The following is a 144,179-nucleotide window of genomic DNA, read 5'->3' as shown; positions in this document are numbered from 1 at the left end:
GGTTTAAGTGTTGTCTAAACACTCCAAATTCATCCCGAACTCTTATAATTAGTCAAATGCATTGGAATGTCACACATTATGACCCTAGAAATAGTAACAGAGCTGTATACTGCTTTGAATCAATGTTTTCTCGGTTTTAACCTGTTTCGGGACAAAATGGGTATAAGTGGTGGCTAAACACTCGAAATTCAACCCGAACTCTTGTAATTAGTCAAATGCATTGGATTGTTACATATTTGAACCTAGAAAGATTAACATAGCTGATTACTGCTTCAAATCAATGTTTTCTCTCGGTTTTAGCATATTTTCTCGGTTTAAGCCTGTTTTGGGATAAAACGGGTTTAAGTGTTGTCTAAACACTCCAAATTCATCCCGAACTCTTACATTTAGTCAAATGCATTGGACTGTCACACATTCTGACCCTAGAAATAGTAACAGAGCTGTATACTGCTTTGAATCAATGTTTTCTCGGTTTTAACCTCTTTCGGGACAAAATGGGTATAAGTGGTGGCTAAACACTCCAAATTCAACCCGAATTCCTGTAATTACTCAAATGCATTGGATTGTTACATATTTTGACCCTAGAAAGAGTAACACTGCTGTTCACTGCTTCAAATCAATGATTTCTCTCGGTTTTAGCCTGTTTTCTCGGTTTAAGCCTGTTTTAAGATAAAATGGATTTAAGTATTGTCTAAACACTCCAAATTCATCCGAACTCTTACAATTAGTCAAATGCATTGGAATGTCACACATTCTGACCCTAGAAACAGTAACAACGCTGTTTACTGCTTAGAATCAACGTTTTCTCGGTTTTAGCCTGTTTCGGGACAAAATGGGTATAAGTGGTGGCTAAACACTCGAAATTCAACCCGAACTCTTGTAATTAGTCAAATGCATTGGATTGTTACATATTTGAACCTAGAAAGAGTAACATAGCTGATTACTGCTTCAAATCAATGTTTTCTCTCTGTTTTAGCATGTTTTCTCGGTTTAAGCCTGTTTTGGGATAAAACGGGTTTAAGTGTTGTCTAAACACTCCAAATTCATCCCGAATTCTTACAATTAGTCAAATACATTGGAATGTTACACATTCTGACCCTAGAAATAGTAACAGAGCTGTATACTGCTTTGAATCAATGTTTTCTCGGTTTTAGCCTGTTTCGGGACAAAATGGGTATAAGTGGTGGCTAAACACTCCAAATTCAACCCGAATTCTTGTAATTACTCAAATGCATTGGATTGTTACATATTTTGACCCTAGAAAGAGTAACACTGCTGTTCACTGCTTCAAATCAATGATTTCTCTCGGTTTTAGCCTGTTTTCTCGGTTTAAGCCTGTTTTAAGATAAAATGGATGTAAGTATTGTCTAAACACTCCAAATTCATCCGAACTCTTACAATTAGTCAAATGCATTGGAATGTCACACATTCTGACCCTAGAAACAGTAACAACGCTGTTTACTGCTTAGAATCAACGTTTTCTCGGTTTTAGCCTGTTTCGGGACAAAATGGGTATAAGTGGTGGCTAAACACTCGAAATTCAACCCGAACTCTTGTAATTAGTCAAATGCATTGGATTATTACATATTTGAACCTTGAAAGAGTAACATAGCTGATTACTGCTTCAAATCAATGTTTTCTCTCGGTTTTAGCATGTTTTCTCAGTTTAAGCCTGTTTTGGGATAAAACGGGTTTAAGTGTTGTCTAAACGCTCCAAATTCATCCCGAACTCTTACAATTAGTCAAATGCATTGGACTTTCACCCATTATGACCATAGAAATAGTAACAGAGCTGTTTACTGCTTTGAATCAATGTTTTCTCGGTTTTAGCCTGTTTCTGGACAAAATGGGTATAGGTGGTGGCTAAACACTCGAAATTCAACCCGAACTCTTGTAATTAGTCAAATGCATTGGATTATTACATATTTGAACCTAGAAAGAGTAACACAGCTGTTTACTGCTTCAAATCAATGCTTTCTCCTTGTTTTAGCCTGTTTTCTCGGTTTAAGTCTGTTTTGGGATAAACGGGTTTAAGTGTTGTCTAAACACTCCAAATTCATCCCGAACTCTTACAATTAGTCAAATGCATTGGAATATCACCCATTATGACCATAGAAATAGTAACAGAGCTGTTTACTGCTTTGAATCAATGTTTTCTCGGTTTTAGCCTGTTTCGGGACAAAATGGGTATAAGTGGTGGCTAAACACTCCAAATTCAACCCGAATTCTTGTAATTACTCAAATGCATTGGATTGTTACATATTTTGACCCTAGAAAGAGTAACACTGCTGTTCACTGCTTCAAATCAATGATTTCTCTCGGTTTTAGCCTGTTTTCTTGGTTTAAGCCTGTTTTAAGATAAAACGGATTTAAGTATTGTCTAAACACTCCAAATTCATCCGAACTCTTACAATTAGTCAAATGCATTGGAATTTCACACATTCTGACCCTAGAAACAGTAACAGAGCTGTATACTGCTTAGAATCAATGTTTTCTCGGTTTTAGCCTGTTTCGGGACAAAATGGGTATAAGTGGTGGCTAAACACTCGAAATTCAACCCGAACTCTTGTAATTAGTCAAATGCATTGGATTGTTACATATTTGAACTTAGAAAGAGTAACATAGCTGATTACTGCTTCAAATCAATGTTTTCTCTCGGTTTTAGCATGTTTTCTCGGTTTAAGCCTGTTTTGGGATAAAACGGGTTTAAGTGTTGTCTAAACACTCCAAATTCATCCCGAACTCTTATAATTAGTCAAATGCATTGGAATGTCACACATTATGACCCTAGAAATAGTAACAGAGCTGTATACTGCTTTGAATCAATGTTTTCTCGGTTTTAACCTGTTTCGGGACAAAATGGGTATAAGTGGTGGCTAAACACTCGAAATTCAACCCGAACTCTTGTAATTAGTCAAATGCATTGGATTGTTACATATTTGAACCTAGAAAGATTAACATAGCTGATTACTGCTTCAAATCAATGTTTTCTCTCGGTTTTAGCATATTTTCTCGGTTTAAGCCTGTTTTGGGATAAAACGGGTTTAAGTGTTGTCTAAACACTCCAAATTCATCCCGAACTCTTACATTTAGTCAAATGCATTGGACTGTCACACATTCTGACCCTAGAAATAGTAACAGAGCTGTATACTGCTTTGAATCAATGTTTTCTCGGTTTTAACCTCTTTCGGGACAAAATGGGTATAAGTGGTGGCTAAACACTCCAAATTCAACCCGAATTCCTGTAATTACTCAAATGCATTGGATTGTTACATATTTTGACCCTAGAAAGAGTAACACTGCTGTTCACTGCTTCAAATCAATGATTTCTCTCGGTTTTAGCCTGTTTTCTCGGTTTAAGCCTGTTTTAAGATAAAATGGATTTAAGTATTGTCTAAACACTCCAAATTCATCCGAACTCTTACAATTAGTCAAATGCATTGGAATGTCACACATTCTGACCCTAGAAACAGTAACAACGCTGTTTACTGCTTAGAATCAACGTTTTCTCGGTTTTAGCCTGTTTCGGGACAAAATGGGTATAAGTGGTGGCTAAACACTCGAAATTCAACCCGAACTCTTGTAATTAGTCAAATGCATTGGATTGTTACATATTTGAACCTAGAAAGAGTAACATAGCTGATTACTGCTTCAAATCAATGTTTTCTCTCTGTTTTAGCATGTTTTCTCGGTTTAAGCCTGTTTTGGGATAAAACGGGTTTAAGTGTTGTCTAAACACTCCAAATTCATCCCGAATTCTTACAATTAGTCAAATACATTGGAATGTTACACATTCTGACCCTAGAAATAGTAACAGAGCTGTATACTGCTTTGAATCAATGTTTTCTCGGTTTTAGCCTGTTTCGGGACAAAATGGGTATAAGTGGTGGCTAAACACTCCAAATTCAACCCGAATTCTTGTAATTACTCAAATGCATTGGATTGTTACATATTTTGACCCTAGAAAGAGTAACACAGCTGTTCACTGCTTCAAATCAATGATTTCTCTCGGTTTTAGCCTGTTTTCTCGGTTTAAGCCTGTTTTAAGATAAAACGGATGTAAGTGTTGTCTAAACACTCCAAATTCATCCGAACTCTTACAATTAGTCAAATGCATTGGAATGTCACACATTCTGACCCTAGAAACAGTAACAATGCTGTTTACTGCTTAGAATCAACGTTTTCTCGGTTTTAGCCTGTTTCGGGACAAAATGGGTATAAGTGGTGGCTAAACACTCGAAATTCAACCCGAACTCTTGTAATTAGTCAAATGCATTGGATTGTTACATATTTGAACCTAGAAAGAGTAACATAGCTGATTACTGCTTCAAATCAATGTTTTCTCTCGGTTTTAGCATGTTTTCTCAGTTTAAGCCTGTTTTGGGATAAAACGGGTTTAAGTGTTGTCTAAACGCTCCAAATTCATCCTGAACTCTTACAATTAGTCAAATGCATTGGACTTTCACCCATTATGACCATAGAAATAGTAACAGAGCTGTTTACTGCTTTGAATCAATGTTTTCTCGGTTTTAGCCTGTTTCTGGACAAAATGGGTATAGGTGGTGGCTAAACACTCGAAATTCAACCCGAACTCTTGTAATTAGTCAAATGCATTGGATTATTACATATTTGAACCTAGAAAGAGTAACACAGCTGTTTAATGCTTTAAATCAATGCTTTCTCCTTGTTTTAGCCTGTTTTCTCGGTTTTAGTCTGTTTTGGGATAAACGGGTTTAAGTGTTGTCTAAACACTCCAAATTCATCCCGAACTCTTACAATTAGTCAAATGCATTGGACTATCACCCATTATGACCATAGAAATAGTAACAGAGCTGTTTACTGCTTTGAATCAATGTTTTCTCGGTTTTAGCCTGTTTCGGGACAAAATGGGTATAAGTGGTGGCTAAACACTCCAAATTCAACCCGAATTCTTGTAATTACTCAAATGCATTGGATTGTTACATATTTTGACCCTAGAAAGAGTAACACTGCTGTTCACTGCTTCAAATCAATGATTTCTCTCGGTTTTAGCCTGTTTTCTCGGTTTAAGCCTGTTTTAAGATAAAACGGATTTAAGTATTGTCTAAACACTCCAAATTCATCCGAACTCTTACAATTTGTCAAATGCATTGGAATTTTACACATTCTGACCCTAGAAACAGTAACAGAGCTGTATACTGCTTAGAATCAATGTTTTCTCGGTTTTAGCCTGTTTCGGGACAAAATGGGTATAAGTGGTGGCTAAACACTCGAAATTCAACCCGAACTCTTGTAATTAGTCAAATGCATTGGATTGTTACATATTTGAACTTAGAAAGAGTAACATAGCTGATTACTGCTTCAAATCAATGTTTTCTCTCGGTTTTAGCATGTTTTCTCGGTTTAAGCCTGTTTTGGGATAAAACGGGTTTAAGTGTTGTCTAAACACTCCAAATTCATCCCGAACTCTTATAATTAGTCAAATGCATTGGAATGTCACACATTCTGACCCTAGAAATAGTAACAGAGCTGTATACTGCTTTGAATCAATGTTTTCTCGGTTTTGGCCTGTTTCGGGACAAAATGGGTATAAGTGGTGGCTAAACACTCGAAATTCAACCCGAACTCTTGTAATTAGTCAAATGCATTGGATTGTTACATATTTGAACCTAGAAAGATTAACATAGCTGATTACTGCTTCAAATCAATGTTTTCTCTCGGTTTTAGCATATTTTCTCGGTTTAAGCCTGTTTTGGGATAAAACGGGTTTAAGTGTTGTCTAAACACTCCAAATTCATCCCGAACTCTTACATTTAGTCAAATGCATTGGACTGTCACACATTCTGACCCTAGAAATAGTAACAGAGCTGTATACTGCTTTGAATCAATGTTTTCTCGGTTTTAACCTCTTTCGGGACAAAATGGGTATAAGTGGTGGCTAAACACTCCAAATTCAACCCGAATTCTTGTAATTACTCAAATGCATTGGATTGTTACATATTCTGACCCTAGAAAGAGTAACACTGCTGTTCACTGCTTCAAATCAATGATTTCTCTCGGTTTTAGCCTGTTTTCTCGGTTTAAGCCTGTTTTAAGATAAAATGGATTTAAGTATTGTCTAAACACTCCAAATTCATCCGAACTCTTACAATTAGTCAAATGCATTGGAATGTCACACATTCTGACCCTAGAAACAGTAACAACGCTGTTTACTGCTTAGAATCAACGTTTTCTCGGTTTTAGCCTGTTTCGGGACAAAATGGGTATAAGTGGTGGCTAAACACTCGAAATTCAACCCGAACTCTTGTAATTAGTCAAATGCATTGGATTGTTACATATTTGAACCTAGAAAGAGTAACATAGCTGATTACTCCTTCAAATCAATGTTTTCTCTCTGTTTTAGCATGTTTTCTCGGTTTAAGCCTGTTTTGGGATAAAACGGGTTTAAGTGTTGTCTAAACACTCCAAATTCATCCCGAACTCTTACAATTAGTCAAATACATTGGAATGTTACACATTCTGACCCTAGAAATAGTAACAGAGCTGTATACTGCTTTGAATCAATGTTTTCTCGGTTTTAGCCTGTTTTTGGACAAAATGGGTATAAGTGGTGGCTAAACACTCCAAATTCAACCCGAATTCTTGTAATTACTCAAATGCATTGGATTGTTACATATTTTGACCCTAGAAAGAGTAACACAGCTGTTCACTGCTTCAAATCAATGATTTCTCTCGGTTTTAGCCTGTTTTCTCGGTTTAAGCATGTTTTAAGATAAAACGGATGTAAGTGTTGTCTAAACACTCCAAATTCATCCGAACTCTTAAAATTAGTCAAATGCATTGGAATGTCACACATTCTGACCCTAGAAACAGTAACAACGCTGTTTACTGCTTAGAATCAACGTTTTCTCGGTTTTAGCCTGTTTCGGGACAAAATGGGTATAAGTGGTGGCTAAACACTCGAAATTCAACCCGAACTCTTGTAATTAGTCAAATGCATTGGATTGTTACATATTTGAACTTAGAAAGAGTAACATAGCTGATTACTGCTTCAAATCAATGTTTTCTCTCGGTTTTAGCATGTTTTCTCAGTTTAAGCCTGTTTTGGGATAAAACGGGTTTAAGGCTAAACGCTCCAAATTGATCCCGAACTCTTACAATTAGTCAAATGCATTGGACTTTCACCCATTATGACCATAGAAATAGTAACAGAGCTGTTTACTGCTTTGAATCAATGTTTTCTCGGTTTTAGCCTGTTTCTGGACAAAATGGGTATAGGTGGTGGCTAAACACTCGAAATTCAACCCGAACTCTTGTAATTAGTCAAATGCATTGGATTATTACATATTTGAACCTAGAAAGAGTAACACAGCTGTTTAATGCTTTAAATCAATGCTTTCTCCTTGTTTTAGCCTGTTTTCTCGGTTTTAGTCTGTTTTGGGATAAACGGGTTTAAGTGTTGTCTAAACACTCCAAATTCATCCCGAACTCTTACAATTAGTCAAATGCATTGGACTATCACCCATTATGACCATAGAAATAGTAACAGAGCTGTTTACTGCTTTGAATCAATGTTTTCTCGGTTTTAGCCTGTTTCGGGACAAAATGGGTATAAGTGGTGGCTAAACACTCCAAATTCAACCCGAATTCTTGTAATTACTCAAATGCATTGGATTGTTACATATTTTGACCCTAGAAAGAGTAACACTGCTGTTCACTGCTTCAAATCAATGATTTCTCTCGGTTTTAGCCTGTTTTCTCGGTTTAAGCCTGTTTTAAGATAAAACGGATTTAAGTATTGTCTAAACACTCCAAATTCATCCGAACTCTTACAATTAGTCAAATGCATTGGAATTTCACACATTCTGACCCTAGAAACAGTAACAGAGCTGTATACTGCTTAGAATCAATGTTTTCTCGGTTTTAGCCTGTTTCGGGACAAAATGGGTATAAGTGGTGGCTAAACACTCCAAATTCAACCCGAATTCTTGTAATTACTCAAATGCATTGGATTGTTACATATTTGAACTTAGAAAGAGTAACATAGCTGATTACTGCTTCAAATCAATGTTTTCTCTCGGTTTTAGCCTGTTTTCTCGGTTTAAGCCTGTTTTAAGATAAAACGGATTTAAGTGTTGTTTAAACACTCTAAATTCATTCGAACTCTTACAATTAGTCAAATGCATTGGAATGTCACACGTTCTGACCCTAGAAACAGTAACAACGCTGTTTACTGCTTAGAATCAACGTTTTCTCGGTTTTAGCCTGTTTCGGGACAAAATGGGTATAAGTGGTGGCTAAACACTCGAAATTCAACCCGAACTCTTGTAATTAGTCAAATGCATTGGATTGTTACATATTTGAACCTAGAAAGAGTAACATAGCTGATTACTGCTTCAAATCAATGTTTTCTCTCGGTTTTAGCATGTTTTCTCGGTTTAAGCCTGTTTTGGGATAAAACGGGTTTAAGTGTCGTCTAAACACTCCAAATTCATCTCGAACTCTTACAATTAGTCAAATGCATTGTAATATCACACATTCTGACCGTAGAAATTGTAACAGAGCTGTTTACTGCTTAGAATCAACGTTTTCTTGGTTTTAGCCTGTTTCGGGACAAAATGGGTATAAGTGGTGGCTAAACATTCCAAATTCAACCCGAACTCTTGAAATTAGTCAAATGCATTGGATTGTTACATATTTTGACCCTAGAAAGAGTAACACAGCTGATTACTGCTTCAAATCAATGTTTTCTCTCGGTTTTAGCCTGTTTTCTCGGTTTAAGCCTGTTTTGGGATAAAACGGGTTTAAGTGTTGTCTAAACACTCCAAATTCATCCCGAACTCTTACAATTAGTCAAATGCATTGGAATGTCACACATTCTGACCGTAGAAATTGTAACAGAGCTGTTTACTGCTTAGAATCAACGTTTTCTCGGTTTTAGCCTGTTTCAGGACAAAATGGGTATAAGTGGTGGCTAAACATTCCAAATTCAACCAGAACTCTTGAAATTAGTCAAATGCATTGGATTGTTACATATTTTGACCCTAGAAAGAGTAACACAGCTGATTACTGCTTCAAATCAATGTTTTCTCTCGGTTTTAGCCTGTTTTCTCGGTTTAAGCCTGTTTTGGGATAAAACGGGTTTAAGTGTTGTCTAAGCACTCCAAATTCATCCCGAACTCTTACAATTAGTCAGATGCATTGGACTGTCACCCATTATGACCATAGAAATAGTAACAGAGCTGTTTACTGCTTTGAATCAATGTTTTCTCGGTTTTAGCCTGTTTCGGGACAAAATGTGTATAAGTTGTGGCTAAACACTCCAAATTCAACTCGAATTCTTGTAATTACTCAAATGCATTGGATTGTTACATATTTTGACCCTAGAAAGAGTAACACAGCTGTTCACTGCTTCAAATCAATGATTTCTCTCGGTTTTAGCCTGTTTTCTCGGTTTAAGCCTGTTTTAAGATAAAACGGATTTAAGTGTTGTCTAAACACTCCAAATTCATCCGAACTCTTACAATTAGTCAAATGCATTGGAATGTCACACATTCTGACCCTAGAAACAGTAACAACGCTGTTTACTGCTTAGAATCAACGTTTTCTCGGTTTTAGCCTGTTTCGGGACAAAATGGGTATAAGACTAAACACTCGAAATTCAACCCGAACTCTTGTAATTAGTCAAATGCATTGGATTGTTACATATTTGAACCTAGAAAGAGTAACATAGCTGATTACTGCTTCAAATCAATGTTTTCTCTCTGTTTTAGCATGTTTTCTCGGTTTAAGCCTGTTTTGGGATAAAACGGGTTTAAGTGTTGTCTAAACACTCCAAATTCATCCCGAACTCTTACAATTAGTCAAATGCATTGGAATGTTACACATTCTGACCCTAGAAATAGTAACAGAGCTGTATACTGCTTTGAATCAATGTTTTCTCGGTTTTAGCCTGTTTCGGGACAAAATGGGTATAAGTGGTGGCTAAACACTCGAAATTCAACCCGAACTCTTGTAATTAGTCAAATGCATTTGATTGTTACATATTTGAACCTAGAAAGAGTAACATAGCTGATTACTGCTTCAAATCAATTTTTTCTCTCGGTTTTAGCATGTTTTCTCGGTTTAAGCCTGTTTTGGGATAAAACGGGTTTAAGTGTTGTCTAAACACTCCAAATTCATCCCGAACTCTTAAAATTAGTCAAATGCATTGGAATGTCACACATAACCGTAAAAATTGTAACAGAGCTGTTTACTGCTTAGAATCAACGTTTTCTTGGTTTTAGCCTGTTTCGGGACAAAATGGGTATAAGTGGTGGCTAAACATTCCAAATTCAACCCGAACTCTTGAAATTAGTCAAATGCATTGGATTGTTACATATTTTGACCCTAGAAAGAGTAACACAGCTGATTACTGCTTCAAATCAATGTTTTCTCTCGGTTTTAGCCTGTTTTCTCTGTTTAAGCCTGTTTTGGGATAAAACGGGTTTAAGTGTTGTCTAAACGCTCCAAATTCATCCCGAACTCTTACAATTAGTCAAATGCATTGGACTATCACCCATTATGACCATAGAAATAGTAACAGAGCTGTTTACTGCTTTGAATCAATGTTTTCTTGGTTTAAGCCTGTTTCTGGACAAAATGGGTATAAGTGGTGGCTAAACACTCCAAATTCAACCCGAACTCTTGTAATTAGTCAAATGCATTGGATTGTTACATATTTGAACCAAGAAAGAGTAACACAGCTGTTTACTGCTTCAAATCAATGCTTTCTCCTTGTTTTAGCCTGTTTTCTCGGTTTAAGTCTGTTTTGGGATAAACGGGTTTAAGTGTTGTCTAAACACTCCAAATTCATCCCGAACTCTTACAATTAGTCAAATGCATTGGACTATCACCCATTATGACCATAGAAATAGTAACAGAGCTGTTTACTGCTTTGAATCAATGTTTTCTCGGTTTTAGCCTGTTTCGGGACAAAATAGGTATAAGTGGTGGCTAAACACTCCAAATTCAACCCGAATTCTTGTAATTACTCAGATGCATTGGATTGTTACATATTTGAACCTAGAAAGAGTAACATAGCTGATTACTGCTTCAAATCAATGTTTTCTCTCGGTTTTAGCATGTTTTCTTGGTTTAAGCCTGTTTTGGGATAAAACGGGTTTAAGTGTTGTCTAAACACTCCAAATTCATCCCGAACTCTTATAATTAGTCAAATGCATTGGAATGTCACACATTCTGACCCTAGAAATAGTAACAGAGCTGTATACTGCTTTGAATCAATGTTTTCTCGGTTTTAGCCTGTTTCGGGACAAAATGGGTATAAGTGGTGGCTAAACACTCCAAATTCAACCCGAATTCTTGTAATTACTCAAATCCATTGGATTGTTACATATTTTGACCCTAGAAAGAGTAACACAGCTGTTCCCTGCTTCAAATCAATGATTTCTCTCGGTTTTAGCCTGTTTTCTCGGTTTAAGCCTGTTTTAAGATAAAACGGATTTAAGTGTTGTCTAAACACTCCAAATTCATCTGAACTCTTACAATTAGTCAAATGCATTGGAATGTCACACATAACCGTAAAAATTGTAACAGAGCTGTTTACTGCTTAGAATCAACGTTTTCTTGGTTTTAGCCTGTTTCGGGACAAAATGGGTATAAGTGGTGGCTAAACATTCCAAATTCAACCCGAACTCTTGAAATTAGTCAAATGCATTGGATTGTTACATATTTTGACCCTAGAAAGAGTAACACAGCTGATTACTGCTTCAAATCAATGTTTTCTCTCGGTTTTAGCCTGTTTTCTCTGTTTAATCCTGTTTTGGGATAAAACGGGTTTAAGTGTTGTCTAAACACTCCAAATTCATCCCGAACTCTTACAATTCGTCAAATGCATTAGACTGTCACACATTCTGACCCTAGAAATAGTAACAGAGCTGTATACTGCTTTGAATCAATGTTTTCTCGGTTTTAGCCTGTTTCGGGACAAAATGGGTATAAGTGGTGGCTAAACACTCCAAATTCAACCCGAACTCTTGTAATTAGTCAAATGCATTGGATTGCTACATATTTGACCCAAGACAGAGTAACATAGCTGATTACTGCTTCAAATCAATGATTTCTCTCGGTTTTAGCCTGTTTTCTCGGTTTAAGCCTGTTTTAAGATAAAACGGATTTAAGTGTTGTCTAAACACTCCAAATTCATCCGAACTCTTACAATTAGTCAAATGCATTGGAATGTCACACATTCTGACCCTAGAAACAGTAACAACGCTGTTTACTGCTTAGAATCAACGTTTTCTCGGTTTTAGCCTGTTTCGGGACAAAATGGGTATAAGTGGTGGCTAAACACTCGAAATTCAACCCGAACTCTTGTAATTAGTCAAATGCATTGGATTGTTACATATTTGAACCTAGAAAGAGTAACATAGCTGATTACTGCTTCAAATCAATGTTTTCTCTCGGTTTTAGCATGTTTTCTCAGTTTAAGCCTGTTTTGGGATAAAACGGGTTTAAGTGTTGTCTAAACGCTCCAAATTCATCCCGAACTCTTACAATTAGTCAAATGCATTGGACTATCACCCATTATGACCATAGAAATAGTAACAGAGCTGTTTACTGCTTTGAATCAATGTTTTCTTGGTTTAAGCCTGTTTCTGGACAAAATGGGTATAAGTGGTGGCTAAACACTCCAAATTCAACCCGAACTCTTGTAATTAGTCAAATGCATTGGATTGTTACATATTTGAACCAAGAAAGAGTAACACAGCTGTTTACTGCTTCAAATCAATGCTTTCTCCTTGTTTTAGCATGTTTTCTCGGTTTAAGTCTGTTTTGGGATAAACGGGTTTAAGTGTTGTCTAAACACTCCAAATTCATCCCGAACTCTTACAATTAGTCAAATGCATTGGACTATCACCCATTATGACCATAGAAATAGTAACAGAGCTGTTTACTACTTTGAATCAATGTTTTCTCGGTTTTAGCCTGTTTCGGGACAAAATGGGTATAAGTGGTGGCTAAACACTCCAAATTCAACCCGAATTCTTGTAATTACTCAAATGCATTGGATTGTTACATATTTGAACCTAGAAAGAGTAACATAGCTGATTACTGCTTCAAATCAATGTTTTCTCTCGGTTTTAGCATGTTTTCTCGGTTTAAGCCTGTTTTGGGATAAAACGGGTTTAAGTGTTGTCTAAACACTCCAAATTCATCCCGAACTCTTATAATTAGTCAAATGCATTGGAATGTCACACATTCTGACCCTAGAAATAGTAACAGAGCTGTATACTGCTTTGAATCAATGTTTTCTTGGTTTTAGCCTGTTTCGGGACAAAATGGGTATAAGTGGTGGCTAAACACTCGAAATTCAACCCGAACTCTTGTAATTAGTCAAATGCATTGGATTGTTACATATTTGAACCTAGAAAGAGTAACATAGCTGATTACTGCTTCAAATCAATGTTTTCTCTCGGTTTTAGCATGTTTTCTCTGTTTAAGCCTGTTTTGGGATAAAACGGGTTTAAGTGTTGTCTAAACGCTCCAAATTCATCACGAACTCTTACAATTAGTCAAATGCATTGGACTATCACCCATTATGACCATAGAAATAGTAACAGAGCTGTTTACTGCTTTGAATCAATGTTTTCTTGGTTTAAGCCTGTTTCTGGACAAAATGGGTATAAGTGGTGGCTAAACACTCCAAATTCAACCCGAACTCTTGTAATTAGTCAAATGCATTGGATTGTTACATATTTGAACCAAGAAAGAGTAACACAGCTGTTTACTGCTTCAAATCAATGCTTTCTCCTTGTTTTAGCCTGTTTTCTCGGTTTAAGTCTGTTTTGGGATAAACGGGTTTAAGTGTTATCTAAACACTCCAAATTCATCCCGAACTCTTACAATTAGTCAAATGCATTGGACTATCACCCATTATGACCATAGAAATAGTAACAGAGCTGTTTACTGCTTTGAATCAATGTTTTCTCGGTTTTAGCCTGTTTCGGGACAAAATGGGTATAAGTGGTGGCTAAACACTCCAAATTCAACCCGAATTCTTGTAATTACTCAAATGCATTGGATTGTTACATATTTGAACCTAGAAAGAGTAACATAGCTGATTACTGCTTCAAATCAATGTTTTCTCTCGGTTTTAGCATGTTTTCTCGGTTTAAGCCTGTTTTGGGATAAAACGGGTTTAAGTGTTGTCTAAACACTCCAAATTCATCCCCAACTCTTATAATTAGTCAAATGCATTGGAATGTCACACATTCTGACCCTAGAAATAGTAACAGAGCTGTATACTGCTTTGAATCAATGTTTTCTCGGTTTTAGCCTGTTTCGGGACAAAATGGGTATAAGTGGTGGCTAAACACTCCAAATTCAACCCAAATTCTTGTAATTACTCAAATGCATTGGATTGTTACATATTTTGACCCTAGAAAGAGTAACACAGCTGTTCCCTGCTTCAAATCAATGATTTCTCTCGGTTTTAGCCTGTTTTCTCTGTTTAAGCCTGTTTTGGGATAAAACGGGTTTAAGTGTTGTCTAAACGCTCCAAATTCATCCCGAACTCTTACAATTAGTCAAATGCATTGGACTATCACCCATTATGACCATAGAAATAGTAACAGAGCTGTTTACTGCTTTGAATCAATGTTTTCTTGGTTTAAGCCTGTTTCTGGACAAAATGGGTATAAGTGGTGGCTAAACACTCCAAATTCAACCCGAACTCTTGTAATTAGTCAAATGCATTGGATTGTTACATATTTGAACCAAGAAAGAGTAACACAGCTGTTTACTGCTTCAAATCAATGCTTTCTCCTTGTTTTAGCATGTTTTCTCGGTTTAAGTCTGTTTTGGGATAAACGGGTTTAAGTGTTGTCTAAACACTCCAAATTCATCCCGAACTCTTACAATTAGTCAAATGCATTGGACTATCACCCATTATGACCATAGAAATAGTAACAGAGCTGTTTACTACTTTGAATCAATGTTTTCTCGGTTTTAGCCTGTTTCGGGACAAAATGGGTATAAGTGGTGGCTAAACACTCCAAATTCAACCCGAATTCTTGTAATTACTCAAATGCATTGGATTGTTACATATTTGAACCTAGAAAGAGTAACATAGCTGATTACTGCTTCAAATCAATGTTTTCTCTCGGTTTTAGCATGTTTTCTCGGTTTAAGCCTGTTTTGGGATAAAACGGGTTTAAGTGTTGTCTAAACACTCCAAATTCATCCCGAACTCTTATAATTAGTCAAATGCATTGGAATGTCACACATTCTGACCCTAGAAATAGTAACAGAGCTGTATACTGCTTTGAATCAATGTTTTCTTGGTTTTAGCCTGTTTCGGGACAAAATGGGTATAAGTGGTGGCTAAACACTCGAAATTCAACCCGAACTCTTGTAATTAGTCAAATGCATTGGATTGTTACATATTTGAACCTAGAAAGAGTAACATAGCTGATTACTGCTTCAAATCAATGTTTTCTCTCGGTTTTAGCATGTTTTCTCTGTTTAAGCCTGTTTTGGGATAAAACGGGTTTAAGTGTTGTCTAAACGCTCCAAATTCATCACGAACTCTTACAATTAGTCAAATGCATTGGACTATCACCCATTATGACCATAGAAATAGTAACAGAGCTGTTTACTGCTTTGAATCAATGTTTTCTTGGTTTAAGCCTGTTTCTGGACAAAATGGGTATAAGTGGTGGCTAAACACTCCAAATTCAACCCGAACTCTTGTAATTAGTCAAATGCATTGGATTGTTACATATTTGAACCAAGAAAGAGTAACACAGCTGTTTACTGCTTCAAATCAATGCTTTCTCCTTGTTTTAGCCTGTTTTCTCGGTTTAAGTCTGTTTTGGGATAAACGGGTTTAAGTGTTATCTAAACACTCCAAATTCATCCCGAACTCTTACAATTAGTCAAATGCATTGGACTATCACCCATTATGACCATAGAAATAGTAACAGAGCTGTTTACTGCTTTGAATCAATGTTTTCTCGGTTTTAGCCTGTTTCGGGACAAAATGGGTATAAGTGGTGGCTAAACACTCCAAATTCAACCCGAATTCTTGTAATTACTCAAATGCATTGGATTGTTACATATTTGAACCTAGAAAGAGTAACATAGCTGATTACTGCTTCAAATCAATGTTTTCTCTCGGTTTTAGCATGTTTTCTCGGTTTAAGCCTGTTTTGGGATAAAACGGGTTTAAGTGTTGTCTAAACACTCCAAATTCATCCCCAACTCTTATAATTAGTCAAATGCATTGGAATGTCACACATTCTGACCCTAGAAATAGTAACAGAGCTGTATACTGCTTTGAATCAATGTTTTCTCGGTTTTAGCCTGTTTCGGGACAAAATGGGTATAAGTGGTGGCTAAACACTCCAAATTCAACCCAAATTCTTGTAATTACTCAAATGCATTGGATTGTTACATATTTTGACCCTAGAAAGAGTAACACAGCTGTTCCCTGCTTCAAATCAATGATTTCTCTCGGTTTTAGCCTGTTTTCTCGGTTTAAGTCTGTTTTGGGATAAACGGGTTTAAGTGTTGTCTAAACACTCCAAATTCATCCCGAACTCTTACAATTAGTCAAATGCATTGGACTATCACCCATTATGACCATAGAAATAGTAACAGAGCTGTTTACTGCTTTGAATCAATGTTTTCTCGGTTTTAGCCTGTTTCGGGACAAAATAGGTATAAGTGGTGGCTAAACACTCCAAATTCAACCCGAATTCTTGTAATTACTCAGATGCATTGGATTGTTACATATTTGAACCTAGAAAGAGTAACATAGCTGATTACTGCTTCAAATCAATATTTCTCTCGGTTTTAGCATGTTTTCTTGGTTTAAGCCTGTTTTGGGATAAAACGGGTTTAAGTGTTGTCTAAACACTCCAAATTCATCCCGAACTCTTATAATTAGTCAAATGCATTGGAATGTCACACATTCTGACCCTAGAAATAGTAACAGAGCTGTATACTGCTTTGAATCAATGTTTTCTCGGTTTTAGCCTGTTTCGGGACAAAATGGGTATAAGTGGTGGCTAAACACTCCAAATTCAACCCGAATTCTTGTAATTACTCAAATCCATTGGATTGTTACATATTTTGACCCTAGAAAGAGTAACACAGCTGTTCCCTGCTTCAAATCAATGATTTCTCTCGGTTTTAGCCTGTTTTCTCGGTTTAAGCCTGTTTTAAGATAAAACGGATTTAAGTGTTGTCTAAACACTCCAAATTCATCTGAACTCTTACAATTAGTCAAATGCATTGGAATGTCACACATAACCGTAAAAATTGTAACAGAGCTGTTTACTGCTTAGAATCAACGTTTTCTTGGTTTTAGCCTGTTTCGGGACAAAATGGGTATAAGTGGTGGCTAAACATTCCAAATTCAACCCGAACTCTTGAAATTAGTCAAATGCATTGGATTGTTACATATTTTGACCCTAGAAAGAGTAACACAGCTGATTACTGCTTCAAATCAATGTTTTCTCTCGGTTTTAGCCTGTTTTCTCTGTTTAATCCTGTTTTGGGATAAAACGGGTTTAAGTGTTGTCTAAACACTCCAAATTCATCCCGAACTCTTACAATTCGTCAAATGCATTAGACTGTCACACATTCTGACCCTAGAAATAGTAACAGAGCTGTATACTGCTTTGAATCAATGTTTTCTCGGTTTTAGCCTGTTTCGGGACAAAATGGGTATAAGTGGTGGCTAAACACTCCAAATTCAACCCGAACTCTTGTAATTAGTCAAATGCATTGGATTGCTACATATTTGACCCAAGACAGAGTAACATAGCTGATTACTGCTTCAAATCAATGATTTCTCTCGGTTTTAGCCTGTTTTCTCGGTTTAAGCCTGTTTTAAGATAAAACGGATTTAAGTGTTGTCTAAACACTCCAAATTCATCCGAACTCTTACAATTAGTCAAATGCATTGGAATGTCACACATTCTGACCCTAGAAACAGTAACAACGCTGTTTACTGCTTAGAATCAACGTTTTCTCGGTTTTAGCCTGTTTCGGGACAAAATGGGTATAAGTGGTGGCTAAACACTCGAAATTCAACCCGAACTCTTGTAATTAGTCAAATGCATTGGATTGTTACATATTTGAACCTAGAAAGAGTAACATAGCTGATTACTGCTTCAAATCAATGTTTTCTCTCGGTTTTAGCATGTTTTCTCAGTTTAAGCCTGTTTTGGGATAAAACGGGTTTAAGTGTTGTCTAAACGCTCCAAATTCATCCCGAACTCTTACAATTAGTCAAATGCATTGGACTATCACCCATTATGACCATAGAAATAGTAACAGAGCTGTTTACTGCTTTGAATCAATGTTTTCTTGGTTTAAGCCTGTTTCTGGACAAAATGGGTATAAGTGGTGGCTAAACACTCCAAATTCAACCCGAACTCTTGTAATTAGTCAAATGCATTGGATTGTTACATATTTGAACCAAGAAAGAGTAACACAGCTGTTTACTGCTTCAAATCAATGCTTTCTCCTTGTTTTAGCATGTTTTCTCGGTTTAAGTCTGTTTTGGGATAAACGGGTTTAAGTGTTGTCTAAACACTCCAAATTCATCCCGAACTCTTACAATTAGTCAAATGCATTGGACTATCACCCATTATGACCATAGAAATAGTAACAGAGCTGTTTACTACTTTGAATCAATGTTTTCTCGGTTTTAGCCTGTTTCGGGACAAAATGGGTATAAGTGGTGGCTAAACACTCCAAATTCAACCCGAATTCTTGTAATTACTCAAATGCATTGGATTGTTACATATTTGAACCTAGAAAGAGTAACATAGCTGATTACTGCTTCAAATCAATGTTTTCTCTCGGTTTTAGCATGTTTTCTCGGTTTAAGCCTGTTTTGGGATAAAACGGGTTTAAGTGTTGTCTAAACACTCCAAATTCATCCCGAACTCTTATAATTAGTCAAATGCATTGGAATGTCACACATTCTGACCCTAGAAATAGTAACAGAGCTGTATACTGCTTTGAATCAATGTTTTCTTGGTTTTAGCCTGTTTCGGGACAAAATGGGTATAAGTGGTGGCTAAACACTCGAAATTCAACCCGAACTCTTGTAATTAGTCAAATGCATTGGATTGTTACATATTTGAACCTAGAAAGAGTAACATAGCTGATTACTGCTTCAAATCAATGTTTTCTCTCGGTTTTAGCATGTTTTCTCTGTTTAAGCCTGTTTTGGGATAAAACGGGTTTAAGTGTTGTCTAAACGCTCCAAATTCATCACGAACTCTTACAATTAGTCAAATGCATTGGACTATCACCCATTATGACCATAGAAATAGTAACAGAGCTGTTTACTGCTTTGAATCAATGTTTTCTTGGTTTAAGCCTGTTTCTGGACAAAATGGGTATAAGTGGTGGCTAAACACTCCAAATTCAACCCGAACTCTTGTAATTAGTCAAATGCATTGGATTGTTACATATTTGAACCAAGAAAGAGTAACACAGCTGTTTACTGCTTCAAATCAATGCTTTCTCCTTGTTTTAGCCTGTTTTCTCGGTTTAAGTCTGTTTTGGGATAAACGGGTTTAAGTGTTATCTAAACACTCCAAATTCATCCCGAACTCTTACAATTAGTCAAATGCATTGGACTATCACCCATTATGACCATAGAAATAGTAACAGAGCTGTTTACTGCTTTGAATCAATGTTTTCTCGGTTTTAGCCTGTTTCGGGACAAAATGGGTATAAGTGGTGGCTAAACACTCCAAATTCAACCCGAATTCTTGTAATTACTCAAATGCATTGGATTGTTACATATTTGAACCTAGAAAGAGTAACATAGCTGATTACTGCTTCAAATCAATGTTTTCTCTCGGTTTTAGCATGTTTTCTCGGTTTAAGCCTGTTTTGGGATAAAACGGGTTTAAGTGTTGTCTAAACACTCCAAATTCATCCCCAACTCTTATAATTAGTCAAATGCATTGGAATGTCACACATTCTGACCCTAGAAATAGTAACAGAGCTGTATACTGCTTTGAATCAATGTTTTCTCGGTTTTAGCCTGTTTCGGGACAAAATGGGTATAAGTGGTGGCTAAACACTCCAAATTCAACCCAAATTCTTGTAATTACTCAAATGCATTGGATTGTTACATATTTTGACCCTAGAAAGAGTAACACAGCTGTTCCCTGCTTCAAATCAATGATTTCTCTCGGTTTTAGCCTGTTTTCTCTGTTTAAGCCTGTTTTGGGATAAAACGGGTTTAAGTGTTGTCTAAACGCTCCAAATTCATCCCGAACTCTTACAATTAGTCAAATGCATTGGACTATCACCCATTATGACCATAGAAATAGTAACAGAGCTGTTTACTGCTTTGAATCAATGTTTTCTCGGTTTAAGCCTGTTTCTGGACAAAATGGGTATAAGTGGTGGCTAAACACTCCAAATTCAACCCGAACTCTTGTAATTCGTCAAATGCATTGGATTGTTACATATTTGAACCAAGAAAGAGTAACACAGCTGTTTACTGCTTCAAATCAATGCTTTCTCCTTGTTTTAGCCTGTTTTCTCGGTTTAAGTCTGTTTTGGGATAAACGGGTTTAAGTGTTGTCTAAACACTCCAAATTCATCCCGAACTCTTACAATTAGTCAAATGCATTGGACTATCACTCATTATGACCATAGAAATAGTAACAGAGCTGTTTACTGCTTTGAATCAATGTTTTCTCGGTTTTAGCCTGTTTCGGGACAAAATGGGTATAAGTGGTGGCTAAACACTCCAAATTCAACCCGAATTCTTGTAATTACTCAAATGCATTGGATTGTTACATATTTGAACCTAGAAAGAGTAACATAGCTGATTACTGCTTCAAATCAATGTTTTCTCTCGGTTTTAGCATGTTTTCTCGGTTTAAGCCTGTTTTGGGATAAAACGGGTTTAAGTGTTGTCTAAACACTCCAAATTCATCCCCAACTCTTATAATTAGTCAAATGCATTGGAATGTCACACATTCTGACCCTGGAAATAGTAACAGAGCTGTATACTGCTTAGAATCAATGTTTTCTCGGTTTTAGCCTGTTTCGGGACAAAATGGGTATAAGTGGTGGCTAAACACTCGAAATTCAACCCGAACTCTTGTAATTAGTCAAATGCATTGGATTGTTACATATTTGAACATAGAAAGAGTAACATAGCTGATTACTGCTTCAAATCAATGTTTTCTCTCGGTTTTAGCATGTTTTCTCGGTTTAAGCTTGTTTTGGGATAAAACGGGTTTAAGTGTTGTCTAAACACTCCAAATTCATCTGAACTCTTACAATTAGTCAAATGCATTGGAATGTCACACATTCTGACCCTAGAAACAGTAACAACGCTGTTTACTGCTTAGAATCAACGTTTTCTCGGTTTTAGCCTGTTTCGGGACAAAATGGGTATAAGACTAAACACTCGAAATTCAACCCGAACTCTTGTAATTAGTCAAATGCATTGGATTGTTACATATTTGAACCTAGAAAGAGTAACATAGCTGATTACTGCTTCAAATCAATGTTTTCTCTCTGTTTTAGCATGTTTTCTCGGTTTAAGCCTGTTTTGGGATAAAACGGGTTTAAGTGTTGTCTAAACACTCCAAATTCATCCCGAACTCTTACAATTAGTCAAATGCATTGGAATGTTACACATTCTGACCCTATAAATAGTAACCGAGCTGTATACTGCTTTGAATCAATGTTTTCTCGGTTTTAGCCTGTTTCGGGACAAAATGGGTATAAGTGGTGGCTAAACACTCGAAATTCAACCCGAACTCTTGTAATTAGTCAAATGCATTAGATTGTTACATATTTGAACCTAGAAAGAGTAACATAGCTGATTACTGCTTCAAATCAAGTTTTTCTCTTGGTTTTAGCATGTTTTCTCGGTTTAAGCCTGTTTTGGGATAAAACGGGTTTAAGTGTTGTCTAAACACTCCAAATTCATCCCGAACTCTTAAAATTAGTCAAATGCATTGGAATGTCACACATTCTTACCGTAAAAACTGTAACAGAGCTGTTTACTGCTTAGAATCAACGTTTTCTTGGTTTTAGCCTGTTTCGGGACAAAATGGGTATAAGTGGTGGCTAAACATTCCAAATTCAACCCGAACTCTTGAAATTAGTCAAATGCATTGGATTGTTACATATTTTGACCCTAGAAAGAGTAACACAGCTGATTACTACTTCAAATCAATGTTTTCTCTCGGTTTTAGCCTGTTTTCTCTGTTTAAGCCTGTTTTGGGATAAAACGGGTTTAAGTGTTGTCTAAACACTCCAAATTCATCCCGAACTCTTACAATTCATCAAATGCATTAGACTGTCACACATTCTGACACTAGAAATAGTAACAGAGCTGTATACTGCTTTGAATCAATGTTTTCTCGGTTTTAGCCTGTTTCGGGACAAAATGGGTATAAGTGGTGGCTAAACACTCCAAATTCAACCCGAATTCTTGTAATTACTCAAATGCATTGGATTGTTACATATTTTGACCCTAGAAAGAGTAACACAGCTGTTCACTGCTTCAAATCAATGATTTCTCTCGGTTTTAGCCTGTTTTCTCGGTTTAAGCCTGTTTTAAGATAAAACGGATTTAAGTGTTGTCTAAACACTCCAAATTCATCTGAACTCTTACAATTAGTCAAATGCATTGGAATGTCACAGATTCTGACCCTAGAAACAGTAACAACGCTGTTTACTGCTTAGAATCAACGTTTTCTCGGTTTTAGCCTGTTTCGGGACAAAATGGGTATAAGACTAAACACTCGAAATTCAACCCGAACTCTTGTAATTAGTCAAATGCATTGGATTGTTACATATTTGAACCTAGAAAGAGTAACATAGCTGATTACTGCTTCAAATCAATGTTTTCTCTCTGTTTTAGCACGTTTTCTCGGTTTAAGCCTGTTTTGGGATAAAACGGGTTTAAGTGTTGTCTAAACACTCCAAATTCATCCCGAACTCTTACAATTAGTCAAATGCATTGGAATGTTACACATTCTGACCCTAGAAATAGTAACAGAGGTGTATACTGCTTTGAATCAATGTTTTCTCGGTTTTAGCCTGTTTCGGGACAAAATGGGTATAAGTGGTGGCTAAACACTCGAAATTCAACCCGAACTCTTGTAATTAGTCAAATGCATTGGATTGTTACATATTTGAACCTAGAAAGAGCAACATAGCTGATTACTGCTTCAAATCAATGTTTTCTCTCGGTTTTAGCCTGTTTTCTCGGTTTAAGCGTGTTTGGGATAAAACGGGTTTAAGTGTTGTCTAAACGCTCCAAATTCATCCCGAACTCTTACAATTAGTCAAATGCATTGGACTATCACTCATTATGACCATAAAAATAGTAACAGAGCTGTTTACTGCTTTGAATCAATGTTTTCTCGGTTTAAGCCTGTTTCTAGACAAAATGGGTATAAGTGGTGGCTAAACACTCGAAATTCAACCCGAACTCTTGTAATTAGTCAAATGCATTGGATTGTTACATATTTGAACCAAGAAAGAGTAACACAGCTGTTTACTGCTTCAAATCAATGCTTTCTCCTTGTTTTAGCCTGTTTTCCGGTTTAAGTCTGTTTTGGGATAAACGGGTTTAAGTGTTGTCTAAACACTCCAAATTCATCCTGAACTCTTACAATTAGTCAAATGCATTGGACTATCACCCATTATGACCATAGAAATAGTAACAGAGCTGTTTACTGCTTTGAATCAATGTTTTCTTGGTTTAAGCCTGTTTCTGGACAAAATGGGTATAAGTGGTGGCTAAACACTCGAAATTCAACCCGAGTTCTTGTAATTACTCAAATGCATTGGATTGTTACATATTTGAACCTAGAAAGAGTAACATAGCTGATTACTGCTTCAAATCAATGTTTTCTCTGGGTTTTAGCATGTTTTCTCGGTTTAAGCCTGTTTTGGGATAAAACGGGTTTAAGTGTTGTCTAAACACTCCAAATTCATCCCGAACTCTTATAATTAGTCAAATGCATTGGAATGTCACACATTCTGACCCTAGAAATAGTAACAGAGCTGTATACTGCTTTGAATCAATGTTTTCTCGGTTTTAGCCTGTTTCGGGACAAAATGGGTATAAGTGGTGGCTAAACACTCCAAATTCAACCCGAATTCTTGTAATTACTCAAATGCATTGGATTGTTACATATTTTGACCCTAGAAAGAGTAACACAGCTGTTCCCTGCTTCAAATCAATGATTTCTCTCGGTTTTAGCCTGTTTTCTTGGTTTAAGCCTGTTTTAAGATAAAACGGATTTAAGTGTTGTCTAAACACTCCAAATTCATCTGAACTCTTACAATTAGTCAAATGCATTGGAATGTCACAGATTCTGACCCTAAAAACAGTAACAACGCTGTTTACTGCTTAGAATCAACGTTTTCTCGGTTTTAGCCTGTTTTGGGACAAAATGGGTATAAGACTAAACACTCGAAATTCAACCCGAACTCTTGTAATTAGTCAAAGGCATTGGATTGTTACATATTTGAACCTAGAAAGAGTAACATAGCTGATTACTGCTTCAAATCAATGTTTTCTCTCTGTTTTAGCATGTTTTCTCGGTTTAAGCCTGTTTTGGGATAAAACGGGTTTAAGTGTTGTCTAAACACTCCAAATTCATCCCGAACTCTTACAATTAGTCAAATGCATTGGAATGTTACACATTCTGACCCTATAAATAGTAACCGAGCTGTATACTGCTTTGAATCAATGTTTTCTCGGTTTTAGCCTGTTTCGGGACAAAATGGGTATAAGTGGTGGCTAAACACTCCAAATTCAACCCGAACTCTTGTAATTAGTCAAATGCATTGGATTGTTACAGATTTGAACCTAGAAAGAGTAACATAGCTGATTACTACTTCAAATCAATTTTTTCTCTCGGTTTTAGCATGTTTTCTCGGTTTAAGCCTGTTTTGGGATAAAACGGGTTTAAGTGTTGTCTAAGCACTCCAAATTCATCCCGAACTCTTAAAATTAGTCAAATGCATTGGAATGTCACACATTCTGACCGTAAAAATTGTAACAGAGCTGTTTACTGCTTAGAATCAACGTTTTCTTGGTTTTACCGTGTTTCGGGACAAAATGGTTATAAGTGGTGGCTAAACATTCCAAATTCAACCCGAACTCTTGAAATTAGTCAAATGCATTGGATTGTTACATATTTTGACCCTAGAAAGAGTAACACAGCTGATTACTGCTTCAAATCAATGTTTTCTCTCGGTTTTAGCCTGTTTTCTCTGTTTAAGCCTGTTTTGGGATAAAGCGGGTTTAAGTGTTGTCTAAACACTCCAAATTCATCCCGAACTCTTACAATTCGTCAAATGCATTAGACTGTCACACATTCTGACCCTAGAAATAGTAAAGAGCTGTATACTGCTTTGAATCAATGTTTTCTCGGTTTTAGCCTGTTTCGGGACAAAATAGGTATAAGTGGTGGCTAAACACTCCAAATTCAACCCGAATTCTTGTAATTACTCAAATGCATTGGATTGTTACATATTTTGACCCTAGAAAGAGTAACACAACTGTTCACTGCTTCAAATCAATGATTTCTCTCGGTTTTAGCCTGTTTTCTCAGTTTAAGCCTGTTTTAAGATAAAACGGATTTAAGTGTTGTCTAAACACTCTAAATTCATCCGAACTCTTACAATTAGTCAAATGCATTGGAATGTCACACATTCTGACCCTAGAAACAGTAACAGAGCTGTATACTGCTTAGAATCAATGTTTTCTCGGTTTTAGCCTGTTTCGGGACAAAATGGGTATAAGTGGTGGCTAAACACTCGAAATTCAACCCGAACTCTTGTAATTAGTCAAATGCATTGGATTGTTACATATTTGAACATAGAAAGAGTAACATAGCTGATTACTGCTTCAAATCAATGTTTTCTCTCGGTTTTAGCATGTTTTCTTGGTTTAAGCATGTTTTGGGATAAATGGGTTTAAGTGTTGTCTAAACACTCCAAATTCATCCCGAACTCTTACAATTAGTCAAATGCATTGGACTGTCACACATTCTACCCTAGAAATAGTAACAGAGCTGTATACTGCTTTGAATCAATGTTTTCTCGGTTTTAGCCTGTTTCGGGACAAAATGGGTAGAAGTGGTGGCTAAACACTCCAAATTCAACCCGAATTCTTGTAATTACTCAAATGCATTGGATTGTTACATATTTTGACCCTAGAAAGACTAACACAACTGTTTACTGCTTTAAATCAATGTTTTCTCTCGGTTTTAGCCTGTTTTCTCGGTTTAAGCCTGTTTTGGGATAAACGGGTTTAAGTGTTGTCTAAACACTCCAAATTCATCCCGAACTCTTACAATTAGTCAAATGCATTGGACTGTCACACATTCTGACCCTAGAAACAGTAACCACGCTGTTTACTGCTTAGAATCAATGTTTTCTCGGTTTTAGCCTGTGTCGGGACAAAATGGGTATAAGTGGTGGCTAAACACTCGAAATTCAACCCGAACTCTTCTAATTAGTCATATGCGTTGGATTGTTACATATTTGACCCTAGAAAGAGTAACATAGCTGATTAATGCTTCAAATCAATGTTTTCTCTCGGTTTTAGCATGTTTTCTCAGTTTAAGCCTGTTTTGGGATAAAACGGGTTTAAGTGTTGTCTAAACACTCCAAATTCATCCCAAACTCTTACATTTAGTCAAATGCATTGGACTGTCACACATTCTAACCCTAGAAATAGTAACAGAGGTGTATACTGCTTTGAATCAATGTTTTCTCGGTTTTAGCCTGTTTCGGGACAAAATGGGTATAAGTGGTGGCTAAACACTCCAAATTCAACCCGAATTCTTTTAATTACTCAAATGCATTGGATTGTTACATATTTTGACCCTAGAAAGAGTAACACAGCTGTTCACTGCTTCAAATCAATGATTTCTCTCGCTTTTAGCCTGTTTTCTCAGTTTAAGCCTGTTTTAAGATAAAACGGATTTAAGTGTTGTCTAAACACTCTAAATTCATCCGAACTCTTACAATTAGTCAAATGCATTGGACTATCACCCATTATGACCATAGAAATAGTAACAGAGCTGTTTACTGCTTTGGATCAATGTTTTCTCGGTTTTAGCCTGTTTCTGGACAAAATGGGTATAAGTGGTGGCTAAACACTCGAAATTCAACCCGAACTCTTGTAATTAGTCAAATGCATTGGATTGTTACATATTTGAACCTAGAAAGAGTAACACAGCTGTTTACTGCTTCAAATCAATGCTTTCTCCTTGTTTTAGCCTGTTTTCTCGGTTTAAGTCTGTTTTGGGATAAACGGGTTTAAGTGTTGTCTAAACACTCCAAATTCATCCCGAACTCTTACAATTAGTCAAATGCATTGGACTATCACACATTATGACCATAGAAATAGTAACAGAGCTGTTTACTGCTTTGAATCAATGTTTTCTCGGTTTTAGCCTGTTTCGGGACAAAATGGGTATAAGTGGTGGCTAAACACTCCAAATTCAACACGAATTCTTGTAATTACTCAAATGCATTGGATTGTTACATATTTGAACCTAGAAAGAGTAACATAGCTGATTACTGCTTAGAATCAATGTTTTCTCCGTTTTAGCCTGTTTCGGGACAAAATGGGTATAAGTGGTGGCTAAACACTCGAAATTCAACCCGAACTCTTGTAATTAGTAAAATGCAATTGATTGTTACATATTTGAACCTAGAAAGAGTAACATAGCTGATTACTGTTGGGATTTCAAGAGAGATGGCTCTTGACAAAGGAGAGACAACTCCCAAGGATTGAATCTCCTTATACCCACAACAAACTAGCTCATTCTCAAGGGGGAAGGAGAGGACATCAACTTGTGATGAACTCCCCACAAACAACCTCAATAGACCCCAAATACTAGATATAAATCGGATCTATGAGGAACAAACAGCCTAGTTTGAGACTTATCCTCTTCTAGTATCACAACACTCAAGTTTGTGTACTTAGGAGAAAGAGGATTAAGAATCAGTAATCTAGGCTATAGAAAACAGTAAATAAGGAAGATTTTAGGTGGATTTGAGAAGAGAATAGGCTGCCTTAAGGGCAGCCCCTAAATCGTTTACCCTAATCTCTCTACATTGGTGACATGAACAAGAACACAAGGTAGAGAGAGGAAAAATCGTTTCTCTTCTTTTATTCAATATTATTGTTGTGTTATTACATATGAGAGTGTATACAATGTAATATATGAGTACAAAATGTTATATGACCGTTAGAGAGAGAAGAAGGGAGATAGGGACATAAAGTGGTCTTCTCTTGGGCAAGACAATGGTGAAAGGGACAGCTCCTTCCTTCACCAACCAAAGGCCACGTGATTCTTCCTTCCCTTCCTTCCTTGTGCGCTTTTCCCTTCTTCTTCTTCCCATTGGCCTCTCTTTTCTTCTCTTCTTCCCATGGGCCTCTCTCTCTTGTAAGGCCTTGTTTTCCTTCTCTCAAACTCGGCCTTTCTCTTGTGAGGCCCCTTGGACCAAGCGCAGGCCGTACGGACGTAACAGGCCGAGACCGTACGGACGGGCCTGTACGGATGGGCCTGTACGGACGGGCCTGTACGGACGGACCTGTACGGACGGGCATCTTCATGGGCCTTCTCTTCCTGGTGTTCACGGCCTACCTGGCCGCTCACCGGACATGGGTCCGTTCACGGACACGGTACATGGTACCGGACACGGTACATGGTCGCTCACGGACACGGACATGGCCTTACCGGCCTTTACATGGCCTTTCCGGCCTTTCTTCTCTTCTTCCAAGGTTCGGCCTTACCGGCCTCTCCTCTCTCCTCCTTGGTACATTCTAATACTCCCCCGCACGCTTGATCGGTGGGACACCATGGGGACCAAAGATCAAGGGTGGACTAGTGTCATCTACCTCATTAAAAACCTCAACAAAGAAAACCTCTTGGGATAAAACTTTGTTAAGGGAAAAAGAGTATAGACTCCACTATCCATGATGTCCCTTGACCTTGGTTTGCAAAGAACTAGCTCCCTTCTCTTCATGATTTGAACCGCTCCTACTCCTTAGCCCACCTTGCCTTTAGCACATTCCTTATGATCTCCATCCTTGCGCCTTTAGAATTTCTTTGAGGCTCTCATAGTCTCCTTTACCCCTTAAACAAGTGATAAAGAAGAAAAGAATAAGGGTTTGCTATGAGGAATATCAAAGAAAATTTCTAAAAGTGTGACCATTTAAGAGAACATATTAAAGACTAAAGACTAGTAATGAAACTAAGGTAATGAATTTATGAATTAAAATAGAGAAGAGTTTAGAGCACAGCCTTTATGGTGTTTTGATGGATAGGAGGGAGAGAGTTGATCACTGTTGCGGTTTGGAATTCCTCCTTGAGACCGCTCCTACTCTAACCATGGTTTTTAAACCTGGTCAGTTTTATTTGTCAGACTGACACATGCCCACTGAATCGGACATAACTTTCGAACGGCTGCTCGGATTGGTATGATTCCACTTCCACTGGCAAGATGACTCTGTGGTCTCGAACTTTAATGAAGAACGCGGAAGCCGAATCGCAGTGGAAGGGTTTCGTCCGAGTCGATCTTTGAGACGCTTCGGCTGAGCTTTAAGTAAAGACTTTTGCTTGTGGCCGAGCAGAATCTGTGAGGTACGGTCTGAAGTCACTTGATCTCCCCCGTAACCTTTACTTGATGATGGGCTGAAACCTCATCACCTCAGTTGAAGCCTTGTGCATCACCGTTCTTGTGCACATCCAATCAACAGTTGAAACCTTGTGCATCACCTTTCCTAAAGACCATTGTGCACATCCGATCAACAACTTGGCACTAATACACATGTCCTTGGGCTGATTCATCACCTTCCACCAGCTCTCTCCACTAGAACTTCCTCCATAGCTTTATCTCTCTCGGTCAGCCTTAAATAGACCACCTCGCTCAAAAGAGTCTTCTGCTCTCCTCGGATGAGTCTAACCGCCGGAGTTTAATACCCAAAGCTTTATCTCTCTCGGTCAGCTTAATAGGTTACCTCGCTCAAAAGAGTCTTCTGCTCTCCTCGGGTAAACCTGACCGCCGGAGTTTATTACTATGGTGGTGAAACGTGTGGTCTAAGAAGCTTGATGGCCATTGGTTCTAACTCCAAGCATTGTGTTGCGCCTTCTCATGGCTTCTTTGTAGCCTTCAACCTCGCCACTTCTTCTTGAGATAGCAAGTGAGCTCCACACAATCTTCAAGTTTGAAACTGAAACCAAAATTTAATGGGACAGATTCTAAACAAGAGATTGTTAGGGGTTAGAGTATAGAGTGTAGAGTAGAGTATAGAGTGTAAATGGAGAATAAGTAACCAAAGAGAGTATAATAGAGTATATATATAAGAGAATGGGGGGTAGTATAAGATGGATGGAGTGTAGAATTGGACTCAAGAGTTCCAATGGACAGAGTTATACTCTGTTTTCTTGAGTTTGAGACAACTTTGACAGCCAAGAACAACCAACAAGACAATCTCTTTTGGTGCTTTAGTGGCTGAAACACATGGACCGATTGGAAAATTAATCTCTCCAACGGTTTAGACAAATTTCATGGTAGAATCACTTAAACAAAGTGTTCTCCAAGATCTTAAGGCTTTAGATCCACGAAAATAACATAAAGAAGATGCTTTTCGTGGTCACAAGCAAACAAGAAACAAAAGAGCCTTTGGAACACCCTATTGTCCATCGGTTAAAACAAAGCATTCTTGGACCAGCTTTAATCTCTTTGACCAAGCAGACCATATATGCGAAAAACAAGGTCTCTCTCTTCCTCAAGCGTGAATCCTAACCATGAACACAACCGATTTGCTCATTAGTTCATCACTACCTCATTTTGTACCCAACTTTCACCAAATCGGTAAAGCTTAAGAATGAGGCTTTTAAAGCTTAAGGATGGGGCTGTAAAATCGATTTCTCTTTACACACTTGGTCTACAAGTTCTAACAAGACAAGAGACCAAGCTTACTCAACATTGAGCTGTTAGAGAATCGTTTTTAACAACAAAAGCAAAGTTAAAGCTTTAAAGAACAAGGCTAAGCGAATTAACACTTAAGCAAAGTTTAAAACTTTCACTAAGCTATCTCCTAAGAGATTTAAACCTTGAGAACGAGTTTGAATCACCAAGAACAGAACCTGGCTCTGATACCATGTTGGGATTTCAAGAGAGATGGCTCTTGACAAAGGAGAGACAACTCCCAAGGATTGAATCTCCTTATACCCACAACAAACTAGCTCATTCTCAAGGGGGAAGGAGAGGACATCAACTTGTGATGAACTCCCCACAAACAACCTCAATAGACCCCAAATACTAGATATAAATCGGATCTATGAGGAACAAACAGCCTAGTTTGAGACTTATCCTCTTCTAGTATCACAACACTCAAGTTTGTGTACTTAGGAGAAAGAGGATTAAGAATCAGTAATCTAGGCTATAGAAAACAGTAAATAAGGAAGATTTTAGGTGGATTTGAGAAGAGAATAGGCTGCCTTAAGGGCAGCCCCTAAATCGTTTACCCTAATCTCTCTACATTGGTGACATGAACAAGAACACAAGGTAGAGAGAGGAAAAATCGTTTCTCTTCTTTTATTCAATATTATTGTTGTGTTATTACATATGAGAGTGTATACAATGTAATATATGAGTACAAAATGTTATATGACCGTTAGAGAGAGAAGAAGGGAGATAGGGACATAAAGTGGTCTTCTCTTGGGCAAGACAATGGTGAAAGGGACAGCTCCTTCCTTCACCAACCAAAGGCCACGTGATTCTTCCTTCCCTTCCTTCCTTGTGCGCTTTTCCCTTCTTCTTCTTCCCATTGGCCTCTCTTTTCTTCTCTTCTTCCCATGGGCCTCTCTCTCTTGTAAGGCCTTGTTTTCCTTCTCTCAAACTCGGCCTTTCTCTTGTGAGGCCCCTTGGACCAAGCGCAGGCCGTACGGACGTAACAGGCCGAGACCGTACGGACGGGCCTGTACGGATGGGCCTGTACGGACGGGCCTGTACGGACGGACCTGTACGGACGGGCATCTTCATGGGCCTTCTCTTCCTGGTGTTCACGGCCTACCTGGCCGCTCACCGGACATGGGTCCGTTCACGGACACGGTACATGGTACCGGACACGGTACATGGTCGCTCACGGACACGGACATGGCCTTACCGGCCTTTACATGGCCTTTCCGGCCTTTCTTCTCTTCTTCCAAGGTTCGGCCTTACCGGCCTCTCCTCTCTCCTCCTTGGTACATTCTAATAATTACTGCTTCAAATCAATGTTTTCTCTCGGTTTTAGAATGTTTTCTCGGTTTAAGCCTGTTTTGGATAAAACGGGTTTAAGTGTTGTCTAAACACTCCAAATTCATCCCGAACTCTTACAATTAGTCAAATGCATTGGACTGTCACACATTCTGATCCTAGAAATAGTAATAGAGCTGTATACTGCTTTGAATCAATGTTTTCTCGGTTTTAGCCTGTTTCGGGACAAAATAGGTATAGGTGGTGGCTAAACACTCGAAATTCAACCCGAACTCTTGTAATTACTCAAATGCATTGGATTGTTACATATTTGAACCTAGAAAGAGTAACATAGCTGATTACTGCTTCAAATCAATGTTTTCTCTCTGTTTTAGCATGTTTTCTCGGTTTAAGCCTTTTTTGGGATAAAACGGGTTTAAGTGTTGTCTAAACACTCCAAATTCATCCCGAACTCTTACAATTAGTCAAATGCATTGGAATGTTACACATTCTGACCCTATAAATAGTAACAGAGCTGTATACTGCTTTGAATCAATGTTTTCTCGGTTTTAGCCTGTTTCGGGACAAAATGGGTATAAGTGGTGGCTAAACACTCGAAATTCAACCCGAACTCTTGTAATTAGTCAAATGCATTGGATTGTTACATATTTGAACCTAGAAAGAGTAACATAGCTGATTACTGCTTCAAATCAATGTTTTCTCTCGGTTTTAGCATGTTTTCTTGGTTTAAGCATGTTTTGGGATAAATGGGTTTAAGTGTTGTCTAAACACTCCAAATTCATCCCGAACTCTTACAATTAGTCAAATGCATTGGACTGTCACACATTCTACCCTAGAAATAGTAACAGAGCTGTATACTGCTTTGAATCAATGTTTTCTCGGTTTTAGCCTGTTTCGGGACAAAATGGGTAGAAGTGGTGGCTAAACACTCCAAATTCAACCCGAATTCTTGTAATTACTCAAATGCATTGGATTGTTACATATTTTGACCCTAGAAAGACTAACACAACTGTTTACTGCTTTAAATCAATGTTTTCTCTCGGTTTTAGCCTGTTTTCTCGGTTTAAGCCTGTTTTGGGATAAACGGGTTTAAGTGTTGTCTAAACACTCCAAATTCATCCCGAACTCTTACAATTAGTCAAATGCATTGGACTGTCACACATTCTGACCCTAGAAACAGTAACCACGCTGTTTACTGTTTAGAATCAATGTTTTCTCGGTTTTAGCCTGTGTCGGGACAAAATGGGTATAAGTGCTGGCTAAACACTCGAAATTCAACCCGAACTCTTCTAATTAGTCAAATGCGTTGGATTGTTACATATTTGACCCTAGAAAGAGTAACATAGCTGATTAATGCTTCAAATCAATGTTTTCTCTCGGTTTTAGCATGTTTTCTCGGTTTAAGCCTGTTTTGGGATAAAACGGGTTTAAGTGTTGTCTAAACACTCCAAATTCATCCCAAACTCTTACATTTAGTCAAATGCATTGGACTGTCACACATTCTGACCCTAGAAATAGTAACAGAGCTGTATACTGCTTTGAATCAATGTTTTCTCGGTTTTAGCCTGTTTCGGGACAAAATGGGTATAAGTGGTGGCTAAACACTCCAAATTCAACCCGAATTCTTTTAATTACTCAAATGCATTGGATTGTTACATATTTTGACCCTAGAAAGAGTAACACAGCTGTTCACTGCTTCAAATCAATGATTTCTCTCGCTTTTAGCCTGTTTTCTCAGTTTAAGCCTGTTTTAAGATAAAACGGATTTAAGTGTTGTCTAAACACTCTAAATTCATCCGAACTCTTACAATTAGTCAAATGCATTGGACTATCACCCATTATGACCATAGAAATAGTAACAGAGCTGTTTACTGCTTTGGATCAATGTTTTCTCGGTTTTAGCCTGTTTCTGGACAAAATGGGTATAAGTGGTGGCTAAACACTCGAAATTCAACCCGAACTCTTGTAATTAGTCAAATGCATTGGATTGTTACATATTTGAACCTAGAAAGAGTAACACAGCTGTTTACTGCTTCAAATCAATGCTTTCTCCTTGTTTTAGCCTGTTTTCTCGGTTTAAGTCTGTTTTGGGATAAACGGGTTTAAGTGTTGTCTAAACACTCCAAATTCATCCCGAACTCTTACAATTAGTCAAATGCATTGGACTATCACACATTATGACCATAGAAATAGTAACAGAGCTGTTTACTGCTTTGAATCAATGTTTTCTCGGTTTTAGCCTGTTTCGGGACAAAATGGGTATAAGTGGTGGCTAAACACTCCAAATTCAACACGAATTCTTGTAATTACTCAAATGCATTGGATTGTTACATATTTGAACCTAGAAAGAGTAACATAGCTGATTACTGCTTCAAATCAATGTTTTCTCTCGGTTTTAGCATGTTTTCTCGGTTTAAGCCTGTTTTGGGATAAAACGGGTTTAAGTGTTGTCTAAACACTCCAAATTCATCCCGAACTCTTATAATTAGTCAAATGCATTGGAATGTCACACATTTTGACCCTAGAAATAGTAAAAGAGCTGTATACTGCTTTGAATCAATGTTTTCTCGGTTTTAGCCTGTTTTGGGACAAAATGGGTATAAGTGGTGGCTAAACACTCGAAATTCAACCCGAACTCTTGTAATTAGTCAAATGCATTGGATTGTTACATATTTGAACCTAGAAAGATTAACATAGCTGATTACTGCTTCAAATCAATGTTTTCTCTCGGTTTTAGCATGTTTTCTCGGTTTAAGCCTATTTTGGGATAAAACGGGTTTAAGTGTTGTCTAAACACTCCAAATTCATCCCGAACTCTTACATTTAGTCAAATGCATTGGACTGTCACACATTCTGACCCTAGAAATAGTAACAGAGCTGTATACTGCTTTGAATCAATGTTTTCTCGGTTTTAGCCTATTTCGGGACAAAATGGGTATAAGTGGTGGCTGAACACTCCAAATTCAACCCGAATTCTTGTAATTACTCAAATGCATTGGATTGTTACATATTTTGACCCTAGAAAGAGTAACACAACTGTTTACTGCTTTAAATCAATGTTTTCTCTCGGTTTTAGCCTGTTTTCTTGGTTTAAGCCTGTTTTGGGATAAACGGGTTTAAGTGTTGTCTAAACACTCCAAATTCATCCCAAACTCTTACAATTAGTCAAATGCATTGGACTATCACACATTCTGACCCTAGAAACAGTAACCACGCTGTTTACTGCTTAGAATCAATGTTTTCTCGGTTTTAGCCTGTTTCGGGACAAAATGGGTATAAGTGGTGGCTAAACACTCGAAATTCAACCCGAACTCTTCTAATTAGTCAAATGCGTTGGATTGTTACATATTTGACCCTAGAAAGAGTAACATAGCTGATTAATGCTTCAAATCAATGTTTTCTCTCGGTTTTAGCATGTTTTCTCGGTTTAAGCCTGTTTTGGGATAAAACGGGTTTAAGTGTTGTCAAAACACTCCAAATTCATCCCGAACTCTTAAAATTAGTCAAATGCATTGGAATGTCACACATTCTGACCCTAGAAATTGTAACAGAGTTGTTTACTGCTTAGAATCAACGTTTTCTTGGTTTAGCCTGTTTCGGGACAAAATGGGTATAAGTGGTGGCTAAACATTCCAAATTCAACCCCAACTCTTGAAATTAGTCAAATGCATTAGATTGTTACATAACTGTTTACTGCTTCAAATCAATGTTTTCTCTCGGTTTTAGCTTGTTTTCTCGGTTTAAGCATGTTTTGGGATAAATGGGTTTAAGGGTTGTCTAAACACTCCAAATTCATCCCGAACTCTTACAATTAGTCAAATGCATTGGACTGTCACACATTCTGACCCTAGAAATAGTAACAGAGCTGTATACTGCTTTGAATCAATGTTTTCTCGGTTTTAGCCTGTTTCGGGACAAAATGGGTATAAGTGGTGGCTAAACACTCCAAATTCAACCCGAATTCTGGTAATTGCTCAAATGCATTGGATTGTTACATATTTTGACCCTAGAAAGAGTAACACAGCTGTTTACTGCTTCAAATCAATGCTTTCTCCTTGTTTTAGCCTGTTTTCTCGGTTTAAGCCTGTTTTGGGATAAACGGGTTTAAGTGTTGTCTAAACACTCCAAATTCATACCGAACTCTTACAATTAGTCAAATGCATTGAACTGTCACCCATTATGACCCTAGAAATAGTAACAAAGCTGTTTACTGCTTTGAATCAATGTTTTCTCGGTTTTAGCCTGTTTCGGGACAAAATGGGTATAAGTGGTGGCTAAACACTCCAAATTCAACCCAAATTCTTGTAATTACTCAAATGCATTGGATTGTTACATATTTGAACCTAGAAAGAGTAACATAGCTGATTACTGCTTCAAATCAATGTTTTCTCTCGGTTTTAGCATGTTTTCTCGGTTTAAGCCTGTTTTGGGATAAAACGGGTTTAAGTGTTGTCTAAACACTCCAAATTCATCCCGAACTCTTACAATTTGTCAAATGCATTGGAATGTCACACATTCTGACCCTAGAAACAGTAACAACGCTGTTTACTGCTTTGAATCAACGTTTTCTCGGTTTTAGCCTGTTTCGGGACAAAATGGGTATAAGTGGTGGCTAAACACTCGAAATTCAACCCGAACTCTTCTAATTAGTAAAATGCATTGGATTGTTACATATTTGAACCTAGAAAGAGTAACATAGCTGATTACTGCTTCAAATCAATGTTTTCTCTCGGTTTTAGCATGTTTTCTCGGTTTAAGCCTGTTTCGGGATAAAACGGGTTTACGTGTTGTCTAAACACTCCAAATTCATCCCGAACTCTTTAAATTAGTCAAATGCATTGGAATGTCACACATTCTGACCCTAGAAATTGTAACAGAGCTGTTTACTGCTTAGAATCAACGTTTTCTTGGTTTTAGCCTGTTTCGGGACAAAATGGGTATAAGTGGGGGCTAAACATTCCAAATTCAACCCGAACTCTTGAAATTACTCAAATGCATTGGATTGTTACATATTTTGACCCTAGAAAGAGTAACACAACTGTTTACTGCTTCAAATCAATGTTTTCTCTCGGTTTTAGCTTGTTTTCTCGGTTTAAGCATGTTTTGGGATAAACGGGTTTAAGTGTTGTCTAAACACTCCAAATTCATCCCGTACTCTTACAATTAGTCAAATGCATTGGAATGTCACACATTCTGACCCTAGAAATAGTAACAGAGCTGTATACTGCTTTGAATCAATGTTTTCTTGGTTTTAGCCTGTTTCGGGACAAAATGGGTATAAGTGGTGGCTAAACACTCCGAATTCAACCCAAATTCTTGTAATTACTCAAATGCATTGGATTGTTACATATTTGACCCTAGAAAGAGTAACATAGCTGATTACTGCTTCAAATCAATGTTTTCTCTCGGTTTTAGCATGTTTTCTCGGTTTAAGCCTGTTTTGGGATAAAACGGGTTTAAGTGTTGTCTAAAAACTCCAAATTCATCCCGAACTCTTTAAATTAGTCAAATGCATTGGAATGTCACACATTCTGACCCTAGAAATTGTAACAGAGCTGTTTACTGCTTAGAATCAACGTTTTCTTGGTTTTAGCCTGTTTCGGGACAAAATGGGTATAAGTGGCGGCTAAACATTCCAAATTCAACCCGAACTCTTGAAATTACTCAAATGCATTGGATTATTACATATTTTGACCCTAGAAAGAGTAACACAACTGTTTACTGCTTCAAATCAATGTTTTCTCTCGGTTTTAGCTTGTTTTCTCGGTTTAAGCATGTTTTGGGATAAACGGGTTTAAGTGTTGTCTAAACACTCCAAATTCATCCCGAACTCTTACAATTAGTCAAATGCATTGGAATGTCACACATTCTGACCCTAGAAACAGTAACAACGCTGTTTACTGCTTTGAATCAACGTTTTCTCGGTTTTAGCCTGTTTCGGGACAAAATGGGTATAAGTGGTGGCTAAACACTCGAAATTCAACCCGAACTCTTCTAATTAGTAAAATGCATTGGATTGTTACATATTTGAACCTAGAAAGAGTAACATAGCTGATTACTGCTTCAAATCAATGTTTTCTCTCGGTTTTAGCATGTTTTCTCGGTTTAAGCCTGTTTCGGGATAAAACGGGTTTACGTGTTGTCTAAACACTCCAAATTCATCCCGAACTCTTTAAATTAGTCAAATGCATTGGAATGTCACACATTCTGACCCTAGAAATTGTAACAGAGCTGTTTACTGCTTAGAATCAACGTTTTCTTGGTTTTAGCCTGTTTCGGGACAAAATGGGTATAAGTGGCGGCTAAACATTCCAAATTCAACCCGAACTCTTGAAATTACTCAAATGCATTGGATTGTTACATATTTTGACCCTAGAAAGAGTAACACAACTGTTTACTGCTTCAAATCAATGTTTTCTCTCGGTTTTAGCTTGTTTTCTCGGTTTAAGCATGTTTTGGGATAAACGGGTTTAAGTGTTGTCTAAACACTCCAAATTCATCCCGTACTCTTACAATTAGTCAAATGCATTGGAATGTCACACATTCTGACCCTAGAAATAGTAACAGAGCTGTATACTGCTTTGAATCAATGTTTTCTTGGTTTTAGCCTGTTTCGGGACAAAATGGGTATAAGTGGTGGCTAAACACTCCGAATTCAACCCAAATTCTTGTAATTACTCAAATGCATTGGATTGTTACATATTTGACCCTAGAAAGAGTAACATAGCTGATTACTGCTTCAAATCAATGTTTTCTCTCGGTTTTAGCATGTTTTCTCGGTTTAAGCCTGTTTTGGGATAAAACGGGTTTAAGTGTTGTCTAAAAACTCCAAATTCATCCCGAACTCTTTAAATTAGTCAAATGCATTGGAATGTCACACATTCTGACCCTAGAAATTGTAACAGAGCTGTTTACTGCTTAGAATCAACGTTTTCTTGGTTTTAGCCTGTTTCGGGACAAAATGGGTATAAGTGGCGGCTAAACATTCCAAATTCAACCCGAACTCTTGAAATTACTCAAATGCATTGGATTATTACATATTTTGACCCTAGAAAGAGTAACACAACTGTTTACTGCTTCAAATCAATGTTTTCTCTCGGTTTTAGCTTGTTTTCTCGGTTTAAGCATGTTTTGGGATAAACGGGTTTAAGTGTTGTCTAAACACTCCAAATTCATCCCGAACTCTTACAATTAGTCAAATGCATTGGAATGTCACACATTCTGACCCTAGAAACAGTAACAACGCTGTTTACTGCTTTGAATCAACGTTTTCTCGGTTTTAGCCTGTTTCGGGACAAAATGGGTATAAGTGGTGGCTAAACACTCGAAATTCAACCCGAACTCTTCTAATTAGTAAAATGCATTGGATTGTTACATATTTGAACCTAGAAAGAGTAACATAGCTGATTACTGCTTCAAATCAATGTTTTCTCTCGGTTTTAGCATGTTTTCTCGGTTTAAGCCTGTTTTGGGATAAAACGGGTTTAAGTGTTGTCTAAAAACTCCAAATTCATCCCGAACTCTTTAAATTAGTCAAATGCATTGGAATGTCACACATTCTGACCCTAGAAATTGTAACAGAGCTGTTTACTGTTTAGAATCAACGTTTTCTTGGTTTTAGCCTGTTTCGGGACAAAATGGGTATAAGTGGCGGCTAAACATTCCAAATTCAACCCGAACTCTTGAAATTACTCAAATGCATTGGATTATTACATATTTTGACCCTAGAAAGAGTAACACAACTGTTTACTGCTTCAAATCAATGTTTTCTCTCGGTTTTAGCTTGTTTTCTCGGTTTAAGCATGTTTTGGGATAAACGGGTTTAAGTGTTGTCTAAACACTCCAAATTCATCCCGAACTCTTACAATTAGTCAAATGCATTGGAATGTCACACATTCTGACCCTAGAAACAGTAACAACGCTGTTTACTGCTTTGAATCAACGTTTTCTCGGTTTTAGCCTGTTTCGGGACAAAATGGGTATAAGTGGTGGCTAAACACTCGAAATTCAACCCGAACTCTTCTAATTAGTAAAATGCATTGGATTGTTACATATTTGAACCTAGAAAGAGTAACATAGCTGATTACTGCTTCAAATCAATGTTTTCTCTCGGTTTTAGCATGTTTTCTCGGTTTAAGCCTGTTTCGGGATAAAACGGGTTTACGTGTTGTCTAAACACTCCAAATTCATCCCGAACTCTTTAAATTAGTCAAATGCATTGGAATGTCACACATTCTGACCCTAGAAATTGTAACAGAGCTGTTTACTGCTTAGAATCAACGTTTTCTTGGTTTTAGCCTGTTTCGGGACAAAATGGGTATAAGTGGCGGCTAAACATTCCAAATTCAACCCGAACTCTTGAAATTACTCAAATGCATTGGATTGTTACATATTTTGACCCTAGAAAGAGTAACACAACTGTTTACTGCTTCAAATCAATGTTTTCTCTCGGTTTTAGCTTGTTTTCTCGGTTTAAGCATGTTTTGGGATAAACGGGTTTAAGTGTTGTCTAAACACTCCAAATTCATCCCGTACTCTTACAATTAGTCAAATGCATTGGAATGTCACACATTCTGACCCTAGAAATAGTAACAGAGCTGTATACTGCTTTGAATCAATGTTTTCTTGGTTTTAGCCTGTTTCGGGACAAAATGGGTATAAGTGGTGGCTAAACACTCCGAATTCAACCCAAATTCTTGTAATTACTCAAATGCATTGGATTGTTACATATTTGACCCTAGAAAGAGTAACATAGCTGATTACTGCTTCAAATCAATGTTTTCTCTCGGTTTTAGCATGTTTTCTCGGTTTAAGCCTGTTTTGGGATAAAACGGGTTTAAGTGTTGTCTAAAAACTCCAAATTCATCCCGAACTCTTTAAATTAGTCAAATGCATTGGAATGTCACACATTCTGACCCTAGAAATTGTAACAGAGCTGTTTACTGCTTAGAATCAACGTTTTCTTGGTTTTAGCCTGTTTCGGGACAAAATGGGTATAAGTGGCGGCTAAACATTCCAAATTCAACCCGAACTCTTGAAATTACTCAAATGCATTGGATTATTACATATTTTGACCCTAGAAAGAGTAACACAACTGTTTACTGCTTCAAATCAATGTTTTCTCTCGGTTTTAGCTTGTTTTCTCGGTTTAAGCATGTTTTGGGATAAACGGGTTTAAGTGTTGTCTAAACACTCCAAATTCATCCCGAACTCTTACAATTAGTCAAATGCATTGGAATGTCACACATTCTGACCCTAGAAACAGTAACAACGCTGTTTACTGCTTTGAATCAACGTTTTCTCGGTTTTAGCCTGTTTCGGGACAAAATGGGTATAAGTGGTGGCTAAACACTCGAAATTCAACCCGAACTCTTCTAATTAGTAAAATGCATTGGATTGTTACATATTTGAACCTAGAAAGAGTAACATAGCTGATTACTGCTTCAAATCAATGTTTTCTCTCGGTTTTAGCATGTTTTCTCGGTTTAAGCCTGTTTCGGGATAAAACGGGTTTACGTGTTGTCTAAACACTCCAAATTCATCCCGAACTCTTTAAATTAGTCAAATGCATTGGAATGTCACACATTCTGACCCTAGAAATTGTAACAGAGCTGTTTACTGCTTAGAATCAACGTTTTCTTGGTTTTAGCCTGTTTCGGGACAAAATGGGTATAAGTGGGGGCTAAACATTCCAAATTCAACCCGAACTCTTGAAATTACTCAAATGCATTGGATTGTTACATATTTTGACCCTAGAAAGAGTAACACAACTGTTTACTGCTTCAAATCAATGTTTTCTCTCGGTTTTAGCTTGTTTTCTCGGTTTAAGCATGTTTTGGGATAAACGGGTTTAAGTGTTGTCTAAACACTCCAAATTCATCCCGTACTCTTACAATTAGTCAAATGCATTGGAATGTCACACATTCTGACCCTAGAAATAGTAACAGAGCTGTATACTGCTTTGAATCAATGTTTTCTTGGTTTTAGCCTGTTTCGGGACAAAATGGGTATAAGTGGTGGCTAAACACTCCGAATTCAACCCAAATTCTTGTAATTACTCAAATGCATTGGATTGTTACATATTTGACCCTAGAAAGAGTAACATAGCTGATTACTGCTTCAAATCAATGTTTTCTCTCGGTTTTAGCATGTTTTCTCGGTTTAAGCCTGTTTTGGGATAAAACGGGTTTAAGTGTTGTCTAAAAACTCCAAATTCATCCCGAACTCTTTAAATTAGTCAAATGCATTGGAATGTCACACATTCTGACCCTAGAAATTGTAACAGAGCTGTTTACTGCTTAGAATCAACGTTTTCTTGGTTTTAGCCTGTTTCGGGACAAAATGGGTATAAGTGGCGGCTAAACATTCCAAATTCAACCCGAACTCTTGAAATTACTCAAATGCATTGGATTATTACATATTTTGACCCTAGAAAGAGTAACACAACTGTTTACTGCTTCAAATCAATGTTTTCTCTCGGTTTTAGCTTGTTTTCTCGGTTTAAGCATGTTTTGGGATAAACGGGTTTAAGTGTTGTCTAAACACTCCAAATTCATCCCGAACTCTTACAATTAGTCAAATGCATTGGAATGTCACACATTCTGACCCTAGAAACAGTAACAACGCTGTTTACTGCTTTGAATCAACGTTTTCTCGGTTTTAGCCTGTTTCGGGACAAAATGGGTATAAGTGGTGGCTAAACACTCGAAATTCAACCCGAACTCTTCTAATTAGTAAAATGCATTGGATTGTTACATATTTGAACCTAGAAAGAGTAACATAGCTGATTACTGCTTCAAATCAATGTTTTCTCTCGGTTTTAGCATGTTTTCTCGGTTTAAGCCTGTTATGGGATAAAACGGGTTTACGTGTTGTCTAAACACTCCAAATTCATCCCGAACTCTTTAAATTAGTCAAATGCATTGGAATGTCACACATTCTGACCCTAGAAATTGTAACAGAGCTGTTTACTGCTTAGAATCAACGTTTTCTTGGTTTTAGCCTGTTTCGGGACAAAATGGGTATAAGTGGCGGCTAAACATTCCAAATTCAACCCGAACTCTTGAAATTACTCAAATGCATTGGATTGTTACATATTTTGACCCTAGAAAGAGTAACACAACTTTTTACTGCTTCAAATCAATGTTTTCTCTCGGTTTTAGCCTGTTTTCTCGGTTTAAGCATGTTTTGGGATAAACGGGTTTAAGTGTTGTCTAAACACTCCAAATTCATACCGAACTCTTAAAATTAGTCAAATGCATTGGACTGTCACCCATTATGACCCTAGAGATAGTAACAGAGCTGTTTACTGCTTTGAATCAATGTTTTCTTGGTTTTAGCCTGTTTCGGGACAAAATGGGTATAAGTGGTGGCTAAACACTCCGAATTCAACCCAAATTCTTGTAATTACTCAAATGCATTGGATTGTTACATATTTGACCCTAGAAAGAGTAACATAGCTGATTACTGCTTCAAATCAATGTTTTCTCTCGGTTTTAGCATGTTTTCTCGGTTTAAGCCTGTTTTGGGATAAAACGGGTTTAAGTGTTGTCTAAAAACTCCAAATTCATCCCGAACTCTTTAAATTAGTCAAATGCATTGGAATGTCACACATTCTGACCCTAGAAATTGTAACAGAGCTGTTTACTGCTTAGAATCAACGTTTTCTTGGTTTTAGCCTGTTTCGGGACAAAATGGGTATAAGTGGCGGCTAAACATTCCAAATTCAACCCGAACTCTTGAAATTACTCAAATGCATTGGATTATTAGATATTTTGACCCTAGAAAGAGTAACACAACTGTTTACTGCTTCAAATCAATGTTTTCTCTCGGTTTTAGCTTGTTTTCTCGGTTTAAGCATGTTTTGGGATAAACGGGTTTAAGTGTTGTCTAAACACTCCAAATTCATACCGAACTCTTAAAATTAGTCAAATGCATTGGACTGTCACCCATTATGACCCTAGAAATAGTAACAGAGCTGTTTACTGCTTTGAATCAATGTTTTCTTGGTTTTAGCCTGTTTCGGGACAAAATGGGTATAAGTGGTGGCTAAACACTCCGAATTCAACCCAAATTCTTGTAATTACTCAAATGCATTGGATTGTTACATATTTGACCCTAGAAAGAGTAACATAGCTGATTACTGCTTCAAATCAATGTTTTCTCTCGGTTTTAGCATGTTTTCTCGGTTTAAGCCTGTTTTGGGATAAAACGGGTTTAAGTGTTGTCTAAAAACTCCAAATTCATCCCGAACTCTTTAAATTAGTCAAATGCATTGGAATGTCACACATTCTGACCCTAGAAATTGTAACAGAGCTGTTTACTGCTTAGAATCAACGTTTTCTTGGTTTTAGCCTGTTTCGGGACAAAATGGGTATAAGTGGCGGCTAAACATTCCAAATTCAACCCGAACTCTTGAAATTACTCAAATGCATTGGATTATTACATATTTTGACCCTAGAAAGAGTAACACAACTGTTTACTGCTTCCGATCAATGTTTTCTCTCGGTTTTAGCTTGTTTTCTCGGTTTAAGCATGTTTTGGGATAAACGGGTTTAAGTGTTGTCTAAACACTCCAAATTCATCCCGAACTCTTACAATTAGTCAAATGCATTGGAATGTCACACATTCTGACCCTAGAAACAGTAACAACGCTGTTTACTGCTTTGAATCAACGTTTTCTCGGTTTTAGCCTGTTTCGGGACAAAATGGGTATAAGTGGTGGCTAAACACTCGAAATTCAACCCGAACTCTTCTAATTAGTAAAATGCATTGGATTGTTACATATTTGAACCTAGAAAGAGTAACATAGCTGATTACTGCTTCAAATCAATGTTTTCTCTCGGTTTTAGCATGTTTTCTCGGTTTAAGCCTGTTATGGGATAAAACGGGTTTACGTGTTGTCTAAACACTCCAAATTCATCCCGAACTCTTTAAATTAGTCAAATGCATTGGAATGTCACACATTCTGACCCTAGAAATTGTAACAGAGCTGTTTACTGCTTAGAATCAACGTTTTCTTGGTTTTAGCCTGTTTCGGGACAAAATGGGTATAAGTGGCGGCTAAACACTCGAAATTCAACCCGAACTCTTCTAATTAGTAAAATGCATTGGATTGTTACATATTTGAACCTAGAAAGAGTAACATAGCTGATTACTGCTTCAAATCAATGTTTTCTCTCGGTTTTAGCATGTTTTCTCGGTTTAAGCCTGTTTCGGGATAAAACGGGTTTACGTGTTGTCTAAACACTCCAAATTCATCCCGAACTCTTTAAATTAGTCAAATGCATTGGAATGTCACACATTCTGACCCTAGAAATTGTAACAGAGCTGTTTACTGCTTAGAATCAACGTTTTCTTGGTTTTAGCCTGTTTCGGGACAAAATGGGTATAAGTGGCGGCTAAACATTCCAAATTCAACCCGAACTCTTGAAATTACTCAAATGCATTGGATTGTTACATATTTTGACCCTAGAAAGAGTAACACAACTGTTTACTGCTTCAAATCAATGTTTTCTCTCGGTTTTAGCTTGTTTTCTCGGTTTAAGCATGTTTTGGGATAAACGGGTTTAAGTGTTGTCTAAACACTCCAAATTCATCCCGTACTCTTACAATTAGTCAAATGCATTGGAATGTCACACATTCTGACCCTAGAAATAGTAACAGAGCTGTATACTGCTTTGAATCAATGTTTTCTTGGTTTTAGCCTGTTTCGGGACAAAATGGGTATAAGTGGTGGCTAAACACTCCGAATTCAACCCAAATTCTTGTAATTACTCAAATGCATTGGATTGTTACATATTTGACCCTAGAAAGAGTAACATAGCTGATTACTGCTTCAAATCAATGTTTTCTCTCGGTTTTAGCATGTTTTCTCGGTTTAAGCCTGTTTTGGGATAAAACGGGTTTAAGTGTTGTCTAAAAACTCCAAATTCATCCCGAACTCTTTAAATTAGTCAAATGCATTGGAATGTCACACATTCTGACCCTAGAAATTGTAACAGAGCTGTTTACTGCTTAGAATCAACGTTTTCTTGGTTTTAGCCTGTTTCGGGACAAAATGGGTATAAGTGGCGGCTAAACATTCCAAATTCAACCCGAACTCTTGAAATTACTCAAATGCATTGGATTATTACATATTTTGACCCTAGAAAGAGTAACACAACTGTTTACTGCTTCAAATCAATGTTTTCTCTCGGTTTTAGCTTGTTTTCTCGGTTTAAGCATGTTTTGGGATAAACGGGTTTAAGTGTTGTCTAAACACTCCAAATTCATCCCGAACTCTTACAATTAGTCAAATGCATTGGAATGTCACACATTCTGACCCTAGAACCAGTAACAACGCTGTTTACTGCTTTGAATCAACGTTTTCTCGGTTTTAGCCTGTTTCGGGACAAAATGGGTATAAGTGGTGGCTAAACACTCGAAATTCAACCCGAACTCTTCTAATTAGTAAAATGCATTGGATTGTTACATATTTGAACCTAGAAAGAGTAACATAGCTGATTACTGCTTCAAATCAATGTTTTCTCTCGGTTTTAGCATGTTTTCTCGGTTTAAGCCTGTTATGGGATAAAACGGGTTTACGTGTTGTCTAAACACTCCAAATTCATCCCGAACTCTTTAAATTAGTCAAATGCATTGGAATGTCACACATTCTGACCCTAGAAATTGTAACAGAGCTGTTTACTGCTTAGAATCAACGTTTTCTTGGTTTTAGCCTGTTTCGGGACAAAATGGGTATAAGTGGCGGCTAAACATTCCAAATTCAACCCGAACTCTTGAAATTACTCAAATGCATTGGATTGTTACATATTTTGACCCTAGAAAGAGTAACACAACTTTTTACTGCTTCAAATCAATGTTTTCTCTCGGTTTTAGCCTGTTTTCTCGGTTTAAGCATGTTTTGGGATAAACGGGTTTAAGTGTTGTCTAAACACTCCAAATTCATACCGAACTCTTAAAATTAGTCAAATGCATTGGACTGTCACCCATTATGACCCTAGAGATAGTAACAGAGCTGTTTACTGCTTTGAATCAATGTTTTCTTGGTTTTAGCCTGTTTCGGGACAAAATGGGTATAAGTGGTGGCTAAACACTCCGAATTCAACCCAAATTCTTGTAATTACTCAAATGCATTGGATTGTTACATATTTGACAATAGAAAGAGTAACATAGCTGATTACTGCTTCAAATCAATGTTTTCTCTCGGTTTTAGCATGTTTTCTCGGTTTAAGCCTGTTTTGGGATAAAACGGGTTTAAGTGTTGTCTAAAAACTCCAAATTCATCCCGAACTCTTTAAATTAGTCAAATGCATTGGAATGTCACACATTCTGACCCTAGAAATTGTAACAGAGCTGTTTACTGCTTAGAATCAACGTTTTCTTGGTTTTAGCCTGTTTCGGGACAAAATGGGTATAAGTGGCGGCTAAACATTCCAAATTCAACCCGAACTCTTGAAATTACTCAAATGCATTGGATTATTACATATTTTGACCCTAGAAAGAGTAACACAACTGTTTACTGCTTCAAATCAATGTTTTCTCTCGGTTTTAGCTTGTTTTCTCGGTTTAAGCATGTTTTGGGATAAACGGGTTTAAGTGTTGTCTAAACACTCCAAATTCATCCCGAACTCTTACAATTAGTCAAATGCATTGGAATGTCACACATTCTGACCCTAGAACCAGTAACAACGCTGTTTACTGCTTTGAATCAACGTTTTCTCGGTTTTAGCCTGTTTCGGGACAAAATGGGTATAAGTGGTGGCTAAACACTCGAAATTCAACCCGAACTCTTCTAATTAGTAAAATGCATTGGATTGTTACATATTTGAACCTAGAAAGAGTAACATAGCTGATTACTGCTTCAAATCAATGTTTTCTCTCGGTTTTAGCATGTTTTCTCGGTTTAAGCCTGTTATGGGATAAAACGGGTTTACGTGTTGTCTAAACACTCCAAATTCATCCCGAACTCTTTAAATTAGTCAAATGCATTGGAATGTCACACATTCTGACCCTAGAAATTGTAACAGAGCTGTTTACTGCTTAGAATCAACGTTTTTTTGGTTTTAGCCTGTTTCGGGACAAAATGGGTATAAGTGGCGGCTAAACATTCCAAATTCAACCCGAACTCTTGAAATTACTCAAATGCATTGGATTGTTACATATTTTGACCCTAGAAAGAGTAACACAACTTTTTACTGCTTCAAATCAATGTTTTCTCTCGGTTTTAGCCTGTTTTCTCGGTTTAAGCATGTTTTGGGATAAACGGGTTTAAGTGTTGTCTAAACACTCCAAATTCATACCGAACTCTTAAAATTAGTCAAATGCATTGGACTGTCACCCATTATGACCCTAGAGATAGTAACAGAGCTGTTTACTGCTTTGAATCAATGTTTTCTTGGTTTTAGCCTGTTTCGGGACAAAATGGGTATAAGTGGTGGCTAAACACTCCGAATTCAACCCAAATTCTTGTAATTACTCAAATGCATTGGATTGTTACATATTTGACCCTAGAAAGAGTAACATAGCTGATTACTGCTTCAAATCAATGTTTTCTCTCGGTTTTAGCATGTTTTCTCGGTTTAAGCCTGTTTTGGGATAAAACGGGTTTAAGTGTTGTCTAAAAACTCCAAATTCATCCCGAACTCTTTAAATTAGTCAAATGCATTGGAATGTCACACATTCTGACCCTAGAAATTGTAACAGAGCTGTTTACTGCTTAGAATCAACGTTTTCTTGGTTTTAGCCTGTTTCGGGACAAAATGGGTATAAGTGGCGGCTAAACATTCCAAATTCAACCCGAACTCTTGAAATTACTCAAATGCATTGGATTATTAGATATTTTGACCCTAGAAAGAGTAACACAACTGTTTACTGCTTCAAATCAATGTTTTCTCTCGGTTTTAGCTTGTTTTCTCGGTTTAAGCATGTTTTGGGATAAACGGGTTTAAGTGTTGTCTAAACACTCCAAATTCATCCCGTACTCTTACAATTAGTCAAATGCATTGGAATGTCACACATTCTGACCCTAGAAATAGTAACAGAGCTGTATACTGCTTTGAATCAATGTTTTCTTGGTTTTAGCCTGTTTCGGGACAAAATGGGTATAAGTGGTGGCTAAACACTCCGAATTCAACCCAAATTCTTGTAATTACTCAAATGCATTGGATTGTTACATATTTGACCCTAGAAAGAGTAACATAGCTGATTACTGCTTCAAATCAATGTTTTCTCTCGGTTTTAGCATGTTTTCTCGGTTTAAGCCTGTTTTGGGATAAAACGGGTTTAAGTGTTGTCTAAAAACTCCAAATTCATCCCGAACTCTTTAAATTAGTCAAATGCATTGGAATGTCACACATTCTGACCCTAGAAATTGTAACAGAGCTGTTTACTGCTTAGAATCAACGTTTTCTTGGTTTTAGCCTGTTTCGGGACAAAATGGGTATAAGTGGCGGCTAAACATTCCAAATTCAACCCGAACTCTTGAAATTACTCAAATGCATTGGATTATTACATATTTTGACCCTAGAAAGAGTAACACAACTGTTTACTGCTTCAAATCAATGTTTTCTCTCGGTTTTAGCTTGTTTTCTCGGTTTAAGCATGTTTTGGGATAAACGGGTTTAAGTGTTGTCTAAACACTCCAAATTCATCCCGAACTCTTACAATTAGTCAAATGCATTGGAATGTCACACATTCTGACCCTAGAAACAGTAACAACGCTGTTTACTGCTTTGAATCAACGTTTTCTCGGTTTTAGCCTGTTTCGGGACAAAATGGGTATAAGTGGTGGCTAAACACTCGAAATTCAACCCGAACTCTTCTAATTAGTAAAATGCATTGGATTGTTACATATTTGAACCTAGAAAGAGTAACATAGCTGATTACTGCTTCAAATCAATGTTTTCTCTCGGTTTTAGCATGTTTTCTCGGTTTAAGCCTGTTATGGGATAAAACGGGTTTACGTGTTGTCTAAACACTCCAAATTCATCCCGAACTCTTTAAATTAGTCAAATGCATTGGAATGTCACACATTCTGACCCTAGAAATTGTAACAGAGCTGTTTACTGCTTAGAATCAACGTTTTCTTGGTTTTAGCCTGTTTCGGGACAAAATGGGTATAAGTGGCGGCTAAACATTCCAAATTCAACCCGAACTCTTGAAATTACTCAAATGCATTGGATTGTTACATATTTTGACCCTAGAAAGAGTAACACAACTTTTTACTGCTTCAAATCAATGTTTTCTCTCGGTTTTAGCCTGTTTTCTCGGTTTAAGCATGTTTTGGGATAAACGGGTTTAAGTGTTGTCTAAACACTCCAAATTCATACCGAACTCTTAAAATTAGTCAAATGCATTGGACTGTCACCCATTATGACCCTAGAGATAGTAACAGAGCTGTTTACTGCTTTGAATCAATGTTTTCTTGGTTTTAGCCTGTTTCGGGACAAAATGGGTATAAGTGGTGGCTAAACACTCCGAATTCAACCCAAATTCTTGTAATTACTCAAATGCATTGGATTGTTACATATTTGACCCTAGAAAGAGTAACATAGCTGATTACTGCTTCAAATCAATGTTTTCTCTCGGTTTTAGCATGTTTTCTCGGTTTAAGCCTGTTTTGGGATAAAACGGGTTTAAGTGTTGTCTAAAAACTCCAAATTCATCCCGAACTCTTTAAATTAGTCAAATGCATTGGAATGTCACACATTCTGACCCTAGAAATTGTAACAGAGCTGTTTACTGCTTAGAATCAACGTTTTCTTGGTTTTAGCCTGTTTCGGGACAAAATGGGTATAAGTGGCGGCTAAACATTCCAAATTCAACCCGAACTCTTGAAATTACTCAAATGCATTGGATTATTAGATATTTTGACCCTAGAAAGAGTAACACAACTGTTTACTGCTTCAAATCAATGTTTTCTCTCGGTTTTAGCTTGTTTTCTCGGTTTAAGCATGTTTTGGGATAAACGGGTTTAAGTGTTGTCTAAACACTCCAAATTCATACCGAACTCTTAAAATTAGTCAAATGCATTGGACTGTCACCCATTATGACCCTAGAAATAGTAACAGAGCTGTTTACTGCTTTGAATCAATGTTTTCTTGGTTTTAGCCTGTTTCGGGACAAAATGGGTATAAGTGGTGGCTAAACACTCCGAATTCAACCCAAATTCTTGTAATTACTCAAATGCATTGGATTGTTACATATTTGACCCTAGAAAGAGTAACATAGCTGATTACTGCTTCAAATCAATGTTTTCTCTCGGTTTTAGCATGTTTTCTCGGTTTAAGCCTGTTTTGGGATAAAACGGGTTTAAGTGTTGTCTAAAAACTCCAAATTCATCCCGAACTCTTTAAATTAGTCAAATGCATTGGAATGTCACACATTATGACCCTAGAAATTGTAACAGAGCTGTTTACTGCTTAGAATCAACGTTTTCTTGGTTTTAGCCTGTTTCGGGACAAAATGGGTATAAGTGGCGGCTAAACATTCCAAATTCAACCCGAACTCTTGAAATTACTCAAATGCATTGGATTATTAGATATTTTGACCCTAGAAAGAGTAACACAACTGTTTACTGCTTCAAATCAATGTTTTCTCTCGGTTTTAGCTTGTTTTCTCGGTTTAAGCATGTTTTGGGATAAACGGGTTTAAGTGTTGTCTAAACACTCCAAATTCATCCCGAACTCTTACAATTAGTCAAATGCATTGGAATGTCACACATTCTGACCCTAGAAACAGTAACAACGCTGTTTACTGCTTTGAATCAACGTTTTCTCGGTTTTAGCCTGTTTCGGGACAAACTGGGTATAAGTGGTGGCTAAACACTCGAAATTCAACCCGAACTCTTCTAATTAGTAAAATGCATTGGATTGTTACATATTTGAACCTAGAAAGAGTAACATAGCTGATTACTGCTTCAAATCAATGTTTTCTCTCGGTTTTAGCATGTCTTCTCGGTTTAAGCCTGTTTTGGGATAAAACGGGTTTACGTGTTGTCTAAACACTCCAAATTCATCCCGAACTCTTTAAATTAGTCAAATGCATTGGAATGTCACACATTCTGACCCTAGAAATTGTAACAGAGCTGTTTACTGCTTAGAATCAACGTTTTCTTGGTTTTAGCCTGTTTCGGGACAAAATGGGTATAAGTGGCGGCTAAACATTCCAAATTCAACCCGAACTCTTGAAATTACTCAAATGCATTGGATTGTTACATATTTTGACCCTAGAAAGAGTAACACAACTTTTTACTGCTTCAAATCAATGTTTTCTCTCGGTTTTAGCCTGTTTTCTCGGTTTAAGCATGTTTTGGGATAAACGGGTTTAAGTGTTGTCTAAACACTCCAAATTCATACCGAACTCTTAAAATTAGTCAAATGCATTGGACTGTCACCCATTATGACCCTAGAAATAGTAACAGAGCTGTTTACTGCTTTGAATCAATGTTTTCTTGGTTTTAGCCTGTTTCGGGACAAAATGGGTATAAGTGGTGGCTAAACACTCCGAATTCAACCCAAATTCTTGTAATTACTCAAATGCATTGGATTGTTACATATTTGACCCTAGAAAGAGTAACATAGCTGATTACTGCTTCAAATCAATGTTTTCTCTCGGTTTTAGCATGTTTTCTCGGTTTAAGCCTGTTTTGGGATAAAACGGGTTTAAGTGTTGTCTAAAAACTCCAAATTCATCCCGAACTCTTTAAATTAGTCAAATGCATTGGAATGTCACACATTCTGACCCTAGAAATTGTAACAGAGCTGTTTACTGCTTAGAATCAACGTTTTCTTGGTTTTAGCCTGTTTCGGGACAAAATGGGTATAAGTGGCGGCTAAACATTCCAAATTCAACCCGATCTCTTGAAATTACTCAAATGCATTGGATTATTAGATATTTTGACCCTAGAAAGAGTAACACAACTGTTTACTGCTTCAAATCAATGTTTTCTCTCGGTTTTAGCTTGTTTTCTCGGTTTAAGCATGTTTTGGGATAAACGGGTTTAAGTGTTGTCTAAACACTCCAAATTCATCCCGAACTCTTACAATTAGTCAAATGCATTGGAATGTCACACATTCTGACCCTAGAAACAGTAACAACGCTGTTTACTGCTTTGAATCAACGTTTTCTCGGTTTTAGCCTGTTTCGGGACAAAATGGGTATAAGTGGTGGCTAAACACTCGAAATTCAACCCGAACTCTTCTAATTAGTAAAATGCATTGGATTGTTACATATTTGAACCTAGAAAGAGTAACATAGCTGATTACTGCTTCAAATCAATGTTTTCTCTCGGTTTTAGCATGTTTTCTCGGTTTAAGCCTGTTTTGGGATAAAACGGGTTTACGTGTTGTCTAAACACTCCAAATTCATCCCGAACTCTTTAAATTAGTCAAATGCATTGGAATGTCACACATTCTGACCCTAGAAATTGTAACAGAGCTGTTTACTGCTTAGAATCAACGTTTTCTTGGTTTTAGCCTGTTTCGGGACAAAATGGGTATAAGTGGCGGCTAAACATTCCAAATTCAACCCGAACTCTTGAAATTACTCAACTGCATTGGATTGTTACATATTTTGATCCTAGAAAGAGTAACACAACTGTTTACTGCTTCAAATCAATGTTTTCTCTCGGTTTTAGCCTGTTTTCTTTGTTTAAGCCTGTTTTGGGATAAAACGGGTTTAAGTATTGTCTAAACGCTCCAAATTCATCCCGAACTCTTAAAATTAGTCAAATGCATTGCACTGTCACACATTCTGACCCTATAAATAGTAACAGAGCTGTTTACTGCTTAGAATCAACGTTTTCTCGGTTTTAGCCTGTTTCGGGACAAAATGGGTATAAGTGGTGGCTAAACATTCCAAATTCAACCCGAACTCTTGAAATTAGTCAAACGCATTGGAATGTCACACATTCTGACCCTAGAAACAGTAACAACGCTGTTTACTGCTTAGAATCAACGTTTTCTCGGTTTTAGCATGTTTCGGGACAAAATGGGTATAAGTGTTGTCTAAACATTCCAAATTCAACCCGAACTCTTGAAATTAGTCAAATGCATTGGATTGTTACATATTTGACCCTAGAAAGAGCAACACAACTGTTTACTGCTTCAAATCAATGTTTTCTCTCGGTTTTAGCCTGTTTTCTCGGTTTAAGCCTGTTTTGGGATAAAATGGGTTATAGTGTTGTCTAAACACTCCAAATTCATCCTGAACTCTTACAATTAGTCAAATGCATTGGACTGTCACACATTCTGACCCTTGAAACAGTAACCACGCTGTTTACTGCTTAGAATCAATGTTTTCTCCGTTTTAGCCTGTTTCGGGACAAAATGGGTATAAGTGGTGGCTAAACACTCAAAATTCAACCCGAACTCTTGTAATTAGTAAAATGCAATGGATTTTTACATATTTGAACCTAGAAAGAGTAACATAGCTGATTACTGCTTCAAATCAATGTTTTCTCTCGGTTTTAGAATGTTTTCTCGGTTTAAGCCTGTTTTGGGATAAAACGGGTTTAAGTGTTGTCTAAACACTCCAAATTCATCCCGAACTCTTAAAATTACTCAAATGCATTGGAATGTCACACATTCTGACGCTAGAAATAGTAACAGAGCTGTTTACTGCTTAGAATCAACGTTTTCTCGGTTTTAGCCTGTTTCGGGACAAAATGGGTATAAGTGGTGGCTAAACACTCCAAATTCAACCCGAATTCTTGTAATTACTCAAATGCATTGGATTGTTACAGATTTTGACCCTAGAAAGAGTAACACAACTGTTTACTGCTTCAAATCAATGTTTTCTCTCGGTTTTAGCCTGTTTTCTCGGTTTAAGCCTGTTTTGGGATAAACGGGTTTAAGTGTTGTCTAAACACTCCAAATTCATCCCGAACTCTTACAATTAGTCAAATGCATTGGACTGTCACACATTCTGACCCTAGAAACAGTAACCACGCTGTTTACTGCTTAGAATCAATGTTTTTTTGGTTTTAGCCTGTTTCGGGACAAAATGGGTATAAGTGGTGGCTAAACACTCGAAATTCAACCCGAACTCTTGTAATTAGTCAAATGCATTGGATTGTTATATATTTGACCCTAGAAAGAGTATCATAGCTGATTACTGCTTCAAATCAATGTTTTCTCGGTTTTAGCCTGTTTTGGGATAAAACGGGTTTAAGTGTTGTCTAAACACTCCAAATTCATCCCGAACTCTTACAATTAGTCAAATGCATTGGAATGTCACACATTCTGACCCTAGAAACAGTAACAATGCTGTTTACTGCTTAGAATCAACGTTTTCTCGGTTTTAGCCTGTTTCGGGACAAAATGGGTATAAGTGGTGGCTAAACACTCCAAATTCAACCCGAATTCTTGTAATTACTCAAATGCATTGGATTGTTACAGATTTTGACCCTAGAAAGAGTAACACAACTGTTTACTGCTTCAAATCAATGTTTTCTCTCGGTTTTAGCCTGTTTTCTCGGTTTAAGCCTGTTTTGGGATAAACGGGTTTAAGTGTTGTCTAAACACTCCAAATTCATCCCGAACTCTTACAATTAGTCAAATGCATTGGACTGTCACACATTCTGACCCTAGAAACAGTAACCACGCTGTTTACTGCTTAGAATCAATGTTTTCTCGGTTTTAGCCTGTTTCGAGACAAAATGGGTATAAGTGGTGGCTAAACACTCGAAATTCAACCCGAACTCTTGTAATTAGTCAAATGCATTGGATTGTTATATATTTGACCCTAGAAAGAGTATCATAGCTGATTACTGCTTCAAATCAATGTTTTCTCGGTTTTAGCCTGTTTTGGGATAAAACGGGTTTAAGTGTTGTCTAAACACTCCAAATTCATCCCGAACTCTTACAATTAGTCAAATGCATTGGAATGTCACACATTCTGACCCTAGAAACAGTAACAATGCTGTTTACTGCTTAGAATCAACGTTTTCTCGGTTTTAGCCTGTTTCGGGACAAAATGGGTATAAGTGGTGGCTAAACACTCGAAATTCAACCCGAACTCTTGTAATTAGTAAAATGCATTGGATTGTTACATATTTGAACCTAGAAAGAGTAACATAGCTGATTACTGCTTCAAATCAATGTTTTCTCTCGGTTTTAGCATGTTTTCTCGGTTTAAGCCTGTTTTGGGATAAAACGGGTTTAAGTGTTGTCTAAACACTCCAAATTCATCCCGAACTCTTAAAATTACTCAAATGCATTGGAATGTCACACATTCTGACCCTAGAAATAGTAACAGAGCTGTTTACTGCTTAGAATCAACGTTTTCTCGGTTTTAGCCTGTTTCGGGACAAAATGGGTATAAGTGGTGGCTAAACACTCGAAATTCAACCCGAACTCTTGTAATTAGTCAAATGCATTGGATTGTTACATATTTTAACCTAGAAAGAGTAACATAGCTGATTACTGCTTCAAATCAATGTTTTCTCTCAGTTTTAGCATGTTTTCTTGGTTTAAGCCTGTTTTGGGATAAAACGGGTTTAGGTGTTGTCTAAACACTCCAAATTTATCCCGAACTCTTAAAATTAGTCAAATGCATTGGAATGTCACACATTCTGACCCTAGAAAGAGTAACACAACTGTTTACTGCTTAGAATCAATGTTTTCTCTCGGTTTTAGCCTGTTTTCTTTGTTTAAGCCTGTTTTGGGATAAAACGGGTTTAAGTATTGTCTAAACGCTCCAAATTCATCCCGAACTCTTAAAATTAGTCAAATGCATTGCACTGTCACACATTCTGACCCTATAAATAGTAACAGAGCTGTTTACTGCTTAGAATCAACGTTTTCTCGGTTTTAGCCTGTTTCGGGACAAAATGGGTATAAGTGGCGGCTAAACATTCCAAATTCAACCCGAACTCTTGAAATTAGTCAAACGCATTGGAATGTCACACATTCTGACCCTAGAAACAGTAACAACGCTGTTTACTGCTTAGAATCAACGTTTTCTCGGTTTTAGCATGTTTCGGGACAAAATGGGTATAAGTGTTGTCTAAACATTCCAAATTCAACCCGAACTCTTGAAATTAGTCAAATGCATTGGATTGTTACATATTTGACCCTAGAAAGAGTAACACAACTGTTTACTGCTTCAAATCAATGTTTTCTCTCGGTTTTAGCCTGTTTTCTCGGTTTAAGCCTGTTTTGGGATAAAACGGGTTTAAGTGTTGTCTAAACACTCCAAATTCATCCCGAACTCTTACAATTAGTCAAATGCATTGGACTGTCACACATTCTGACCCTTGAAACAGTAACCACGCTGTTTACTGCTTAGAATCAATGTTTTCTCCGTTTTAGCCTGTTTCGGGACAAAATGGGTATAAGTGGTGGCTAAACACTCGAAATTCAACCCGAACTCTTGTAATCAGTAAAATGCAATTGATTGTTACATATTTGAACCTAGAAAGAGTAACATAGCTGATTACTGCTTCAAATCAATGTTTTCTCTCGGTTTTAGAATGTTTTCTCGGTTTAAGCCTGTTTTGGGATAAAACGGGTTTAAGTGTTGTCTAAACACTCCAAATTCATCCCGAACTCTTTAAATTAGTCAAATGCATTGGAATGTCACACATTCTGACCCTAGAAACAGTAACAGAGCTGTTTACTGCTTAGAATCAACGTTTTCTCGGTTTTAGCCTGTTTCGGGACAAAATGGGTATAAGTGGTGGCTAAACACTCGAAATTCAACCCGAACTCTTGTAATTAGTAAAATGCATTGGATTGTTACATATTTGAACCTAGAAAGAGTAACATAGCTGATTACTGCTTCAAATCAATGTTTTCTCTCGGTTTTAGCATGTTTTCTCGGTTTAAGCCTGTTTTGGGATAAAACGGGTTTAAGTGTTGTCTAAACACTCCAAATTCATCCCGAACTCTTAAAATTACTCAAATGCATTGGAATGTCACACATTCTGACCCTAGAAATAGTAACAGAGCTGTTTACTGCTTAGAATCAACGTTTTCTCGGTTTTAGCCTGTTTCGGGACAAAATGGGTATAAGTGGTGGCTAAACACTCGAAATTCAACCCGAACTCTTGTAATTAGTCAAATGCATTGGATTGTTACATATTTTAACCTAGAAAGAGTAACATAGCTGATTACTGCTTCAAATCAATGTTTTCTCTCAGTTTTAGCATGTTTTCTCGGTTTAAGCCTGTTTTGGGATAAAACGGGTTTAGGTGTTGTCTAAACACTCCAAATTTATCCCGAACTCTTAAAATTAGTCAAATGCATTGGAATGTCACACATTCTGACCCTAGAAAGAGTAACACAACTGTTTACTGCTTAGAATCAATGTTTTCTCTCGGTTTTAGCCTGTTTTCTTTGTTTAAGCCTGTTTTGGGATAAAACGGGTTTAAGTATTGTCTAAACGCTCCAAATTCATCCCGAACTCTTAAAATTAGTCAAATGCATTGCACTGTCACACATTCTGACCCTATAAATAGTAACAGAGCTGTTTACTGCTTAGAATCAACGTTTTCTCGGTTTTAGCCTGTTTCGGGACAAAATGGGTATAAGTGGTGGCTAAACATTCCAAATTCAACCCGAACTCTTGAAATTAGTCAAACGCATTGGAATGTCACACATTCTGACCCTAGAAACAGTAACAACGCTGTTTACTGCTTAGAATCAACGTTTTCTCGGTTTTAGCATGTTTCGGGACAAAATGGGTATAAGTGTTGTCTAAACATTCCAAATTCAACCCGAACTCTTGAAATTAGTCAAATGCATTGGATTGTTACATATTTGACCCTAGAAAGAGTAACACAACTGTTTACAGCTTCAAATCAATGTTTTCTCTCGGTTTTAGCCTGTTTTCTCGGTTTAAGCCTGTTTTGGGATAAAACGGGTTTAAGTGTTGTCTAAACACTCCAAATTCATCCCGAACTCTTACAATTAGTCAAATGCATTGGACTGTCACACATTCTGACCCTTGAAACAGTAACCACGCTGTTTACTGCTTAGAATCAATGTTTTCTCCGTTTTAGCCTGTTTCGGGACAAAATGGGTATAAGTGGTGGCTAAACACTCGAAATTCAACCCGAACTCTTGTAATTAGTAAAATGCAATGGATTGTTACATATTTGAACCTAGAAAGAGTAACATAGCTGATTACTGCTTCAAATCAATGTTTTCTCTCGGTTTTAGAATGTTTTCTCGGTTTAAGCCTGTTTTGGGATAAAACGGGTTTAAGTGTTGTCTAAACACTCCAAATTCATCCCGAACTCTTAAAATTACTCAAATGCATTGGAATGTCACACATTCTGATGCTAGAAATAGTAACAGAGCTGTTTACTGCTTAGAATCAACGTTTTCTCGGTTTTAGCCTGTTTTGGGACAAAATGGGTATAAGTGGTGGCTAAACACTCCAAATTCAACCCGAATTCTTGTAATTACTCAAATGCATTGGATTGTTACATATTTTGACCCTAGAAAGAGTAACACAACTGTTTACTGCTTCAAATCAATGTTTTCTCTCGGTTTTAGCCTGTTTTCTCGGTTTTAGCCTGTTTTGGGATAAACGGGTTTAAGTGTTGTCTAAACACTCCAAATTCATCCCGAACTCTTCCAATTAGTCAAATGCATTGGACTGTCACACATTCTGACCCTAGAAACAGTAACCACGCTGTTTACTGCTTAGAATCAATGTTTTCTCGGTTTTAGCCTGTTTCGGGACAAAATGGGTATAAGTGGTGGCTAAACACTCGAAATTCAACCCGAACTCTTGTAATTAGTCAAATGCATTGGATTGTTATATATTTGACCCTAGAAAGAGTATCATAGCTGATTACTGCTTCAAATCAATGTTTTCTCGGTTTTAGCCTGTTTTGGGATAAAACGGGTTTAAGTGTTGTCTAAACACTCCAAATTCATCCCGAACTCTTACAATTAGTCAAATGCATTGGAATGTCACACATTCTGACCCTAGAAACAGTAACAATGCTGTTTACTGCTTAGAATCAACGTTTTCTCGGTTTTAGCCTGTTTCGGGACAAAATGGGTATAAGTGGTGGCTAAACACTCGAAATTCAACCCGAACTCTTGTAATTAGTAAAATGCATTGGATTGTTACATATTTGAACCTAGAAAGAGTAACATAGCTGATTACTGCTTCAAATCAATGTTTTCTCTCGGTTTTAGCATGTTTTCTCGGTTTAAGCCTGTTTTGGGATAAAACGGGTTTAAGTGTTGTCTAAACACTCCAAATTCATCCCGAACTCTTAAAATTACTCAAATGCATTGGAATGTCACACATTCTGACCCTAGAAATAGTAACAGAGCTGTTTACTGCTTAGAATCAACGTTTTCTCGGTTTTAGCCTGTTTCGGGACAAAATGGGTATAAGTGGTGGCTAAACACTCGAAATTCAACCCGAACTCTTGTAATTAGTCAAATGCATTGGATTGTTACATATTTTAACCTAGAAAGAGTAACATAGCTGATTACTGCTTCAAATCAATGTTTTCTCTCAGTTTTAGCATGTTTTCTCGGTTTAAGCCTGTTTTGGGATAAAACGGGTTTAGGTGTTGTCTAAACACTCCAAATTTATCCCGAACTCTTAAAATTAGTCAAATGCATTGGAATGTCACACATTCTGACCCTAGAAAGAGTAACACAACTGTTTACTGCTTAGAATCAATGTTTTCTCTCGGTTTTAGCCTGTTTTCTTTGTTTAAGCCTGTTTTGGGATAAAACGGGTTTAAGTATTGTCTAAACGCTCCAAATTCATCCCGAACTCTTAAAATTAGTCAAATGCATTGCACTGTCACACATTCTGACCCTATAAATAGTAACAGAGCTGTTTACTGCTTAGAATCAACGTTTTCTCGGTTTTAGCCTGTTTCGGGACAAAATGGGTATAAGTGGTGGCTAAACATTCCAAATTCAACCCGAACTCTTGAAATTAGTCAAACGCATTGGAATGTCACACATTCTGACCCTAGAAACAGTAACAACGCTGTTTACTGCTTAGAATCAACGTTTTCTCGGTTTTAGCATGTTTCGGGACAAAATGGGTATAAGTGTTGTCTAAACATTCCAAATTCAACCCGAACTCTTGAAATTAGTCAAATGCATTGGATTGTTACATATTTGACCCTAGAAAGAGTAACACAACTGTTTACAGCTTCAAATTATGAAACCGCACACACACCTTGTCCGTACATCCGTCCGTACAACCATCACCATTGGGCCGTCCGTACAGCTAAAGGCCTACCAAGCTCAACCCATGAGGATCACGAGTCCATTCCATGTTCACCAGCCTCCAACGGTCACAAGAGCTTCTCGATCCTTCTCCTCATAGCCGTTAGTGTAGAGTGCGCAAGTGGGAAGGATCACATGTCTTCTTAAGGACATGTCGCTATCTTTATATGTAAATGTGCCTAGGATCATCTTAGTATATTCTTTTGTATATGTCTATAAGTAGATTGTAATTATGTTCTAAATGAGGTAAGAAGAGATAATATCTCTTTCTCCACAATACTCTCTCTATACTCTCTTACTATACTCTCAACGATTCTCACTCTCTTGTTATTCAAATCTTCTCACTAAACTCATAATCGATCCTATTAATTCTTTCATGGTATCAGAGCCTGGTTGCTCGTCATTCTAAAGTTTTTGATCATCACTTACTTCCGCTTCTCCTTCTCTCTCATTTTCTGTTTTGACTTGAAAGTCATTTTCTTTAACCGTTGGATAATAGCTTTACCTAACGGTCTCTTCATCATGGAAAGTGTCAAAACCATGGTTGTTCCGGTGACTCTCAAGGGAGAGAACTATCTGCTGTGGGCGAGGACCACGAAAACTGCCCTTTGTGGCCGAGGCCTTTGGTCTCACGTTGAGAAGAGCGAAGCTCCGAGTGGTGAGGCCACCAAGGACGGCAAGGAACTTGCCGGAGATGAAAAGAACAAATGGTTCCAAGAAGACCAAGGGGTCTTAGCCATCATTCAAAACTCTCTAGATGCCCCCATTCTTGAAGCCTACTCCTACTGCGAGACGGCGAAGGACTTGTGGGACACCCTCAAGAACGTTTTTGGTAATATTACCAATGTCAATCGTATCTTCGAGATTAAAAGGGCCATCAATAACCTCAATCAAGAGGATATGGAGTTTACAAAGCATTTTGGGAAGTTTAGGTCCCTTTGGGCTGAACTAGAAATGCTGCGACCGGCGACAATTGATCCGGCCATACTGAACGAGAGGCGTGAACAAGACAAAGTGTTTGGGCTGCTCTTGACCCTAAACCCCTCCTACAATGATCTCATCAAACACATCTTGCGGTCAGATAAACTCCCAAGCCTTGATGATGTTTGTAACCAAATTCAAAAGGAGCATGGCTCCATGGGATTGTTCGGCAGCAAGGGAGAGCTGGTGACCGCTAACAAAGCTGAGATGGCATCAGCAAACAAAGGCTACTACCGACCGGAGGACAAGAACAACCCGCCGGTTTGTGAGCACTGTAAGAAACTTGGCCACTTCAAGAGCCGCTGCTGGATCCTACATCCGCATCTAGCACCACCACCGGGAACAATCCGAGGTGGACGACCAAACCGCGGAGGACAACCGAGAGCTCACCAAGCAACTGCCGTGGGGGAGCCATTGATCTCTGAGCAGCCTCAACAAGTGACCGGTGGAACTGCTCTTGCTGCAGCATCGTCCGAGCTGGTAAGGCGGTCCGACCTTGATGCGCTCATCAAAGCCCTCAAGGAGGCCACCGGTAAGGCGTTTCTTACTTCAAACAAAACTAAGTCTCTTATTGTTGATTCTGGTGCATCTCATCACATGATTAGTGATTCTAGGTTAATGAGTGATATTAAGCCTGCTAATGGTAATGTTGTGATAGCTAATGGTGAGAAAGTTCCAATTAAAGGCATAGGGAATTTAAAGTTATTTAACAAAGAAACTAAAGCTTTCTATATGCCAAATTTCACATCTAATTTGCTATCAGTTAAGAGGGCCACCACTGATTTAAATTGTTATGCAATATTTGGTCCTAACAAGGTTCATTTTCAGGATATTGAGACAAGTAAAGTTCTTGGTCAAGGAGGTTCCAAGGATGATCTATATGTGCTTGAGGACTTGAATCTATCTTCTTCTACTGCATCTTGTTTTAATTCGGTTATTATTAAACCTAGTGATTCTATTTTACATGCTAGGCTAGGACATCCTCATACTAGAGCTTTATCATTAATGTTTCCTAATATTTCTTTTAAAAATGATGAGTGTGAGGCATGTATTCTTGGTAAACATTGCAAGGCTGTTTTTCCTAAATCTATGACTATTTATGAAAATTGTTTTGATTTAATCCATTCAGATGTTTGGACTTCCCCTTGCTTGTCTAGAGAAAATCAAAAATATTTTGTGACCTTTATTGATGAAAAATCAAAATATACTTGGCTGACCTTGCTTCCCTCTAAAGATAGAGTTCTTGAAGCCTTCACTAATTTTCAAAAATATGTGACTAACCATTATAATGCAAAGATTAAAATTTTGAGATCAGATAATGGAGGAGAGTATACAAGCCATGCCTTCAAACAATACCTAGCAAACCATGGGATTATTCATCAAACAAGCTGTCCATATACACCCCAACAAAATGGTGTTGCTGAAAGGAAGAATAGGCACCTCATGGAAGTGGCAAGATCCATGATGTTTCACACCAATGTTCCAAAGAAGTTTTGGGGAGATGCTGTTCTTGCGGCTTGCTACCTCATTAACCGGACACCAACCAAAGTTCTTCAAGACAGTTCACCGTTTGAGGTAATAAACAAGGTAAAACCCTCATTTGATCATTTAAGAGTATTTGGCTGCGTGTGTTATGTGTTGAAGCCAGGAGAACTACGCGACAAGCTTGATACTAAGAGTGTTAAGAGCATGTTCCTTGGGTACTCGACGACTCAAAAAGGCTACAAGTGCTACGAGCCAAACATGAAGCGCGTTTTTGTCTCTCGTGATGTTAAGTTCGTGGAGTCTAAAGGCTTCTATGAGGAAAAGAACTGGGAGAGCCTTCGAGACTTGTCCACCTCACCATCTGACCGAGCTAACAACCTTCGCATCCTTCTCGAGAGACTCGGTGTTGACAATGCCCCCGCGTCAACACCTGCACCCCCAGTCAATGCACCGGCCACTTCACCGCCGGAGTCTCTAGACAATGATCCCTCGGCTGCACTTGATGAACACTCGGCTGAACTTGATGAACAATCCGATGATGAAAATGGTTTAAATTCAGTTCCGGTGGACAATGCTTCCGGTGATGAGGATTATGTGCCCACCGAGGAAGACAATGACGATGAGGCCACACCACAGGAAGTTATCCCACTTCGCCGCAGTGAACGCCTCAAGTTTCCCCTCTCCAATTGGCGAAACACTCGGGTCTACTACAACAACGTTGCTGTAGCTCATCCGATTCAAGCGGTATGCACCTTGGCTCATTTTCCTCCACACCATCAAGTGTTTCTTGGCAAGATTGATGCTCATTGGATTCCCAAAGACTATGAAGAAGCCAAGAATCATAAGGAATGGTGTGATGCTGTCAATGCCGAGAAGAATGCAATGGAGGCCAATCATACATGGGACGAGGCTGACTTACCCAAAGGCAAGAAGGCTGTGACATCCAGGTGGATCTTTACCATTAAATATAAGAGTGATGGGGAGATCGAACGCTACAAAGCCAGACTCGTTGCAAGGGGGTTCACTCAAACGTATGGGGAGGACTACCAAGATACGTTTGCACCGGTGGCCAAACTTCACACGGTTCGAGTTGTTCTCTCTCTTGCAACCAACCTTGACTGGAACTTATGGCAAATGGATGTTAAGAACGCCTTCTTACAAGGAGAGCTCGAGGATGAAGTTTATATGAGGCCACCTCCGGGTTTAGAAGACATCATTGGTCCCGGGAAAGTATTAAAACTGAACAAGGCGATTTATGGACTCAAACAGTCCCCTAGGGCTTGGTATCACAAGTTAAGCACCACACTCCTTGAGAAAGGCTTCCGCAAATCAGAGGCTGACCACACTCTATTCACCTTACCAAGTGAAAAAGGTATTATAGTCATTCTAGTTTATGTTGATGATATCATCATAACTGGAAGTGACAAGGTAGGCATTCAAGAGACTAAGGCTTACCTTAAGTCAGTTTTTGATATCAAAGACCTAGGAGAACTTAAATATTTTCTTGGTATAGAAGTATATAGGACTAATGAAGGATTGTTTTTATCACAAAGAAAATATGCTCTTGATTTATTGAGTGAAGCAGGGAAGCTAGGTTCAAAAGCTGTATCTACACCCCTTGATGAAAACTATAAGGCCGGAGGAAAGGGGGAGTTTGATGCAGCTCCATTTCAAGACGTCAAGCGATACCGGCGGCTAGTAGGTAAGCTTATATACCTTACTATCACTAGACCTGATATTTGCTTTGCTGTTAATCAGGTGAGCCAACACATGCAAAGTCCTACCGTGCATCATTGGGGTATGGTGAACCGCATCCTCAAATATCTCAAGGGCTCGCCGGGGCAAGGCATATGGATGGGTCGAAATGAAAGCACGGAGCTAGTAGGGTATTGTGATGCGGATTACGCCGGAGACCGTGGAGACCGTCGCTCCACTACAGGCTACTGCACGTTCCTAGGAGGCAACTTGATCACATGGAAGAGCAAGAAACAAAAGGTGGTATCCCTATCAAGTGCTGAATCGGAGTATAGAGCCATGAGAAAGTTAACAACCGAGTTGATGTGGCTCAAGGCACTCATCAAGGACCTTGGAATCGAGTCACCTAAGCCTATTACTATGCATTGCGACAATGAGGCAGCTATTCACATCGCAACAAACTCGGTGTTCCATGAGAGAACCAAGCACATTGAAGTCGACTGCCACAAAGTCCGAGAGCAAATTAAACTTGGAGTTGTTCTACCATGTCACACCGAGAGCTCTGAACAATTGGCTGACGTTCTCACCAAGGCGGCCAGTCCACAAGTGTGTGAGTACATTCACCCCAAACTTGGCCTCAAAGATCTTACTCGGCCATGATTGTCTTCACATGATACCCACACTCTTTTTCCCTTAAGTATAGTTTTTCCCAAGTGGTTTTCTATACTAAGGTTTTTAATGAGGTGGGTGTGCATGAGTCCAAGCTTGATCAATGCTCATGATCAAGCTTGAGGGGGAGTATGAAACCGCACACACACCTTGTCCGTACATCCGTCCGTACAACCATCACCATTGGGCCGTCCGTACAGCTAAAGGCCTACCAAGCTCAACCCATGAGGATCACGAGTCCATTCCATGTTCACCAGCCTCCAACGGTCACAAGAGCTTCTCGATCCTTCTCCTCATAGCCGTTAGTGTAGAGTGCGCAAGTGGGAAGGATCACATGTCTTCTTAAGGACATGTCGCTATCTTTATATGTAAATGTGCCTAGGATCATCTTAGTATATTCTTTTGTATATGTCTATAAGTAGATTGTAATTATGTTCTAAATGAGGTAAGAAGAGATAATATCTCTTTCTCCACAATACTCTCTCTATACTCTCTTACTATACTCTCAACGATTCTCACTCTCTTGTTATTCAAATCTTCTCACTAAACTCATAATCGATCCTATTAATTCTTTCACAAATCAATGTTTTCTCTCGGTTTTAGCCTGTTTTCTCGGTTTAAGCCTGTTTTGGGATAAAACGGGTTTAAGTGTTGTCTAAACACTCCAAATTCATCCCGAACTCTTACAATTAGTCAAATGCATTGGACTGTCACACATTCTGACCCTTGAAACAGTAACCACGCTGTTTACTGCTTAGAATCAATGTTTTCTCCGTTTTAGCCTGTTTCGGGACAAAATGGGTATAAGTGGTGGCTAAACACTCGAAATTCAACCCGAACTCTTGTAATTAGTAAAATGCAATGGATTGTTACATATTTGAACCTAGAAAGAGTAACATAGCTGATTACTGCTTCAAATCAATGTTTTCTCTCGGTTTTAGAATGTTTTCTCGGTTTAAGCCTGTTTTGGGATAAAACGGGTTTAAGTGTTGTCTAAACACTCCAAATTCATCCCGAACTCTTAAAATTACTCAAATGCATTGGAATGTCACACATTCTGATGCTAGAAATAGTAACAGAGCTGTTTACTGCTTAGAATCAACGTTTTCTCGGTTTTAGCCTGTTTTGGGACAAAATGGGTATAAGTGGTGGCTAAACACTCCAAATTCAACCCGAATTCTTGTAATTACTCAAATGCATTGGATTGTTACATATTTTGACCCTAGAAAGAGTAACACAACTGTTTACTGCTTCAAATCAATGTTTTCTCTCGGTTTTAGCCTGTTTTCTCGGTTTTAGCCTGTTTTGGGATAAACGGGTTTAAGTGTTGTCTAAACACTCCAAATTCATCCCGAACTCTTACAATTAGTCAAATGCATTGGACTGTCACACATTCTGACCCTAGAAACAGTAACCACGCTGTTTACTGCTTAGAATCAATGTTTTCTCGGTTTTAGCCTGTTTCGGGACAAAATGGGTATAAGTGGTGGCTAAACACTCGAAATTCAACCCGAACTCTTGTAATTAGTCAAATGCATTGGATTGTTATATATTTGACCCTAGAAAGAGTATCATAGCTGATTACTGCTTCAAATCAATGTTTTCTCGGTTTTAGCCTGTTTTGGGATAAAACGGGTTTAAGTGTTGTCTAAACACTCCAAATTCATCCCGAACTCTTACAATTAGTCAAATGCATTGGAATGTCACACATTCTGACCCTAGAAACAGTAACAATGCTGTTTACTGCTTAGAATCAACGTTTTCTCGGTTTTAGCCTGTTTCGGGACAAAATGGGTATAAGTGGTGGCTAAACACTCGAAATTCAACCCGAACTCTTGTAATTAGTAAAATGCATTGGATTGTTACATATTTGAACCTAGAAAGAGTAACATAGCTGATTACTGCTTCAAATCAATGTTTTCTCTCGGTTTTAGCATGTTTTCTCGGTTTAAGCCTATTTTGGGATAAAACGGGTTTAAGTGTTGTCTAAACACTCCAAATTCATCCCGAACTCTTAAAATTACTCAAATGCATTGGAATGTCACACATTCTGACCCTAGAAATAGTAACAGAGCTGTTTACTGCTTAGAATCAACGTTTTCTCGGTTTTAGCCTGTTTCGGGACAAAATGGGTATAAGTGGTGGCTAAACACTCCAAATTCAACCCGAATTCTTGTAATTACTCAAATGCATTGGATTGTTACATATTTTGACCCTAGAAAGAGTAACACAACTGTTTACTGCTTCAAATCAATGTTTTCTCTCGGTTTTAGCCTGTTTTCTCGGTTTAAGCCTGTTTTGGGATAAACGGGTTTAAGTGTTGTCTAAACACTCCAAATTCATCCCGAACTCTTACAATTAGTCAAATGCATTGGACTGTCACACATTCTGACCCTAGAAACAGTAACCACGCTGTTTACTGCTTAGAATCAATGTTTTCTTGGTTTTAGCCTGTTTCGGGACAAAATGGGTATAAGTGGTGGCTAAACACTCGAAATTCAACCCGAACTCTTGTAATTAGTCAAATGCATTGGATTGTTATATATTTGACCCTAGAAAGAGTAACATAGCTGATTACTGCTTCAAATCAATGTTTTCTCTCGGTTTTAGAATGTTTTCTCGGTTTTAGCCTGTTTTGGGATAAAACGGGTTTAAGTGTTGTCTAAACACTCCAAATTCATCCCGAACTCTTACAATTAGTCAAATGCATTGGAATGTCACACATTCTGACCCTAGAAACAGTAACAACGCTGTTTACTGCTTAGAATCAACGTTTTCTCGGTTTTAGCCTGTTTCGGGACAAAATGGGTATAAGTGGTGGCTGAACACTCGAAATTCAACCCGAACTCTTGTAATTAGTAAAATGCATTGGATTGTTACATATTTGAACCTATAAAGAGTAACATAGCTGATTACTGCTTCAAATCAATGTTTTCTCTCGGTTTTAGCATGTTTTCTCGGTTTAAGCCTGTTTTGGGATAAAACGGGTTTAAGTGTTGTCTAAACACTCCAAATTCATCCCGAACTCTTAAAATTACTCAAATGCATTGGAATGTCACACATTCTGACGCTAGAAATAGTAACAGAGCTGTTTACTGCTTAGAATCAACGTTTTCTCGGTTTTAGCCTGTTTCGGGACAAAATGGGTATAATTGGTGGCTAAACACTCCAAATTCAACCCGAATTCTTGTAATTACTCAAATGCATTGGATTGTTACATATTTTGACCCTAGAAAGAGTAACACAACTGTTTACTGCTTCAAATCAATGTTTTCTCTCGGTTTTAGCCTGTTTTCTCGGTTTAAGCCTGTTTTGGGATAAACGGGTTTAAGTGTTGTCTAAACACTCCAAATTCATCCCGAACTCTTACAATTAGTCAAATGCATTGGACTGTCACATATTCTGACCCTAGAAACAGTAACCACGCTGTTTACTGCTTAGAATCAATGTTTTCTCGGTTTTAGCCTATTTCGGGACAAAATGGGTATAAGTGGTGGCTAAACACTCGAAATTCAACCCGAACTCTTGTAATTACTCAAATGCATTGGATTGTTACATATTTTGACCCTAGAAAGAGTAACACAACTGTTTACTGCTTCAAATCAATGTTTTCTCTCGGTTTTAGCCTGTTTTCTCGGTTTAAGCCTGTTTTGGGATAAACGGGTTTAAGTGTTGTCTAAACACTCCAAATTCATCCCAAACTCTTACAATTAGTCAAATGCATTAGACTGTCACACATTCTGACCCTAGAAACAGTAACCACGCTGTTTACTGCTTAGAATCAATGTTTTCTCGGTTTTAGCCTGTTTCGGGACAAAATGGGTATAAGTGGTGGCTAAACACTCGAAATTCAACCCGAACTCTTGTAATTAGTAAAATGCAATTGATTGTTACATATTTGAACCTAGAAAGAGTAACATAGCTGATTACTGCTTCAAATCAATGTTTTCTCTCGGTTTTAGAATGTTTTCTCGGTTTTAGCCTGTTTTGGGATAAAACGGGTTTAAGTGTTGTCTAAACACTCCAAATTCATCCCGAACTCTTACAATTAGTCAAATGCATTGGAATGTCACACATTCTGACCCTAGAAACAGTAACAACGCTGTTTACTGCTTAGAATCAACGTTTTCTCGGTTTTAGCCTGTTTCGGGACAAAATGGGTATAAGTGGTGGCTGAACACTCGAAATTCAACCCGAACTCTTGTAATTAGTAAAATGCATTGGATTGTTACATATTTGAACCTATAAAGAGTAACATAGCTGATTACTGCTTCAAATCAATGTTTTCTCTCGGTTTTAGCATGTTTTCTCGGTTTTAGCATGTTTTCTCGGTTTAAGCCTGTTTTGGGATAAAACGGGTTTAAGTGTTGTCTAAACACTCCAAATTCATCCCGAACTCTTAAAATTACTCAAATGCATTGGAATGTCACACATTCTGACGCTAGAAATAGTAACAGAGCTGTTTACTGCTTAGAATCAACGTTTTCTCGGTTTTAGCCTGTTTCGGGACAAAATGGGTATAATTGGTGGCTAAACACTCCAAATTCAACCCGAATTCTTGTAATTACTCAAATGCATTGGATTGTTACATATTTTGACCCTAGAAAGAGTAACACAACTGTTTACTGCTTCAAATCAATGTTTTCTCTCGGTTTTAGCATGTTTTCTCGGTTTAAGCCTGTTTTGGGATAAAACGGGTTTAAGTGTTGTCTAAACACTCCAAATTCATCCCGAACTCTTAAAATTACTCAAATGCATTGGAATGTCACACATTCTGACGCTAGAAATAGTAACAGAGCTGTTTACTGCTTAGAATCAACGTTTTCTCGGTTTTAGCCTGTTTCGGGACAAAATGGGTATAATTGGTGGCTAAACACTCCAAATTCAACCCGAATTCTTGTAATTACTCAAATGCATTGGATTGTTACATATTTTGACCCTAGAAAGAGTAACACAACTGTTTACTGCTTCAAATCAATGTTTTCTCTCGGTTTTAGCCTGTTTTCTCGGTTTAAGCCTGTTTTGGGATAAACGGGTTTAAGTGTTGTCTAAACACTCCAAATTCATCCCGAACTCTTACAATTAGTCAAATGCATTGGACTGTCACATATTCTGACCCTAGAAACAGTAACCACGCTGTTTACTGCTTAGAATCAATGTTTTCTCGGTTTTAGCCTATTTCGGGACAAAATGGGTATAAGTGGTGGCTAAACACTCGAAATTCAACCCGAACTCTTGTAATTACTCAAATGCATTGGATTGTTACATATTTTGACCCTAGAAAGAGTAACACAACTGTTTACTGCTTCAAATCAATGTTTTCTCTCGGTTTTAGCCTGTTTTCTCGGTTTAAGCCTGTTTTGGGATAAACGGGTTTAAGTGTTGTCTAAACACTCCAAATTCATCCCAAACTCTTACAATTAGTCAAATGCATTAGACTGTCACACATTCTGACCCTAGAAACAGTAACCACGCTGTTTACTGCTTAGAATCAATGTTTTCTCGGTTTTAGCCTGTTTCGGGACAAAATGGGTATAAGTGGTGGCTAAACACTCGAAATTCAACCCGAACTCTTGTAATTAGTAAAATGCAATTGATTGTTACATATTTGAACCTAGAAAGAGTAACATAGCTGATTACTGCTTCAAATCAATGTTTTCTCTCGGTTTTAGAATGTTTTCTCGGTTTTAGCCTGTTTTGGGATAAAACGGGTTTAAGTGTTGTCTAAACACTCCAAATTCATCCCGAACTCTTACAATTAGTCAAATGCATTGGAATGTCACACATTCTGACCCTAGAAACAGTAACAACGCTGTTTACTGCTTAGAATCAACGTTTTCTCGGTTTTAGCCTGTTTCGGGACAAAATGGGTATAAGTGGTGGCTGAACACTCGAAATTCAACCCGAACTCTTGTAATTAGTAAAATGCATTGGATTGTTACATATTTGAACCTATAAAGAGTAACATAGCTGATTACTGCTTCAAATCAATGTTTTCTCTCGGTTTTAGCATGTTTTCTCGGTTTTAGCATGTTTTCTCGGTTTAAGCCTGTTTTGGGATAAAACGGGTTTAAGTGTTGTCTAAACACTCCAAATTCATCCCGAACTCTTAAAATTACTCAAATGCATTGGAATGTCACACATTCTGACGCTAGAAATAGTAACAGAGCTGTTTACTGCTTAGAATCAACGTTTTCTCGGTTTTAGCCTGTTTCGGGACAAAATGGGTATAATTGGTGGCTAAACACTCCAAATTCAACCCGAATTCTTGTAATTACTCAAATGCATTGGATTGTTACATATTTTGACCCTAGAAAGAGTAACACAACTGTTTACTGCTTCAAATCAATGTTTTCTCTCGGTTTTAGCCTGTTTTCTCGGTTTAAGCCTGTTTTGGGATAAACGGGTTTAAGTGTTGTCTAAACACTCCAAATTCATCCCGAACTCTTACAATTAGTCAAATGCATTGGACTGTCACATATTCTGACCCTAGAAACAGTAACCACGCTGTTTACTGCTTAGAATCAATGTTTTCTCGGTTTTAGCCTATTTCGGGACAAAATGGGTATAAGTGGTGGCTAAACACTCGAAATTCAACCCGAACTCTTGTAATTAGTCAAATGCATTGGATTGTTATATATTTGACCCTAGAAAGAGTAACATAGCTGATTACTGCTTCAAATCAATGTTTTCTCGGTTTTAGCCTGTTTTGGGATAAAACGGGTTTAAGTGTTGTCTAAACACTCCAAATTCATCCCGAACTCTTACAATTAGTCAAATGCATTGGAATGTCACACATTCTGACCCTAGAAACAGTAACAATGCTGTTTACTGCTTAGAATCAATGTTTTCTCGGTTTTAGCCTGTTTTCTCGGTTTAAGCCTGTTTTGGGATAAACGGGTTTAAGTGTTGTCTAAACACTCCAAATTCATCCCGAACTCTTACAATTAGTCAAATGCATTGGACTGTCACACATTCTGACCCTAGAAACAGTAACCACGCTGTTTACTGCTTAGAATCAATGTTTTCTCGGTTTTAGCCTATTTCGGGACAAAATGGGTATAAGTGGTGGCTAAACACTCGAAATTCAACCCGAACTCTTGTAATTAGTCAAATGCATTGGATTGTTATATATTTGACCCTAGAAAGAGTAACATAGCTAATTACTGCTTCAAATCAATGTTTTCTCGGTTTTAGCTTGTTTTGGGATAAAACGGGTTTAAGTGTTGTCTAAACACTCCAAATTCATCCCGAACTCTTACAATTAGTCAAATGCATTGGAATGTCACACATTCTGACCCTAGAAACAGTAACAATGCTGTTTACTGCTTAGAATCAACGTTTTCTCGGTTTTAGCCTGTTTCGGGACAAAATGGGTATAAGAGGTGGCTGAACACTCGAAATTCAACCCGAACTCTTGTAATTAGTAAAATGCATTGGATTGTTACATATTTGAACCTATAAAGAGTAACATAGCTGATTACTGCTTCAAATCAATGTTTTCTCTCGGTTTTAGCATGTTTTCTCGGTTTAAGCCTGTTTTGGGATAAAACGGGTTTAAGTGTTGTCTAAACACTCCAAATTCATCCCGAACTCTTAAAATTACTCAAATGCATTGGAATATCACACATTCTGACGCTAGAAATAGTAACAGAGCTGTTTACTGCTTAGAATCAACGTTTTCTCGGTTTTAGCCTGTTTCGGGACAAAATGGGTATAATTGGTGGCTAAACACTCCAAATTCAACCCGAATTCTTGTAATTACTCAAATGCATTGGATTGTTACATATTTTGACCCTAGAAAGAGTAACACAACTGTTTACTGCTTCAAATCAATGTTTTCTCTCGGTTTTAGCCTGTTTTCTCGGTTTAAGCCTGTTTTGGGATAAACGGGTTTAAGTGTTGTCTAAACACTCCAAATTCATCCCGAACTCTTACAATTAGTCAAATGCATTGGACTGTCACATATTCTGACCCTAGAAACAGTAACCACGCTGTTTACTGCTTAGAATCAATGTTTTCTCGGTTTTAGCCTATTTCGGGACAAAATGGGTATAAGTGGTGGCTAAACACTCGAAATTCAACCCGAACTCTTGTAATTAGTCAAATGCATTGGATTGTTATATATTTGACCCTAGAAAGAGTAACATAGCTGATTACTGCTTCAAATCAATGTTTTCTCGGTTTTAGCCTGTTTTGGGATAAAACGGGTTTAAGTGTTGTCTAAACACTCCAAATTCATCCCGAACTCTTACAATTAGTCAAATGCATTGGAATGTCACACATTCTGACCCTAGAAACAGTAACAATGCTGTTTACTGCTTAGAATCAATGTTTTCTCGGTTTTAGCCTGTTTTCTCGGTTTAAGCCTGTTTTAGGATAAACGGGTTTAAGTGTTGTCTAAACACTCCAAATTCATCCCGAACTCTTACAATTAGTCAAATGCATTGGACTGTCACACATTCTGACCCTAGAAACAGTAACCACGCTGTTTACTGCTTAGAATCAATGTTTTCTCGGTTTTAGCCTATTTCGGGACAAAATGGGTATAAGTGGTGGCTAAACACTCGAAATTCAACCCGAACTCTTGTAATTAGTCAAATGCATTGGATTGTTATATATTTGACCCTAGAAAGAGTAACATAGCTAATTACTGCTTCAAATCAATGTTTTCTCGGTTTTAGCTTGTTTTGGGATAAAACGGGTTTAAGTGTTGTCTAAACACTCCAAATTCATCCCGAACTCTTACAATTAGTCAAATGCATTGGAATGTCACACATTCTGACCCTAGAAACAGTAACAATGCTGTTTACTGCTTAGAATCAACGTTTTCTCGGTTTTAGCCTGTTTCGGGACAAAATGGGTATAAGAGGTGGCTGAACACTCGAAATTCAACCCGAACTCTTGTAATTAGTAAAATGCATTGGATTGTTACATATTTGAACCTATAAAGAGTAACATAGCTGATTACTGCTTCAAATCAATGTTTTCTCTCGGTTTTAGCATGTTTTCTCGGTTTAAGCCTGTTTTGGGATAAAACGGGTTTAAGTGTTGTCTAAACACTCCAAATTCATCCCGAACTCTTAAAATTACTCAAATGCATTGGAATGTCACACATTCTGACGCTAGAAATAGTAACAGAGCTGTTTACTGCTTAGAATCAACGTTTTCTCGGTTTTAGCCTGTTTCGGGACAAAATGGGTATAATTGGTGGCTAAACACTCCAAATTCAACCCGAATTCTTGTAATTACTCAAATGCATTGGATTGTTACATATTTTGACCCTAGAAAGAGTAACACAACTGTTTACTGCTTCAAATCAATGTTTTCTCTCGGTTTTAGCCTGTTTTCTCGGTTTAAGCCTGTTTTGGGATAAACGGGTTTAAGTGTTGTCTAAACACTCCAAATTCATCCCGAACTCTTACAATTAGTCAAATGCATTGGACTGTCACATATTCTGACCCTAGAAACAGTAACCACGCTGTTTACTGCTTAGAATCAATGTTTTCTCGGTTTTAGCCTATTTCGGGACAAAATGGGTATAAGTGGTGGCTAAACACTCGAAATTCAACCCGAACTCTTGTAATTAGTCAAATGCATTGGATTGTTATATATTTGACCCTAGAAAGAGTAACATAGCTGATTACTGCTTCAAATCAATGTTTTCTCGGTTTTAGCCTGTTTTGGGATAAACGGGTTTAAGTGTTGTCTAAACACTCCAAATTCATCCCGAACTCTTACAATTAGTCAAATGCATTGGACTGTCACACATTCTGACCCTAGAAACAGTAACCACGCTGTTTACTGCTTAGAATCAATGTTTTCTCGGTTTTAGCCTATTTCGGGACAAAATGGGTATAAGTGGTGGCTAAACACTCGAAATTCAACCCGAACTCTTGTAATTAGTCAAATGCATTGGATTGTTATATATTTGACCCTAGAAAGAGTAACATAGCTAATTACTGCTTCAAATCAATGTTTTCTCGGTTTTAGCTTGTTTTGGGATAAAACGGGTTTAAGTGTTGTCTAAACACTCCAAATTCATCCCGAACTCTTACAATTAGTCAAATGCATTGGAATGTCACACATTCTGACCCTAGAAACAGTAACAATGCTGTTTACTGCTTAGAATCAACGTTTTCTCGGTTTTAGCCTGTTTCGGGACAAAATGGGTATAAGAGGTGGCTGAACACTCGAAATTCAACCCGAACTCTTGTAATTAGTAAAATGCATTGGATTGTTACATATTTGAACCTATAAAGAGTAACATAGCTGATTACTGCTTCAAATCAATGTTTTCTCTCGGTTTTAGCATGTTTTCTCGGTTTAAGCCTGTTTTGGGATAAAACGGGTTTAAGTGTTGTCTAAACACTCCAAATTCATCCCGAACTCTTAAAATTACTCAAATGCATTGGAATGTCACACATTCTGACGCTAGAAATAGTAACAGAGCTGTTTACTGCTTAGAATCAACGTTTTCTCGGTTTTAGCCTGTTTCGGGACAAAATGGGTATAATTGGTGGCTAAACACTCCAAATTCAACCCGAATTCTTGTAATTACTCAAATGCATTGGATTGTTACATATTTTGACCCTAGAAAGAGTAACACAACTGTTTACTGCTTCAAATCAATGTTTTCTCTCGGTTTTAGCCTGTTTTCTCGGTTTAAGCCTGTTTTGGGATAAACGGGTTTAAGTGTTGTCTAAACACTCCAAATTTATCCCGAACTCTTAAAATTAGTCAAATGCATTGGAATGTCACACATTCTGACCCTAGAAATAGTAACAGAGCTGTTTACTGCTTAGAATCAACGTTTTCTCGGTTTTAGCCTGTTTCGGGACAAAATGGGTATAAGTGGTGGCTAAACACTCCAAATTCAACCCGAATTCTTGTAATTACTCAAATGCATTGGATTGTTACATATTTTGACCCTAGAAAGAGTAACACAACTGTTTACTGCTTCAAATCAATGTTTTCTCTCGGTTTTAGCATATTTTCTCGGTTTAAGCCTGTTTTGGGATAAACGGGTTTAAGTGTTGTCTAAACACTCCAAATTCATCCCGAACTCTTACAATTAGTCAAATGCATTGGACTGTCACACATTCTGACCCTAGAAACAGTAACCACGCTGTTTACTGCTTAGAATCAATGTTTTCTCGGTTTTAGCCTGTTTCGGGACAAAATGGGTATAAGTGGTGGCTAAACACTCGAAATTCAACCCGAACTCTTGTAAATAGTCAAATGCATTGGATTGTTATATATTTGACCCTAGAAAGAGTAACATAGCTGATTACTGCTTCAAATCAATGTTTTCTCGGTTTTAGCCTGTTTTGGGATAAAACGGGTTTAAGTGTTGTCTAAACACTCCAAATTCATCCCGAACTCTTACAATTAGTCAAATGCATTGGACTGTCACACATTCTGACCCTAGAAACAGTAACCACGCTGTTTACTGCTTAGAATCAATGTTTTCTCGGTTTTAGCCTGTTTCGGGACAAAATGGGTATAAGTGGTGGCTAAACACTCGAAATTCAACCCGAACTCTTGTAAATAGTCAAATGCATTGGATTGTTATATATTTGACCCTAGAAAGAGTAACATAGCTGATTACTGCTTCAAATCAATGTTTTCTCGGTTTTAGCCTGTTTTGGGATAAAACGGGTTTAAGTGTTGTCTAAACACTCCAAATTCATCCCGAACTCTTACAATTAGTCAAATGCATTGGAATGTCACACATTCTAACCCTAGAAACAGGAACAACGCTGTTTACTGCTTAGAATCAACGTTTTCTCGGTTTTAGCCTGTTTCGGGACAAAATGGGTATAAGTGGTGGCTGAACACTCGAAATTCAACCCGAACTCTTGTAATTAGTAAAATGCATTGGATTGTTACATATTTGAACCTATAAAGAGTAACATAGCTGATTACTGCTTCAAATCAATGTTTTCTCTCGGTTTTAGCATGTTTTCTCGGTTTAAGCCTGTTTTGGGATAAAACGGGTTTAAGTGTTGTCTAAACACTCCAAATTCATCCTGAACTCTTAAAATTACTCAAATGCATTGGAATGTCACACATTCTGACGCTAGAAATAGTAACAGAGCTGTTTACTGCTTAGAATCAACGTTTTCTCGGTTTTAGCCTGTTTCGGGACAAAATGGGTATAAGTGGTGGCTAAACACTCCAAATTCAACCCGAATTCTTGTAATTACTCAAATGCATTGGATTGTTACATATTTTGACCCTAGAAAGAGTAACACAACTGTTTACTGCTTCAAATCAATGTTTTCTCTCGGTTTTAGCCTGTTTTCTCGGTTTAAGCCTGTTTTGGGATAAAACGGGTTTAAGTGTTGTCTAAACACTCCAAATTCATCCCGAACTCTTACAATTAGTCAAATGCATTGGAATGTCACACATTCTGACCCTAGAAACAGTAACAATGCTGTTTACTGCTTAGAATCAACGTTTTCTCGGTTTTAGCCTGTTTCGGGACAAAATGGGTATAAGTGGTGGCTAAACACTCGAAATTCAACCCGAACTCTTGTAATTAGTAAAATGCATTGGATTGTTACATATTTGAACCTAGAAAGAGTAACATAGCTGATTACTGCTTCAAATCAATGTTTTCTCTCGGTTTTAGCATGTTTTCTCGGTTTAAGCCTGTTTTGGGATAAAACGGGTTTAAGTGTTGTCTAAACACTCCAAATTCATCCCGAACTCTTAAAATTACTCAAATGCATTGGAATGTCACACATTCTGACCCTAGAAATAGTAACAGAGCTGTTTACTGCTTAGAATCAACGTTTTCTCGGTTTTAGCCTGTTTCGGGACAAAATGGGTATATGTGGTGGCTAAACACTCGAAATTCAACCCGAACTCTTGTAATTAGTCAAATGCATTGGATTGTTACATATTTGAACCTAGAAAGAGTAACATAGCTGATTACTGCTTCAAATCAATGTTTTCTCTCAGTTTTAGCATGTTTTCTCGGTTTAAGCCTGTTTTGGGATAAAACGGGTTTAAGTGTTGTCTAAACACTCCAAATTTATCCCGAACTCTTAAAATTAGTCAAATGCATTGGAATGTCACACATTCTGACCCTAGAAATAGTAACAGAGCTGTTTACTGCTTAGAATCAACGTTTTCTCGGTTTTAGCCTGTTTCGGGACAAAATGGGTATAAGTGGTGGCTAAACACTCCAAATTCAACCCGAATTCTTGTAATTACTCAAATGCATTGGATTGTTACATATTTTGACCCTAGAAAGAGTAACACAACTGTTTACTGCTTCAAATCAATGTTTTCTCTCGGTTTTAGCATGTTTTCTCGGTTTAAGCCTGTTTTGGGATAAACGGGTTTAAGTGTTGTCTAAACACTCCAAATTCATCCCGAACTCTTACAATTAGTCAAATGCATTGGACTGTCACACATTCTGACCCTAGAAACAGTAACCACGCTGTTTACTGCTTAGAATCAATGTTTTCTCGGTTTTAGCCTGTTACGGGACAAAATGGGTATAAGTGGTGGCTAAACACTCGAAATTCAACCCGAACTCTTGTAAATAGTCAAATGCATTGGATTGTTATATATTTGACCCTAGAAAGAGTAACATAGCTGATTACTGCTTCAAATCAATGTTTTCTCGGTTTTAGCCTGTTTTGGGATAAAACGGGTTTAAGTGTTGTCTAAACACTCCAAATTCATCCCGAACTCTTACAATTAGTCAAATGCATTGGACTGTCACACATTCTGACCCTAGAAACAGTAACCACGCTGTTTACTGCTTAGAATCAATGTTTTCTTGGTTTTAGCCTGTTTCGGGACAAAATAGGTATAAGTGGTGGCTAAACACTCGAAATTCAACCCGAACTCTTGTAATTAGTCAAATGCATTGGATTGTTATATATTTGACCCTAGAAAGAGTAACATAGCTGATTACTGCTTCAAATCAATGTTTTCTCGGTTTTAGCCTGTTTTGGGATAAAACGGGTTTAAGTGTTGTCTAAACACTCCAAATTCATCCCAAACTCTTACAATTAGTCAAATGCATTGGAATGTCACACATTCTGACCCTAGAAACAGTAACAATGCTGTTTACTGCTTAGAATCAACGTTTTCTCGGTTTTAGCCTGTTTCGGGACAAAATGGGTATAAGTGGTGGCTAAACACTCGAAATTCAACCCGAACTCTTGTAATTAGTAAAATGCATTGGATTGTTACATATTTGAACCTAGAAAGAGTAACATAGCTGATTACTGCTTCAAATCAATGTTTTCTCTCGGTTTTAGCATGTTTTCTCGGTTTAAGCCTGTTTTGGGATAAAACGGGTTTAAGTGTTGTCTAAACACTCCAAATTCATCCCGAACTCTTAAAATTACTCAAATGCATTGGAATGTCACACATTCTGACCCTAGAAATAGTAACAGAGCTGTTTACTGCTTAGAATCAACGTTTTCTCGGTTTTAGCCTGTTTCGGGACAAAATGGGTATATGTGGTGGCTAAACACTCGAAATTCAACCCGAACTCTTGTAATTAGTCAAATGCATTGGATTGTTACATATTTGAACCTAGAAAGAGTAACATAGCTGATTACTGCTTCAAATCAATGTTTTCTCTCAGTTTTAGCATGTTTTCTCGGTTTAAGCCTGTTTTGGGATAAAACGGGTTTAAGTGTTGTCTAAACACTCCAAATTTATCCCGAACTCTTAAAATTAGTCAAATGCATTGGAATGTCACACATTCTGACCCTAGAAATAGTAACAGAGCTGTTTACTGCTTAGAATCAACGTTTTCTCGGTTTTAGCCTGTTTCGGGACAAAATGGGTATAAGTGGTGGCTAAACACTCCAAATTCAACCCGAATTCTTGTAATTACTCAAATGCATTGGATTGTTACATATTTTGACCCTAGAAAGAGTAACACAACTGTTTACTGCTTCAAATCAATGTTTTCTCTCGGTTTTAGCATGTTTTCTCGGTTTAAGCCTGTTTTGGGATAAACGGGTTTAAGTGTTGTCTAAACACTCCAAATTCATCCCGAACTCTTACAATTAGTCAAATGCATTGGACTGTCACACATTCTGACCCTAGAAACAGTAACCACGCTGTTTACTGCTTAGAATCAATGTTTTCTCGGTTTTAGCCTGTTACGGGACAAAATGGGTATAAGTGGTGGCTAAACACTCGAAATTCAACCCGAACTCTTGTAAATAGTCAAATGCATTGGATTGTTATATATTTGACCCTAGAAAGAGTAACATAGCTGATTACTGCTTCAAATCAATGTTTTCTCGGTTTTAGCCTGTTTTGGGATAAAACGGGTTTAAGTGTTGTCTAAACACTCCAAATTCATCCCGAACTCTTACAATTAGTCAAATGCATTGGACTGTCACACATTCTGACCCTAGAAACAGTAACCACGCTGTTTACTGCTTAGAATCAATGTTTTCTTGGTTTTAGCCTGTTTCGGGACAAAATAGGTATAAGTGGTGGCTAAACACTCGAAATTCAACCCGAACTCTTGTAATTAGTCAAATGCATTGGATTGTTATATATTTGACCCTAGAAAGAGTAACATAGCTGATTACTGCTTCAAATCAATGTTTTCTCGGTTTTAGCCTGTTTTGGGATAAAACGGGTTTAAGTGTTGTCTAAACACTCCAAATTCATCCCGAACTCTTACAATTAGTCAAATGCATTGGAATGTCACACATTCTGACCCTAGAAACAGTAACAATGCTGTTTACTGCTTAGAATCAACGTTTTCTCGGTTTTAGCCTGTTTCGGGACAAAATGGGTATAAGTGGTGGCTAAACACTCGAAATTCAACCCGAACTCTTGTAATTAGTAAAATGCATTGGATTGTTACATATTTGAACCTAGAAAGAGTAACATAGCTGATTACTGCTTCAAATCAATGTTTTCTCTCGGTTTTAGCATGTTTTCTCGGTTTTAGCCTGTTTTGGGATAAAACGGGTTTAAGTGTTGTCTAAACACTCCAAATTCATCCCGAACTCTTACAATTAGTCAAATGCATTGGAATGTCACAGATTCTAACCCTAGAAACAGGAACAACGCTGTTTACTGCTTAGAATCAACGTTTTCTCGGTTTTAGCCTGTTTCGGGACAAAATGGGTATAAGTGGTGGCTGAACACTCGAAATTCAACCCGAACTCTTGTAATTAGTAAAATGCATTGGATTGTTACATATTTGAACCTATAAAGAGTAACATAGCTGATTACTGCTTCAAATCAATGTTTTCTCTCGGTTTTAGCATGTTTTCTCGGTTTAAGCCTGTTTTGGGATAAAACGGGTTTAAGTGTTGTCTAAACACTCCAAATTCATCCTGAACTCTTAAAATTACTCAAATGCATTGGAATGTCACACATTCTGACGCTAGAAATAGTAACAGAGCTGTTTACTGCTTAGAATCAACGTTTTCTCGGTTTTAGCCTGTTTCGGGACAAAATGGGTATAAGTGGTGGCTAAACACTCCAAATTCAACCCGAATTCTTGTAATTACTCAAATGCATTGGATTGTTACATATTTTGACCCTAGAAAGAGTAACACAACTGTTTACTGCTTCAAATCAATGTTTTCTCTCGGTTTTAGCCTGTTTTCTCGGTTTAAGCCTGTTTTGGGATAAACGGGTTTAAGTGTTGTCTAAACACTCCAAATTCATCCCGAACTCTTACAATTAGTCAAATGCATTGGACTGTCACACATTCTGACCCTAGAAACAGTAACCACGCTGTTTACTGCTTAGAATCAATGTTTTCTCGGTTTTAGCCTGTTTCGGGACAAAATGGGTATAAGTGGTGGCTAAACACTCGAAATTCAACCCGAACTCTTGTAATTAGTCAAATGCATTGGATTGTTATATATTTGACCCTAGAAAGAGTAACATAGCTGATTACTGCTTCAAATCAATGTTTTCTCGGTTTTAGCCTGTTTTGGGATAAAACAGGTTTAAGTATTGTCTAAACACTCCAAATTCATCCCGAACTCTTACAATTAGTCAAATGCATTGGACTGTCACACATTCTGACCCTAGAAACAGTAACCACGCTGTTTACTGCTTAGAATCAATGTTTTCTCGGTTTTAGCCTGTTTCGGGACAAAATGGGTATAAGTGGTGGCTAAACACTCGAAATTCAACCCGAACTCTTGTAATTAGTCAAATGCATTGGATTGTTATATATTTGACCCTAGAAAGAGTAACATAGCTGATTACTGCTTCAAATCAATGTTTTCTCGGTTTTAGCCTAATTTGGGATAAAACGGGTTTAAGTATTGTCTAAACACTCCAAATTCATCCCGAACTCTTACAATTAGTCAAATGCATTGGAATGTCACACATTCTGACCCTAGAAACAGTAACAATGCTGTTTACTGCTTAGAATCAACGTTTTCTCGGTTTTAGCCTGTTTCGGGACAAAATGGGTATAAGTGGTGGCTAAACACTCGAAATTCAACCCGAACTCTTGTAATTAGTCAAATGCATTGGATTGTTACATATTTGAACCTAGAAAGAGTAACATAGCTGATTACAGCTTCAAATCAATGTTTTCTCTCAGTTTTAGCATGTTTTCTCGGTTTAAGCCTGTTTTGGGATAAAACAGGTTTAAGTGTTGTCTAAACACTCCAAATTTATCCCGAACTCTTAAAATTAGTCAAATGCATTGGAATGTCACACATTCTGACCCTAGAAATAGTAACAGAGCTGTTTACTGCTTAGAATCAACGTTTTCTCGGTTTTAGCCTGTTTCGGGACAAAATGGGTATAAGTGGTGGCTAAACATATTGATCAAGAATAAGCCTATGGCGTCCGTACAGTCCGTACCGTCCGTACGTGCAAGCAATAAGGCCGAGTGAAGCACTAAGGCCGAGTCATCTATGTGTGAGGATAGTGAGGAGGCCTGCTCACCTCCGGCCCATGAGAAGGATCGAGAATCCCTTGTGTAGCCGTTAGGGAGAAAGCGCAAGTGGACAAGAGTGGAAGACTAGGACAAGTCGCTATCACCGATCACCTAACCCCTCTCTCTCCTAATTGTCGATTTCTCTTGTTTCTACTTTAGGTCATGTGGTCGCCCTAGCTGCCTCACTATTTAAACCCTTGTCATGTGTTGTATTTGATATATTCTACCTAATTCTAATCTATTATCACTCTCTTTCATACTATTAGCCACCAACTCTTCTTCTTCATTCTAAACCTCTCAAATCTCTCTAAGTCTTCCGCTTATTTCAACATGGTATCAGAGCCAGGTTGTCGTTCTTGATAACCTATCTCTTCTATTCTTCCATTCTTCATTCTTGTTCACTCGATTCTCAGTCCTATTTCTCTTTATTCTCCGGGTAAAAGCTTTGTCCATCGGTCCATAGCGGTTAAACCATGGAAAACGCCAAACCCATTGTCATGCCGGTTGTTCTCAAAGGAACAAACTACTTGCTGTGGACTAGAACCACAAGAACTGCCCTTGGAGGTCGTGGTCTTTGGAGTCATGTCGAGAGTGACTATGCTCCAAAACAAAACCTAAAAGGAGAAGATGAAGGCGCTTCCGAGGAGGAAGTAGAAGAAGAGAGCGAGAGGAAGGCCAAGTGGTTCCAAGAAGACCAAGTTGTCCTATCTGTTCTCCAAAACTCTCTTGACACACCAATCCTTGAGGCCTACTCATATTGCGAGACGGCCAAGGAGTTGTGGGAGACACTTAAAGGTGTCTATGGCAATATCTCCAACTTGACTCGGGTCTTTGAGGTCAAGAAGGCCATAAATGAGCTTAACCAAGATGATGTGGAGTTCACTAAACATCTTGGCAAGTTTCGAGCTTTATGGTCCGAGCTTGACATGTTGCGGCCGAGTACACTCGATCCGAGTGTGTTGACTGAAAGAAAGGAGCAAGACAAGATCTTTGGTCTCCTTCTTACTTTAAACCCATCCTTCAACGATCTCTTGAAGCACATCCTCAGGGCAGAGAAACTTCCCTCTTTTGAAGACATTTGTTCACAAATCCAAAGAGAGCAAGGTTCTCTTGACTTGTTTAGCGGTAAGGGGGAGCTTGCTACGGCTAATAAAGGAGTGTACAAGCAAGAGGAGAGGAAGGTGTGGATATGCGACCACTGCAAGAGGCGGGGTCACCTGAAAGACAAGTGCTGGGTCCTCCACCCTCATCTCAAACCGGCCAAGTTCAAAGCAAACCTCTCAAAGGAAGCGGTTAGCGACAAGGGAGCCGGGCCGTCAAAGCAAGGAGATGAGGCAGCCATGACCGCAGCCTATGGAGAAGTGGTTAGGAAATCAGACCTTGAGGCGCTCATCCGTTCCATTGCCTCACTCAAGGAGTCTGGTATCTCTTTCTTTACCTCTAAGCCTAGTAAATCTCTTGTCATAGACTCGGGTGCTTCTCACCACATGATTAGTAATCCTAGTCTAATTGACAATATAAAACCGGCTTTAGGAAATGTTATAATTGCAAATGGAGAACAAATACCAGTGAAAGGAATAGGGGACTTGAAACTATTTGATAAAACCACAAAAGCTTTCTTTATGCCTACCTTCACATCTAATCTTCTATCGGTTAAGAGAACCACTAATGATTTGAATTGTTATGCAATCTTTGGTCCTAATAGTGTTCATTTTCAGGATATTGAGACTGGAAAAGTTCTTGGAGAGGGACAAGGGAGTGGAGATCTCTATGTCCTAGAGAAAACCTCGCCAAGTTTATCTACTAAATCTTGTTTTGTTGTTAATTTGGATAGTGTGTGGCATGCTAGATTAGGCCATCCTCATTCTCGTGCCCTTGCTTTAATGTTACCAAGTGTTTCTTTTGATAGTTCAATGTGTGAGTCTTGTATTCTTGGTAAACATTGCAAATCTATTTTTCCCAAGTCTAAAACTATTTATGAGCATTGTTTTGATTTAGTGCACTCGGATGTGTGGACTTCACCATGCCTTTCTAGAGATAATAACAAATATTTTGTGACTTTTATTGATGAAAAATCTAAGTACACATGGATTACTTTGCTGCCTTCAAAGGATAGAGTGTTTGATGCTTTTATAAACTTTCAAAATTATGTTACTAATCATTTCAATGCTAAAATTAAGGTACTTAGATCAGACAATGGTGGAGAGTATACAAGTCACAAATTCAGAGAACACCTAGCAAAACACGGCATACTACACCAAACAAGTTGTCCCTATACGCCCCAACAAAATGGTGTGGCCGAGAGGAAGAACCGACATCTAATGGAGGTGGCACGGTCGATGATGTTCCATTCACACGTTACAAGGCGATATTGGGGTGATGCTGTGATGACAGCATGCTACCTGATCAATCGGACACCAACCAAAGTCCTTAATGACCTATCGCCATTTGAGGTATTGAATGGATTTAAACCATCTCTAGAGCACTTACGGGTCTTTGGGTGTGTTTCTTTTGTACTTGTGCCAGGAGAACAGCGGAGTAAGCTCGATCCCAAAAGCATAAGGTGTATGTTCATCGGCTACTCCACTACTCAAAAGGGATACAAGTGTTTTGACCCAAAGACAAGCCGGCTGTATGTATCAAGAGATGTTCGGTTCTTGGAAAATGTGGGTTATTTTGATAACAAAGACTGGAACAGCTTGAAGGATCTTTCATCATCACCAAATGATAGAGCCTCCAGCCTTAAGTTTCTCCTTGACCATCTCGGAAATCCGCCTACGGCCACAGCCCTTCCTCAGCCAGAACCCAACCCGAGCTCCATTGACCATACGCTCGAGCCGGAAGGTGCTATGCCCGAGATGATATCCCCGGACCATGAGATGCCCGAGTCAAACCAGAGCATGACCGAGGCACATGAGATGCCCGAGCCAAACTCAAGCCTGACCGAGACACGACCTGATGCTGAACCGGTCATCGAAGATGTCACTCAGTCCAGCCAATCAGTGCCGCCAGCTCAACCAGCTCCACGACGAAGCACGCGTGTCCGGTCTCACCCCTCTACATGGAAAGATAAGAGGGTCTACTACAACAGTCAAGCCGTCGCACATCCTATCCAAGCCGTATGTTCGCTCGAGCTGCTTCCGACCGAGCACCAAGCCTTCTTCGGCCAAGTTGATGAACACTGGGTTCCCCAAACGTACGAGGAGGCCAAAGAACATAAGGTATGGGTAGATGCTGTGGAGGATGAAGCTGGTGCAATGATCAGAAATCACACATGGGATGAGGCTGACCTCCCCAAAGGGAAGAAGGCCGTAAGTTCAAAGTGGGTATTCACCATCAAGTTCTTGAGCACGGGAGAGATTGAAAGGCATAAGGCACGGCTGGTGGCCCGAGGGTTCACTCAAACCTATGGAGATGACTACATGGCAACGTTTGCTCCCGTGGCCAAATTGCATACCGTGCGAGTAGTGCTATCGTTGGCCGTGAACCTTTCTTGGGACTTATGGCAAATGGATGTGAAGAACGCGTTCCTCCAAGGCGAGCTAGATGAAGAAGTGTACATGACTCCTCCGCCTGGTCTTGAGGACATTGTTGCTCCCGGGAAAGTCTTACGGTTACGCAAGGCCATCTATGGCCTCAAACAGTCACCACGCGCCTGGTACCATAAGCTCAGCTCCACTCTTAAGGCGAATGGCTTTAGACGATCGGAGGCTGATCACACTCTTTTCACTCTCAAGACATCACTTGGCCTGGTTGTGGTGCTGGTTTATGTCGATGACATCATCGTGACTGGCGATGACAAGGCCGGTATTGTTGCCATTAAAGACTCTCTCAAGTCTGCCTTTGACATTAAGGACCTCGGAGAGCTCAAATACTTCCTCGGCATCGAAATCTGCCGTTCCCCGGAGGGTATCTTCCTCTCACAACGCAAGTATGCTCTGGACTTGCTTGCTGAGACAGGCAAACTTGGTACGGTTCCAGCTACTACACCACTGGATGAAGATTACCAGCTCAAGCGAAAGGGGGAGAGCATTCGGGCGAAGGAAGGCAAACCACGCGAACCATTGGACGAGCCGTTCCCGGACGTCACACGCTACCGACGGCTTGTAGGTAAGTTGATCTATTTAACTATCACACGACCTGATATCTCTTATGCTGTGAATCAGGTGAGTCAGCACATGCAAGCTCCAAGCAAGTATCAATGGAGTCAAGTGGAGAGGATTTTGAGCTATCTCAAGGGCAGCCCTGGTCAAGGCATTTGGATGGGTAAAAACGGCAACACTGAGATCGTGGGTTATTGTGATGCGGACTATAATGGAGACACATTGGATAGGCGGTCAACTACTGGATATTGCACCTTTGTTGGAGGAAACCTAGTTACATGGAGGTCTAAGAAGCAAAAGGTGGTGTCATGTTCAAGTGCCGAGGCTGAGTACCGAGCTATGAGGAAGCTAACTAATGAGATGACATGGTTGAAAGGTCTACTTAAGGATCTCGGCATTGAAACAAGACAGCCGATGACAATGCATTGTGACAATGAGGCAGCGATCCACATAGCCACTAACTCAGTCTTCCATGAACGGACCAAGCACATTGAGAGCGACTGCCACAAGGTTAGGGAGAGGATCGAAGAGGGAGCGGTTCTACCATGCCACACAAGGAGCCAAGACCAGCTAGCCGACATCTTCACCAAATCTGCAAGTCCCAAGGTTTGTGATTATATTCATAGCAAACTTGGACTTGTAGACATCACACGGCCGTGATCAACTTTCCGAATCCGTGGACAGCACACTCTTTTTCCCTTGGCTTAGTTTTGTCCCATGAGGTTTTCTAAGTCAAGGTTTTTAATGAGGTGCTGCTTCACGGGTTCCAAGCTTAGACATTTCATCAGGCTAAGCTTGAGGGGGAGTATTGATCAAGAATAAGCCTATGGCGTCCGTACAGTCCGTACCGTCCGTACGTGCAAGCAATAAGGCCGAGTGAAGCACTAAGGCCGAGTCATCTATGTGTGAGGATAGTGAGGAGGCCTGCTCACCTCCGGCCCATGAGAAGGATCGAGAATCCCTTGTGTAGCCGTTAGGGAGAAAGCGCAAGTGGACAAGAGTGGAAGACTAGGACAAGTCGCTATCACCGATCACCTAACCCCTCTCTCTCCTAATTGTCGATTTCTCTTGTTTCTACTTTAGGTCATGTGGTCGCCCTAGCTGCCTCACTATTTAAACCCTTGTCATGTGTTGTATTTGATATATTCTACCTAATTCTAATCTATTATCACTCTCTTTCATACTATTAGCCACCAACTCTTCTTCTTCATTCTAAACCTCTCAAATCTCTCTAAGTCTTCCGCTTATTTCAACAAAACACTCCAAATTCAACCCGAATTCTTGTAATTACTCAAATGCATTGGATTGTTACATATTTTGACCCTAGAAAGAGTAACACAACTGTTTACTGCTTCAAATCAATGTTTTCTCTCGGTTTTAGCATGTTTTCTCGGTTTAAGCCTGTTTTGGGATAAACGGGTTTAAGTGTTGTCTAAACACTCCAAATTCATCCCGAACTCTTACAATTAGTCAAATGCATTGGACTGTCACATATTCTGACCCTAGAAACAGTAACCACGCTGTTTACTGCTTAGAATCAATGTTTTCTCGGTTTTAGCCTGTTTCGGGACAAAATGGGTATAAGTGGTGGCTAAACACTCGAAATTCAACCCGAACTCTTGTAAATAGTCAAATGCATTGGATTGTTATATATTTGACCCTAGAAAGAGTAACATAGCTGATTACTGCTTCAAATCAATGTTTTCTCGGTTTTAGCCTGTTTTGGGATAAAACAGGTTTAAGTATTGTCTAAACACTCCAAATTCATCCCGAACTCTTACAATTAGTCAAATGCATTGGACTGTCACACATTCTGACCCTAGAAACAGTAACCACGCTGTTTACTGCTTAGAATCAATGTTTTCTCGGTTTTAGCCTGTTTCGGGACAAAATGGGTATAAGTGGTGGCTAAACACTCGAAATTCAACCCGAACTCTTGTAATTAGTCAAATGCATTGGATTGTTATATATTTGACCCTAGAAAGAGTAACATAGCTGATTACTGCTTCAAATCAATGTTTTCTCGGTTTTAGCCTGTTTTGGGATAAAACGGGTTTAAGTATTGTCTAAACACTCCAAATTCATCCCGAACTCTTACAATTAGTCAAATGCATTGGAATGTCACACATTCTGACCCTAGAAACAGTAACAATGCTGTTTACTGCTTAGAATCAACGTTTTCTCGGTTTTAGCCTGTTTCGGGACAAAATGGGTATAAGTGGTGGCTAAACACTCGAAATTCAACCCGAACTCTTGTAATTAGTCAAATGCATTGGATTGTTACATATTTGAACCTAGAAAGAGTAACATAGCTGATTACAGCTTCAAATCAATGTTTTCTCTCAGTTTTAGCATGTTTTCTCGGTTTAAGCCTGTTTTGGGATAAAACAGGTTTAAGTGTTGTCTAAACACTCCAAATTTATCCCGAACTCTTAAAATTAGTCAAATGCATTGGAATGTCACACATTCTGACCCTAGAAATAGTAACAGAGCTGTTTACTGCTTAGAATCAACGTTTTCTCGGTTTTAGCCTGTTTCGGGACAAAATGGGTATAAGTGGTGGCTAAACACTCCAAATTCAACCCGAATTCTTGTAATTACTCAAATGCATTGGATTGTTACATATTTTGACCCTAGAAAGAGTAACACAACTGTTTACTGCTTCAAATCAATGTTTTCTCTCGGTTTTAGCATGTTTTCTCGGTTTAAGCCTGTTTTGGGATAAACGGGTTTAAGTGTTGTCTAAACACTCCAAATTCATCCCGAACTCTTACAATTAGTCAAATGCATTGGACTGTCACATATTCTGACCCTAGAAACAGTAACCACGCTGTTTACTGCTTAGAATCAATGTTTTCTCGGTTTTAGCCTGTTTCGGGACAAAATGGGTATAAGTGGTGGCTAAACACTCGAAATTCAACCCGAACTCTTGTAAATAGTCAAATGCATTGGATTGTTATATATTTGACCCTAGAAAGAGTAACATAGCTGATTACTGCTTCAAATCAATGTTTTCTCTCAGTTTTAGCATGTTTTCTCGGTTTAAGCCTGTTTTGGGATAAAACGGGTTTAAGTGTTGTCTAAACACTCCAAATTTATCCCGAACTCTTAAAATTAGTCAAATGCATTGGAATGTCACACATTCCCCTAGAAATAGTAACAGAGCTGTTTACTGCTTAGAATCAACGTTTTCTCGGTTTTAGCCTGTTTCGGGACAAAATGGGTATAAGTGGTGGCTAAACACTCCAAATTCAACCCGAATTCTTGTAATTACTCAAATGCATTGGATTGTTACATATTTTGACCCTAGAAAGAGTAACACAACTGTTTACTGCTTCAAATCAATGTTTTCTCTCGGTTTTAGCCTGTTTTCTCGGTTTAAGCCTGTTTTGGGATAAACGGGTTTAAGTGTTGTCTAAACACTCCAAATTCATCCCGAACTCTTACAATTAGTCAAATGCATTGGACTGTCACACATTCTGACCCTAGAAACAGTAACCACGCTGTTTACTGCTTAGAATCAATGTTTTCTCGGTTTTAGCCTGTTACGGGACAAAATGGGTATAAGTGGTGGCTAAACACTCGAAATTCAACCCGAACTCTTGTAAATAGTCAAATGCATTGGATTGTTATATATTTGACCCTAGAAAGAGTAACATAGCTGATTACTGCTTCAAATCAATGTTTTCTCGGTTTTAGCCTGTTTTGGGATAAAACGGGTTTAAGTGTTGTCTAAACACTCCAAATTCATCCCGAACTCTTACAATTAGTCAAATGCATTGGACTGTCACACATTCTGACCCTAGAAACAGTAACCACGCTGTTTACTGCTTAGAATCAATGTTTTCTTGGTTTTAGCCTGTTTCGGGACAAAATAGGTATAAGTGGTGGCTAAACACTCGAAATTCAACCCGAACTCTTGTAATTAGTCAAATGCATTGGATTGTTATATATTTGACCCTAGAAAGAGTAACATAGCTGATTACTGCTTCAAATCAATGTTTTCTCGGTTTTAGCCTGTTTTGGGATAAAACGGGTTTAAGTGTTGTCTAAACACTCCAAATTCATCCCGAACTCTTACAATTAGTCAAATGCATTGGAATGTCACACATTCTGACCCTAGAAACAGTAACAATGCTGTTTACTGCTTAGAATCAACGTTTTCTCGGTTTTAGCCTGTTTCGGGACAAAATGGGTATAAGTGGTGGCTAAACACTCGAAATTCAACCCGAACTCTTGTAATTAGTAAAATGCATTGGATTGTTACATATTTGAACCTAGAAAGAGTAACATAGCTGATTACTGCTTCAAATCAATGTTTTCTCTCGGTTTTAGCATGTTTTCTCGGTTTTAGCCTGTTTTGGGATAAAACGGGTTTAAGTGTTGTCTAAACACTCCAAATTCATCCCGAACTCTTACAATTAGTCAAATGCATTGGAATGTCACAGATTCTAACCCTAGAAACAGGAACAACGCTGTTTACTGCTTAGAATCAACGTTTTCTCGGTTTTAGCCTGTTTCGGGACAAAATGGGTATAAGTGGTGGCTGAACACTCGAAATTCAACCCGAACTCTTGTAATTAGTAAAATGCATTGGATTGTTACATATTTGAACCTATAAAGAGTAACATAGCTGATTACTGCTTCAAATCAATGTTTTCTCTCGGTTTTAGCATGTTTTCTCGGTTTAAGCCTGTTTTGGGATAAAACGGGTTTAAGTGTTGTCTAAACACTCCAAATTCATCCTGAACTCTTAAAATTACTCAAATGCATTGGAATGTCACACATTCTGACGCTAGAAATAGTAACAGAGCTGTTTACTGCTTAGAATCAACGTTTTCTCGGTTTTAGCCTGTTTCGGGACAAAATGGGTATAAGTGGTGGCTAAACACTCCAAATTCAACCCGAATTCTTGTAATTACTCAAATGCATTGGATTGTTACATATTTTGACCCTAGAAAGAGTAACACAACTGTTTACTGCTTCAAATCAATGTTTTCTCTCGGTTTTAGCCTGTTTTCTCGGTTTAAGCCTGTTTTGGGATAAACGGGTTTAAGTGTTGTCTAAACACTCCAAATTCATCCCGAACTCTTACAATTAGTCAAATGCATTGGACTGTCACACATTCTGACCCTAGAAACAGTAACCACGCTGTTTACTGCTTAGAATCAATGTTTTCTCGGTTTTAGCCTGTTTCGGGACAAAATGGGTATAAGTGGTGGCTAAACACTCGAAATTCAACCCGAACTCTTGTAATTAGTCAAATGCATTGGATTGTTATATATTTGACCCTAGAAAGAGTAACATAGCTGATTACTGCTTCAAATCAATGTTTTCTCGGTTTTAGCCTGTTTTGGGATAAAACAGGTTTAAGTATTGTCTAAACACTCCAAATTCATCCCGAACTCTTACAATTAGTCAAATGCATTGGACTGTCACACATTCTGACCCTAGAAACAGTAACCACGCTGTTTACTGCTTAGAATCAATGTTTTCTCGGTTTTAGCCTGTTTCGGGACAAAATGGGTATAAGTGGTGGCTAAACACTCGAAATTCAACCCGAACTCTTGTAATTAGTCAAATGCATTGGATTGTTATATATTTGACCCTAGAAAGAGTAACATAGCTGATTACTGCTTCAAATCAATGTTTTCTCGGTTTTAGCCTAATTTGGGATAAAACGGGTTTAAGTATTGTCTAAACACTCCAAATTCATCCCGAACTCTTACAATTAGTCAAATGCATTGGAATGTCACACATTCTGACCCTAGAAACAGTAACAATGCTGTTTACTGCTTAGAATCAACGTTTTCTCGGTTTTAGCCTGTTTCGGGACAAAATGGGTATAAGTGGTGGCTAAACACTCGAAATTCAACCCGAACTCTTGTAATTAGTCAAATGCATTGGATTGTTACATATTTGAACCTAGAAAGAGTAACATAGCTGATTACAGCTTCAAATCAATGTTTTCTCTCAGTTTTAGCATGTTTTCTCGGTTTAAGCCTGTTTTGGGATAAAACAGGTTTAAGTGTTGTCTAAACACTCCAAATTTATCCCGAACTCTTAAAATTAGTCAAATGCATTGGAATGTCACACATTCTGACCCTAGAAATAGTAACAGAGCTGTTTACTGCTTAGAATCAACGTTTTCTCGGTTTTAGCCTGTTTCGGGACAAAATGGGTATAAGTGGTGGCTAAACACTCCAAATTCAACCCGAATTCTTGTAATTACTCAAATGCATTGGATTGTTACATATTTTGACCCTAGAAAGAGTAACACAACTGTTTACTGCTTCAAATCAATGTTTTCTCTCGGTTTTAGCATGTTTTCTCGGTTTAAGCCTGTTTTGGGATAAACGGGTTTAAGTGTTGTCTAAACACTCCAAATTCATCCCGAACTCTTACAATTAGTCAAATGCATTGGACTGTCACATATTCTGACCCTAGAAACAGTAACCACGCTGTTTACTGCTTAGAATCAATGTTTTCTCGGTTTTAGCCTGTTTCGGGACAAAATGGGTATAAGTGGTGGCTAAACACTCGAAATTCAACCCGAACTCTTGTAAATAGTCAAATGCATTGGATTGTTATATATTTGACCCTAGAAAGAGTAACATAGCTGATTACTGCTTCAAATCAATGTTTTCTCGGTTTTAGCCTGTTTTGGGATAAAACAGGTTTAAGTATTGTCTAAACACTCCAAATTCATCCCGAACTCTTACAATTAGTCAAATGCATTGGACTGTCACACATTCTGACCCTAGAAACAGTAACCACGCTGTTTACTGCTTAGAATCAATGTTTTCTCGGTTTTAGCCTGTTTCGGGACAAAATGGGTATAAGTGGTGGCTAAACACTCGAAATTCAACCCGAACTCTTGTAATTAGTCAAATGCATTGGATTGTTATATATTTGACCCTAGAAATATGAAACCGCACACACACCTTGTCCGTACATCCGTCCGTACAACCATCACCATTGGGCCGTCCGTACAGCTAAAGGCCTACCAAGCTCAACCCATGAGGATCACGAGTCCATTCCATGTTCACCAGCCTCCAACGGTCACAAGAGCTTCTCGATCCTTCTCCTCATAGCCGTTAGTGTAGAGTGCGCAAGTGGGAAGGATCACATGTCTTCTTAAGGACATGTCGCTATCTTTATATGTAAATGTGCCTAGGATCATCTTAGTATATTCTTTTGTATATGTCTATAAGTAGATTGTAATTATGTTCTAAATGAGGTAAGAAGAGATAATATCTCTTTCTCCACAATACTCTCTCTATACTCTCTTACTATACTCTCAACGATTCTCACTCTCTTGTTATTCAAATCTTCTCACTAAACTCATAATCGATCCTATTAATTCTTTCATGGTATCAGAGCCTGGTTGCTCGTCATTCTAAAGTTTTTTTGATCATCACTTACTTCCGCTTCTCCTTCTCTCTCATTTTCTGTTTTGACTTGAAAGTCATTTTCTTTAACCGTTGGATAATAGCTTTACCTAACGGTCTCTTCATCATGGAAAGTGTCAAAACCATGGTTGTTCCGGTGACTCTCAAGGGAGAGAACTATCTGCTGTGGGCGAGGACCACGAAAACTGCCCTTTGTGGCCGAGGCCTTTGGTCTCACGTTGAGAAGAGCGAAGCTCCGAGTGGTGAGGCCACCAAGGACGGCAAGGAACTTGCCGGAGATGAAAAGAACAAATGGTTCCAAGAAGACCAAGGGGTCTTAGCCATCATTCAAAACTCTCTAGATGCCCCCATTCTTGAAGCCTACTCCTACTGCGAGACGGCGAAGGACTTGTGGGACACCCTCAAGAACGTTTTTGGTAATATTACCAATGTCAATCGTATCTTCGAGATTAAAAGGGCCATCAATAACCTCAATCAAGAGGATATGGAGTTTACAAAGCATTTTGGGAAGTTTAGGTCCCTTTGGGCTGAACTAGAAATGCTGCGACCGGCGACAATTGATCCGGCCATACTGAACGAGAGGCGTGAACAAGACAAAGTGTTTGGGCTGCTCTTGACCCTAAACCCCTCCTACAATGATCTCATCAAACACATCTTGCGGTCAGATAAACTCCCAAGCCTTGATGATGTTTGTAACCAAATTCAAAAGGAGCATGGCTCCATGGGATTGTTCGGCAGCAAGGGAGAGCTGGTGACCGCTAACAAAGCTGAGATGGCATCAGCAAACAAAGGCTACTACCGACCGGAGGACAAGAACAACCCGCCGGTTTGTGAGCACTGTAAGAAACTTGGCCACTTCAAGAGCCGCTGCTGGATCCTACATCCGCATCTAGCACCACCACCGGGAACAATCCGAGGTGGACGACCAAACCGCGGAGGACAACCGAGAGCTCACCAAGCAACTGCCGTGGGGGAGCCATTGATCTCTGAGCAGCCTCAACAAGTGACCGGTGGAACTGCTCTTGCTGCAGCATCGTCCGAGCTGGTAAGGCGGTCCGACCTTGATGCGCTCATCAAAGCCCTCAAGGAGGCCACCGGTAAGGCGTTTCTTACTTCAAACAAAACTAAGTCTCTTATTGTTGATTCTGGTGCATCTCATCACATGATTAGTGATTCTAGGTTAATGAGTGATATTAAGCCTGCTAATGGTAATGTTGTGATAGCTAATGGTGAGAAAGTTCCAATTAAAGGCATAGGGAATTTAAAGTTATTTAACAAAGAAACTAAAGCTTTCTATATGCCAAATTTCACATCTAATTTGCTATCAGTTAAGAGGGCCACCACTGATTTAAATTGTTATGCAATATTTGGTCCTAACAAGGTTCATTTTCAGGATATTGAGACAAGTAAAGTTCTTGGTCAAGGAGGTTCCAAGGATGATCTATATGTGCTTGAGGACTTGAATCTATCTTCTTCTACTGCATCTTGTTTTAATTCGGTTATTATTAAACCTAGTGATTCTATTTTACATGCTAGGCTAGGACATCCTCATACTAGAGCTTTATCATTAATGTTTCCTAATATTTCTTTTAAAAATGATGAGTGTGAGGCATGTATTCTTGGTAAACATTGCAAGGCTGTTTTTCCTAAATCTATGACTATTTATGAAAATTGTTTTGATTTAATCCATTCAGATGTTTGGACTTCCCCTTGCTTGTCTAGAGAAAATCAAAAATATTTTGTGACCTTTATTGATGAAAAATCAAAATATACTTGGCTGACCTTGCTTCCCTCTAAAGATAGAGTTCTTGAAGCCTTCACTAATTTTCAAAAATATGTGACTAACCATTATAATGCAAAGATTAAAATTTTGAGATCAGATAATGGAGGAGAGTATACAAGCCATGCCTTCAAACAATACCTAGCAAACCATGGGATTATTCATCAAACAAGCTGTCCATATACACCCCAACAAAATGGTGTTGCTGAAAGGAAGAATAGGCACCTCATGGAAGTGGCAAGATCCATGATGTTTCACACCAATGTTCCAAAGAAGTTTTGGGGAGATGCTGTTCTTGCGGCTTGCTACCTCATTAACCGGACACCAACCAAAGTTCTTCAAGACAGTTCACCGTTTGAGGTAATAAACAAGGTAAAACCCTCATTTGATCATTTAAGAGTATTTGGCTGCGTGTGTTATGTGTTGAAGCCAGGAGAACTACGCGACAAGCTTGATACTAAGAGTGTTAAGAGCATGTTCCTTGGGTACTCGACGACTCAAAAAGGCTACAAGTGCTACGAGCCAAACATGAAGCGCGTTTTTGTCTCTCGTGATGTTAAGTTCGTGGAGTCTAAAGGCTTCTATGAGGAAAAGAACTGGGAGAGCCTTCGAGACTTGTCCACCTCACCATCTGACCGAGCTAACAACCTTCGCATCCTTCTCGAGAGACTCGGTGTTGACAATGCCCCCGCGTCAACACCTGCACCCCCAGTCAATGCACCGGCCACTTCACCGCCGGAGTCTCTAGACAATGATCCCTCGGCTGCACTTGATGAACACTCGGCTGAACTTGATGAACAATCCGATGATGAAAATGGTTTAAATTCAGTTCCGGTGGACAATGCTTCCGGTGATGAGGATTATGTGCCCACCGAGGAAGACAATGACGATGAGGCCACACCACAGGAAGTTATCCCACTTCGCCGCAGTGAACGCCTCAAGTTTCCCCTCTCCAATTGGCGAAACACTCGGGTCTACTACAACAACGTTGCTGTAGCTCATCCGATTCAAGCGGTATGCACCTTGGCTCATTTTCCTCCACACCATCAAGTGTTTCTTGGCAAGATTGATGCTCATTGGATTCCCAAAGACTATGAAGAAGCCAAGAATCATAAGGAATGGTGTGATGCTGTCAATGCCGAGAAGAATGCAATGGAGGCCAATCATACATGGGACGAGGCTGACTTACCCAAAGGCAAGAAGGCTGTGACATCCAGGTGGATCTTTACCATTAAATATAAGAGTGATGGGGAGATCGAACGCTACAAAGCCAGACTCGTTGCAAGGGGGTTCACTCAAACGTATGGGGAGGACTACCAAGATACGTTTGCACCGGTGGCCAAACTTCACACGGTTCGAGTTGTTCTCTCTCTTGCAACCAACCTTGACTGGAACTTATGGCAAATGGATGTTAAGAACGCCTTCTTACAAGGAGAGCTCGAGGATGAAGTTTATATGAGGCCACCTCCGGGTTTAGAAGACATCATTGGTCCCGGGAAAGTATTAAAACTGAACAAGGCGATTTATGGACTCAAACAGTCCCCTAGGGCTTGGTATCACAAGTTAAGCACCACACTCCTTGAGAAAGGCTTCCGCAAATCAGAGGCTGACCACACTCTATTCACCTTACCAAGTGAAAAAGGTATTATAGTCATTCTAGTTTATGTTGATGATATCATCATAACTGGAAGTGACAAGGTAGGCATTCAAGAGACTAAGGCTTACCTTAAGTCAGTTTTTGATATCAAAGACCTAGGAGAACTTAAATATTTTCTTGGTATAGAAGTATATAGGACTAATGAAGGATTGTTTTTATCACAAAGAAAATATGCTCTTGATTTATTGAGTGAAGCAGGGAAGCTAGGTTCAAAAGCTGTATCTACACCCCTTGATGAAAACTATAAGGCCGGAGGAAAGGGGGAGTTTGATGCAGCTCCATTTCAAGACGTCAAGCGATACCGGCGGCTAGTAGGTAAGCTTATATACCTTACTATCACTAGACCTGATATTTGCTTTGCTGTTAATCAGGTGAGCCAACACATGCAAAGTCCTACCGTGCATCATTGGGGTATGGTGAACCGCATCCTCAAATATCTCAAGGGCTCGCCGGGGCAAGGCATATGGATGGGTCGAAATGAAAGCACGGAGCTAGTAGGGTATTGTGATGCGGATTACGCCGGAGACCGTGGAGACCGTCGCTCCACTACAGGCTACTGCACGTTCCTAGGAGGCAACTTGATCACATGGAAGAGCAAGAAACAAAAGGTGGTATCCCTATCAAGTGCTGAATCGGAGTATAGAGCCATGAGAAAGTTAACAACCGAGTTGATGTGGCTCAAGGCACTCATCAAGGACCTTGGAATCGAGTCACCTAAGCCTATTACTATGCATTGCGACAATGAGGCAGCTATTCACATCGCAACAAACTCGGTGTTCCATGAGAGAACCAAGCACATTGAAGTCGACTGCCACAAAGTCCGAGAGCAAATTAAACTTGGAGTTGTTCTACCATGTCACACCGAGAGCTCTGAACAATTGGCTGACGTTCTCACCAAGGCGGCCAGTCCACAAGTGTGTGAGTACATTCACCCCAAACTTGGCCTCAAAGATCTTACTCGGCCATGATTGTCTTCACATGATACCCACACTCTTTTTCCCTTAAGTATAGTTTTTCCCAAGTGGTTTTCTATACTAAGGTTTTTAATGAGGTGGGTGTGCATGAGTCCAAGCTTGATCAATGCTCATGATCAAGCTTGAGGGGGAGTATGAAACCGCACACACACCTTGTCCGTACATCCGTCCGTACAACCATCACCATTGGGCCGTCCGTACAGCTAAAGGCCTACCAAGCTCAACCCATGAGGATCACGAGTCCATTCCATGTTCACCAGCCTCCAACGGTCACAAGAGCTTCTCGATCCTTCTCCTCATAGCCGTTAGTGTAGAGTGCGCAAGTGGGAAGGATCACATGTCTTCTTAAGGACATGTCGCTATCTTTATATGTAAATGTGCCTAGGATCATCTTAGTATATTCTTTTGTATATGTCTATAAGTAGATTGTAATTATGTTCTAAATGAGGTAAGAAGAGATAATATCTCTTTCTCCACAATACTCTCTCTATACTCTCTTACTATACTCTCAACGATTCTCACTCTCTTGTTATTCAAATCTTCTCACTAAACTCATAATCGATCCTATTAATTCTTTCAAGAAAGAGTAACATAGCTGATTACTGCTTCAAATCAATGTTTTCTCGGTTTTAGCCTGTTTTGGGATAAAACGGGTTTAAGTATTGTCTAAACACTCCAAATTCATCCCGAACTCTTACAATTAGTCAAATGCATTGGAATGTCACACATTCTGACCCTAGAAACAGTAACAATGCTGTTTACTGCTTAGAATCAACGTTTTCTCGGTTTTAGCCTGTTTCGGGACAAAATGGGTATAAGTGGTGGCTAAACACTCGAAATTCAACCCGAACTCTTGTAATTAGTCAAATGCATTGGATTGTTACATATTTGAACCTAGAAAGAGTAACATAGCTGATTACAGCTTCAAATCAATGTTTTCTCTCAGTTTTAGCATGTTTTCTCGGTTTAAGCCTGTTTTGGGATAAAACAGGTTTAAGTGTTGTCTAAACACTCCAAATTTATCCCGAACTCTTAAAATTAGTCAAATGCATTGGAATGTCACACATTCTGACCCTAGAAATAGTAACAGAGCTGTTTACTGCTTAGAATCAACGTTTTCTCGGTTTTAGCCTGTTTCGGGACAAAATGGGTATAAGTGGTGGCTAAACACTCCAAATTCAACCCGAATTCTTGTAATTACTCAAATGCATTGGATTGTTACATATTTTGACCCTAGAAAGAGTAACACAACTGTTTACTGCTTCAAATCAATGTTTTCTCTCGGTTTTAGCATGTTTTCTCGGTTTAAGCCTGTTTTGGGATAAACGGGTTTAAGTGTTGTCTAAACACTCCAAATTCATCCCGAACTCTTACAATTAGTCAAATGCATTGGACTGTCACATATTCTGACCCTAGAAACAGTAACCACGCTGTTTACTGCTTAGAATCAATGTTTTCTCGGTTTTAGCCTGTTTCGGGACAAAATGGGTATAAGTGGTGGCTAAACACTCGAAATTCAACCCGAACTCTTGTAAATAGTCAAATGCATTGGATTGTTATATATTTGACCCTAGAAAGAGTAACATAGCTGATTACTGCTTCAAATCAATGTTTTCTCTCAGTTTTAGCATGTTTTCTCGGTTTAAGCCTGTTTTGGGATAAAACGGGTTTAAGTGTTGTCTAAACACTCCAAATTTATCCCGAACTCTTAAAATTAGTCAAATGCATTGGAATGTCACACATTCCCCTAGAAATAGTAACAGAGCTGTTTACTGCTTAGAATCAACGTTTTCTCGGTTTTAGCCTGTTTCGGGACAAAATGGGTATAAGTGGTGGCTAAACACTCCAAATTCAACCCGAATTCTTGTAATTACTCAAATGCATTGGATTGTTACATATTTTGACCCTAGAAAGAGTAACACAACTGTTTACTGCTTCAAATCAATGTTTTCTCTCGGTTTTAGCCTGTTTTCTCGGTTTAAGCCTGTTTTGGGATAAACGGGTTTAAGTGTTGTCTAAACACTCCAAATTCATCCCGAACTCTTACAATTAGTCAAATGCATTGGACTGTCACACATTCTGACCCTAGAAATAGTAACCACGCTGTTTACTGCTTAGAATCAATGTTTTCTCGGTTTTAGCCTGTTTCGGGACAAAATGGGTATAAGTGGTGGCTAAACACTCGAAATTCAACCCGAACTCTTGTAATTAGTCAAATGCATTGGATTGTTATATATTTGACCCTAGAAAGAGTAACATAGCTGATTACTGCTTCAAATCAATGTTTTCTCGGTTTTAGCCTGTTTTGGGATAAAACGGGTTTAAGTGTTGTCTAAACACTCCAAATTCATCCCGAACTCTTACAATTAGTCAAATGCATTGGACTGTCACACATTCTGACCCTAGAAACAGTAACCACGCTGTTTACTGCTTAGAATCAATGTTTTCTCGGTTTTAGCCTGTTTCGGGACAAAATGGGTATAAGTGGTGGCTAAACACTTGAAATTCAACCCGAACTCTTGTAATTAGTCAAATGCATTGGATTGTTACATATTTGAACCTAGAAAGAGTAACATAGCTGATTACTGCTTCAAATCAATGTTTTCTCTCGGTTTTAGCATGTTTTCTCGGTTTAAGCCTGTTTTGGGATAAAACGGGTTTAAGTGTTGTCTAAACACTCCAAATTCATCCTGAACTCTGAAAATTACTCAAATGCATTGGAATGTCACACATTCTGACGCTAGAAATAGTAACAGAGCTGTTTACTGCTTAGAATCAACGTTTTCTCGGTTTTAGCCTGTTTCGGGACAAAATGGGTATAAGTGGTGGCTAAACACTCCAAATTCAACCCGAATTCTTGTAATTACTCAAATGCATTGGATTGTTACATATTTTGACCCTAGAAAGAGTAACACAACTGTTTACTGCTTCAAATCAATGTTTTCTCTCGGTTTTAGCCTGTTTTCTCGGTTTAAGCCTGTTTTGGGATAAACGGGTTTAAGTGTTGTCTAAACACTCCAAATTCATCCCGAACTCTTACAATTAGTCAAATGCATTGGACTGTCACACATTCTGACCCTAGAAACAGTAACCACGCTGTTTACTGCTTAGAATCAATGTTTTCTCGGTTTTAGCCTGTTTCGGGACAAAATGGGTATAAGTGGTGGCTAAACACTCGAAATTCAACCCGAACTCTTGTAATTAGTCAAATGCATTGGATTGTTATATATTTGACCCTAGAAAGAGTAACATAGCTGATTACTGCTTCAAATCAATGTTTTCTCGGTTTTAGCCTGTTTTGGGATAAAACAGGTTTAAGTATTGTCTAAACACTCCAAATTCATCCCGAACTCTTACAATTAGTCAAATGCATTGGACTGTCACACATTCTGACCCTAGAAACAGTAACCACGCTGTTTACTGCTTAGAATCAATGTTTTCTCGGTTTTAGCCTGTTTCGGGACAAAATGGGTATAAGTGGTGGCTAAACACTCGAAATTCAACCCGAACTCTTGTAATTAGTCAAATGCATTGGATTGTTATATATTTGACCCTAGAAAGAGTAACATAGCTGATTACTGCTTCAAATCAATGTTTTCTCGGTTTTAGCCTGTTTTGGGATAAAACGGGTTTAAGTATTGTCTAAACACTCCAAATTCATCCCGAACTCTTACAATTAGTCAAATGCATTGGAATGTCACACATTCTGACCCTAGAAACAGTAACAATGCTGTTTACTGCTTAGAATCAACGTTTTCTCGGTTTTAGCCTGTTTCGGGACAAAATGGGTATAAGTGGTGGCTAAACACTCGAAATTCAACCCGAACTCTTGTAATTAGTCAAATGCATTGGATTGTTACATATTTGAACCTAGAAAGAGTAACATAGCTGATTACAGCTTCAAATCAATGTTTTCTCTCAGTTTTAGCATGTTTTCTCGGTTTAAGCCTGTTTTGGGATAAAACAGGTTTAAGTGTTGTCTAAACACTCCAAATTTATCCCGAACTCTTAAAATTAGTCAAATGCATTGGAATGTCACACATTCTGACCCTAGAAATAGTAACAGAGCTGTTTACTGCTTAGAATCAACGTTTTCTCGGTTTTAGCCTGTTTCGGGACAAAATGGGTATAAGTGGTGGCTAAACACTCCAAATTCAACCCGAATTCTTGTAATTACTCAAATGCATTGGATTGTTACATATTTTGACCCTAGAAAGAGTAACACAACTGTTTACTGCTTCAAATCAATGTTTTCTCTCGGTTTTAGCATGTTTTCTCGGTTTAAGCCTGTTTTGGGATAAACGGGTTTAAGTGTTGTCTAAACACTCCAAATTCATCCCGAACTCTTACAATTAGTCAAATGCATTGGACTGTCACATATTCTGACCCTAGAAACAGTAACCACGCTGTTTACTGCTTAGAATCAATGTTTTCTCGGTTTTAGCCTGTTTCGGGACAAAATGGGTATAAGTGGTGGCTAAACACTCGAAATTCAACCCGAACTCTTGTAAATAGTCAAATGCATTGGATTGTTATATATTTGACCCTAGAAAGAGTAACATAGCTGATTACTGCTTCAAATCAATGTTTTCTCTCAGTTTTAGCATGTTTTCTCGGTTTAAGCCTGTTTTGGGATAAAACGGGTTTAAGTGTTGTCTAAACACTCCAAATTTATCCCGAACTCTTAAAATTAGTCAAATGCATTGGAATGACACACATTCCCCTAGAAATAGTAACAGAGCTGTTTACTGCTTAGAATCAACGTTTTCTCGGTTTTAGCCTGTTTCGGGACAAAATGGGTATAAGTGGTGGCTAAACACTCCAAATTCAACCCGAATTCTTGTAATTACTCAAATGCATTGGATTGTTACATATTTTGACCCTAGAAAGAGTAACACAACTGTTTACTGCTTCAAATCAATGTTTTCTCTCGGTTTTAGCCTGTTTTCTCGGTTTAAGCCTGTTTTGGGATAAACGGGTTTAAGTGTTGTCTAAACACTCCAAATTCATCCCGAACTCTTACAATTAGTCAAATGCATTGGACTGTCACACATTCTGACCCTAGAAATAGTAACCACGCTGTTTACTGCTTAGAATCAATGTTTTCTCGGTTTTAGCCTGTTTCGGGACAAAATGGGTATAAGTGGTGGCTAAACACTCGAAATTCAACCCGAACTCTTGTAATTAGTCAAATGCATTGGATTGTTATATATTTGACCCTAGAAAGAGTAACATAGCTGATTACTGCTTCAAATCAATGTTTTCTCGGTTTTAGCCTGTTTTGGGATAAAACGGGTTTAAGTGTTGTCTAAACACTCCAAATTCATCCCGAACTCTTACAATTAGTCAAATGCATTGGACTGTCACACATTCTGACCCTAGAAACAGTAACCACGCTGTTTACTGCTTAGAATCAATGTTTTCTCGGTTTTAGCCTGTTTCGGGACAAAATGGGTATAAGTGGTGGCTAAACACTCGAAATTCAACCCGAACTCTTGTAATTAGTCAAATGCATTGGATTGTTATATATTTGACCCTAGAAAGAGTAACATAGCTGATTACTGCTTCAAATCAATGTTTTCTCGGTTTTAGCCTGTTTTGGGATAAAACGGGTTTAAGTGTTGTCTAAACACTCCAAATTCATCCCGAACTCTTACAATTAGTCAAATGCATTGGAATGTCACACATTCTTACCCTAGAAACAGTAACAATGCTGTTTACTGCTTAGAATCAACGTTTTCTCGGTTTTAGCCTGTTTTGGGACAAAATGGGTATAAGTGGTGGCTAAACACTCGAAATTCAACCCGAACTCTTGTAATTAGTAAAATGCATTGGATTGTTACATATTTGAACCTAGAAAGAGTAACATAGCTGATTACTGCTTCTAATCAATGTTTTCTCTCGGTTTTAGCATGTTTTCTCGGTTTAAGCCTGTTTTGGGATAAAACGGGTTTAAGTGTTGTCTAAACACTCCAAATTCATCCCGAACTCTTAAAATTACTCAAATGCATTGGAATGTCACACATTCTGACCCTAGAAATTGTTGGGATTTATGAGACAAAGCTCACAAGAGAGGGTAGACAAACACTTGGTGAATGAATCCCCCTTTACCCACAACAAACTAACTCATTCTCAAGGGGGAGGAGAGAACATCAACTTGTGATGAACTCCCCATAAACAAGCTAGATAGAACCCAAATACTAGAGAGTAAGCGGATCCTAACTAGGAGAAGCACTAGTTTGAGACTTATCCTCTTCTAGTATCACAACACTTAGAGTTTGTGTACTTAGGAGAAGGAGGATTAAGAATCAGTAATCTAGGCTAAGTAAAGCAGTAAATAAGAAGAGTTTAGGTGGATTTGAGAAGAGAATAGGCTGCCTTAAGGGCAGCCCCTAACCGCTAATCACCTAAACAATCTACATTGTGAATATGAACAAGAACACAAGTAGAGAGGGGAAATCGGATTCTCTTCTTTTAGATAATATTGTGATGTGTTGTTACATATGAGAGTGTATGCAATGTAATATATGAGTACAAAATGTTATATGACCGTTAGAGAGAGAAGAAGGGAGATAGGGACATAAAGTGGTCTTCTCTTGGGCAAGACAATGGTGAAAGGGACAGCTCCTTCCTTCACCAACCAAAGGCCACGTGATTCTTCCTTCCCTTCCTTCCTTGTGCGCTTTTCCCTTCTTCTTCTTCCCATTGGCCTCTCTTTTCTTCTCTTCTTCCCATGGGCCTCTCTCTCTTGTAAGGCCTTGTTTTCCTTCTCTCAAACTCGGCCTTTCTCTTGTGAGGCCCCTTGGACCAAGCGCAGGCCGTACGGACGTAACAGGCCGAGACCGTACGGACGGGCCTGTACGGACGGGCCTGTACGGACGGACCTGTACGGACGGGCATCTTCATGGGCCTTCTCTTCCTGGTGTTCACGGCCTACCTGGCCGCTCACCGGACATGGGTCCGTTCACGGACACGGTACATGGTACCGGACACGGCCTTTACATGGCCTTTCCGGCCTTTCTTCTCTTCTTCCAAGGTTCGGCCTTACCGGCCTCTCCTCTCTCCTCCTTGGTACATTCTAATACTCCCCCGCACGCTTGATCGGTGGGACACCATGGGGACCAAAGATCAAGGGTGGACTAGTGTCATCTACCTCATTAAAAAACCTCAACAAAGAAAACCTCTTGGGATAAAACTTTGTTAGAGGGAAAAAGAGTATAGCCTTCACTATCCATGATGTCCCTTGACCTTGGTTTATAAGGAACTAGCTCTCTTCTCTTCATGACTTGAACCGCTACTTCTCCTTAGCCCACCTTGCCTTTGGCACCTTCCTTATGATCTCCATCCTTGCACCTTTAGAATTTCTTTGAGGCTCTCATAGTCTCCTTTACCCTTTAAACAAGTGATAAAGAAGAAAAGTGTAAGTGTATGCTATGAGGAATATCAAAGTAAATTTCTATAAGTGTGACAATTTAAGAAAAATCATATGGAAGTGTAAAGACTAGCAATGGAACTAAAAATAATTAGGAATTTAAATAGAGTAGGGTTTAGAGCACAGCCTTTTGGTGTTTTGATGAATAGGAAGGAGAGAGGCTGATCATTGATGCGGTTTGGACCTCTCTTCTTGAGACCGCTACAGACTGATATACGCCCACTGAATCGGGCATAACTTTTGATCGGTTGCTCGGATTGGTATGATTTCACTTTCACTGGCAAGATGACTCTCTGGTCTCGAACTTTGGTGAAGAACGCGGAAGCTGAATCGCAGTGGAAGGGTTTCGTCCGAGTCGATCTTTGAGACGTCTCGGCAAGGACTTGCTTGTTGCCGAGAGTTTGGAACAGGGAATGTGAGGGGCGGCGAGTTTAAGTATAACGTCTATCTCCCCCGTACCATTGACTTGATGATGAGCTGACATCTCATCATTTTCCTTGAAACCTTGTGCTTGACCTCCCTTAAAGTCTTGTGCACATCCGATCAGCACCTTGGCACTAATACACATGTCCTTGGGCTGATTCATCACCTTCCACCAGCTCTCTCCACTAGAACTTCCTCCATAGCTTTATCTCTCTCGGTCAGCCTTAAATAGACCACCTCGCTCAAAAGAGTCTTCTGCTCTCCTCGGATGAGTCTAACCGCCGGAGTTTAATACCCAAAGCTTTATCTCTCTCGGTCAGCTTAATAGGTTACCTCGCTCAAAAGAGTCTTCTGCTCTCCTCGGGTAAACCTGACCGCCGGAGTTTATTACTATGGTGGTGAAACGTGTGGTCTAAGAAGCTTGATGGCCATTGGTTCTAACTCCAAGCATTGTGCTGCGCCTTCTCATGGCTTCTTTGTAGCCTTCAACCTCGCCACTTCTTCTTGAGATAGCAAGTGAGCTCCACACAATCTTCAAGTTTGAAACTGAAACCAAAATTTAATGGGACAGATTCTAAACAAGAGATTGTTAGGGGTTAGAGTATAGAGTGTAGAGTAGAGTATAGAGTGTAAATGGAGAATAAGTAACCAAAGAGAGTATAATAGAGTATATATATAAGAGAATGGGGGGTAGTATAAGATGAGTGGAGAGTAGAATAGAGAATTTGCTCAAGAGTTCTTATGGACAGAGTTATACTCTGTTTTCTTGAGTTTGCAGAAGCTTTGACAGCCAAGAGCATCCAACATTCAACAAGACTTTGGTGCTTTAATGGCTGAAACACATGGACCGTTTGGAAAATTAATTTCTCCAACGGTTTGGACCTAACTCATGGTAGAATCACTTAAACAAAGTGTTCTCCAAGATCTTAAGGCTTTAGATCCACGAAAATAACATATAGAAGATGTTTTTCGTGGTCCCAAGCAAAGAAGAAACAACAAAAGCCTTTGGAACAACCTATTGTCCAACGGTTAAAAGAATGCATCTTTGAACAGCTTTAGTCTAGTTGACCAAGCGGACATGAGATGCGAAAATTAAGATCTCTCTCTTCTTCAAGCTTGAATCTGGACACACCATAGGGCCAGAAACAAAGCTTTCTCAACATTGAGAAGAAGAAGTAGCGATTTAGTAATTAAGCCTTTAAAGGAAATTTAACAAAAGCAAAATTAAACCTTTAGAGGAAAATTAACTAAATCCTAAGAGAGCTAAATCCTAAGAATTTCGTGCCTCATACAAGCACACAAGAACCGTGAATCCTCACCATGAACAACACAATTTGCTCAATGGTTCATCACTTCCCACACATCCCAAAATAAACAAAGCTATTACCAAATCGGTAAAGCTTAAGGATGGGGCTTGTAAAATCGATTTCTTTCCACACACTTGGTCTACAAATTCTAACAAGACAAGAGACCAAGCTTACTCAACAATGAGCTGCTAGAGAATCGATTTAATCAACAAAAGCAAAATTAAAGTTTTAAAGAAACTAAGCTAAGCGATTTAACACCTAGGCTAGGATTAAAACTTTAATTAAGCTAACTCCTAAGAGAACCAACTTGAGAACGAGTTTGAGTCACCAAGAACAGAGCCTGCTCTGATACCATGTTGGGATTTATGAGACAAAGCTCACAAGAGAGGGTAGACAAACACTTGGTGAATGAATCCCCCTTTACCCACAACAAACTAACTCATTCTCAAGGGGGAGGAGAGAACATCAACTTGTGATGAACTCCCCATAAACAAGCTAGATAGAACCCAAATACTAGAGAGTAAGCGGATCCTAACTAGGAGAAGCACTAGTTTGAGACTTATCCTCTTCTAGTATCACAACACTTAGAGTTTGTGTACTTAGGAGAAGGAGGATTAAGAATCAGTAATCTAGGCTAAGTAAAGCAGTAAATAAGAAGAGTTTAGGTGGATTTGAGAAGAGAATAGGCTGCCTTAAGGGCAGCCCCTAACCGCTAATCACCTAAACAATCTACATTGTGAATATGAACAAGAACACAAGTAGAGAGGGGAAATCGGATTCTCTTCTTTTAGATAATATTGTGATGTGTTGTTACATATGAGAGTGTATGCAATGTAATATATGAGTACAAAATGTTATATGACCGTTAGAGAGAGAAGAAGGGAGATAGGGACATAAAGTGGTCTTCTCTTGGGCAAGACAATGGTGAAAGGGACAGCTCCTTCCTTCACCAACCAAAGGCCACGTGATTCTTCCTTCCCTTCCTTCCTTGTGCGCTTTTCCCTTCTTCTTCTTCCCATTGGCCTCTCTTTTCTTCTCTTCTTCCCATGGGCCTCTCTCTCTTGTAAGGCCTTGTTTTCCTTCTCTCAAACTCGGCCTTTCTCTTGTGAGGCCCCTTGGACCAAGCGCAGGCCGTACGGACGTAACAGGCCGAGACCGTACGGACGGGCCTGTACGGACGGGCCTGTACGGACGGGCCTGTACGGACGGACCTGTACGGACGGGCATCTTCATGGGCCTTCTCTTCCTGGTGTTCACGGCCTACCTGGCCGCTCACCGGACATGGGTCCGTTCACGGACACGGTACATGGTACCGGACACGGCCTTTACATGGCCTTTCCGGCCTTTCTTCTCTTCTTCCAAGGTTCGGCCTTACCGGCCTCTCCTCTCTCCTCCTTGGTACATTCTAATAGAAATAGTAACAGAGCTGTTTACTGCTTAGAATCAACGTTTTCTCGGTTTTAGCCTCTTTCGGGACAAAATGGGTATATGTGGTGGCTAAACAGTCGAAATTCAACCCGAACTCTTGTAATTAGTCAAATGCATTGGATTGTTACATATTTGAACCTAGAAAGAGTAACATAGCTGATTACTGCTTCAAATCAATGTTTTCTCTCAGTTTTAGCATGTTTTCTCGGTTTAAGCCTGTTTTGGGATAAAACGGGTTTAAGTGTTGTCTAAACACTCCAAATTTATCCCGAACACTTAAAATTAGTCAAATGCATTGGAATGTCACACATTCTGACCCTAGAAATAGTAACAGAGCTGTTTACTGCTTAGAATCAACGTTTTCTCGGTTTTAGCCTGTTTCGGGACAAAATGGGTATAAGTGGTGGCTAAACACTCCAAATTCAACCCGAATTCTTGTAATTACTCAAATGCATTGGATTGTTACATATTTTGACCCTAGAAAGAGTAACACAACTGTTTACTGCTTCAAATCAATGTTTTCTCTCGGTTTTAGCATGTTTTCTCGGTTTTAGCCTGTTTCGGGACAAAATGGGTATAAGTGGTGGCTAAACACTTGAAATTCAACCCGAACTCTTGTAATTAGTAAAATGCATTGGATTGTTACATATTTGAACCTAGAAAGAGTAACATAGCTGATTACTGCTTCAAATCAATGTTTTCTCTCGGTTTTAGCATGTTTTCTCGGTTTAAGCCTGTTTTGGGATAAAACGGGTTTAAGTGTGGTCTAAACACTCCAAATTCATCCCGAACTCTTAAAATTACTCAAATGCATTGGAATGTCACACATTCTGACCCTAGAAACAGTAACAACGCTGTTTACTGCTTAGAATCAACGTTTTCTCGGTTTTAGCCTGTTTCGGGACAAAATGGGTATAAGTGGTGGCTAAACACTCGAAATTCAACCCGAACTCTTGTAATTAGTAAAATGCATTGGATTGTTACATATTTGAACCTAGAAAGAGTAACATAGCTGATTACTGCTTCAAATCAATGTTTTCTCTCGGTTTTAGCATGTTTTCTCGGTTTAAGCCTGTTTTGGGATAAAACGGGTTTAAGTGTTGTCTAAACACTCCAAATTCATCCCGAACTCTTAAAATTACTCAAATGCATTGGAATGTCACACATTCTGACCCTAGAAATAGTAACAGAGCTGTTTACTGCTTAGAATCAACGTTTTCTCGGTTTTAGCCTGTTTCGGGACAAAATGGGTATAAGTGGTGGCTAAACACTCCAAATTCAACCCGAATTCTTGTAATTAGTCAAATGCATTGGATTGTTACATATTTGAACCTATAAAGAGTAACATAGCTGATTACTGCTTCAAATCAATGTTTTCTCTCGGTTTTAGCATGTTTTCTCGGTTTAAGCCTGTTTTGGGATAAAACGGGTTTAAGTGTTGTCTAAACACTCCAAATTCATCCCGAACTCTTAAAATTACTCAAATGCATTGGAATGTCACACATTCTGACCCTAGAAATAGTAACAGAGCTGTTTACTGCTTAGAATCAACGTTTTCTCGGTTTTAGCCTGTTTCGGGACAAAATGGGTATAAGTGGTGGCTAAACACTTGAAATTCAACCCGAACTCTTGTAATTAGTCAAATGCATTGGATTGTTACATATTTGAACCTAGAAAGAGTAACATAGCTGATTACTGCTTCAAATCAATGTTTTCTCTCGGTTTTAGCATGTTTTCTCGGTTTAAGCCTGTTTTGGGATAAAACGGGTTTAAGTGTTGTCTAAACACTCCAAATTTATCCCGAACTCTTAAAATTAGTCAAATGCATTGGAATGTCACACATTCTGACCCTAGAAATAGTAACAGAGCTGTTTACTGCTTAGAATCAACGTTTTCTTGGTTTTAGCCTGTTTCGGGACAAAATGAGTATAAGTGGTGGCTAAACACTCCAAATTCAACCCGAATTCTTGTAATTACTCAAATGCATTGGATTGTTACATATTTTGACCCTAGAAAGAGTAACACAACTGTTTACTGCTTCAAATCAATGTTTTCTCTCGGTTTTAGCCTGTTTTCTCGGTTTAAGCCTGTTTTGGGATAAAACGGGTTTAAGTGTTGTCTAAACACTCCAAATTCATCCCGAACTCTTACAATTAGTCAAATGCATTGGACTGTCACACATTCTGACCCTAGAAACAGTAACCACGCTGTTTACTGCTTAGAATCAATGTTTTTTCGGTTTTAGCCTGTTTCGGGACAAAATGGGTATAAGTGGTGGCTAAACACTCGAAATTCAACCCGAACTCTTGTAATTAGTCAAATGCATTGGATTATTATATATTTGACCCTAGAAAGAGTAACATAGCTGATTACTGCTTCAAATCAATGTTTTCTCGGTTTTAGCCTGTTTTGGGATAAAACGGGTTTAAGTGTTGTCTAAACACTCCAAATTCATCCGAACTCTTACAATTAGTCAAATGCATTGGAATGTTACACATTCTGACCCTAGAAACAGTAACAACGCTGTTTACTGCTTAGAATCAACGTTTTCTCGGTTTTAGCCTGTTTCAGGACAAAATGGGTATAAGTGGTGGCTAAACGCTCGAAATTCAACCCGAACTCTTGTAATTAGTAAAATGCATTGGATTGTTACATATTTGAACCTAGAAAGAGTAACATAGCTGATTACTGCTTCAAATCAATGTTTTCTCTCGGTTTTAGCATGTTTTCTCGGTTTAAGCCTGTTTTGGGATAAAACGGGTTTAAGTGTTGTCTAAACACTCCAAATTCATCCCGAACTCTTAAAATTACTCAAATGCATTGGAATGTCACACATTCTGACCCTAGAAATAGTAACAGAGCTGTTTACTGCTTAGAATCAACGTTTTCTTGGTTTTAGCCTGTTTTGGGACAAAATGGGTATAAGTGGTGGCTAAACACTTGAAATTCAACCCGAACTCTTGTAATTAGTCAAATGCATTAGATTGTTACATATTTGAACCTAGAAAGAGTAACATAGCTGATTACTGCTTCAAATCAATGTTTTCTCTCGGTTTTAGCATGTTTTCTCGGTTTAAGCCTGTTTTGGGATAAAACGGGTTTAAGTGTTGTCTAAACACTCCAAATTTATCCCGAACTCTTAAAATTAGTCAAATGCATTGGAATGTCACACATTCTGACGTTAGAAATAGTAACAGAGCTGTTTACTGCTTAGAATCAACGTTTTCTCGGTTTTAGCCTGTTTCGGGACAAAATGGGTATAAGTGGTGGCTAAACACTCCAAATTCAACCCGAATTCTTGTAATTACTCAAATGCATTGGATTGTTACATATTTTGACCCTAGAAAGAGTAACACAACTGTTTACTGCTTCAAATCAATGTTTTCTCTCGGTTTTAGCCTGTTTTCTCGGTTTAAGCCTGTTTTGGGATAAACGGGTTTAAGTGTTGTCTAAACACTCCAAATTCATCCCGAACTCTTACAATTAGTCAAATGCATTGGACTGTCACACATTCTGACCCTAGAAACAGTAACCACGCTGTTTACTGCTTAGAATCAATATTTTCTCGGTTTTAGCCTGTTTCGGGATAAAATGGGTATAAGTGGTGGCTAAACACTCGAAATTCAACCCGAACTCTTGTAATTAGTCAAATGCATTGGATTGTTATATATTTGACCCTAGAAAGAGTAACATAGCTGATTACTTCTTCAAATCAATGTTTTCTCGGTTTTAGCCTGTTTTGGGATAAAACGGGTTTAAGTGTTGTCTAAACACTCCAAATTCATCCCGAACTCTTAAAATTACTCAAATGCATTGGAATGTCACACATTCTGACCCTAGAAATAGTAACAGTGCTGTTTACTGCTTAGAATCAACGTTTTCTCGGTTTTAGCCTGTTTCGAGACAAAATGGGTATAAGTGGTGGCTAAACACTTGAAATTCAACCCGAACTCTTGTAATTAGTCAAATGCATTGGATTGTTACATATTTGAACCTAGAAAGAGTAACATAGCTGATTACTGCTTCAAATCAATGTTTTCTCTCGGTTTTAGCATGTTTTCTCGGTTTAAGCCTGTTTTGGGATAAAACGGGTTTAAGTGTTGTCTAAACACTCCAAATTTATCCCGAACTCTTAAAATTAGTCAAATGCATTGGAATGTCACACATTCTGACCCTAGAAATAGTAACAGAGCTGTTTACTGCTTAGAATCAACGTTTTCTCGGTTTTAGCCTGTTTCGGGACAAAATGGGTATAAGTGGTGGCTAAACACTCCAAATTCAACCCGAATTCTTGTAATTACTCAAATGCATTGGATTGTTACATATTTTGACCCTAGAAAGAGTAACACAACTGTTTACTGCTTCAAATCAATGTTTTCTCTCGGTTTTAGCCTGTTTTCTCGGTTTAAGCCTGTTTTGGGATAAACGGGTTTAAGTGTTGTCTAAACACTCCAAATTCATCCCGAACTCTTACAATTAGTCAAATGCATTGGACTGTCACACATTCTGACCCTAGAAACAGTAACCACGCTGTTTACTGCTTAGAATCAATGTTTTCTCGGTTTTAGCCTGTTTCGGGATAAAATGGGTATAAGTGGTGGCTAAACACTCGAAATTCAACCCGAACTCTTGTAATTAGTCAAATGCATTGGATTGTTATATATTTGACCCTAGAAAGAGTAACATAGCTGATTACTTCTTCAAATCAATGTTTTCTCGGTTTTAGCCTGTTTTGGGATAAAACGGGTTTAAGTGTTGTCTAAACACTCCAAATTCATCCCGAACTCTTAAAATTACTCAAATGCATTGGAATGTCACACATTCTGACCCTAGAAATAGTAACAGAGCTGTTTACTGCTTAGAATCAACGTTTTCTCGGTTTTAGCCTGTTTCGGGACAAAATGGGTATAAGTGGTGGCTAAACACTTGAAATTCAACCCGAACTCTTGTAATTAGTCAAATGCATTGGATTGTTACATATTTGAACCTAGAAAGAGTAACATAGCTGATTACTGCTTCAAATCAATGTTTTCTCTCGGTTTTAGCATGTTTTCTCGGTTTAAGCCTGTTTTGGGATAAAACGGGTTTAAGTGTTGTCTAAACACTCCAAATTTATCCCGAACTCTTAAAACTAGTCAAATGCATTGGAATGTCACACATTCTGACCCTAGAAATAGTAACAGAGCTGTTTACTGCTTAGAATCAACGTTTTCTCGGTTTTAGCCTGTTTCGGGACAAAATGGGTATAAGTGGTGGCTAAACACTCCAAATTCAACCCGAATTCTTGTAATTACTCAAATGCATTGGATTGTTACATATTTTGACCCTAGAATGAGTAACACAACTGTTTACTGCTTCAAATCAATGTTTTCTCTCTGTTTTAGCCTGTTTTCTCGGTTTAAGCCTGTTTTGGGATAAACGGGTTTAAGTGTTGTCTAAACACTCCAAATTCATCCCGAACTCTTACAATTAGTCAAATGCATTGGACTGTCACACATTCTGACCCTAGAAACAGTAACCACGCTTTTTACTGCTTAGAATCAATGTTTTCTCGGTTTTAGCCTGTTTCGGGACAAAATGGGTATAAGTGGTGGCTAAACACTCGAAATTCAACCCGAACTCTTGTAATTAGTCAAATGCATTGGATTGTTATATATTTGACCCTAGAAAGAGTAACATAGCTGATTACTTCTTCAAATCAATGTTTTCTCGGTTTTAGCCTGTTTTGGGATAAAACGGGTTTAAGTGTTGTCTAAACACTCCAAATTCATCCGAACTCTTACAATTAGTCAAATGCATTGGAATGTCACACATTCTGACCCTAGAAACAGTAACAACGCTGTTTACTGCTTAGAATCAACGTTTTCTCGGTTTTAGCCTGTTTCGGGACAAAATGGGTATAAGTGGTGGCTAAACACTCGAAATTCAACCCGAACTCTTGTATTTAGTAAAATGCATTGGATTGTTACATATTTGAACCTAGAAAGAGTAACATAGCTGATTACTGCTTCAAATCAATGTTTTCTCTCGGTTTTAGCATGTTTTCTCGGTTTAAGCCTGTTTTGGGTTAAAACGGGTTTAAGTGTTGTCTAAACACTCCAAATTTATCCCGAACTCTTAAAATTAGTCAAATGCATTGGAATGTCACACATTCTGACCCTAGAAATAGTAACAGTGCTGTTTACTGCTTAGAATCAACGTTTTCTCGGTTTTAGCCTGTTTCGGGACAAAATGGGTATAAGTGGTGGCTAAACACTCCAAATTCAACCCGAATTCTTGTAATTACTCAAATGCATTGGATTGTTACATATTTTGACCCTAGAATGAGTAACACAACTGTTTACTGCTTCAAATCAATGTTTTCTCTCGGTTTTAGCCTGTTTTCTCGGTTTAAGCCTGTTTTGGGATAAACGGGTTTAAGTGTTGTCTAAACACTCCAAATTTATCCCGAACTCTTACAATTAGTCAAATGCATTGGACTGTCACACATTCTGACCCTAGAAACAGTAACCACGCTGTTTACTGCTTAGAATCAATGTTTTCTCGGTTTTAGCATGTTTCGGGACAAAATGGGTATAAGTGGTGGCTAAACACTCGAAATTCAACCCGAACTCTTGTAATTAGTCAAATGCATTGGATTGTTATATACTTGACCCTAGAAAGAGTAACATAGCTGATTACTTCTTCAAATCAATGTTTTCTCTCGGTTTTTGCTTGTTTTCTCGGTTTAAGCCTGTTTTGGGATAAAACGGGTTTAAGTGTTGTCTAAACACTCCAAATTTATCCCGAACTCTTACAATTAGTCAAATGCATTGGACTGTCACACATTCTGACCCTAGAAACAGTAACCACGCTGTTTACTGCTTAGAATCAATGTTTTCTCGGTTTTAGCCTGTTTCGGGACAAAATGGGTATAAGTGGTGGCTAAACACTCGAAATTCAACCCGAACTCTTGTAATTAGTCAAATGCATTGGATTGTTATATATTTGACCCTAGAAAGAGTAACATAGCTGATTACTTCTTCAAATCAATGTTTTCTCGGTTTTAGCCTGTTTTGGGATAAAACGGGTTTAAGTGTTGTCTAAACACTCCAAATTCATCCGAACTCTTACAATTAGTCAAATGCATTGGAATGTCACACATTCTGACCCTAGAAACAGTAACAACGCTGTTTACTGCTTAGAATCAACGTTTTCTCGGTTTTAGCCTGTTTCGGGACAAAATGGGTATAAGTGGTGGCTAAACACTCGAAATTCAACCCGAACTCTTGTAATTAGTAAAATGCATTGGATTGTTACATATTTGAACCTAGAAAGAGTAACATAGCTGATTACTGCTTCAAATCAATGTTTTCTCTCTGTTTTAGCATGTTTTCTCGGTTTAAGCCTGTTTTGGGATAAAACGGGTTTAAGTGTTGTCTAAACACTCCAAATTTATCCCGAACTCTTAAAATTAGTCAAATGCATTGGAATGTCACACATTCTGACCCTAGAAATAGTAACAGAGCTGTTTACTGCTTAGAATCAACGTTTTCTCGGTTTTAGCCTGTTTCGGGACAAAATGGGTATAAGTGGTGGCTAAACACTCCAAATTCAACCCGAATTCTTGTAATTACTCAAATGCATTGGATTGTTACATATTTTGACCCTAGAATGAGTAACACAACTGTTTACTGCTTCAAATCAATGTTTTCTCTCGGTTTTAGCCTGTTTTCTCGGTTTAAGCCTGTTTTGGGATAAACGGGTTTAAGTGTTGTCTAAACACTCCAAATTCATCCCGAACTCTTACAATTAGTCAAATGCATTGGACTGTCACACATTCTGACCCTAGAAACAGTAACCACGCTGTTTACTGCTTAGAATCAATGTTTTCTCGGTTTTAGCATGTTTCGGGACAAAATGGGTATAAGTGGTGGCTAAACACTCGAAATTCAACCCGAACTCTTGTAATTAGTCAAATGCATTGGATTGTTATATACTTGACCCTAGAAAGAGTAACATAGCTGATTACTTCTTCAAATCAATGTTTTCTCGGTTTTAGCCTGTTTTGGGATAAAACGGGTTTAAGTGTTGTCTAAACACTCCAAATTTATCCCGAACTCTTACAATCAGTCAAATGCATTGGACTGTCACACATTCTGACCCTAGAAACAGTAACCACGCTGTTTACTGCTTAGAATCAATGTTTTCTCGGTTTTAGTATGTTTCGGGACAAAATGGGTATAAGTGGTGGCTAAACACTCGAAATTCAACCCGAACTCTTGTAATTAGTCAAATGCATTGGATTGTTATATACTTGACCCTAGAAAGAGTAACATAGCTGATTATTTCTTCAAATCAATGTTTTCTCGGTTTTAGCCTGTTTTGGGATAAAACGGGTTTAAGTGTTGTCTAAACACTCCAAATTCATCCGAACTCTTACAATTAGTCAAATGCATTGGAATGTCACGCATTCTGACCCTAGAAACAGTAACAACGCTGTTTACTGCTTAGAATCAACGTTTTCTCGGTTTTAGCCTGTTTCGGGACAAAATGGGTATAAGTGGTGGCTAAACACTCGAAATTCAACCCGAACTCTTGTAATTAGTAAAATGCATTGGATTGTTACATATTTGAACCTAGAAAGAGTAACATAGCTGATTACAGCTTCAAATCAATGTTTTCTCTCGGTTTTAGCATGTTTTCTCGGTTTAAGCCTGTTTTGGGATAAAACGGGTTTAAGTGTTGTCTAAACACTCCAAATTCATCCCGAACTCTTAAAATTACTCAAATGCATTGGAATGTCACACATTCTGACCCTAGAAATAGTAACAGAGCTGTTTACTGCTTAGAATCAACGTTTTCTCGGTTTTAGCCTGTTTCGGGACAAAATGGGTATAAGTGGTGGCTAAACACTTGAAATTCAACCCGAACTCTTGTAATTAGTCAAATGCATTGGATTGTTACATATTTGAACCTAGAAAGAGTAACATAGCTGATTACTGCTTCAAATCAATGTTTTCTCTCGGTTTTAGCATGTTTTCTCGGTTTAAGCCTGTTTTGGGATAAAACGGGTTTAAGTGTTGTCTAAACACTCCAAATTTATCCCGAACTCTTAAAATTAGTCAAATGCATTGGAATGTCACACATTCTGACCCTAGAAATAGTAACAGAGCTGTTTACTGCTTAGAATCAACGTTTTCTCGGTTTTAGCCTGTTTCGGGACAAAATGGGTATAAGTGGTGGCTAAACACTCCAAATTCAACCCGAATTCTTGTAATTACTCAAATGCATTGGATTGTTACATATTTTGACCCTAGAATGAGTAACACAACTGTTTACTGCTTCAAATCAATGTTTTCTCTCTGTTTTAGCCTGTTTTCTCGGTTTAAGCCTGTTTTGGGATAAACGGGTTTAAGTGTTGTCTAAACACTCCAAATTCATCCCGAACTCTTACAATTAGTCAAATGCATTGGACTGTCACACATTCTGACCGTAGAAACAGTAACCACGCTGTTTACTGCTTAGAATCAATGTTTTCTCGGTTTTAGCCTCTTTCGGGACAAAATGGGTATAAGTGGTGGCTAAACACTCGAAATTCAACCCGAACTCTTGTAATTTGTCAAATGCATTGGATTGTTATATATTTGACCCTAGAAAGAGTAACATAGCTGATTACTGCTTCAAATCAATGTTTTCTCGGTTTTAGCCTGTTTTGGGATAAAACGGGTTTAAGTGTTGTCTAAACACTCCAAATTCATCCGAACTCTTACAATTAGTCAAATGCATTGGAATGTCACACATTCTGACCCTAGAAACAGTAACAACGCTGTTGACTGCTTAGAATCAACGTTTTCTCGGTTTTAGCCTGTTTCGGGACAAAATGGGTATAAGTGGTGGCTAAACACTCGAAATTCAACCCGAACTCTTGTAATTTGTAAAATACATTGGATTGTTACATATTTGAACCTAGAAAGAGTAACATAGCTGATTACTGCTTCAAATCAATGTTTTCTCTCGGTTTTAGCATGTTTTCTTGGTTTAAGCCTGTTTTGGGATAAAACGGGTTTAAGTGTTGTCTAAACACTCCAAATTCATCCCGAACTCTTAAAATTACTCAAATGCATTGGAATGTCACACATTCTGACCCTAGAAATAGTAACAGAGCTGTTTACTGCTTAGAATCAACGTTTTCTCGGTTTTAGCCTGTTTCGGGACAAAATGGGTATAAGTGGTGGCTAACCACTCGAAATTCAACCCGAACTCTTGTAATTAGTCAAATGCATTGGATTGTTACATATTTGAACCTAGATAGAGTAACATAGCTGATTACTGCTTCAAATCAATGTTTTCTCTCGGTTTTAGCCTGTTTTCTCGGTTTAAGCCTGTTTTGGGATAAACGGGTTTAAGTGTTGTCTAAACACTCCAAATTTATCCCGAACTCTTACAATTAGTCAAATGCATTGGACTGTCACACATTCTGACCCTAGAAACAGTAACCACGCTGTTTACTGCTTAGAATCAATGTTTTCTCGGTTTTAGCATGTTTCGGGACAAAATGGGTATAAGTGGTGGCTAAACACTCGAAATTCAACCCGAACTCTTGTAATTAGTCAAATGCATTGGATTGTTATATACTTGACCCTAGAAAGAGTAACATAGCTGATTACTTCTTCAAATCAATGTTTTCTCGGTTTTAGCCTGTTTTGGGATAAAACGGGTTTAAGTGTTGTCTAAACACTCCAAATTCATCCGAACTCTTACAATTAGTCAAATGCATTGGAATGTCACACATTCTGACCCTAGAAACAGTAACAATGCTGTTTACTGCTTAGAATCAACGTTTTCTCGGTTTTAGCCTGTTTCAGGACAAAATGGGTATAAGTGGTGGCTAAACACTCGAAATTCAACCCGAACTCTTGTAATTAGTAAAATGCATTGGATTGTTACATATTTGAACCTAGAAAGAGTAACATAGCTGATTACTGCTTCAAATCAATGTTTTCTCTCGGTTTTAGCATGTTTTCTCGGTTTAAGCCTGTTTTGGGATAAAACGGGTTTAAGTGTTGTCTAAACACTCCAAATACATCCCGAACTCTTAAAATTACTCAAATGCATTGGAATGTCACACATTCTGACCCTAGAAATAGTAACAGAGCTGTTTACTGCTTAGAATCAACGTTTTCTCGGTTTTAGCCTGTTTCGGGATAAAATGGGTATAAGTGGTGGCTAAACACTTGAAATTCAACCCGAACTCTTGTAATTAGTAAAATGCATTGGATTGTTACATATTTGAACCTAGAAAGAGTAACATAGCTGATTACTGCTTCAAATCAATGTTTTATCTCGGTTTTAGCATGTTTTCTCGGTTTAAGTCTGTTTTGGGATAAAACGGGTTTAAGTGTTGTCTAAACACTCCAAATTCATCCCGAACTCTTTAAATTAGTCAAATGCATTGGAATGTCACACATTCTGACCCTAGAAATTGTAACAGAGCTGTTTACTGCTTAGAATCAACGTTTTCTTTGTTTTAGCCTGTTTCGGGACAAAATGGGTATAAGTGGTGGCTAAACATTCCAAATTCAACCCGAACTGTTGAAATTAGTCAAATGCATTGGATTGTTACATATTTTGACCCTAGAATGAGTAACACAGCTGATTACTGCTTCAAAACAATGTTTTCTCTCGGTTTTAGCATGTTTTCTCGGTTTAAGCCTGTTTTGGGATAAAACGGGTTTAAGTGTTGTCTAAACACTCCAAATTCATCCCGAACTCTTAAAATTAGTCAAATGCATTGGAATTTTACACATTCTATCCCTAGAAATTGTAACAGAGTTGTTTACTGCTTAGAATCAACGTTTTCTTGGTTTAGCCTGTTTCGGGACAAAATGGGTATAAGTGGTGGCTAAACATTCCAAATTCAACCCCAACTCTTGAAATTAGTCAAATGCATTGGACTGTTACATATTTTGACCCTAGAAAGAGTAACACAACTGTTTACTGCTTCAAATCAATGTTTTCTTTCGGTTTTAGCCTGTTTTCTCTGTTTAAGCCTGTTTTGGGATAAAACGGGTTTAAGTGTTGTCTAAACGCTCCAAATTCATCCCGAACTCTTAAAATTAGTCAAATGCATTGCACTGTCACACATTCTGACCCTCTAAATAGTAACAGAGCTGTTTACTGCTTAGAATCAACGTTTTCTCGGTTTTAGCCTCTTTCGGGACAAAATGGGTATAAGTGGTGGCTAAACACTCGAAATTCAACCCGAACTCTTGTAATTAGTAAAATGCATTGGATTGTTACATATTTGAACCTAGAAAGAGTAACATAGCTGATTACTGCTTCAAATCAATGTTTTCTCTCGGTTTTAGCATGTTTTCTCGGTTTAAGCCTGTTTTGGGATAAAACGGGTTTAAGTGTTGTTTAAACACTCCAAATTCATTCCGAACTCTTACAATTAGTCAAATGCATTGGAATGTCACACATTCTGACCCTAGAAACAGTAACAATGCTGTTTACTGCTTACAATCAACGTTTTCTCGGTTTTAGCCTGTTTCGGGACAAAATGGGTATAAGTGGTGGCTAAACACTCGAAATTCAACCCGAACTCTTGTAATTAGTAAAATGCATTGGATTGTTACATATTTGAACCTAGAAAGAGTAACATAGCTGATTACTGCTTCAAATCAATGTTTTCTCTCGGTTTTAGCATGTTTTCTCGGTTTAAGCCTGTTTTGGGATAAAACGGGTTTAAGTGTTGTTTAAACACTCCAAATTCATTCCGAACTCTTAAAATTACTCAAATGCATTGGAATGTCACGCATTCTGACCCTAGAAATAGTAACAGAGCTGTTTACTGCTTAGAATCAACGTTTTCTCGGTTTTAGCCTGTTTCGGGACAAAATTGGTATAAGTGGTGGCTAAACACTCGAAATTCAACCCGAACTCTTGTAATTAGTCAAATGCATTGGATTGTTACATATTTGAACCTAGAAAGAGTAACATAGCTGATTACTGCTTCAAATCAATGTTTTCTCTCGGTTTTTGCTTGTTTTCTCGGTTTAAGCCTGTTTTATTAGAGAGTAAGGAGGAAGAGAGAGGAGAGGCCGGTAAGGCCGAGCCTTGGAAGAAGAGAAGAAAGGCCGGAAAGGCCATGTAAAGGCCGGTAAGGCCATGTCCGTGTCCGTGAGCGACCATGTACCGTGTCCGGTACCATGTACCGTGTCCGGTACCATGTACCGTGTCCGTGAACGGACCCATGTCCGGTGAGCGGCCAGTTAGGCCGTGAACACGATGAAGAGAAGGCCCGTCCGTACAGGCCCGTCCGTACAAAGAAGAGAAGCGGCCGGTAAGGCCGTGTGCACCAAGAAGAGTGGCCGTGAGGCCATGAATGGCATGAGAACGGCCGGTTAGGCCGTGAATACAATGAGTAAGGCCATGTGGGCTGAATGAAGAATAAGAGAAGGCCATAAGTGCAATGAGAAGGGCAAAGGCCTTATAAGAAGAAGAAGCCCAAGAGGAAGTCTCACAAAGGAAAGAAGGAAGGAATGAGGCCGAGTGTGAGTGATGAGAAGAAGGAAGACTCGGCCCACCATGTGATCAAGAAGATGCCAAAGGAAGAAGGAAGGAAGTCGCTTTCAAGGAGGAAGAACCTAACGGTCACAAGAAAAGAATCACATGTGCAAGGAAGGGAAGGATGTCACTATCACCTTCACCAAATCGAGAGAATCCGATTTCCCCTCTCTACTTGTGTTCTTGTTCATATTCACAATGTAGATTGTTTAGGTGATTAGCGGTTAGGGGCTGCCCTTAAGGCAGCCTATTCTCTTCTCAAATCCACCTAAACTCTTCTTATTTACTGCTTTACTTAGCCTAGATTACTGATTCTTAATCCTCCTTCTCCTAAGTACACAAACTCTAAGTGTTGTGATACTAGAAGAGGATAAGTCTCAAACTAGTGCTTCTCCTAGTTAGGATCCGCTTACTCTCTAGTATTTGGGTTCTATCTAGCTTGTTTATGGGGAGTTCATCACAAGTTGATGTTCTCTCCTCCCCCTTGAGAATGAGTTAGTTTGTTGTGGGTAAAGGGGGATTCATTCACCAAGTGTTTGTCTACCCTCTCTTGTGAGCTTTGTCTCATAAATCCCAACATGGTATCAGAGCAGGCTCTGTTCTTGGTGATTTAAACTCATTCTCAAAGTCGTTTTCTTAGGAGTTAGCTTAGTTAAAGTTTTAGACTTTGCTTAGGTGTTAAATCGCTTAGCTTAGTTTCTTTAAAGCTTTAATTTTGCTTTTGTTGATTAAATCGATTCTCTAGCAGCTCATTGTTGAGTAAGCTTGGTCTCTTGTCTTGTTAGAATTTGTAGACCAAGTGTGTGGAAAGAAATCGATTTTACAAGCCCCATCCTTAAGCTTTACCGATTTGGTAATAGCTTTGTTTATTTTTGGGATGTGTGGGAAGTGATGAACCATTGAGCAAATTGTGTTGTTCATGGTGAGGATTCACGGTTCTTGTGTGCTTGTATGAGCCACGAAATTCTTAGGATTTAGCTCTCTTAGGATTTAGTTAATTTTCCTCTAAAGGTTTAATTTTGCTTTTGTTAAATTTCCTTTAAAGGCTTAATTACTAAATCGCTACTTCTTCTTCTCAATGTTGAGAAAGCTTTGTTTCTGGCCCTATGGTGTGTCCAGATTCAAGCTTGAAGAAGAGAGAGATCTTAATTTTCGCATCTCATGTCCGCTTGGTCAACTAGACTAAAGCTGTTCAAAGATGCATTCTTTTAACCGTTGGACAATAGGCTGTTCCAAAGGCTTTTGTTGTTTCTTCTTTGCTTGGGACCACGAAAAACATCTTCTATATGTTATCTTCGTGGATCTAAAGCCTTAATCTCTTGAAGAACACTTGTTTAAGTGATTCTACAAGGAGTTTTGTTGTTAAACCTTTGGAGAAACTAATTTTCCATAAGGTCCATTGTGTTTCAGCCATTAAAGCACCAAAAGAGATTGTCTTCTTGGTTGTTCTTGGCTGTCAAAGCTTCTGCAAACTCAAGAAAACAGAGTCTAACTCTGTCCATAGGAACTCTTGAGTTCTATTCTACTCTCCATTCACCTTATACTATCGCCCATATTCTCTCTTATACTCTCTTATACTTTATTCTCTTGGTTACTTATACTTGGTTACTAATTCTCTATTTATACTCTTATTAATTCTCTAAATTCTCTATTTATTTTCAGTCTATACTCTATACTCTAATCTCTCACAATCTCTTGTTTAGAATCTGTTCCATTGAATTTGGTTTCAGCTTCAGCCTTGAAGATTGTGTGGAGCTCGCCTACTATCTCAAGAAGAAGAAGTGGCGAGGTTGAAGGCTACAAGATAGCCATGTAAGAGCGCAGCACAATGCCTGGAGTTAGAACCAAGGGCCACCAAGTCTTTGTTAGGCTGGTGGAAGGTGATGAATCAGTCCAAGAGCATGTGTGTTAGTGCCAAGTTGTTGATCGGATGTGCACAATGGTCTTTAGGAAAGGTGATGCACAAGGTTTCAACTGTTGATTGGATGTGCACAAGAACGGTGATGCACAAGGCTTCAACTGAGGTGATGAGGTTTCAGCCCATCATCAAGTAAAGGTTACGGGGGAGATCAAGTGACTTCAGACCGTACCTCACAGATTCTGCTCGGCCACAAGCAAAAGTCTTTACTTAAAGCTCAGCCGAAGCGTCTCAAAGATCGACTCGGACGAAACCCTTCCACTGCGATTCGGCTTCCGCGTTCTTCATTAAAGTTCGAGACCACAGAGTCATCTTGCCAGTGGAAGTGGAATCATACCAATCCGAGCAGCCGTTCGAAAGTTATGTCCGATTCAGTGGGCATATGTCAGTCTGACGATAAAACTGGCCGGGTTTAAAAACCATGGTTAGAGTAGGAGCGGTCTCAAGGAGGAATTCCAAACCGCATCAGTGATCAACCCTCTCCTTCCTATCCATCAAAACACCAAAAAGGCTGTGCTCTAAACTCTACTCTATTTAAATTTCTTAAATTCATTATCTTAGCTCTATTACTAGTCTTTACTCTTTAATATGTTCTTTTAAAGTTTTCTTTAGAATTTTCTTTGATATTCCTCATAGCAAACACTTATTCTTTTCTTCTTTATCACTTGTTTCAAGGGTGAAGGAGACTATGAGAGCCTCAAAAGAAAATTCGAGAAGTGCAAGCTTGGAGAGATCATATGAAGTGAGTTCAAGGCAAGAAGGGCTAAGGAGTGTAGCGGTTCAAAGGCCTGAAGAGGAGAGAGCTGGTTCTTGACAAACCAAGATCAATGGGACATCATGGATAGTGGAGTCTATACTCTTTTTCCCTTAACAAAGTTTTATCCCAAGAGGTTTTCTTTGTTGAGGTTTTTAATGAGGTAGATGACACTAGTCCACCCTTGATCTTTGGTCCCCATGGTGCCCTGCAGATCAAGCGTGCGGGGGAGTATTAGAGAGTAAGGAGGAAGAGAGAGGAGAGGCCGGTAAGGCCGAGCCTTGGAAGAAGAGAAGAAAGGCCGGAAAGGCCATGTAAAGGCCGGTAAGGCCATGTCCGTGTCCGTGAGCGACCATGTACCGTGTCCGGTACCATGTACCGTGTCCGGTACCATGTACCGTGTCCGTGAACGGACCCATGTCCGGTGAGCGGCCAGTTAGGCCGTGAACACGATGAAGAGAAGGCCCGTCCGTACAGGCCCGTCCGTACAAAGAAGAGAAGCGGCCGGTAAGGCCGTGTGCACCAAGAAGAGTGGCCGTGAGGCCATGAATGGCATGAGAACGGCCGGTTAGGCCGTGAATACAATGAGTAAGGCCATGTGGGCTGAATGAAGAATAAGAGAAGGCCATAAGTGCAATGAGAAGGGCAAAGGCCTTATAAGAAGAAGAAGCCCAAGAGGAAGTCTCACAAAGGAAAGAAGGAAGGAATGAGGCCGAGTGTGAGTGATGAGAAGAAGGAAGACTCGGCCCACCATGTGATCAAGAAGATGCCAAAGGAAGAAGGAAGGAAGTCGCTTTCAAGGAGGAAGAACCTAACGGTCACAAGAAAAGAATCACATGTGCAAGGAAGGGAAGGATGTCACTATCACCTTCACCAAATCGAGAGAATCCGATTTCCCCTCTCTACTTGTGTTCTTGTTCATATTCACAATGTAGATTGTTTAGGTGATTAGCGGTTAGGGGCTGCCCTTAAGGCAGCCTATTCTCTTCTCAAATCCACCTAAACTCTTCTTATTTACTGCTTTACTTAGCCTAGATTACTGATTCTTAATCCTCCTTCTCCTAAGTACACAAACTCTAAGTGTTGTGATACTAGAAGAGGATAAGTCTCAAACTAGTGCTTCTCCTAGTTAGGATCCGCTTACTCTCTAGTATTTGGGTTCTATCTAGCTTGTTTATGGGGAGTTCATCACAAGTTGATGTTCTCTCCTCCCCCTTGAGAATGAGTTAGTTTGTTGTGGGTAAAGGGGGATTCATTCACCAAGTGTTTGTCTACCCTCTCTTGTGAGCTTTGTCTCATAAATCCCAACATGTTTTGGGATAAAACGGGTTTAAGTGTTGTCTAAACACTCCAAATTTATCCCGAACTCTTAAAATTAGTCAAATGCATTGGAATGTCACACATTCCGACCCTAGAAATAGTAACAGAGCTGTTTACTGCTTAGAATCAACGTTTTCTTGGTTTTAGCCTGTTTCGGGATAAAATGGGTATAAGTGGTGGCTAAACACTCGAAATTCAACCCGAACTCTTGTAATTAGTCAAATGCACTGGATTGTTACATATTTGAACCTAAAAAGAGTAACATAGCTGATTACTGCTTCAAATCAATGTTTTCTCTCGGTTTTAGCATGTTTTCTAGGTTGAAGCCTGTTTTGGGATAAAACGGGTTTAAGTGTTGTCTAAACAGTCCAAATTCATACCAAACTCTTACAATTAGTCAAATGCATTGGAATGTCACCCATTATGACCTAGAAATAGTAACAGAGCTGTTTACTGGTTATAATCAATTTTTTCTCGGTTTTAGCCTGTTTCGGGACAAAATGGGTATAAGTGGTGGCTAAACACTCGAAATTCAACCCGAATTCTTGTAATTACTCAAAGGCATTGGATTGTTACATATTTGAACCTAGAAAGAGTAACATAGCTGATTACTGCTTCAAATCAATGTTTTCTCTCGGTTTTAGCATGTTTTCTCGGTTTAAGCCTGTTTTGGGATAAAACGGGTTTATGTGTTGTCTAAACACTCCAAATTCATCCCGAACTCTTAAAATGACTCAAATGCATTGGAATGTCACCCATTCTGACCCTAGAAATAGTAACAGAGCTGTTTACTGCTTAGAATCAACGTTTCTCGGTTTTAGCCTGTTTCGGGACAAAATGGGTATAAGTGGTGGCTAAACACTCGAAATTCAACCCGAACTCTTGTAATTAGTCAAATGCATTGGATTGTTACATATTTGAACCTAGAAAGAGTAACATAGCTGATTACTGCTTCAAATCAATGTTTTCTCTCGGTTTTAGCACGTTTTCTCGGTTTAAGCCTGTTTTGGGATAAAACGGGTTTAAGTGTTGTCTAAACACTCCAAATTTACCCTAACTCTTAAAATTACTCAAATGCATTGGAATGTCACACATTCTGACCCTAGAAATAGTAACAGAGCTGTTTACTGCTTAGAATCAACGTTTTCTCGGTTTTAGCCTGTTTCGGGATAAAATGGGTATAAGTGGTGGCTAAACACTCGAAATTCAACCCGAACTCTTGTAATTAGTCAAATGCATTGGATTGTTACATATTTGAACCTAGAAAGAGTAACATAGCTGATTACTGCTTCAAATCAATGTTTTCTCTCGGTTTTAGCATGTTTTCTCGGTTGAAGCCTGTTTTGGGATAAAACGGGTTTAAGTGTTGTCTAAACAGTCCAAATTCATACCGAACTCTTACAATTAGTCAAATGCATTGGAATGTCACCCATTCTAACCCTAGAAATAGTAACAGAGCTGTTTACTGCTTTGAATCAATGTTTTCTCGGTTTTAGCCTGTTTCGGGACAAAATGGGTATAAGTGGTGGCTAAACACTCGAAATTCAACCCGAATTCTTGTAATTACTCAAAGGCATTGGATTGTTACATATTTGAACCTAGAAAGAGTAACATAGCTGATTACTGCTTCAAATCAATATTTTCTCTCGGTTTTAGCATGTTTTCTCGGTTTAAGCCTGTTTTGGGATAAAACGGGTTTAAGTGTTGTCCAAACACTCCAAATTTATCCCGAACTCTTAAAATTAGTCAAATGCATTGGAATGCTACACATTCTGACCCTAGAAATAGTAACAGAGCTGTTTACTGTTTAGAATCAACGTTTTCACGGTTTTAGCCTGTTTCAGGACAAAATGGGTATAAGTGGTGGCTAAACACTCCAAATTCAACCCGAATTCTTGTAATTACTCAAATGCATTGGATTGTTACATAGTTTGACCCTAGAAAGAGTAACACAACTGTTTACTGCTTCAAATCAATGTTTTCTCTCGGTTTTAGCCTGTTTTCTCGGTTTAAGCCTGTTTTGGGATAAACGGGTTTAAGTGTTGTCTAAACAGTCCAAATTCATCCCGAACTCTTTCAATTAGTCAAATGCATTGGACTGTCACACATTCTGACCCTAGAAACAGTAACCACGCTGTTTACTGCTTAGAATCAATGTTTTCTCGGTTTTAGCCTGTTTCGGGACAAAATGGGTATAAGTGGTGGCTAAACACTCGAAATTCAACCCGAACTCTTGTAATTAGTCAAATGCATTGGATTGTTATATATTTGACCCTAGAAAGAGTAACATAGCTGATTACTGCTTCAAATCAATGTTTTCTCTCGGTTTTAGCCTGTTTTCTCGGTTTAAGCCTGTTTTGGGATAAACGGGTTTAAGTGTTGTCTAAACACTCCAAATTCATCCTGAACTCTTACAATTAGTCAAATGCATTGGACTGTCACACATTCTGACCCTAGAAACAGTAACCACGCTGTTTACTGCTTAGAATCAATGTTTTCTAGGTTTTAGCCTGTTTCGGGACAAAATGGGTATAAGTGGTGGCTAAACACTGGAAATTCAACCCGAACTCTTGTAATTAGTCAAATGCATTGGATTGTTATATATTTGACCCTAGAAAGAGTAACATAGCTGATTACTGCTTCAAATCAATGTTTTCTCGGTTTTAGCCTGTTTTGGGATAAAACGGGTTTAAGTGTTGTCTAAACACTCCAAATTTACCCTAACTCTTACAATTAGTCAAATGCATTGGAATGTCACACATTCTGACCCTAGAAACAGTAACAACGCTGTTTACTGCTTAGAATCAACGTTTTCTCGGTTTTAGCCTGTTTCGGGACAAAAAGGGTATAAGTGGTGGCTAAACACTCAAAATTCAACCCGAACTCTTGTAGTTTGTAAAATACATTGGATTGTTACATATTTGAACCTAGAAAGAGTAACATAGCTGATTACAGCTTCAAATCAATGTTTTCTCTCGGTTTTAGCATGTTTTCTCGGTTTAAGCCTGTTTTGGGATAAAACGGGTTTAAGTGTTGTCTAAACACTCCAAATTCATCCCGAACTCTTAAAATTACTCAAATGCATTGGAATGTCACACATTCTGACCCTAGAAATAGTAACAGAGCTGTTTACTGCTTAGAATCAACGTTTTCTCGGTTTTAGCCTGTTTCGGGACAAAATGGGTATAAGTGGTGGCTAAACACTCGAAATTCAACCTGAACTCTTGTAATTAGTCAAATGCATTGGATTGTTACATATTTGAACCTAGAAAGAGTAACATAGCTGATCACTGCTTCAAATCAATGTTTTCTCTCGGTTTTAGCATGTTTTCTCGGTTTAAGCCTGTTTTGGGATAAAACGGGTTTAAGTGTTGTCTAAACACTCCAAATTTATCCCGAACTCTTAAAATTAGTCAAATGCATTGGAATGTCACACATTCTAACCCTAGAAATAGTAACAGAGCTGTTTACCGTTTAGAATTAACGTTTTCACGGTTTTAGCCTGTTTCGGGACAAAATGGGTATAAGTGGTGGCTAAACACTCCAAATTCAACCCGAATTCTTGTAATTACTCAAATGCATTGGATTGTTACATATTTTGACCCTACAAAGAGTAACACAACTGTTTACTGCTTCAAATCAATGTTTTCTCTCGGTTTTAGCCTGTTTTCTCGGTTTAAGCCTGTTTTGGGATAAACGGGTTTAAGTGTTGTCTAAACACTCCAAATTCATCCCGAACTCTTACAATTAGTCAAATGCATTGGACTGTCACACATTCAGACCCTAGAAACAGTAACCACGCTGTTTACTGCTTAGAATCAATGTTTTCTAGGTTTTAGCCTGTTTCGGGACAAAATGGGTATAAGTGGTGGCTAAACACCGGAAATTCAACCCGAATTTTTGTAATTAGTCAAATGCATTGGATTGTTATATATTTGACCCTAGAAAGAGTAACATAGCTGATTACTGCTTCAAATCAATGTTTTCTCGGTTTTAGCCTGTTTTGGGATAAAACGGGTTTAAGTGTTGTCTAAACACTCCAAATTCATCCCGAACTCTTACAATTAGTCAAATGCATTGGAATGTCACACATTCTGACCCTAGAAACAGTAACAACACTGTTTACTGCTTAGAATCAACGTTTTCTCGGTTTTAGCCTGTTTCGGGACAAAATGGGTATAAGTGGTGGCTAAACACTCGAAATTCAACCCGAACTCTTGTAGTTTGTAAAATAAATTGGATTGTTACATATTTGAACCTAGAAAGAGTAACATAGCTGATTACTGCTTCAAATCAATGTTTTCTCTCGGTTTTAGCATGTTTTCTCGGTTTAAGCCTGTTTTGGGATAAAACGGGTTTAAGTGTTGTCTAAACACTCCAAATTCATCCCGAACTCTTAAAATTACTCAAATGCATTGGAATGTCACACATTCTGACCCTAGAAATAGTAACAGAGCTGTTTACTGCTTAGAATCAACGTTTTCTCGGTTTTAGCCTCTTTCGGGACAAAATGGGTATAAGTGGTGGCTAAACACTCGAAATTCAACCCGAACTCTTGTAATTAGTCAAATGCATTGGATTGTTATATATTTGACCCTAGAAAGAGTAACATAGCTGATTACTGCTTCAAATCAATGTTTTCTCTCGGTTTTAGCCTGTTTTCTCGGTTTAAGCCTGTTTTGGGATAAACGGGTTTAAGTGTTGTCTAAACACTCCAAATTCATCCCGAACTCTTACAATTAGTCAAATGCATTGGACTGTCACACATTCTGACCCTAGAAACAGTAACCACGCTGTTTACTGCTTAGAATCAATGTTTTCTAGGTTTTAGCCTGTTTCGGGACAAAATGGGTATAAGTGGTGGCTAAACACTGGAAATTCAACCCGAACTCTTGTAATATGTCAAATGCATTGGATTGTTATATATTTGACCCTAGAAAGAGTAACATAGCTGATTACTGCTTCAAATCAATGTTTTCTCGGTTTTAGCCTGTTTTGGGATAAAACGGGTTTAAGTGTTGTCTAAACACTCCAAATTCATCCCGAACTCTTACAATTAGTCAAATGCATTGGAATGTCACACATTCTGACCCTAGAAACAGTAACAACGCTGTTTACTGCTTAGAATCAACCTTTTCTCGGTTTTAGCCTGTTTCGGGACAAAAAGGGTATAAGTGGTGGCTAAACACTCGAAATTCAACCCGAACTCTTGTAGTTTGTAAAATACATTGGATTGTTACATATTTGAACCTAGAAAGAGTAACATAGCTGATTACTGCTTCAAATCAATGTTTTCTCTCGGTTTTAGCATGTTTTCTCGGTTTAAGCCTGTTTTGGGATAAAACGGGTTTAAGTGTTGTCTAAACACTCCAAATTCATCCCGAACTCTTAAAATTACTCAAATGCATTGGAATGTCACACATTCTGACCCTAGAAATAGTAACAGAGCTGTTTACTGCTTAGAATCAACGTTTTCTCGGTTTTAGCCTGTTTCGGGACAAAATGGGTATAAGTGGTGGCTAAACACTCGAAATTCAACCTGAACTCTTGTAATTAGTCAAATGTGTTAGAATTTAGAGAGAGTGAGCTGCAAGATACACTCTACTCCAATATAAACTCACAAGAACACTTAAAGTGGAATTTGTGTGTTCATGTGTAAAGCCTTTAAGATACAACTCAATGAGAGTGTTCTTAAGGTAAAGAAGGAGTTATACACGCCAATATAAGCTGTGCATACTCAAGAATAAGTATGAGAGGCAACAGCACTCTCACACCAAAGATAACCCAATAACCCTTTAGAATAGTTTAGAGAATAGTGTAGAGAATGGAATGAAAGAAAGGTGGAGACCAAGCATTGCCAAAGCTTGGTCTCTCCATGAGATTATCAAGACTAGATTCTACCCATTTTAGTGTAAAGAGACGAGTTTAGTAAAGGGAAAAACTCCCCATTGGAGAGCTTAATATTATTAGTGATATGTGTTACATATTTATATAAGGTGTGAATGGAGTATGTGTCTCCCTTCTAAACCTAATTGAAACGGCCACATATACATACACATATACACAATTGGTAGTGTGGAAAGTGACATGAAGAGAGAGGGGAGCTGGTCCTAAGCATGTAGATAGTGACAGCTCCAAAGTGACCTCTTAAGCCAACATGTGACTCTTCCACTTGTTGCTTCTCTCTCTAATACCAACTTGTGATCTTTGAATGTTGTTGGACGCCCAAGAGTGATAGGGACACCTCCTAAACGGATCTTTAGGTCACATGTGACTCCTTGGAACTTGCATTGACTCCAAACTCACATGGGACCACCTTTTGCCGCCCAAACTCTATTTGAATCCTAGGGCCTTCTTCACTCCATTCATTGGCCCTAGGTTTGTACATCTTTATCAGCATATCTTGACCCTATATTTGCACAACTTCATCTTCGATACTGACCCGAGGTTTGCACATTCTTCTTTGGTAGTTTAACCTCGGTTTAGCACAACTTGATCTTGATAACTTATGACCCGGATTATGCACACGTTGTGGTCTTGATAACTTGACCCGGACTTTGCACATGTGTTTCTTGATGGAGAGTGGCGAGTGAACTCCCGGGTGTGTGACTTCTTCATCCGGTTCAATACTCCCCCTCAAGCTTAAGTGTAGAGAGATCGGAGGTTAAGCTTGAAGCTTCATGAGCCTTCTTTGAACTCCATCATTCTCATTGCATCTTCCTCTCTAATACTCCCCCTCAAGCTTGGGCGGTGGGGACCAAAGACCAAGCTTGCAACACACAAAGAACTACCTCATTAAAAACCTTAGCAAAGAAAACCACTTGGGATAAAACTTTGCCAAGGGAAAAAGAGTATAGCCTTTATGGTTGAATGGTGTAGCTTTGGCCTTGGTTTGAATGTGGGATGGCTTTGGCTTCTTGCTTATTTTGCTCACACACCATTGCTTCATTATCGAAGTGAACCTCTTCTTCTCATCTAGCTTACAAATGGCTTTGTTTCTTTTACACCTTCAACAAAAGATGTAAAGAGATTCTTAAGTATATTTGCCATGAGAATAATATTAAGCTTAGATTGAGACATGAGAAAATAAATTGGAAAATGAGCTAGCAATTACTCAGTCTAAATTCATTTTAATATATATCTAAAACTCAGATTTTAAACATGAAATAAATTCCAAATTTCAATTCTTAAAATGACAAATTAAACATTAATAAACTGTTTTAACACAAGGCAATTCTCTAAAACCACAACCTAATATTTGTTCTCTAAATTCAGATTCTAAGAATGACAAATTCACTATATGCATGACTAATCTGATTCAAATGAGGTTAATGAATTAGATATATTGAAAAAGTTTAAGGGTTTAGAGATAGCCTTTGATCTTCTTTGTTGGTTGAGACAATCTTTGCACCACCACTTGAGTTTCTGCCCCATGGGTCTCCTCTTTATGGTTCTCTTGATCCCAATTATCTTTATCTTCAAACTGCTTCTATAGCTCCATGAGGGAATTTTACACCTTTCCCCCCCTCAAGATTGACTTGAATGGTGAATGAAAGCCAATCTTGAAGGGTTTTGTAAATCCTACTTCAGCTCAAACAATGGACCGACCAGTCCAGTAAGCACTTCAATGTAGCTTCTTTTGAAGCTTTGTTCGTGTCCATTCAATGGCCACTCGACCCTCAAATTATCTCAATGGTCGAGTGCTTCTTCTCAGTCGCGCCAGACTGATATATCTCCACTTAATCAAGTATAACTCGTGAACGGTTGCTCCGATTGGAATGATCTCACCTCCGGTGAACAGACAACTCAATTGTCTACAATATTTGTGAAGAGCGCGGAAGCTGGAAAAGAGTGGAAGACCTCCGTATGTGTCGAGAACCAATCCTGAACATTTGTCCACACCCTTCTTGTCACTTCTTTACTGCTCATAAGAACCAAACGTTTTGGAGCTTCTTTGTAGTATCCTTAGAGCTTCTCCACAGCTCCACACACTTCATAAAAAAAATTGGCTCCTTCCTCTAAGTGTTTCTATTCATTGTAGTCCTTCATGACTTGATTTCTTTTCTTATGGATCCCTTTGCTTTATCTTGTGTTTCTCATTAGAGTGTTCACACATGTCTCCTCTCCTTTAAATCTTCATCATAAGATTTAAAGAAAAATTTTAAAGTACATGTTGTGGGGTTTTAAGAAAACACTTAACAAAACTTGAGAAACCAAATAAAGAATTAAGATAACTAAGGTAATGAAAAATACTATATTTATTAGAAAAATATTTAAAAACGAATTTAAAATATTTTTAAAAATATTTTAAAAAAAACGAATTTAAAATATTTTTAGATAAATATAGAAATAAATAAATTCAAACATGAAATTCAAATTTTAAAACTTGAATTAAGATGAATTTAAATAAATTAAAAGATAAGAGTTTAGAGGGTAGCCTTTTAAAGTAGAGATGTGGTTTGAATCATCTTTGGGACCACTATCTTGACTTGGTCATGGCTTGGGCCATGTCTTGAGTCTTGAGTCTTGAAACCTTGTGCCTAGAAGATCTCAACTAGTGCACATTCAATCAGCTCTTAACAACTTTGACACTACCACACATGCTTTGGAGCTGATTCATCACCTTCCACCAGCTTTCCTCTCCACTAGATCTTCCACCATAGTCAACTCCGGTCTGCTTCCTCCGGTCAGCCTCTCTGGACTGCCATGTTCAAGTCATCCGGCTTAGTACTATGGTTGGGCTTGTCTGCGGTCTCTGAAGCTTGATGGTCATTGGTTCTAACTCCAAGCATTGATGATGCGCCGGAATGATATATGCCCACTGAATCGGGCATAACTTTTTATCGGTTGCTCGGATTGATACGATTTCACTTCCACTCTAACGATGACTCTATCGTCTAGAACTTTTGTGAAGAAGGCGGAAGCTGAATCGCAGTGGAAGGCTTTCGTACGAGTCGATCTTTGAGACGTTTCGGCAGAGATTTTGCTTGTTGCCGAGAATAGAGTAACCAGAACTTGTAACTTAGTGACCGAAAGTGTTTGTAACCAGAACGAGAGTTTAGTAACCAGAATGAGAGTTTTAGTATCCAAGAGTGAGAGAATTAGTAACCAAGAATGAGAGTTTAGTAACCAAGAGTGAAAGATTTAGTAACCAAGAGTGTATGAGTGTTTGAGTGTTTGAGTGTTTAGTGTTTAGTAAACAGAATGAGCAAAGGAATTGAAGCAGCTCCCCTTTAAGGACTGACTTCAAGACGCCATAAACCTCCAACAAGTAGATTCACAGTTCTCCCTTGTGGATTTCATGGCTACTCCAAACTGAAACTTCAAACTGCCTTGATAACCTCCATATAGAGTATCTACTCCAATGGCTCCAAGAACAGCTTCAAAACGCCATCTTTGTGGCTTCTTTTGCAGAATTCAAAACTAGCAGCTCAGATCTTGAGCCTGCTCTGATACCATGTTAGAATTTAGAGAGAGTGAGCTGCAAGATACACTCTACTCCAATATAAACTCACAAGAACACTTAAAGTGGAATTTGTGTGTTCATGTGTAAAGCCTTTAAGATACAACTCAATGAGAGTGTTCTTAAGGTAAAGAAGGAGTTATACACGCCAATATAAGCTGTGCATACTCAAGAATAAGTATGAGAGGCAACAGCACTCTCACACCAAAGATAACCCAATAACCCTTTAGAATAGTTTAGAGAATAGTGTAGAGAATGGAATGAAAGAAAGGTGGAGACCAAGCATTGCCAAAGCTTGGTCTCTCCATGAGATTATCAAGACTAGATTCTACCCATTTTAGTGTAAAGAGACGAGTTTAGTAAAGGGAAAAACTCCCCATTGGAGAGCTTAATATTATTAGTGATATGTGTTACATATTTATATAAGGTGTGAATGGAGTATGTGTCTCCCTTCTAAACCTAATTGAAACGGCCACATATACATACACATATACACAATTGGTAGTGTGGAAAGTGACATGAAGAGAGAGGGGAGCTGGTCCTAAGCATGTAGATAGTGACAGCTCCAAAGTGACCTCTTAAGCCAACATGTGACTCTTCCACTTGTTGCTTCTCTCTCTAATACCAACTTGTGATCTTTGAATGTTGTTGGACGCCCAAGAGTGATAGGGACACCTCCTAAACGGATCTTTAGGTCACATGTGACTCCTTGGAACTTGCATTGACTCCAAACTCACATGGGACCACCTTTTGCCGCCCAAACTCTATTTGAATCCTAGGGCCTTCTTCACTCCATTCATTGGCCCTAGGTTTGTACATCTTTATCAGCATATCTTGACCCTATATTTGCACAACTTCATCTTCGATACTGACCCGAGGTTTGCACATTCTTCTTTGGTAGTTTAACCTCGGTTTAGCACAACTTGATCTTGATAACTTATGACCCGGATTATGCACACGTTGTGGTCTTGATAACTTGACCCGGACTTTGCACATGTGTTTCTTGATGGAGAGTGGCGAGTGAACTCCCGGGTGTGTGACTTCTTCATCCGGTTCAATAAAATGCATTGGATTTTTACATATTTGAACCTAGAAAGAGTAACATAGCTGATTACTGCTTCAAATCAATGTTTTCTCTCGGTTTTAGCATGTTTTCTCGGTTGAAGCCTGTTTTGGGATAAAACGGGTTTAAGTGTTGTCTAAACAGTCCAAATTCATACCGAACTCTTACAATTAGTCAAATGCATTGGAATGTCACCCATTATGACCTAGAAATAGTAACAGAGCTGTATACTGCTTTGAATCAATGTTTTCTCGGTTTTAGCCTCTTTCGGGACAAAATGGGTATAAGTGGTGGCTAAACACTCGAAATTCAACCCGAACTCTTGTAATTAGTCAAATGCATTGGATTGTTACATATTTGACCCAAGAAAGAGTAACATAGCCGATTACTGCTTCAAATCAATGTTTTCTCTCGGTTTTAGCATGTTTTCTCGGTTTAAGCCTGTTTTGGGATAAAACGGGTTTAAGTGTTGTCTAAACACTCCAAATTCATCCCGAACTCTTACAATTAGTCAAATGCATTGGAATATCACACATTCTGACCCTAGAAACAAAAACAATGCAGTTTACTGCTTAGAATCAACGTTTTCTCGGTTTTAGCCTGTTTTGGGACAAAATGGGTATAAGTGGTGGCTAAACACTCGAAATTCAACCCGAACTCTTGTAATTAGTCAAATGCATTGGATTGTTACATATTTGAACCTAGAAAGAGTAACATAGCTGATTACTGCTTCAAATCAATGTTTTCTCTCGGTTTTAGCATGTTTTCTCGGTTGAAGCCTGTTTTGGGATAAAACAGGTTTAAGTGTTGTCTAAACACTCCAAATTCATACCGAACTCTTACAATTAGTCAAATGCATTGGACTGTCACCCATTATGACCCTAGAAATAGTAACAGAGCTGTTTACTGCTTTGAATCAATGTTTTCTCGGTTTTAGCCTGTTTCGGGACAAAATGGGTATAAGTGGTGGCTAAACACTGGAAATTCAACCCGAACTCTTGTAATTAGTCAAATGCATTGGATTGTTATATATTTGACCCTAGAAAGAGTAACATAGCTGATTACTGCTTCAAATCAATGTTTTCTCGGTTTTAGCCTGTTTTGGGATAAAACGGGTTTAAGTGTTGTCTAAACACTCCAAATTCATCCCGAACTCTTACAATTAGTCAAATGCATTGGAATGTCACACATTCTGACCCTAGAAACAGTAACAACGCTGTTTACTGCTTAGAATCAACGTTTTCTCGGTTTTAGCATGTTTCGGGACAAAAAGGGTATAAGTGGTGGCTAAACACTCGAAATTCAACCCGAACTCTTGTAGTTTGTAAAATACAATGGATTGTTACATATTTGAACCTAGAAAGAGTAACATAGCTGATTACTGCTTCAAATCAATGTTTTCTCTCGGTTTTAGCATGTTTTCTCGGTTTAAGCCTGTTTTGGGATAAAACGGGTTTAAGTGTTGTCTAAACACTCCAAATTCATCCCGAACTCTTAAAATTACTCAAATGCATTGGAATGTCACACATTCTGACCCTAGAAATGGTAACAGAGCTGTTTACTGCTTAGAATCAACGTTTTCTCGGTTTTAGCCTGTTTCGGGACAAAATGGGTATAAGTGGTGGCTAAACACTCGAAATTCAACCTGAACTCTTGTAATTAGTCAAATGCATTGGATTGTTACATATTTGAACCTAGAAAGAGTAACATAGCTGATTACTGCTTCAAATCAATGTTTTCTCTCGGTTTTAGCCTGTTTTCTCGGTTTAAGCCTGTTTTGGGATAAAACGGGTTTAAGTGTTGTCTAAACACTCCAAATTTATCCCGAACTCTTACAATTAGTCAAATGCATTGGACTGTCACACATTCTGACCCTAGAAACAGTAACCACGCTGTTTACTGCTTAGAATCAACGTTTTCTAGGTTTTAGCCTGTTTCGGGACAAAATGGGTATAAGTGGTGGCTAAACACTGGAAATTCAACCCGAACTCTTGTAATTAGTCAAATGCATTGGATTGTTATATATTTGACCCTAGAAAGAGTAACATAGCTGATGACTGCTTCAAATCAATGTTTTCTCGGTTTTAGCCTGTTTTCTCGGTTTAAGCCTGTTTTGGGATAAACGGGTTTAAGTGTTGTCTAAACACTCAAAATTCATCCCGAACTCTTACAATTAGTCAAATGCATTGGAATGTCACACATTCTGACCCTAGAAACAGTAACAACGCTGTTTACTGCTTAGAATCAACGTTTTCTCGGTTTTTGCCTGTTTCGGGACAAAATGGGTATAAGTGGTGGCTAAACACTCGAAATTCAACCCGAACTCTTGTAGTTTGTAAAATACATTGGATTGTTACATATGTGAACCTAGAAAGAGTAACATAGCTGATTACTGTTTCAAATCAATGTTTTCTCTCGGTTTTAGCATGTTTTCTCGGTTTAAGCCTGTTTTGGGATGAAACGGGTTTAAGTGTTGTCTAAACACTCCAAATTCATCCCGAACTCTTAAAATTACTCAAATGCATTGGAATGTCACACATTATGACCCTAGAAATAGTAACAGAGCTGTTTACTGCTTAGAATCAACGTTTTCTCGGTTTTAGCCTGTTTCGGGACAAAATGGGTATAAGTGGTGGCTAAACACTCGAAATTCAACCTGAACTCTTGTAATTAGTCAAATGCATTGGATTGTTACATATTTGAACCTAGAAAGAGTAACATAGCTGATTACTGCTTCAAATCAATGTTTTCTCTCGGTTTTAGCATGTTTTCTCGGTTGAAGCCTGTTTTGGGATAAAAAGGGTTTAAGTGTTGTCTAAACAGTCCAAATTTATACCGAACTCTTACAATTAGTCAAATGCATTGGAATGTCACCCATTATGACCTAGAAATAGTAACAGAGCTGTTTACTGCTTTGAATCAATGTTTTCTCGGTTTTAGCCTGTTTCGGGACAAAATGGGTATAAGTGGTGGCTAAACACTCGAAATTCAACCCGAATTCTTGTAATTACTCAAAGGCATTGGATTGTTACTTATTTGAACCTAGAAAGAGTAACATAGCTGATTACTGCTTCAAATCAATGTTTTCTCTCGATTTTAGCATGTTTTCTCGGTTTAAGCCTGTTTTGGGATAAAACGGGTTTAAGTGTTGTCTAAACACTCCAAATTTATCCCGAACTCTTAAAATTAGTCAAATGCATTGGAATGCCACACATTCTGACCCTAGAAATAGTAACAGAGCTGTTTACTGCTTTGAATAAACGTTTTCTCGGTTTTAGCCTGTTTCGGGACAAAATGGGTATAAGTGGTGGCTAAACACTCAAAATTCAACCCAAACTCTTGTAATTAGTAAAATGCATTGGATTGTTACATATTTGAACCTAGAAAGAGTAACATAGCTGATTACTGCTTCAAATCAATGTTTTCTCTCGGTTTTAGCACGTTTTCTCGGTTTAAGCCTGTTTTGGGATAAAACGGGTTTAAGTGTTGTCTAAACACTCCAAATTTACCCTAACTCTTAAAATTACTCAAATGCATTGGAATGTCACACATTCTGACCCTAGAAATAGTAACAGAGCTGTTTACTGCTTAGAATCAACGTTTTCTCGGTTTTAGCCTGTTTCGGGATAAAATGGGTATAAGTGGTGGCTAAACACTCGAAATTCAACCCGAACTCTTGTAATTAGTCAAATGCATTGGATTGTTACATATTTGAACCTAGAAAGAGTAACATAGCTGATTACTGCTTCAAATCAATGTTTTCTCTCGGTTTTAGCATGTTTTCTCGGTTGAAGCCTGTTTTGGGATAAAACGGGTTTAAGTGTTGTCTAAACAGTCCAAATTCATACCGAACTCTTACAATTAGTCAAATGCATTGGAATGTCACCCATTCTAACCCTAGAAATAGTAACAGAGCTGTTTACTGCTTTGAATCAATGTTTTCTCGGTTTTAGCCTGTTTCGGGACAAAATGGGTATAAGTGGTGGCTAAACACTCGAAATTCAACCCGAATTCTTGTAATTACTCAAAGGCATTGGATTGTTACATATTTGAACCTAGAAAGAGTAACATAGCTAATTACTGCTTCAAATCAATGTTTTCTCTCGGTTTTAGCATGTTTTCTCGGTTTAAGCCTGTTTTGGGATAAAACGGGTTTAAGTGTTGTCTAAACAGTCCAAATTCATCCCGAACTCTTAAAATGACTCAAATGCATTGGAATGTCACCCATTCTGACCCTAGAAATAGTAACAGAGCTGTTTACTGCTTAGAATCAACGTTTCTCGGTTTTAGCCTGTTTCGGGACAAAATGGGTATAAGTGGTGGCTAAACACTCGAAATTCAACCCGAACTCTTGTAATTAGTCAAATGCATTGGATTGTTACATATTTGAACCTAGAAAGAGTAACATAGCTGATTACTGCTTCAAATCGATGTTTTCTCTCGGTTTTAGCATGTTTTCTCGGTTTAAGCCTGTTTTGGGATAAAACGGGTTTAAGTGTTGTCTAAACACTCCAAATTTATCCCGAACTCTTAAAATTAGTCAAATGCATTGGAATGTCACACATTCTGACCCTAGAAATAGTAACAGAGCTGTTTACTGTTTAGAATCAACGTTTTCACGGTTTTAGCCTGTTTCGGGACAAAATGGGTATAAGTGGTGGCTAAACACTCCAAATTCAACCCGAATTCTTGTAATTACTCAAATGCATTGGATTGTTACATAGTTTGACCCTAGAAAGAGTAACACAACTGTTTACTGCTTCAAATCAATGTTTTCTCTCGGTTTTAGCCTGTTTTCTCGGTTTAAGCCTGTTTTGGGATAAACGGGTTTAAGTGTTGTCTAAACACTCCAAATTCATCCCGAACTCTTACAATTAGTCAAATGCATTGGACTGTCACACATTCTGGCCCTAGAAACAGTAACCACGCTGTTTACTGCTTAGAATCAATGTTTTCTCGGTTTTAGCCTGTTTCGGGACAAAATGGGTATAAGTGGTGGCTAAACACTCGAAATTCAACCCGAACTCTTGTAATTAGTCAAATGCATTGGATTGTTATATATTTGACCCTAGAAAGAGTAACATAGCTGATTACTGCTTCAAATCAATGTTTTCTCTCGGTTTTAGCCTGTTTTCTCGGTTTAAGCCTGTTTTGGGATAAACGGGTTTAAGTGTTGTCTAAACACTCCAAATTCATCCCGAACTCTTACAATTAGTCAAATGCATTGGACTGTCACACATTCTGACCCTAGAAACAGTAACCACGCTGTTTACTGCTTAGAATCAATGTTTTCTAGGTTTTAGCCTGTTTCGGGACAAAATGGGTATAAGTGG

The sequence above is a fragment of the Camelina sativa genome, chromosome 13, assembly GCF_030686135.1.
Source record: "Camelina sativa cultivar CO46 ecotype springtype chromosome 13, ASM3068613v1".
NCBI classification, from domain to species: Eukaryota; Viridiplantae; Streptophyta; class Magnoliopsida; order Brassicales; family Brassicaceae; genus Camelina; species Camelina sativa.
This window is presented reverse-complemented; position numbering follows the sequence as displayed.